At 37.2% G+C, this 144,179-nt stretch overlaps 2 protein-coding genes across 2 annotated transcripts; both read right to left on the reverse strand.

Annotated features, from left to right (window-relative positions):
* Positions 1–2,521: 2,521 nt before the first annotated feature.
* LOC145687154 (uncharacterized) lies at positions 2,522–17,091 on the reverse strand. Its single transcript, XM_081760614.1, has 4 exons — positions 17,028–17,091; positions 11,827–11,974; positions 7,983–8,150; positions 2,522–3,197 (listed from the first exon to the last, which is right to left on the reverse strand). The coding sequence occupies exons 1-4, from the start codon at positions 17,089–17,091 to the stop codon at positions 2,633–2,635; spliced, it is 945 nt and encodes a 314-aa protein (XP_081616740.1). The 3' UTR covers positions 2,522–2,632.
* Positions 17,092–18,184: 1,093 nt separating this feature from the next.
* LOC145687156 (uncharacterized) lies at positions 18,185–119,808 on the reverse strand. The gene is made up of 3 exons (XM_081760615.1): positions 119,715–119,808; positions 18,387–18,769; positions 18,185–18,282 (listed from the first exon to the last, which is right to left on the reverse strand). The coding sequence occupies exons 1-3, from the start codon at positions 119,750–119,752 to the stop codon at positions 18,185–18,187; spliced, it is 519 nt and encodes a 172-aa protein (XP_081616741.1). The 5' UTR covers positions 119,753–119,808.
* Between the last annotated feature and the right edge of the window lie 24,371 nt (positions 119,809–144,179).

Below are 144,179 nucleotides of genomic sequence, written 5' to 3' on the forward strand. Positions count from 1 at the left end.
GACAAAGTGATTATCCTAGGTTTATCACAGCTATCTCCCGGAAGAGCAAAGATGGAATAACTTGTCAAGTAAGCTGCCACACTCTTATCGCTACATACATTAATGAAATTCTGGCAAAAGTTGAGCACTTCTATCAACTTGGAGAGCGTTATCCAATTAGTACGTGTGTGAAGTTGACCCTACCACTTTCTTCCAATAATTTTGCGCCGGGAATTAGTGCCAAATGAATGCTAACTCGTGCAAAATTTCCAGAATTAGAATTGGTCTCGTCGAGAAATTAGTATACAGCAAAAGTAGCCGGACCAACTTCACACTGGCCTATCCACTTTCTCAGAATCCAAAAATTTTCTCACCAGGATTTAGTGCTAAAATAGTGCAAATGGCTGGAGCAATTTAACATTGGCGAGACTACTTTCTTCGATATATACCCTCTTTTCTGAATTATGGACAATCGTTTTGTTTCACTTGAAGATTAAGAACTAAATTCAAATAATATCTCATCTTTAACTAAATAAACTCATTTTTTGTGTCCCACTGGTGTTTTATTTTAACTTTTTCAAACTCACTGACTGCGTTCACTGCCAGTTTTACTAATTTGGGGAATTGTTATAAAATTATTCTAATATAATTTAGGCGTTATAATTTTGCATTTCAAACTTAATGAAATATTATTATAATTCAAATTTATACGCACTTTTCTGATTAACTATTATTTTTCTTCTTTATTATTATTTGTAGTAAAACATTCCAAATATTACTTACTTCCAAGCCTTTCTCTCTGTTTAATATGTTATCATGTAATATTATTTCAAATTCTTCTCGTGATATCCTTTTACATCCATGAGTGGATCTGCATATAACGAACACATTTTCAAACAAAATATTGTGTTGTTCTAGTGCATGTTGTGCTAATTTTGACTTCTCTTGTTGATTAAATAAATCTTGTATATCCATCTCTTACAGACAGATGGATAATTCTCATATGCATTCCTCATGTGTGAGGATCCCCATTGTGCAGCGACCGCTCGGCTATCATCATGAATTTTATTTTTTATTTTTAAATCGAAGTGGTATTCGCCCTTCGTTAGGGTGGTAAATTTAACACGTTTGTGAAAATTAATCAACCATTTTTTCTTTACAAATCCAAGAATTTTTGCGAATGGAGACCAGCACTAATTTCTGGCGAGAAAATTTTTCGATTCAGAGAAGTTCATTAGAATAGTGTGAAGTTGTCCAGTCACTTTTCCTGTACCCTAACTTCTCAACGAGACCACCACTAATTGTGGGAATCGGATACTCATTAGCACTAATTCGGCGAAAAAAATTTTGTATTCGGAGAAAATGGTTGGGCCAGATTCACGGATGCCCAATTCGTCGATATTTCTGAAAATGGTGACACCTTACGTTGTATTTTCTCATTGATCTAGCAATTATTTGTACTCTGGAAAGTAAGCAGAAGATATTGGAATTCTCATGACTGACCTAGTTTTCTTGTTCGGCTAGCAAGAATATTGCAGCTTTTCGAGATCGCAAACACAAAGAACTGTCCCTTAGTTTCTTAAGCAACAACAAATTTCTATCAGAGGATGTAAAGCGCGTCATTCCGTATCATCTTCGCAAAATTTGTAAACTACAACGCAACGTAACGCAAAAAATGCAGTAAGCAATTACAACTACTAAGCAGGTTATCGCAAATTAAACCGCAAATTTAGCGTTGCGTTGACGCAAACCGTTAAGGTTGATTTTTAATGAAATCTAAGGTTGAACAAAGCTTACAGATGTTGTTGGTGGTGTTTCACGAAAGGTAGTGAAGAGAAAACTTAGATATATTTGGAAAGCATGTAAATTCCGTCTGTGCGTTGATCCATATTTTAAAAAGTCATGGAAAGTAAAATGTGATTATTAAATTTAAATTATCTAATTAATATTACATCTGTGAAGACCTACATTATAATAAGTTTCTTATATGTGACTTGCTGGTCCTAAATTTAGAGAAAGTAGTGAATATTTTATAGTGACAAATTACGGGCAGTGGGAGATATAATTCCAACCACAAAGAAAATTACGAGATATCAAGTAAACGTTTCTTCAAAAAGTTCAATGTGATTCATTTAATACACCCACTCTGATGCCAAGTACGCATTATTGTATAATTTCTTAGAGTTCTAAGCTAAGTTGAAAAATATGTAGTATTTATTTATTTATTCATTCATTCTTTTAAATCAAAAACACATATTGCTATTTTTTTCCTTTTATGATCTTTCTCTGGCTGCTGGTCAAAAGCAAGAAGGATTAATCCAGCCCAAAGATTTTGGGATAAGAAATGTAACGATGGTTTAATGGTAGAAGCTAAACAAGGCGAAGACTTACTTAAGATATTAAATGAGTTGTCACTCTAATTATGTTAGTAGAAAAGTATAAAGTCATAATGTCGTAATTTGAACAAACTGTGTAAAAGAAGATAATGCTCGGTTAAAAGAAACAAAACCTAGTTTTCGACACAAGGAGCTAGTGCCTCACACTACATTTTAGTATCAGTATAATTAATATATTTGAAAAAAAAAACTTTCTGAAGAAAGTAGGGCTGTAAGCTTCCAGTTCCTTTAAAGCTATTTAGTTGTTCATTAAACATTTAGACCCATTTCTCCTTATTGCCCTGCAACTTTCGTTTGTAGATAAAGAAGTGGAACTGACTGTGTCGTGTTCCACAGGTATACTTGAACAAGTCTGATATTCCTGCTAAATCGGCCATTATTCCCATGGGAATGGAAGGGCATCCAAACATGAGAATATTTTTAAGATTCATGATCACATATGCAGAATTCATCAGTATGCGGACAGAATCAGCAGTCAAAGACTGACAATTGGATACATCCAAAGTATGAAGATGATTAGTAGAGCCGCTACGGTTTTTAATGTAAAAGAAGGTGTCATCTCTGTTGTAATTAATTTCTCGGCATTTCAGGCAGAAATTGTATGGCAAAAGGTGACAAAATATTGGCTGAACATCAAAGATCTCGGCGAATGGAACTATATATTTCTTGACGTTGGTTGCTTGTGGCTTGGAAGTTTGTCGAATGGTATTACTCATATCCTGCCAACATTTGGTCAACTCTCGCAGGCCTGCGTCTTCAAGGATAGGACAATCGTGCAAGTCAATGTGACGCAGGCATTTCAAAGTACCATGCTGGTCCAATCTGGAATGCAATATGAAGTTCATAATTAGTTTGATTTGGAACACCTTCAACAGTTGAAGAGAATCGATGACAAAGAAAACATAAGAGGCGATATTATTGCGTATAATGACAGTAAAACTCCAATTATCCATAATAATTAGTTCTGAGCGCATCTGAATATGTGGATAATTGGGACAATCATAAAAAAAAACGTTATGTTTGTGAAATAAAAATTTCTCTAAATTAACTTTTAAAGTACAAGTGATTCTTCCGATTTTCTTAAAATACAGAACAGAGAAATACAGTATGCATATGTTAAATTCTTGAGGGGGCACGATGGCTCAGTGGTATAATGCGTGCCTCTGGGGCGTGCGGTCCGTGGTTCCATCCCAGGGCAAGTAGCTTGTGGAAGACAACATCGTGTCCGTGGTTTTCTCGGGGTACTCCCATATTTTTATTCCACCAATTCTTTAATTATCATTCACTTGCCTTAACCATCCATCTCCTTTAGTCTAAAGACATAATTGTTGTACGTTAAACTGAAAGATTTAATTCCTAAAATTGTTGAAATACTGACTTAGAATTATCCAAATACAACTAATTAACTAACTCTGTGGCCTATGGAACCCGGAGGTTCAAGCCGCGTTCACAAAAGCTCTTCACTGACTTCTATCCTTAGCTAACTGCATCCAGTTTCTATTTGGTATTCCTATCTCTGCGAGATCCATTTTAATATTGTCCTCCCATCTGCGCCTCGGTCTTCCTAATGGTCGTTTTCCGATTGGTCTTCCAGTCAAGACTTTGAAAGCGTTTCTACTTTCTTCCATTCTAGCTACATGACCCGCCCACCTAAGCCTCCTAGACTTGATGACCCTAAAAATGTTGGGTAGACCATATAAATTATGTAGTTCCTCGTTATGAAGTTTCCGCCATTCTCCATTCCCGTTCCTCTTGGGTCCGAATATTTGTCTCAGGATCTTGTTCTCAAATACTTTCAGTCTATGTTCTTCCCTCAGAGTAAGTGACCATGTTTCGCAGCCATACAGAACAACAGGCATAATTATCGTTTTGTATATTTTAAGCTTCAAATTCCTCGACAGAATTCGCGACGACAAGAGATTTTCAACCGAATAGTAACACGAATTCCCTGCTTTTAGTCGACATTTATTTTCTTCGTGAATATGATTTTCCTCTGTTAATATTGATCCTAGATATTTGAAACTATCCACTTTATCAAAACTATTATTTAATATTTTAACGCATCCATAATTCGCTGTATTCCGGTCCCGACGCACTTCCATGTATTTAGTTTTCTCTGCATTTACTTCTAAACTCATGTCCCTGCAAGCGTTTAATAAGATAATATTATTTAACTTCGTTCTGGAATACGCTATAAGGAAAATCAAAGATAGCAACCAGGGCCTAGCGTTGAACGGTATTCACCAGGTTATGGCATATGCTGATGATGTAAATTTAATAGGGGATGATAGGAGAACAATAGAAAGAAATGCAAAGATCTTATTATCCAAATATAGAACTCGAAAAATACAATTAAACATAAATTAACGTTGGTTTAAATAGGAATTAAAGGAAACTATATATTTTTTACGAACGAGTACATAGTTTGGATTTCTGTAACTTATTCTCTGTTGTTTTTTTAAATTCATTATATCAATCTGGATATTAGATGATCCGAATGACTGAAGTTCAGATATTTGGAGTTATACTGTACTAGTACCATAATACTTGTGATTCCTTCTGATTTTGAAACAATTCTTTCACAGATCAGAAAATATATATGTATAATTATATTCAATGTGTATGTATTATTATATATAACTACAGCATTACCTTCTTAAGTGATACTACTATCCTTATAAACATACGGCATTTTTGTGCACTGGCAGCTTAAATAGGCTCGGATTAACTCCTAGGCTGAATAGGCCGAAGCTTAGGGTGGCATATTTGGTTCCGATTTCCTTTTCAAACATTATAAAATAAACTAATATGTTGTATATATTTCCCATGTGGCCGTTTCTGTATTATAGATCATAATATGCTATTTCACTTCCAAGTGATCCTGTCGTATAAACGCGTATCGAGGAAAGTGGTTTTATGTAGCCGCGACTGGCTGTTGATAAATTATTGACAATATGGTCCTTGTAACTTACAACAATGTCTAAAGCCTTGGCTAAACTATACAATTTTCATCATGTGTTAAAACAGAATTATACCTCCAAATTAAGTAAGTATATTTGAAATTGTGTTACGTTTTGTGGAGGGAAAGTACATCCTAGAGCAGTTTCTCAAAGTGTGCTCCGTAAAGCTCCGGAGCTCTCTAAAAGGTGATCAGAGGCTCTGCGACATACTTGGGAATAATGAAGAAATAAAGCACGAAAATCATAAAATAAAATTGCTACCTCGAAAAAGAAAAACACTCATTTCAATAAAACAATATTATCAGATTACTCTTGGTTGGAAGATGTTTATAGTGCGTCACAAGCTGTGAAATCTTTGGTTAACACTGAATCTCTCTGTATTTTGAATTTGTTGCTTTCTTATAACTACCAGTTGTGAGCAAAATGAATTTTTTTGCGCAACACGTAATATTGTAACTCAAAATGTTTGCTGACAGTTTCTCCACATTTACAAATCAGTAACTCTTTATTCAGAGTTCTTTTACATTCCACTGATTTGAAAATAAAAACAAACTAGTTTATGACTAAAAATATTTTTCCTCCCATTGAGTTTACCTTCCTTCAATAGAAATAAAAGAATAGGTTTTGTAAAAGTGTACAAACTGCCCGGTAGATATTCCTAGTAACTAGTAACCCTTTAAAATAACAATTCAGGTGTTCTGCAGTAAATTCCATATTCATTTTGATTGTTTCCCTGGAAATATACTTCCTTTACAATCACGAGCAGAGTATGTAGGAATTTCAACATTTTTTTATATTAGACTGACTCCTCTTTTCAGTCTTTACACATCTTTACACATCAGTCTTTACACAGGCATACGCAAATTTAATTTAAACTACTCGCTGAACAAGACAATACGTTTATTGTAAATTAATGTGTAACAGTTTCGCCAACTATTCACTTTGGCTTCATGAGACACTATCTAGTGTCTCAGATCACACAATCAGATTTCATCAAGATTAACTTTCCAAAAAAATACTTTAGACTATAAGTTGCAACTAGAATTAAAAGTGAAATTCTTTTTGTTACATATCAATCGGTTTTAACAATTTTACATCAGGTTTCAAGTCCTTAAGTTTTACTACTGAGCTAATGACCTAATGAACTAATGAACTTTGACTATGGTCCTTCATACCAATATGTACCTCATGTTCAAAGTATGATATTTTTATCTATATCAATAAGTTACAATTCCCGGCGGGAGCTCATGTGGTTCGGATTCCACGTTAATCAGTAGGTCCACGTCTCATATAGCCTCGCTGCTGAAAGGGGCGCTAAACTAAAATCAACTCAACTCAATAAGTTACAATAATTCGCTATCAGATTTCAAGCCCAAAATTTGGAATCGGAGTTAGGATTGAATCTATCAAATTTCACCAACGATTACTTTTCATCAATGACTTTTGATCATGTTCTGTACTTATCCATATGATGATGAGTAGATCAGTATAGTCTCTTTTCTTAGATGTGGTTAAAATCTCCAAAATTTAAATCTTGGCAATGTTCCCCCATGGAAGAGAACAACGTGAACCATCCAAATTTACAAATGTATACACCCAAGTTCTACAAAACAATTCCAAACTTTCTTTCTTTGACAATTCTCAAATTTAAGAGTTGGGCCAATATATTTCTCCCAAAATTTAGGAAGAATATATCGAGGTAGTAATGTCCAGTGTATCAAAATAAAACACTGTAATGATCAACATAATCAAGTGTTACAATAAAACCACATCTCATAGAATAAATTACGTCGCAAAGGTGCGAGATTAGAGTTTTTTGGCATTCTTTTTATAAATAGAAGGGAATAAGCAGAACCACTGAAATTTACATAATTATATATATTCATATCCTAGAGAACATTAATGAAACTTTTTCTTTTGACAATTCCCATACTTAATGGGTGAACTAACACACGCCTCCCAAATTTTGAGAAGGAAACATAAATGTACCCATGTTTTATGAAAAAGAATAGACCCTTGTACTCAATCATATAGTAATGTAAGGTAATAAAGGCTCATAAAAGAAAATAAACTTGGTAAGAAGTCTCTAAATGTGCGCTTTGATAATGAAAGGGAACGAAATGAGCCAACTAAACTTACTGAGATAATTTACCCATGTTGTATATTATGATACCTAATTTTTAAATTTGGCAATTCATAAAATTTAAATATGTGGTCCTAAGTACTCTATCATGAATTTAGAGGGCTAGACAAGGTGCTCTGCCAGAATCAAGACGTCTTTGACCCCTATGACATCATAGCACGCGATCAGGTCATATAACGTCCCTCATCTACTTAGCAACTATTAAGACGAACCCCCAGCATCCTTAGTTCGTAACACTGAATAATAATATTGTAATCTTACGTTTAATATGTAGATCTCCAATATGAAATCATTTGAAATAGTTACATCTGAAAAATGAACATTTTTATTGGATTGGCAAAACTGGTAATGTTGTGATATTGCAAAGTATGTCAAACAATGTCCCTTTTTCAATATTTTCGTTGTACGAAGACTTGCCGTTTGTTATCTGTTAGTTTCAATGTTTCAAAGGGTCCTGTGTATATAGTATACAATTTGCTAACTTATAAAAATATGACTTCTTACCCTTCAAATGCTTTTGCAGTGATATTTGCATGAATAATAACCAGCGTTTGAAGATTCCTGCAGAGCCGAAGCATCTCCCATATATGTTCATCTCGGAGAGCTGGATCACCATAAATCACCAACCTTATCACAGACATTCCTGCTCTCCGAAGAATGTTCTCGATCATCCTGAAAGTTACATAAAATAATTACAATTTGAACTTAAAACTAATATTCTTTTAACACAGTATAGTTCGCAAGATTTAACTTGAACATATGTGCACCAAAGCACTTGTTTCTTCAACTACGTGATTATTGGTACAACACGTGTGAACATGCTAGTCCAATAGATTTCTAACTACTGGTGTCATGCCGGTTGACACTCAGTTAATCAAATTAGGACATTCCAATCTGCTAGAACATTTGCATATGTAGTATCTTAGCACGTGAAGAGCGCTGAAGTTATCAGTGTGTGGTGTTGTGCAGTGGTTTTGTGTTAATTATAACCGTTTGTAACTCTTTCCACAACAATACCGAGCATGTGGCTGCAGTCTATCAGTGGTATAGAAGGCTTACTTCTCATGCATCAGGTCCCTGGTACTATTTCAAACTCGTCATGTAGGATTGTAGTGCACAAACACCATGTGCGCAAGTTTTCTCCAGTTTTTTCCGTTTCCTCCTACTTTCTACAATCCACTATTTCGTTGATTATCATCATCACCGTTTTCTTTAGCCTTAGAGCAAATTTGTGGAAGGTTAAGCTAAAAGATCCAGTAAAATCCAGAGAAAGACCGTACACATTTGGAAGGAACTTTTGTAAGCCTTTCTCTTCATTCCAAACCAAACAGAAACAAGCACAGGAAAAAACGATTTATTTTAATTTGTAGACTTGTTTCTAGTTTTTTACGTACCTTACGTACTTTACATATTTTGCGCGTCACGTAGAAAACCGCTTTCATACGTGCAATTACGCAACCCTGGATAATACGAAGGAAAATTTATTTGCGAACGTTGTAAACGAAGGAAGGTGTTATTTTCTTATTAAATAACATAATCTGAGATCATGTATTGTAAAAAAATGGGTTAGAGGTTAGATGCATCTAAGGACGATATAAGTACCAGGAATGTGTGAAACCGGTTCATATAATATCCAGAAACCAGTTTCTGGAAAAACTGAAAACCGATATTTCGCTTTTCTCCAAAACCGGTTTGGTATGCATCGAAACCGGTTTCCATTTTGTGAAAAGAGTTTTGATTTTATACTAAAACCAATATAATGAACGCCAAAATTTATACCTGTTCTTGTAGAAGTTTGCGTGTTACTTGCCACTATTGGAATTTCGTGTTACTTGCCACGGTTACATTATCGCATATTTATCTGTCTATGACAGCGTGTCCGTTGCCACGCACCTGCATCTAGATTTGACCTTGAGGGGGTGGGAGTAATTTCCCAAGCAATTTTCAAAGCAAGGCAATCACCTGAAACACAAGAAACAAAGCAAATTTCTGATTTAAGAAATATGAACCTTGTTACATTTATGAGTGTCACAAAACTCACAAAACTCGCACGAAATACAAGAAACAAAACAAGATTCTGATGAAAGGAGTATTCTTGCAAATCTACACAAACAATTGAAATTCTTCAGTAATTCGAGCGCTCATTTTCCCATCTGAAAGCATGGAAGAAACGCAATGATTTATCTTTACATCACATTCGATCTATACTTCTAGGTGGTTCCAATAGGAACCTTGTCACTTGCGCGTCGCACGTCATAATGATTATCATTATAAACATTAATTATTTACAAAATCCAACAGCATGTTCCTTTTCTTCTTAATCAACTATTCCAACTTTTGTACGTAACTCGAACTTCTGATACATTTTCTTTAAAATCACAGCCTCTTCTCAGATTCTCGAGAATTCGTTGTATTCTCTCGTCAAGGTTTATAGAAAATACTTTCCTTCTCTTTTGCGGTATACCTTGCACTTGCTGTCTCATAAAGGCATGGAAACTAAATTTAGTGTCTCCCTTCAGCACTTTTAACAAAGATAAACACAAACTTCAGACTAGCTGTACCACCTGAAGAAAGCTAATAGTGGCATTAAGGTAAGCATGTACTATGTGTGTATTAGAATGATTTACCTGTAATATAAGCGTTAATAATAATTAGACGCCTAATGACATTGGTCCATTTAGTTGTACTGTGATATCAGATTCAAAATCTAATAAGTTTCGGTGGTAAAGCGTTCACTTCTGGTGCATAGGATCCCTGGTTCGATCACAGCTCGTGCTAAGTGGGGTTTGTAGTGGACAAAAACCGTGTGGATGTGTTTTCCCATTTCCTCCCATTTTCTTCATCTTGCCATTTCATTCATTCTTATCATCGCCGTCTCCTTTAGCCTACCCGGCATAACCGTGGAACAAAACTCCAAGGCTTCATTTCATTTTCATTTCAAAATGTAATCGACTCCTGTGTAAATACTTTTTTTTTCTTCTGGGAAGTTCATTCCAGTTTCTTACAATAACGAAACACACTTCCTCCTGCAATTTCTTCTTTCAATTTATACCTGAATATTCTTGCGAACTTTTTTTCTTATCTATATATATATAACGCTGGGTGTTTCTCTATTTCATCAATTTTCCATTGTCTTTATCACTAATTAAAGACATATATGCATTAGCTTCCATTGCGAACACTTTTTTCATATTTTACACACAAAGCGAACTGTTATGTAAAAAAAACTTGTAGAAAACATCTATTTTTTCTCTCTCTCTCTGCTTGGACGTACCTCGGCAACTTTTCTGTCGCCGTCGCGGCAGTGAGTGGACTCCCATAAGACTCAATGCATTTTTAGATGTTGCCCAACTGTTCCGTCGCCAAGCTGTTGCCTTAGGTCTACCGCTCATTGGCAACATTTTGTCGGCTCTGGCTACTTGTTGCTCTGGCTAAAATGCATTGAGTCTTATGGGAGTTCGCTCACTGAGGCGACGGCGACAGGATAGTTGCTGAGGTGTCGCTAAGCAGGGCGAAAGCAGGGCAAGTTTGCCGACGGAACAGTTGCAAAACATCTAAAAATGCATTGGATCTTATGGGAGTCCGCTCACTGAGGCGACAACAACAGAAAAGTTGCCGAGATATCTCCAAGTAGAAAGGTAAAAAATTAATGTTTTCTACAAGTTTTTTCACGTAAAAGTTCGTTCCGTGTGTAGCGCGTGAAAAGAAGTGTTCGCAATGGAAACTAATACATTCTTTGATTAGTGACCAGCATGTCTTTAATTAGTGATAAAAACTATGAAAAATTAATTGAGGAAATAGAGAAACGCCCAGCATTAAATAAGAAATATATATATAAAGAAGAATTTGTGGAAGGAAGTGTGTTTCGCTGTTATAAGAAACTAGAATGAGTTTTCCAGCCAAGGAAAAACAACACATGTAAATTACTTCCACCCCCTCAAGGTGAAATCTAGATGCAGGTGCGTGGCAACGGACACGATGTCATAGATAGATGAATATGCGATAAGGTAACCGTGGCAAGTAACACGAAATTCCAATAGTGGCAAGTAACACCGTGGCAAGTAACACGCAACGTTGTAGAACCCATTTACTAACAAGTTAATGAAGAAGCGAGATCAGCGTTAATGAAGCTTTTGATAGAAAGCTGAGCTGGGTTTAAAAAATCGAAACCAGTTTAACAGAAAACCAAACTGATTTCAAAAAAGAAAAAAAACTTTTTCTTTTTAGTTTTTAAAAGCCTGTTTGGTACCCACTATTAATAAGCACGTAACTCACAAAAATTTTATTTATTATTTTATGTCAATTTAAGATATGTATATAACAGCGGAAAAGATACAAGACAACTTACGATTCATATTGAGTTGTTCGGTACGAAATCCCTCGATCGATTTCAGCAACAAAACCTTCATCTCTGGGATCTCCAGATTTGTCCAAAAATTCGAAGCAACCATCCACAACCATCCGGTTGTAAGGTATCCATTCGTTCGTAATGTATCCTGAAATAACGGTTAGAATATAACATCAATTTCAAAATTGAAAAAAAAAGAATAAAACAACATCATCCAGCTAGAGACAGCTCAATTTTAATCAGTGTGATTGTTTGATTGGTTTCTAGTTAAACGTCCTTGCAGCACCGGGGCAATAGGATGTAGGCCTATAGCTTGGGAATGCGGCGTACGACCGAAACGTCGTAACACTGAAACGACATACGGCTTAAACTTACACACAGAAGCCTGTTTCGGCGCTACGACGTTTCGGACATAGGCCGTTTAGGTCTTATGCCGTTTCGTTCCTACGCCGCTACTTTGAAATAATTTAACTTTTAATCATACGCCTAAAAAACTATTTGCATTATACGGAGTAGTTTTGACATGATTAGCGTCACACTAAAGACCTGACTACTGCAGGAAACACATGTTAGTCAAACTCTTTAGTATGGCACTAATCACGCACCAGAACGAATCTGCATACGGTCCAATATTTTTATTATATGTTTAATCTGTGCTGCTATAAATTATGAACTCTTGTCGATCCTACGCTGGTGCGGGTTATATGCATTAGACTACGTATGATCGAAACGGCATGGGACCTAAACGCCATAGATCGAAAAGGTGCACGATCACCAACACTGCGTTGCGTAGGGATGGCTGAAGCAACGATTTCTTTCTTAAGAAAGCAATCAGAGCTCTGCAAATTGATTTTAATTGTAAGATCTATAAGACATTCACACGATGGTTATGAATAATTATGAACGACGAAATAATCATAGTGTTAAATGATAGTGAATGCAAGATATAATTTCTTGTATGCTTGGTCAAGAATATTTCATTCCCATATTTATGTATACTTATTATTATTATCATTAATAATAATAATAATAATAATAATAATAATAATAATAATAATAATAATAATAATAACTGCCAATTTTCACTGACAACAATCCGAGTGGTGTGCTCCGCAAACCATTGCGTAAAAGACAGAGAACCTTCAGGTGGTGAAGTGTTTCCTTATATTATTCTAAGCACTCACGATAAAGCAAACGGTGAGCGCGAATCTGGTACAAGATAATTATACTCTCCTGGCCTCACTGATGATGAGCATTTCCACTGTGGCTACTGCTAAATCATTCTTGTGGTTTGCATTTAGATAACATCAAGATTTGAGGTAAAGTTTGGTGTAATGTATGAGTCAAGTAACATCATTACTTCCGGTGTCAACAAAACTGGAAGTTTTCAAAAGTTACACTTCCGAGTTTAAACAATACGCTTGCTAGATAAAGAAACTGTATGTTTTACATTTATTTTTCATGTAGATACGTTTTATTGCCTTCTCATTCTTTGGCCTGTTTATTATTTGAAGTATCTCCTTTCAGGAGTTACGAAAAAAAATCTCAGTTTTCATTCTTACTATAGAATTTATAGGTTAATGTAGAAGATAGCATTCATAAATTACATATGTAACACATTTCTTTGGAACTCATTGAAAATAAATGATGCCGGAAGTACTGGGGATAGTACGTCATGCTTGACCAATCCATTGTAAGTTCTATATGTAGCACATTTCTTTAGATTCCACCGGAGTGAAATGACTCCAGAAATACTGGGGAAATACATCATACTTGACTCATGCATTTAAGTTCTATATGGAGCACATTTCTTTGGAACTCACCGGAAATAAATGATGTCGAAAATACGTTATGATCCACACCAATGACTAAATCATTCCGCCATATAGAGGAGAAAAATTAGGCAGGTATTCATAACACTTGCTCAAAGGCAGCCTCTTATATACTGAAGCTCTCTCATGCAAGAAAAAGTTCACGTATGTCCACAAAGCTAACGCAAATCCTCCCATCATAGGACACCATCATGCTTCGTTAGCTTCAGCGGGACTTAATTTATTTATTTATTTATTTATTGTCTTCAACAGAGAATATATTCTCTAATTACAGAAAACCTGTACAATATTTTTTACAAATTTACTATTGTAATAGATTTAAAAGAAAAAGAATAAAAAAGTAATAAGAATATAGATAAATATATAGAATTAATATCTAACAAACTATTTAAAAATGAAATAGCTACAGTAGCAAAAATACATGAAATTAATACGCTTATACATAAACATGTAAATATCCTTTAGGAATTCATAAAACATTTTGTCGCAACAATTCACAATAGGTTCGAAATGACATATTGAAATCTAAATACGGCAATTTCTGTGATATAACATTATATGTTTTGCATATTCGGATCAATGGTGAACTGCCGTAATGCTCCGTTTTAGGTGTATCATATAATAATAAGCACCTCTGTCGAGTATTAGCCATTTTTGTGTTAAATTTTAATAGTCCCAGAAACGAACTGTTATCGTATATACCTTTAACCAGTTTGTATAAAAATATTTGTTCATTTAGTTTTTGTCTATTAGATAATTTAGTATATTCAAATTCATTTAGCAAATGCTGGTATGATATTCTATATCTTGTAGCTGAGTTGTGGTATTTTTGGAAATACAAATAACGTAGAAAACGTTTCTGAACTGCTTCTATTTTATTGGAATGGGAGAATGTAGAAGTTTTCCATATTAAGGATCCGTATTCCAACTTACTTCTTACTAGACTATTAAATAAAACTTTACTAGAATCAATAGTTCTAAAGTTTGCAGCGTTTCTGATAATAAAACCTAATTGTTTGTATGCACATTTGAGTATATAATCCAGGTGATTGTTAAACGTAAGTTTTGAATCAAATATTACAGCCAAGTCCTTAATATAATTTACCCTCTGAATTAACTTTTTGTTAATTGTATATTGAACTTCCGGGCTGTGCTTAATATTACTAAACACAATATAATTATATTTCTTAACATTAAATTGAAGTCTATTTCTTACTGACCAGTTATACAATTCATCAATGTCTTGTTGTAGATATAGGCTATCTCTTTGGTAATTTACTTCGATAAATAATTTAATGTCATCTGCGTACATTAGGTAGTTGGCATATTTTACAGTATTAAATATATCATTAATATACAATATAAAAAGAAGAGGTCCAAGATTGGATCCTTGAGGTACTCCAGTATTACATCTATATTCTATGGACTTAAATTGTTTGTACATCACATATTGCACTCGATCCGTAAGGTATGATCGAAAGAGTTTTATACATTGTGAACATAATCCAAATTTATCCAGTTTATTCATTTGTATTGTATGATCAATATTGTCAAATGCTTTGGAAAAGTCAAAATAGACTGAGTGGACAGATGGACGCCTATGGAAAATAGTACATATGTATTGAACGTAATTAATTAAATTTGTCATTGTAGATCTGCCAGGGTAAAACCCATGTTGAAATTCCGAAATGTATGGTTTGACATGCTTTAGAATTCGATCAAACAAAATTTGTTCATATATTTTTGCTGGTGCACATAATATTGCTATGGGTCGATAATTTTCAATTACTTTGCTATCTCCTGATTTCAAAATAGGACATACTCGAGTTGTTTTCCATAATGTAGGGAAACAACTAGTTTTTATAATCATATTAAAGATGGAGCAAAATGGATACATAAGTAGTTCAGAGTAAGTATATAAGGAGGTAATCCATCAGGTCTACCAGCCTTTTTTGGTTTAAGTTTCTTTATAGCAATTCTATATTCATTGATGTATACACTATTTAAAGTTAAACTATGAGAAACAAACATATTATCACTAGTGGGCAGTCCATGGTATTGGGGAAGGTTTCATATACAGATTGAAAGAATTGGGCATACCCGTCAGCTATACTTTTGCCAGTTTCCAATACATTATTTTGATATTTTAGTATATTATTATTTCTCATTTTTCCCTTTTTATTTTGAACTAAATTCCAAAAAGAACGAATATCACATCTAATGTCTTTTTCAACTTGCTTTACAAAATCAGAGTATGCAATATTGATCATTTTCTTTAATTCTCTCCTGATCTGTACGAACATAAATTTGTAATATTGAGAAAATTTTGACTTTTTTCTATAATATTCTTTTAATTTTAATTTATCTATAATATTCTTTGTGAACCAATATGGATATTTCTTTTGAGTAAATATCCTTTTCCTGGGAACAGTTACATCAAATATTGAGTTCAAAATCTGGTAAAAGTTATAAACTGCGTCCTCTACATTACAGGAGGTACTTACAACGTTAAAGTTGGCTTCACTTAAGAGTTTATATAATTGCATAAAATCCGCTCTTTTAAAATTTCGTTCAATCGTATATTCTTTTTATATAGTTAATTACTCTTTCTTGTTTAATCATAATAATTAATGGAGTATGGTGCTTATCCGGTTTAACCATTGGGTCATTTTCTTTGAAGATTTCGATTCTTTCTTCAAAGTTCGATAAAACTAGGTCAAGAGTTCTATAATTACAATTCCTAATATTATTCAGTGAGCACAAACCAGAAATATTCAAAAAGTCTGATAGTGTTTTATAACAAGTCCCTCTTGTTGTAAGATCACACTTAGAATCAGTGATTAAAGGAAGATTAAAGTCTCCTATTACAATTACATTTTCATTAAACCACTCGTAATTTGTTTCAAATAAATATAAAAAATATGTAACTTTCAATTTTAGATGCAGGGCAAAAATAAATTCCAAAAATGTAATATACTTGGTGGTTTAAAATTATTCTAACACAGATAACTTCATTTGCATTACCCAGATCAATTCTATAAGAGCTGATATCCTCGTTTACTGCAATCAGCACTCCACCACCTCTTTTATTTAATCTATCAGTACGATAAACTTTGTAAGAATCAGTAAATAATTCATTATTTGTAATTCCATAATGCAACCATGTTTCTGTTAATACAATAATGTCATATTCACAAGACAACCTATTCAGATAAAACTCATTAATTTTAGTATTCAAACCATTTACATTTTGATAATAAACAGTCACGCCATTATGACAATCCATCCATTATATATTTAAAACATCTTCAAGTGTTTTTAATACAAATACATTCCTATCATCCACCCTTTTTCTCAGTTTTATCGTACCTGCATCATCCACCCACAAATAAGCATAACCCGTTTCCCGTTTAACTTTCCCAGCCTGTCTCATAATATCCTTTCTATGTCGTGTTAGACTTTGATTGATATACACGGGTTGGTCTTTACTGAAGCCAACTTAAATTGCGTTCAAATTTCTTTTAACCTTCCTTTTTCGCAAGAATTCCTCTTTATCAACTCTTCTAACAAACTTAACAATAATACCACTTTCAGGCTGATTTGGAGTCTGTTTCAACCTATGGCATACATCAATTGCTTCCCTTTTAACATCTAAGTCCAAAGCGTGACCGACACTTTTTACAATTTCATAAGTATTTTCATTCGGTAACTGTGGAATTCCATATATTTCAATAGTATTTCTCCTGTTATATTGATCTACATCATCAAGCAGTAAGCGCGTTTCATCTAATTCTTTCTTTAAAAGTGAATTTTCTTCCTTTAGTTGATCAATTTTAACAACACACTCATTTATCGTCTCAGTTTGAGATTTTATTAGGGCTGTACTTTCATCTAGTTTCTGGTGAGCAAATTCTAATGATTTTCCCAGTTCACGTTCAAGTTCTTTATTAGAGCTTTTTAATTTCGTCATTTCGTCTTTGAGATCCTTAAGCAATTTGTAGATATCTTTCAAAGATGGAATATCGGGATCTTGAGCAACTTCCGCGTGCATACTAGTGCGTCTGTTTTTTGAGAAATTTTTACACCTCCTGCTTGATCCATAGATTTCATGCATTCAATATCAGTATTGGTTAATTTTGCACATTTCAAATGGCATAGATTATAACAGTCTGTGCAATGAACTTTTGATGATTCTTGTCTTGGTATAGATTTTTCACATTCAATACACGCACTTATTTTATTATCGTGTTTTTGTTTCTTCTACAACCGACAACCTAGTGATATTAGGACGCACTCCGAATATATTAACTCGGTGCTGGCAACTATGATTGTAACTATCAATTGTTCGTTTACATTTTCACTTCGCAGCTAACCAGCAGCATGGTTTTCAATGTTTAAATGTAGATAAAATAGACAAATGACGTGTTAGTTAATTCAAACAAATCTACATTACTTACTGTTTATGCTAGTTCACTTCATTTGAGATCGACGGAGACATAAAAACTTCGGAGACAAACGAATACGTGTTACCTTCCCATCGCCAGTGTAGCCAATTGGTGCTTTTCGAAGAGATTACGCATATATAAAATAGACATATCCCAGAATTGAAAATATGAAAATGACACTGTAGGAGTAATAAAAACTGTATGAATAATAAGAATGAACGCATGTAACAGATTTTGTTTCAAAACTAGAAAGTAGAAAAATAAACGGAAAATAGATACTTACCCATAGCCCATTGTGTAGGATAGAAGTTTCTCCACAACTTTCCAACGTAGAATGTATTCCTCCAGTTTCTGCAGACTTGCGAACACTTGTATCTCGAGTCAAGATCCAAATACTCAAAGATCCTGATAAGCGGAATCTCTGGCAAATTGGCAAAAGATAAATCTTTGTTTTTAGATTTTCCAACCTCTTTTGTAGATCGTTTAGCTCCTGCAATTTTCAGAGCTGGACTAAACTTTACGTCTCGCTTTTCACTTTGTATCTGCTTATTCTTTGCAGTTAACATCTGACAACCTTCAGTTGATTCGGAAAACCGCTCTTCGTGTTTCGTGTTTGATGCTTGTAGTTCGATTACAGTGTGTGACATTCCCTTCTTTTTCGATGTCCTAGATAAGAATAAAAATATTTCAACTGTTTCAAAAGTGAAAAAAGAACTGGTTAAAAGATGTTAAATAAGTATTATTAATATCGAGGTTCACGAACCTAAGAACATTATAGTTGGCATTTGCCAAATGTTGAAAAAAAAAGGTTGAATCTGATCTCAGAGGCACATTGTTCCTTTTCTTCATACCTGTCAAGCAAGTGTTTCTTCAAGCTCGAGTCATGGGGTTCAATCCCAGCTCGGACCGTGTGGACTTTGAGGTGGAAAAACACCGTGTTCGTGGGTTTTCTTGGGGTTCTCCCATTTCCTCCTACTTTCTTCATTCCACCATTTCATTCATCTCTCATCATCATCGTCTCCTTTAGCCTAACTGGCATAACCGTGGGACGTAAAACTCAAAGATTTCATTTCATTTCATTTCAAGCTCCTGTCAGCTCCGCCCCCTTTCCCGAGCAGTATCTCTGATGTTATCTGATCTTGCTCCAGGCGGTAAGACTACACGTTCCGATCTCGAAAGCGCAACGCTTGAGGTATCGACATTTGTGGTACTGCAACATTTGCGGTACTTAAAGTATCGACATTTGTGGTACTGGGATATTTGCGGTACTATTCAAAATAACTTATTCTCCAAGCTGAGAGAGGATATTTTCTTGTGTTCAGTTGGAGGACAGGCACACAGTATCAACTGGTAAGAAACGACCAAGTTTTATCCCATTGGTGTAGCCAGCAAGTTGTTCTAGGGGGGAATAAGATTACTTTCAAGGAACCAGGGCTTTTCACATATTAAAGCAGATTAAAAATCTTCTTTCAGAATATAAACTCACCATACATACATACATACAAACCTTTCTCACAGCACCTAAGAACATGTAAATGCAAATATAAGGATCAATTATACAGAAAACGGAAAGAACAATTACTAGGATACATGGTAAACATATATGAAAGATATAAACAAATGCTTGTTTATGATTGGTTAATACTGGAAAACGTAAATATTTTTTTTATTTCTGATTCGTCGAACGCCTGACTTTGATATTAAAAAGGGAACTTCCACAAATATTCAATATATTTTGTTCAATTTTATGGTTTCATTAACAGTTTTCCAATAACTATTTGCCTCACCCAATGGTCACTGAGAGTTTAAATATAACAATCTTCTTTCTTCATTTTTAACATTAACATATTTGTAATTACGTGTAAGTACTACGGAATTATCCAAAGAACGACTTGCTAGCGGAGTGATTTGTCACAACAGTTGTCCATTGTGGGTTCCTGTCACCACGGCATGGCGCGTCCTCAGGTTGTGGATCGAGGAGAAGGCATCTAGATATAGAGGTTAGCTGCGAATATACTGAATAAGCAGTCGCGGACAGCCGAGTAGGAGTGGTCCTCCAGCTTGGGGGTTTGGGTAAGGCTAACAACCTCACCCTGTAAAAAAAAAAGCACTTGTTCAGAAATATTCACAAAAGCCTCAGACAGGGACTGAAAACTTGACACGGCCTCAGCAAAAGAAAATGGACATGAGATTTGGAACTTGGAATATTACAAGTCTTTACAGGGCAGGCGCGTTAAAATCCGTAACGAGAGAGTTACAGAAATACAGGATGGACCTAGTGGGAGTTCCGGAAGTTAGGGGAGAAGGAAATGGATCTATGAATTTAGGAAATTTTACGTTATTTTACGGGGAAGGAAATAAAAATCACCAGTTAGGAACAGGGTTTTTCGTCCACAAACGAATATTACCAGCAATTAAACGGGTTGAATTTGTTACTGACAGACTTTCTTTTATTACTCTTAAGGGACGGTGGGGTGATATTATTGTTTTAAATGTACATGCCCCAACTGAAGATAAGGATGGCGATATAAAAGACAGTTTTTACGAAGAAGTGGAACGTATATTTGACCAATTCCCGCGATACCATATGAAAATTCTATCAGGGATTTCAATGCGAAGATAGGACAAGAGGATATTTTCAAACCGATCATAGGGAACGAAAGTCTGCATAAGGAAAATAATGACAACGGTGTTAGACTCGTGAATTTTGCAATCCAAAAACCTAATCGTGAAGACAACAAAATTCCCACATCGCGACGTTCATAAATACACTTGGACATCACCAGACGGAAAAACACATAATCAAATTGATCACGTTTTAGTAGATACAAGAAGGCAATCTGGCATAATTGATGTCCGGTCATTTAAAAGGGCTGATTGTGACACTGATCACTACCTGGTAGCAGCAATAATACGAGAGAGATTATCGTTGAATAAAGGTAATATTCATTGTCCGAAAACGGAGAGATTCAATTTAAAGAAATTAGAAGGGAACCAGGTAAGAGAGGAATACCAGATTGAAGTTTCGAATAGATTCTCGGTTTTAGAAGATTCGAAGTGCACTAGTATTGAGGATACCTGGATTGAAATTAGAGATAGCATTAAAATTTCAGCAAAAGAAAAATTGGGACACGCGGAAATACGTAGGAACAAACCCTGGTTCGACCAGGAATGCATTAAAATAGCAAAGAAGAGAAAACAGGCAAAATTACGCTGGCTACAAAATCCGAATGAAATAACTACACAAAATTTCGCAGATAGCAGGCGGAAAACTTCCAAAACTTTCAGAACAAAGAAACGGGATCTTTTGAAAGCTAAAATTAAGGAACTTGAATAGAATAGTAAAAATAAAAACAACCGGGACATGTATAAGAGGATCAACGAATTTAAGAAAGGCTATCAACCTCGTGCTTATATATTAAAGAAATCTGACGGTACAGTTCTCACTGATACTGATAGCATGTTAAATAGATGGAAAGATTTCTTTGACGATTTGCTTAACAAGCAACCAAAAACTAGTGTGCGTGGAGAAAAGAATATACACACCGCAGAACCGTATATTCCAGAAACCAACCGAATAGAAGTAGAAACCGCTATAAAGAAATTAAAGAAACACAAATCTCCGGGTGTAGATGAAATTCCGGCTGAGTTAATTTTAGCTGGAGGCGAAAAATTGTGGAACAAGATACACAAACTCATCCTCTTATCTGGAACAAGGAAGAATTGCCTCAAGAGTGGAAAGAATAAATCATTGTTCTAATTCACAAGAAAGGCGACAAAACTCACTGTAATAATTATCGAGGCATTTCTCTTTTTCAACATCCTATAGAATGCTTTCAAATATTCTATTAGCAAGATTGACCCCATACGCAGATGAAATTATTGGAGATTATCAGTGCGGAGTTAGACGAAATCGATCAACTATCGACCAAATATTTACCATTCGCCAAATACTCGAAAAAAGTGAGAATACAGTAGTCCGGTACATCAACTATTTATTGATTTTAGAAAGGCGTACGACTCGGTTAGGAGAGAAACATTATACAACATTCTTACAGAACTTGGAATACCGAGAAAGCTAATTAGATTAATTAAGATATGTTTAAATGAATCCCAAAGTAAAGTCTGTGTAGGAAACTTTTTGTCCACGAGCTTTCACGTCGAAAATGGCCTGAAACAAGGAGATGCGTTGTCGCCATTATTATTTAACTTAGTTCTGGAATACGCTATAAGGAAAATCAAAGATAGCAACCAGGGCCTAGAGTTGAAAGGTATTCACCAGGTTATGGCATATGCTGATGATCCAAATTTAATAGCTGATGATAGGAGAACAATAGAAAGAAATGCAGAGATCTTATTAAACGCTTGCAGGGACATGGGTTTAGAAGTAAATGCAGATAAAACTAAATACATGGAAGTGCGTAGGGACCGTAATACAGCAAATTATAGATGCGTTAAAATATTAAATAATACTTTTGATAAAGCGGATAGTTTCAAATATCTAGGATCAATATTAACAGACTAAAATCATATCCACGAAGAAATTAAATGTCGACTAGAAGCAAGGAATTCGTGTTACTATTCGGTTCAAAATCTCTTGTCGTCGCGAATTCTGTCGAGGAATTTGAAGCTAAAAGTATATAAATCGATAATCGTGGCTGTTGTTATATATGGATGCGAAACATGGGGAAAGAACATAGACTGAAAGTATTTGAGAACAAGATCCTGAGACGAATATTCGGACCCAAGAGGAACGGGAATGGAGAATGGCGGAAACTTCATAACGAGGAACTACATAATTTATACGGTTTACCGATCATTGTTAGGGTCGTCAAGTCTAGGAGTCATGATGGGCGGGTCATGTAGCTAGAATGGAAGAAAGTAGAAACGCTTTCAAGGTCTTGACCGGAAGACCAATCGGTAAACGACCATTAGGGAGACCTAGGCGCAGATGGGAGGACAATATTAAGATGGATCTCGCATAGATAGGAATACAAAGTAGAAACTGGATGCAGTTAGCTAAGGATAGAAGTCAGTGGAGAGCTTTTGTGAACGCGGCGTTGAACCTCCGGGTTCCATAGGCCATAGAGTTAGTTAGTTAGTTATGAGCATATTTTGGGACTTTTTTGCCAGATCTAGCTCGTTTTCATTGAATTAGTAATTTATTTTTCTGATTTATAATAGAGTTCTGTTAGTACATTAGTACATAGTTTCTCTCCTGTTACAAACAAAATTTACTCCAACTTTTGAATGTGTGCCATTTTCCTCAAAAATTTCTTGACATCTTTCAAGGTTACATATTCAGTTAATACGCTTTGTATTCTTCTGTCCATCTTATGTACTGACATCGTCTACGTTTGCCTTCAATGCTTAAAGTTGTTTTGTTTAGGTAATCGCTGTACGCAGCCTCACATTGAAGATACTTCACCAAACAGTACACATTAGGAGTCGACTTACTTAATGATTTGAGCCTGTGGTTTCACCGCTTAACATCAATCGTTCTTGGTCTATTGATTCGAGTAGTTGCACATGGGGATGTCAATACTGAGAGTGTTTAACTACAGTTCTACAAAATAATCTAAAAACAACTCAAGTCCTTCGTGATGTGGCGCAACTTCCATACAGAAAGCCCCAATCATCGACATCGTCTACAAGGAGAAATACTAGAGCAGAACACATTCTGAGAAGAGCCTTACCTCTGGAACTGTTTTAAAGTCATTTGTGAGTCCTAATTCCTAACCCTTACTCCACCAGCATTGATTAAAATGGAATTACACCCACTAATGTGCGTTTCCGGGAACAGTGATCTTAGAGATGTTATCGCAGCTTGATCAAAATCCAATTTGATTAATTTCGGATTCCAATTATCAATATTAGCTTTCACCAAACTGAAAAATCTCTGATGCGTCTTACTATCTTTTGCTGGTAAAAGGCTGAAGATCAAAGTGACAATGGTTGCTTTCTGCTAGTTGCTTCCGATGTCTGCATGTGTTGTCTATAATTGGGCAAACTGCTGACTACAATACTTGAATGTTCCGTCCAAAAAAAACATAGCGTGCTTAGTTGTACACTGTCTTTCCTTCGCAGTGCAAATTATTAGCATTCTTCCTTCCTCTATGGTGTCATCTGAAAGTAGGAAGTTTGTCTCATCATCTATCGTCAGAATGTACATACACTCCACGGTGTGTACCGTAAATGTCCCGGTGTCTGAGGGAAAGTTTTGAACAGTACTACAAATGTCCCAGGAAAAAAAAAATGGTTTTCTCATTGTACCGCAAATGTCCTGATACCTCCGATCTCAGGGAGACATCATGAAAACTGACATTTTTTGAGAAGCTTTAGAAGAGGCAACATATCACCATAGACCATAGATTACTTGTCTTTCAAAAATCCCAAGTAGGAACAATAATTTGCAGGAATGAGATATGCACACAGCTCTTTTGAATGTACAGTGGTACTAATCCATAAGTTCCTTAGATAAGCTGCTCTCAATTTTGACAATTGTGATACTGTTAGGTGGCAGGTTTTCTCAGTACCTTACAATATATTAAAAATCATTTTTTTAAAATTTTGTTTTCACCCTCAATTCATGTCGATATATTTACTTTTAAACATGACAGTTCGCATTACTTTGTATATACACGTACGATTGTGTCCTTGAAAAAGGAAAACTTCTGTATTATCCCGAGTTATTTCGGGCACGATAAAATACAATAACTGCACGACTAGAATAAAATATGCGCTGAAAAAGGTATGCTACCTTTGATACAACTCTTTAGATATATGTTATTAAACAGAAACCTAACAAGAGTACAATTTAATAATCCGCGGCAAAAAAAAAAGTAAGGCTTAACTCTCTGTCTGCCATAAGTCTGAAGAATGACACCTGGCATGATATTTGTTACTACACTAACACAACCCTACCTGGTGAAAATTAAATAAAATTCATTTAACGTCCTTCGAAGGCAGACGGATGATTAAAGTTTAATCCAAATATAGTCTGCTGTTCCCATGCCATGCCCCGACAGATCACCATGAAGAGAAACCAAACCCGGTCGTGGCTGGTCATCCGTGATCCTTCGGCTTTCTTCGGAACACGAAGCGACACGAAGTTTTCTTCTTTGTAGTCCACTTTGAGATACGGCATAGCATGGTACGTATGTATGAGCACGGCCGTGGCACGGACGAAGCATGGCAGGGGAACGGCATGTGGGCACGGCACCCTGTGTGAATGAGCCTTAAGGCAAATGAATGATGATAAAAGAGTTGGTGAAATGAGAATACGAGGGGAAAAGGGAGGATCACAAAAAAACAGAGGCAGACTGGGTCGCCCGGATACCGGGAAATTTCCGGGTGCGCATACACAACTTTACATTTCTTGGGGGCGGGGGTATAGCCAACCAAGTCTAGAGCTAAGGGTTTATTCCTGAAAGGGCAGTCCAGACCCCAAACCAACACGGTATTCATCAAGGTCCTTAAGCATCATTCTCCGGGTGGGTCCTTGTACTCCCAGTCCACCTCTGGAGAAAACCCATGGACAAAATATTGTTCACCACAAACTTCCTTACCCGGGGATCGAATCAAAAACCCCACACACCAGAGGTAAGCCCTTTACCATTGAGCCACTATGATCCCAGCCCTAGTTGGTGTTAAATCGACAAACTACATGGTAATAGGTTTCAATCGGGTGCAAAGAGCTGCTCTGTGCAATTATTTAGGGTAAGTATGCCTAATTTCGCAGTACCACATAACGTTCGTTTACAATTACATACTTGGGAAATGTTATGAAAGTAGTTCTCCGCATGAGTAATATACGGCAGATACTCCTTTATGAGAAGAAATGTCCTGCTCTTCCACCTGCAGGGTACCTCAAAAACTAGATGAAATAGAAAAAGCAATGATTTTTTTCGTGCTAGTTGGGACATGAAGTACAGCTGCTTATTCACCAGGTATTTGTAGCATAGATGTTAGAGCACAATATATCATGTGCATGTAAATGTGTAGAGGAAATTACAAGCAATGTAATGATATAGCTATGCAGAATATCCTTAGCCATTGTATAAAGCTCAGTAAAGGCTTAAGTTCGGTAAGGCTCTTTGTAGCCCCGGTACCCGAGAAAATAAAGGCAAGGATACTTCGTTGTAACAAGCTCTCTAGGAGGCAGCGTTGTCAAAGGCTTTGTCAAGATCCATGAATTTTGTTAAGACTATGTGCCTGATTTCATGTGCCTTGGTTGCAGGGAGGAAGATGATTAGCTTTTCTATGCTTTAAACATTTGATCCTCTTTCATTTGATTTGTTATGTTTACTTCAGCGTGGTTTGTTTATAGCCTTACTGGAGCACTCAAATCTCTTCGTGTTTTATTGTTTCATATTGTAACTATTTCATCAAGTTTAATGTTTTTGAATTGGTTTCAGTGGTAGCTTTTGTTTAATTAAGCTAATTTGATTTCTTGTATTTTGACCATTTGATTTTCTAACACTTGTTCTTTCATGTGAGTTAGATAATATTTAGCTACTTAAGCCTGTTTTGTTTCTAGCCTTGCTATAAGCACTCAATTTTCTTCATGTTCTACTGTTTAATATTGCAGCTAGGCTCTACTTCATCGTGTGTAATGTTTTTGAATTGGTTCAGTAATAGTTTTTGTTGTTGTTTAACTTAGCTAATTTCTATGAAATGATGAACGCTGTCTACATAATAATAATGATTATCAATAAAATGTAGCTATGATTAAAAAATATCGGTGTGTGCCCATATGTAATTCAGATCCTATCAGTTTGTAACACTGAAGTCAAATAGGAATACAGGATAGTGAAAGTAGTAACAAACAATCACTACTGCGAAATTAGGCACACCTATTACGAAATTAGGACATACAACTGCAAAATTGGTACCAATGGCATTCTGTACTTCGACGGAACATTACTAAATTTCTAAACACAGCAAGAAAGCAATAATATATGTATCTTGTCAGGTTAATGAGTACCTCCAAACCAATCAAGTTTGCTGTTATTTGCCATTTATATACTTGGTAACATATAGGGTCATTTAGGGAATCTCGACATTTATAAGGTCTGGCAAAGCTAGTGATTACATACGCACGCGAGAAGGAACATTTAGTACGTGGAAGGTTAATGTTGGTTCTCAGTGACAAGTTTCATATGCATAATAGTTAATTTTGTCTGTTGCAAAGGAAGCAGAAGCCTCTAAAATTGGTACCCACACGCTCAAAAATATGCGTGTATACTGTAACTCACGAATTTTCGCATTTATTCCATTCTCATCACGTTTATGGATAAAATTCTGTTATTAGTAAGTGGAGATAATAGAAAGCAATCCACTTAAGGAGATATTTCCAAATAATATAAAAAAATTAATAAAAATATAAGCAAAAAACAAAATTATGCTCGGTTTTGTGTATACTGGCAATCATGCTTTCGAAGGATTTTTGCAGTAGCACAGTACAATTGCAGTGGGGATTTCAGAACTTCCAGCTAGAAGGAACTGGAAAGTGGAGTAAAATATTGCATTTATTGGTTTAAACCTAGTATCTTGATTGTTTGCTAAATATAAATTAGCCTCTGTAGGCAAGATGAGTTACGAAAATATAGAAACTAACAGGAAAATTCTTGTCTTGAGGTTGGAAGCGATACGCACCATGGCTATGAACATTTATTAGTTAAGAAAAAGGAAGCAAAGCAAAAAAATCTCTGTGGTTAAGTGGGTAGAGTGGCGGACTAGTAGTTCATATACTATTTCGACACCAGATCGAATCCCATCCCATGCTATCTTTTTTATTACTTTTTTACAAAACATTATACGAAGTATATAATTGTCATGTTAATAAGGACCGAAACAATATAATAAGGAAATAACTTATTGGTAGTGTTCTTTAATCGACGTATATATTCAGGATTAGAGTACTATTAGTAACAGCGATTTTTTTTCAGTTTATGGTCTTATATGTTTACTTTTCCCCTCCCCGTGTTTACACAGCAGACGAACTTCGGGTGTGCGTATCGGGAACAAAAAAAACACGCGACCTGCAGCCTTTTTTTACAGCAAATGAAGTAGAATAGCTTGTTGTTATGAAAAAAGAAAGAAAACTCTTATGTTAAATTATTGTTCTAGTGTTTGTGTGTGCGTTTCTTATTAGAGTATTGTCTTTATTTCTTTTTTCATATCCAAAAAAAACTAGTGTGCGTGGAGAAAAGAATATACACACCGCAGAACCGTATATTCCAGAAACCAACCGAATAGAAGTAGAAACCGCTATAAAGAAATTAAAGAAACACAAATCTCCGGGTGTAGATGAAATTCCGGCTGAGTTAATTTTAGCTGGAGGCGAAAAATTGTGGAACAAGATACACAAACTCATCCTCTTATCTGGAACAAGGAAGAATTGCCTCAAGAGTGGAAAGAATAAATCATTGTTCTAATTCACAAGAAAGGCGACAAAACTCACTGTAATAATTATCGAGGCATTTCTCTTTTTCAACATCCTATAGAATGCTTTCAAATATTCTATTAGCAAGATTGACCCCATACGCAGATGAAATTATTGGAGATTATCAGTGCGGAGTTAGACGAAATCGATCAACTATCGACCAAATATTTACCATTCGCCAAATACTCGAAAAAAGTGAGAATACAGTAGTCCGGTACATCAACTATTTATTGATTTTAGAAAGGCGTACGACTCGGTTAGGAGAGAAACATTATACAACATTCTTACAGAACTTGGAATACCGAGAAAGCTAATTAGATTAATTAAGATATGTTTAAATGAATCCCAAAGTAAAGTCTGTGTAGGAAACTTTTTGTCCACGAGCTTTCACGTCGAAAATGGCCTGAAACAAGGAGATGCGTTGTCGCCATTATTATTTAACTTAGTTCTGGAATACGCTATAAGGAAAATCAAAGATAGCAACCAGGGCCTAGAGTTGAAAGGTATTCACCAGGTTATGGCATATGCTGATGATCCAAATTTAATAGCTGATGATAGGAGAACAATAGAAAGAAATGCAGAGATCTTATTAAACGCTTGCAGGGACATGGGTTTAGAAGTAAATGCAGATAAAACTAAATACATGGAAGTGCGTAGGGACCGTAATACAGCAAATTATAGATGCGTTAAAATATTAAATAATACTTTTGATAAAGCGGATAGTTTCAAATATCTAGGATCAATATTAACAGACTAAAATCATATCCACGAAGAAATTAAATGTCGACTAGAAGCAAGGAATTCGTGTTACTATTCGGTTCAAAATCTCTTGTCGTCGCGAATTCTGTCGAGGAATTTGAAGCTAAAAGTATATAAATCGATAATCGTGGCTGTTGTTATATATGGATGCGAAACATGGGGAAAGAACATAGACTGAAAGTATTTGAGAACAAGATCCTGAGACGAATATTCGGACCCAAGAGGAACGGGAATGGAGAATGGCGGAAACTTCATAACGAGGAACTACATAATTTATACGGTTTACCGATCATTGTTAGGGTCGTCAAGTCTAGGAGTCATGATGGGCGGGTCATGTAGCTAGAATGGAAGAAAGTAGAAACGCTTTCAAGGTCTTGACCGGAAGACCAATCGGTAAACGACCATTAGGGAGACCTAGGCGCAGATGGGAGGACAATATTAAGATGGATCTCGCATAGATAGGAATACAAAGTAGAAACTGGATGCAGTTAGCTAAGGATAGAAGTCAGTGGAGAGCTTTTGTGAACGCGGCGTTGAACCTCCGGGTTCCATAGGCCATAGAGTTAGTTAGTTAGTTATGAGCATATTTTGGGACTTTTTTGCCAGATCTAGCTCGTTTTCATTGAATTAGTAATTTATTTTTCTGATTTATAATAGAGTTCTGTTAGTACATTAGTACATAGTTTCTCTCCTGTTACAAACAAAATTTACTCCAACTTTTGAATGTGTGCCATTTTCCTCAAAAATTTCTTGACATCTTTCAAGGTTACATATTCAGTTAATACGCTTTGTATTCTTCTGTCCATCTTATGTACTGACATCGTCTACGTTTGCCTTCAATGCTTAAAGTTGTTTTGTTTAGGTAATCGCTGTACGCAGCCTCACATTGAAGATACTTCACCAAACAGTACACATTAGGAGTCGACTTACTTAATGATTTGAGCCTGTGGTTTCACCGCTTAACATCAATCGTTCTTGGTCTATTGATTCGAGTAGTTGCACATGGGGATGTCAATACTGAGAGTGTTTAACTACAGTTCTACAAAATAATCTAAAAACAACTCAAGTCCTTCGTGATGTGGCGCAACTTCCATACAGAAAGCCCCAATCATCGACATCGTCTACAAGGAGAAATACTAGAGCAGAACACATTCTGAGAAGAGCCTTACCTCTGGAACTGTTTTAAAGTCATTTGTGAGTCCTAATTCCTAACCCTTACTCCACCAGCATTGATTAAAATGGAATTACACCCACTAATGTGCGTTTCCGGGAACAGTGATCTTAGAGATGTTATCGCAGCTTGATCAAAATCCAATTTGATTAATTTCGGATTCCAATTATCAATATTAGCTTTCACCAAACTGAAAAATCTCTGATGCGTCTTACTATCTTTTGCTGGTAAAAGGCTGAAGATCAAAGTGACAATGGTTGCTTTCTGCTAGTTGCTTCCGATGTCTGCATGTGTTGTCTATAATTGGGCAAACTGCTGACTACAATACTTGAATGTTCCGTCCAAAAAAAACATAGCGTGCTTAGTTGTACACTGTCTTTCCTTCGCAGTGCAAATTATTAGCATTCTTCCTTCCTCTATGGTGTCATCTGAAAGTAGGAAGTTTGTCTCATCATCTATCGTCAGAATGTACATACACTCCACGGTGTGTACCGTAAATGTCCCGGTGTCTGAGGGAAAGTTTTGAACAGTACTACAAATGTCCCAGGAAAAAAAAAATGGTTTTCTCATTGTACCGCAAATGTCCTGATACCTCCGATCTCAGGGAGACATCATGAAAACTGACATTTTTTGAGAAGCTTTAGAAGAGGCAACATATCACCATAGACCATAGATTACTTGTCTTTCAAAAATCCCAAGTAGGAACAATAATTTGCAGGAATGAGATATGCACACAGCTCTTTTGAATGTACAGTGGTACTAATCCATAAGTTCCTTAGATAAGCTGCTCTCAATTTTGACAATTGTGATACTGTTAGGTGGCAGGTTTTCTCAGTACCTTACAATATATTAAAAATCATTTTTTTAAAATTTTGTTTTCACCCTCAATTCATGTCGATATATTTACTTTTAAACATGACAGTTCGCATTACTTTGTATATACACGTACGATTGTGTCCTTGAAAAAGGAAAACTTCTGTATTATCCCGAGTTATTTCGGGCACGATAAAATACAATAACTGCACGACTAGAATAAAATATGCGCTGAAAAAGGTATGCTACCTTTGATACAACTCTTTAGATATATGTTATTAAACAGAAACCTAACAAGAGTACAATTTAATAATCCGCGGCAAAAAAAAAAGTAAGGCTTAACTCTCTGTCTGCCATAAGTCTGAAGAATGACACCTGGCATGATATTTGTTACTACACTAACACAACCCTACCTGGTGAAAATTAAATAAAATTCATTTAACGTCCTTCGAAGGCAGACGGATGATTAAAGTTTAATCCAAATATAGTCTGCTGTTCCCATGCCATGCCCCGACAGATCACCATGAAGAGAAACCAAACCCGGTCGTGGCTGGTCATCCGTGATCCTTCGGCTTTCTTCGGAACACGAAGCGACACGAAGTTTTCTTCTTTGTAGTCCACTTTGAGACACGGCATAGCATGGTACGTATGTATGAGCACGGCCGTGGCACGGACGAAGCATGGCAGGGGAACGGCATGTGGGCACGGCACCCTGTGTGAATGAGCCTTAAGGCAAATGAATGATGATAAAAGAGTTGGTGAAATGAGAATACGAGGGGAAAAGGGAGGATCACAAAAAAACAGAGGCAGACTGGGTCGCCCGGATACCGGGAAATTTCCGGGTGCGCATACACAACTTTACATTTCTTGGGGGCGGGGGTATAGCCAACCAAGTCTAGAGCTAAGGGTTTATTCCTGAAAGGGCAGTCCAGACCCCAAACCAACACGGTATTCATCAAGGTCCTTAAGCATCATTCTCCGGGTGGGTCCTTGTACTCCCAGTCCACCTCTGGAGAAAACCCATGGACAAAATATTGTTCACCACAAACTTCCTTACCCGGGGATCGAATCAAAAACCCCACACACCAGAGGTAAGCCCTTTACCATTGAGCCACTATGATCCCAGCCCTAGTTGGTGTTAAATCGACAAACTACATGGTAATAGGTTTCAATCGGGTGCAAAGAGCTGCTCTGTGCAATTATTTAGGGTAAGTATGCCTAATTTCGCAGTACCACATAACGTTCGTTTACAATTACATACTTGGGAAATGTTATGAAAGTAGTTCTCCGCATGAGTAATATACGGCAGATACTCCTTTATGAGAAGAAATGTCCTGCTCTTCCACCTGCAGGGTACCTCAAAAACTAGATGAAATAGAAAAAGCAATGATTTTTTTCGTGCTAGTTGGGACATGAAGTACAGCTGCTTATTCACCAGGTATTTGTAGCATAGATGTTAGAGCACAATATATCATGTGCATGTAAATGTGTAGAGGAAATTACAAGCAATGTAATGATATAGCTATGCAGAATATCCTTAGCCATTGTATAAAGCTCAGTAAAGGCTTAAGTTCGGTAAGGCTCTTTGTAGCCCCGGTACCCGAGAAAATAAAGGCAAGGATACTTCGTTGTAACAAGCTCTCTAGGAGGCAGCGTTGTCAAAGGCTTTGTCAAGATCCATGAATTTTGTTAAGACTATGTGCCTGATTTCATGTGCCTTGGTTGCAGGGAGGAAGATGATTAGCTTTTCTATGCTTTAAACATTTGATCCTCTTTCATTTGATTTGTTATGTTTACTTCAGCGTGGTTTGTTTATAGCCTTACTGGAGCACTCAAATCTCTTCGTGTTTTATTGTTTCATATTGTAACTATTTCATCAAGTTTAATGTTTTTGAATTGGTTTCAGTGGTAGCTTTTGTTTAATTAAGCTAATTTGATTTCTTGTATTTTGACCATTTGATTTTCTAACACTTGTTCTTTCATGTGAGTTAGATAATATTTAGCTACTTAAGCCTGTTTTGTTTCTAGCCTTGCTATAAGCACTCAATTTTCTTCATGTTCTACTGTTTAATATTGCAGCTAGGCTCTACTTCATCGTGTGTAATGTTTTTGAATTGGTTTCAGTAATAGTTTTTGTTGTTGTTTAACTTAGCTAATTTCTATGAAATGATGAACGCTGTCTACATAATAATAATGATTATCAATAAAATGTAGCTATGATTAAAAAATATCGGTGTGTGCCCATATGTAATTCAGATCCTATCAGTTTGTAACACTGAAGTCAAATAGGAATACAGGATAGTGAAAGTAGTAACAAACAATCACTACTGCGAAATTAGGCACACCTATTACGAAATTAGGACATACAACTGCAAAATTGGTACCAATGGCATTCTGTACTTCGACGGAACATTACTAAATTTCTAAACACAGCAAGAAAGCAATAATATATGTATCTTGTCAGGTTAATGAGTACCTCCAAACCAATCAAGTTTGCTGTTATTTGCCATTTATATACTTGGTAACATATAGGGTCATTTAGGGAATCTCGACATTTATAAGGTCTGGCAAAGCTAGTGATTACATACGCACGCGAGAAGGAACATTTAGTACGTGGAAGGTTAATGTTGGTTCTCAGTGACAAGTTTCATATGCATAATAGTTAATTTTGTCTGTTGCAAAGGAAGCAGAAGCCTCTAAAATTGGTACCCACACGCTCAAAAATATGCGTGTATACTGTAACTCACGAATTTTCGCATTTATTCCATTCTCATCACGTTTATGGATAAAATTCTGTTATTAGTAAGTGGAGATAATAGAAAGCAATCCACTTAAGGAGATATTTCCAAATAATATAAAAAAATTAATAAAAATATAAGCAAAAAACAAAATTATGCTCGGTTTTGTGTATACTGGCAATCATGCTTTCGAAGGATTTTTGCAGTAGCACAGTACAATTGCAGTGGGGATTTCAGAACTTCCAGCTAGAAGGAACTGGAAAGTGGAGTAAAATATTGCATTTATTGGTTTAAACCTAGTATCTTGATTGTTTGCTAAATATAAATTAGCCTCTGTAGGCAAGATGAGTTACGAAAATATAGAAACTAACAGGAAAATTCTTGTCTTGAGGTTGGAAGCGATACGCACCATGGCTATGAACATTTATTAGTTAAGAAAAAGGAAGCAAAGCAAAAAAATCTCTGTGGTTAAGTGGGTAGAGTGGCGGACTAGTAGTTCATATACTATTTCGACACCAGATCGAATCCCATCCCATGCTATCTTTTTTATTACTTTTTTACAAAACATTATACGAAGTATATAATTGTCATGTTAATAAGGACCGAAACAATATAATAAGGAAATAACTTATTGGTAGTGTTCTTTAATCGACGTATATATTCAGGATTAGAGTACTATTAGTAACAGCGATTTTTTTTCAGTTTATGGTCTTATATGTTTACTTTTCCCCTCCCCGTGTTTACACAGCAGACGAACTTCGGGTGTGCGTATCGGGAACAAAAAAAACACGCGACCTGCAGCCTTTTTTTACAGCAAATGAAGTAGAATAGCTTGTTGTTATGAAAAAAGAAAGAAAACTCTTATGTTAAATTATTGTTCTAGTGTTTGTGTGTGCGTTTCTTATTAGAGTATTGTCTTTATTTCTTTTTTCATATCCAAAAGTGCAAGAAATGATATCATAAGTCTGAGTAAGAAATAAAGAATGCTTTCTTTGAACAAAACTATATTATACAGATCTATGTGTGTGGAAAACGAACGCTTCCAAAAGATAGCACGTATATGAACGATAATCATACCATTCTTCCAAATTATACAGTAGCGTGAAAAGCTGATATTAAAATGATATAACAAACAGGTATAAGTTTTTTTTCTAGTATGACAACAAAGTAAACGTAACTCATTAAATTTTGTAAATTACAAATTATCACTTTACTTGTCGATGAGGCCTATTCGTTTTCACGTTCGAGCCACGAAACAAGAAATTGTGGTGATAATGGTAAAAACTGAATTCGAGATTTCAATGAATTCAAGTTTCATGGTCCCTACGTATCGAAAAAATGATTTTTCTATGGCTGTCCCTCTGTTCGTCTGTCGGTTCGTCACGCTATTACATACACTCGAATAGGGGCAATTTCTGTTCAATGTTTTTGGACCAAATTCTAGACATGACGTTTTTATAATATTCTATGTTTCGAATTATGTATAATCCGACACCTAAAATTAAGGATAGTTTACTGAAGGATGAAAATTTAAAATAATTAAATTTTCTGAAAAACAACTGTAACGATTTTGTTTATTTTTTACAAATATATATTTTATTAACAACCCTCCACCGTAGTATGAATCATTGCTTTGAAAAAATGCATAAGGTGTAGTTTTCTGTATGGGATGCATTTTTTCGAACAACTTTCTCAATAACATCTCAAAAATAAACGTATCATTAATAACCTCACAATATGACATAACTCGTTCGTCATGTAAACATTCAGAAGGGGTAGTTTACTCTTTTATTGAGCTTTTCCCCGAATATTTTCCCATTAACGCCTCAGGCAATTTTGTTCATATTTCGTAAAGAAATGTTTCATTAATAACCTACTATATTGCATAACTCATTTGTCCTGAAAACACCAAAAAGGAGTGGTTTTCTCAAGGAGTGATTTTTTGACAATTTTCGTAGTAATAACTAGATACCGCATTTTTAGGCATTAGAAACCTGGAAAATAGGCAAATAGGTGCTTAAAATTTAAAAATAGGGACTAAAATGTAACTCGAAGTAATGAAGATAAATTAAATACTGAATAAAACTAAAAAATAAATTCTTCATAGATAATGTTCCAAGAACATAGAAACATACTTGTTTGTTAATATCTTCTTTTACTGTAAATATGAAAATAAACTGACGTGTATTCCATGTATATTTGGTAATACATTTTATACAGCACTTTATCACTACATATAACAATCCAAAGTTTTACAGCACTCTATCAGTACACATAGCAGGCCAAATCTTTACGGCATGCACTACAAACAACACTTATATTTCTCGGAAGAGGCAGAATTCTATCTTGAAATACTAAATTATATAGTTTCCCAATAAAGTTTTTTGAAGAAAATGCATAGAATATGCAATATTATACACTTAAGCAATTATTTAGGCAGGAAGGAGCGAAATAGGGAAAATAAAATTGGCTTGAATTGAAACTATAACCCCTGATATATATATATACTTCAAAACGTTATTTTTGATCATATCTTTAAGACTAAAGAATAGGCATTTTGACTTACATCCGGTTTCTAGTAGCAAGTGAGACAAATTTGTTCTAATTTCAGCAAAAAAAAGATATTTCAGTAGTTACCTTACAATACGGTATAACTCGCTTGTCCCGAAAATAAAAGTCAAAAAGAGGTAGTTTACTTTGACGGTGAATTTTTTTCCCGACAATGTGCTTAAAATTGACTCGAGCTACTTGGTCCAGATTTCATAAATAATTTACAATATGGCGTAAATCGTTTATTCTTAAAATTACAGATAGAATAGTTTACCTTTAGGGGTAAGCTTTTCCTAATGACCTTCTCAAAAACAACTTAGGAGGTGTTTGTTGTTCATATTTCGTAAATAAATGTTACATAAATAACCTAATGATATGACATAATTCCATCATCCTGAAAATCCAGAAGTGGTATATTACTTTTGGGAATAAGTTTTACCCTGCGATTTTCTCAAGAACGACTAAGGCGATTTTGTTCATATTTCATAAATAAATGTTTCATAAAAACAGTAATAACATAGCACAACTCGTTTGTTCTGAAAAGACCCACAAGTGATAGTTTATTCTTGGGGGTATCTTTTTCGATGAATGTCTCAGAAATTATTCAAACGCTTTTGCTCAGAGTTCACATACAATTATTTTCTTAATAATTCTAATATATGGAATAAGTTATTTGTAAGGAAATATGACTAATGGGTACTTTACTTTTGGGCCTAAAATTTCTTCGAACGAATTTTTCCAAAACCCATTATTTTATTCGCATTTTCCAAATAAATGTTTCAATAATAACTCCAGCCCAACACGAGTCAGTTTAAGAAATTCGAGCGAGCAAGTTCAGTGTATTTGGTCCGTACCCTTTGTTAAATATATTTTATATGTTACACATAATCAAAATTTTCCTAACAAGATTGAAATTTCACCTTTACGTGTCCCTTTCTGTGGCCAAATGGTTCAAGTGCATTGGTTCTGGATTTGATTCCCGGTGAGAGCTAGTGTATTTTCATCCAACGTTAAGGTGCATGTGACACGTCGATGCAAAGAAAAAAAGCGTTTAAATAAGCCTAACCAAGCTAATCAATAATACAAATAAATAATACAATGTTACGAAATTATCGAGGAAACGTTAATATCTAGGTATGAGGTAGCTGAGACTGCAATGTCCAACTGATGATTGTCAATTCTAAAGGTAAAAAAGTGAAAAATACAATGCCAGGTTAATCAGTGGTCTCTAGTTAAAGCTATCCTACTAAGAAGCAGAGATGTTCACCCTCTCGAGGGCATCCTCACCCTCAAGTGCCCTTGCCCACACTGACGCAAAGGGCAAGGTTAATGAGGGCGAGGACAAGTCTTCAGCACGAGGGTGAGGGCGAGCGAGGGCAATGGACAACTCCCTTCACGAAGGCGATGAACAAATCCCTTCGCGAGGGCGAAGGTGAACGAGGGCGAGAACCAACTGTCACTGTGAGGACGAGGCTGCGCGAAGGAGAGAGTGAACAAGGGCGAGGGTCAACTTCTACTCCGATGGCGAGGGTGCTCGAGGGGGAGGAATAATTTTCTTCGCCAGAACGAGAGCACGCGAGGGAGAAGGACAAACTTCCTTAACAACAACTATTTTGAATTAGCTGTTTGATCATGTTTGGAGGAATATAATATTTAAAATTACATCTGCCATATTCCCTAGATGAAAAGTTGATGTCATAGCAAGATTATAGATTGGTCATATTCTTCCTTTCATTTAATTGCAGTCGACAATTTTCTTTGTGTACTTCTACATAATTATTAAAAATAATAATGCAAATGAATATGATATTTGCATGTTTCTCATTAAAAATTCCGGATAGAAATAGTGCTACGTTTAGAAGAGAGTGTGCCTGATTGTTTCCCTGCCTGTGCTAGTGACTTTTAGATAAAAATGTGTTTGCACTGTCATGTTTAAAGAATACTGGTAGACAGACAGTCACTCACGTCATACAGCAGTAAATGACATAATCTTAAGAGCGCTGATATCTGAACAAACACAATCAGTGAGAGAACCAACAGAATGCAGTAGATCAAATGGAAAAAGACTTGATGGAATGACTTTTGTTCATAGATGACCATTTTGCACTGGGATCGCTCGAGCTCGCGCTCACTTCCCTCAACTGGGCTCGCGTTCACTCGATCTCGGGTTCATTTCTTGCAATTGGGCTCGCGCTCGGGTTCAGTTCCCTCAGTTCGTCTCGCTCTCATTTATTTCATTGAGGCTTGCGCTTAATTATTAAATGAATAGTTTGTATTAAGTTTTTGGAAACAAGCAATATGTTCTGAACGTGATTGGACAGTAGTTTATTTCTTTACGTTTCCACCTTCTGTTGTAATAATAGATATTAAGTGATAAGATACGGCCATGAACACTAAAATTTTATAGCCTAAGTGCGATTTCTTTGTATGTTTTTTTTCTCTTCTCCCACCCAAAACTAAGTTTTATATGCTCAAAGACACACACACACACGCGCGCGCGCGAACGCAAGTTAGTTGGGAACCTGGAGTCCCGCAATAGTGTTTCCAATTGGGCCCTGCACCTTCTAAGTCTATTAGATTACCTTCCCCCCTTACTTTGAAGTAAGAAAACTTTTAAGTTTTTAACTATATGACTTCCCTCAGGAACAGCCTCTACTTTTAATTATGTGTTTGAAGACATATTGTCCTGCTAAAATACGAGTATATTAAATATGATAATTTCTTAATTATTTCTTATGCAGTAGTAATAAAGTTCAGTCGGTCACATGTTCTTATCTTTTTTATTATTACTATTATTAGACAATAGACAATATAACCTACTCACCAACCAATATGCATTTCTTGGAAGAGTCGTCAGAACGAATCTTCAACTTATGGTACCCGAAGAAAAGTTTTATCTGCAGCTATAATGCCTACAGGTATACCTAGGTATAATCTAGGACTGGAATCCAGGGCTGGATTCACAAGAGCTCCTGGGGAGCAGTGAAAGGTTTCTCCGATGATCTGAAGCTGCCGCAATATGGCGTCGCTAGGGGAAGAGGCAAACGACATTTTGGCTAAGGCAGATATTTCTTTGAATTTAGTGCAAGTGTCTTCCTCATCACCTTAGTAAAAATAGAAACTAACTTTTACACACAAAAGTAACATTAAAAAATGGGTCAACATAAGAAATATACACTACCTATTACAAACACTGGCGGATTAAACCAAACGTCTTGGGGGGGCTCTTTGTTGTGGAGTGGAATATGTTCCCATAAACCCCCCCCCAAAAAAAGAAAGGTAAAACGGATTCAGGAAAAGAGGGTAAAAGATATAATTGCTACGGAATTTTCACCACAATGCCCCCTCCCCCAAAACGATATTCTGTCTACAGGCCTGGTCGTGGTTATGCTTTACCAAATATTTCGCTAGAAAAATATCAGGTTAAACATTTCTTAGAACGCTCATAATGTTTCTGTATTTTAATAAAATGAATTACACAAAAGGACAAAAGAACTTACGATAAGTTACAACGCAAAACGCGCTTTTTGGTGAATACCACCCAAGACGTATCTGTCTATATAATATTGTCGCGATCTACGACAATGTTCCTGTGACATTCAAGAGTGCTAGTCCTACTTTCTCCATTCCACCATTTCATTCATTGCTCATCAGCACCGTCTCCTTTAGCCTAGCCCGCATAACCATGGGACGTAAAACCCAAAAATTTCAGTTTCATTTTTTCCATTCAGCCGCTTTTCGCCAGAACGAGACCGCAACCACGTTTTCAGTCGGTGCAATGTAGATTAAGATCGTTCTGCACTGGCCACACTCGAATGCAGGGTTACAAGTATGCACAGCAGTTTTTGAATAGTAACGCGAAGATCTTCGTCACTGGTGGCCAAGGCTTCTAACGCAGTCCGTGATAGAGTTTCACCTTCCTCTTTAATTCTCTTCCATTTAGAAGTACAGATTGCAAATTCAGAACTAAGGAGGGAAAAGAGCATTTTTTTCTTCCGTTCCGTTAGTTTTGTAAAGTCCGAGAGTTTTAGAACGCGGAGGTGTTGCTCAGAGTTCTGTCAGTTGCATGTGTTGGCAATAGAATGTTGAGGCCATATACGTTTAAAACTTCCGGCGCAAGACGCATTTTGAGGTCTTCTACGACCGACTTTATCAACGGAATATAGACAGTTCTTCAGTAGCAAGACGTCGTGTCATCTGCCCTGAAGTGAGTACGATGTGTTTGTCTTTGGGTGAGATGAGGAGTTCGAATCTGTACTTCGACACTGGCAGCCATTCTGGATATTGCTTCGAAAATTGCCTTGAATTCTTCTTTGCTGTTTGAATGCTTCTTGTTTAATGCTGCGATAGTGTCCTGAATGACATCTGACGCTGTGTTCATGTCTAAATCTGCCTTATGCAAAAGTCGACGAAGGAGAGAATTATCGTGAGAACATCCTGAAAACAAGTAATAGTTACGATAAACTCGCTGTCATGCATGGCAGAAGAAACTGCCGGTGCTTTGTCTGTATCTAACTTGGATCACTTGAACACACTGTAGATCCTCACTATTATTTTTAATTTCAAGTGAAATTGTAACACCATGTCGTTCCGTTCAACCCATCTCGTTTCACAAAATGTCTCCAATTGGCCACCAGGCATAAGCTTAAGGACAGTATTACGTTTTGACGATGCGGTGGAAAACACAATGATCTCTTTCATTGTTCCCAGGAATTTCCTCACGCACTATACTGACGATGACCTGAAGATGGACAAGTTGAGGCTGTGATTGCAATATGAACAGTACAGCGCGTTTGAAGCCTCCTTCTGGATCTCCTGCACTGCCCCGCGACTTTGAGAGGTCATGACGGCGCAACCATCTGTACCAATACCAACGTAGTTTTTCGGATCGAGTGAGAAGTCTCGTAGCAAAGATAGAGCAATTTTTCCAATTTTCCCTCCAGTCAGTGAGAGTTCGGGCGGTTCTGCGCCTTCGGATTCTGAGCTCGAACCAATATCCTCACGTTTCAGCTCTGCTGATCGAGGATCAATGAAACTGAAGCAGCCTTCTCTTATTTCACCCATGTGTTCGTATCTTAGAATCAAAGACAGCTGAGATGTGTGCGAAACGTCCGTAGTCTCATCAAACATAATAGAATAAAACTGACCCTCCCGCACTCGATTTACAATATTATAGACGTGATTTCTCATCCACAACTCACAATGAGGGCATTTTGTGGGGTTTTATTGGCAAAAATTGTCCTTTTCGATGCTTTCTTCCAGTGATTCTTTAAGTCATCGTTAAAACAAGTCATTCTAAATTTGTCCAATTCTCGAAAATTGCCCTCGATGAACTTAGTTTCTACACCGTCACCATCTGAGGTCCAATTATCCGTACAAGCATCTTCCCTGTGGCCTTGAAAAGCAATGCCTTACCTTCCAAGGAATATCATATTCTACAACATTAATTTCAGTTTGTCGCGATTTAGGATTACTTGTCTTCCTGACGAGTTGATTTGATTCTCGACTGGTTTCACTGGTTCCCAGTAGTTTTTCAGAAACGTTTTTCCGACCTCAAAAGCATTAATGTACTATTACACCTTGTTGTGAGTTTCTAAAATACCGTAGAAAGTAGCGAATTTCTTCAAAGGTTTAGTCACAAGAGTTTGGAGAGGCATGTTTATTCGATAGCCCCCAACCAAACCCGTTGCAAAAAATGAGCAACATTTACAAAAAAAAAGAAAAAGAAAAAAGAAAAAAAGAAAAGAAAAGAAAAAGACCCCTCTTGGATAGTTTGCTGATGTTATGGCCTCAAGTAAAATCGCCCTTCTTCCTGAAATTTATCTGATATTATGACACGAGTTATCGTTAGCGTAAACGCGGCATGCTGGACAGACACAATTTTTAAATAGAATTTAAAGAATTAACCCTGTTTTGAAATAACGCAAGAACGATCCCAAATTTTCGTTCGTGTGGCGGTAAGCTACAAGGAACATGTGTGTAATTTTAATATTTTCGAGGGCTCTTGGGGGGGGGGGCAATTGCCCCCCTCGCCCCCCTTTAATCGGCCCCTGATTACAAAGGGTGTTATTGCTGGAATTGTAAACGAAATTCACGAAACTAATTTCGTGCAAATAACTTGCTCAATCTTTTACTTAAATCTTATGTATATATCTCCTTATATGTTAATAATTATAAGAAACAATATGCTGAAAACACCTTTTAAACCGCATCACCGTTATCACTCTTATAATTTGCACTACGAGACAAGACGAGAATTTTTTCGAATCTCGCAAGCAACACTAGTTCACCCAAGTCGGAGGTCTCAAACGCTATTTTAGTGCTAAATGATCCGTACTTAAAAATCTATAAATTGATAAAAGTGATTGTATGATCACAATGAAGAGCACTTATGAACGTTTAAAGATACTCAAATCATTACACAATATATTCCAATAATAAATATGGTTCAAAGTTGTTAAGTTACACCCTTCTTACACCTCTCGTGACGCAGAAGGATTCTGAGAACTTCTAGATAAGGGAATACATTTTGTACGTAAATTTACAAAACGAGACAAGAAGTGAGTCGTCGAGAATCGACACAATAAAGAAGTTTCCGAGAAATGAGACGAGACGAGACTTCTATAAAATTTACGAGATGAGATTATAAACCTTATTTCTTGTCTCACCTCGTCTCATGAGCAACACTAGTTTGCACCGTAAGATGTAAAGGAAACTCTATTCAAATGCTATGCGAACATATTCATGGTAATATTAAGCTTGGAGTGGTCAATGGTTTGTTCCGTTGTAGGTGATCCGGAGTAAGTTATACGATGGTATGTTTAGTTTTCTTTGTTTAGGACGTATGTTAAGGAAATAATTCAGCAAATAAGATGTAAAATTTAGGACATGATCCTCGCGAGGGAGGCCTCGGAAGAGCTTCCTCACCCTGAAATAACCTCGCCCTCAATGATACGAGGGCGAGGGCGAGAGTGAACGAGGGAAAGGGCAAACTGCCACTGCCAGGGCGAGGATGCGCGAGGGCGAGGAGAAGTTTCCATGACGAGAGCGAGGGCGATGGACAACCATCCTCGCGAGGACGAGGGTGAACGAGGGCGAGGGTGATGGAGAACTCCCTTCGCGAGGGCGATGGACAAATCCCATCGCGAGGGTGAGAGGGCACAAGGGTGAGGGCCAACTTTCACTGCGAGGGCGAGAGTACGCGAGGGCGATGGACAACTCCCTTCGCGAGGGCGAGGGCCAACTGCCACTGCGAGGGCGAGGATGAGTGAGGTCTGAGTAAAATTAACATCTATGTTAAGAAGTGATTGATATACCAAAAGTGCTGTAATCGCTGGGAGACATCTTACGAAAATACAGTGGGTGAGAGAGAGATCCTCACCCTTCGATTTAGAAATAATGTTCGCGAGAATTTTATAATAATAATAATAATAATAATAATAATAATAATAATAATAATAATAATAATAATAATAATAATAATAATAATAATAATAATAATAATGCAAATCATGGATAGTCTGCACCTTCGTTTGAGGGTGAGAATTGAAGTTCGTATACAGGTTTGCATTGAAGTGAACATTAGAACACATTATCTGTTGAACATTGCTGAGGGCTTTGTATCGAGCATACAATGTGATATTTAAATATATTTTGCATATTAATATTTTTGTTTGCGTATAAATATTTTCGTTAATTTACATATAGGGTAATTACATAATTTGCTTATCGATAGTTTAATTATAGGTATAGGTAGTTAAAATAAAGGTTTAGTTGTGGAAGTAATACTGTAGATTTAGGTTGATTTATGAATGTGTTATTATGTTTAATGTAAACGATAACTGTGTGAAGGATGTAAACAAGCTAATACTTTATTAATGATTAATATAAATTCCAATATAAATTCAATGTAAAACATACCACCAATATAGATTCCCACTACGAACACTATATATATAACAAAGGTATTTTCCTAGACCTAACGCAAACATTTAGTTTACTCCTTAATTTGTTGTCAGTGAGCTGACGAAAGAAATAGACTGTTTTATCTACATTATTTTCTTCTGGAAGAACAACGTGGTAACAGTGGTATGATAAAAGTAAAGAGAAGCTTGAAACTGCTTTCAGGCAACTTTGGGTCAGACTGCTGTTTCCATCTATGTCTCTATCTTATGTTCACTTTATATTATTCACTTATATTGAACATAGTTTTCAATTCGAACTTAAAGTTCTTTTGGCAACTTTGACTCATTGACTCAGCCTGACGAATGATGATGGAATGATTGGTGGAATGAAAAAATGGGAGGTAACGGGAGAACCCCGAGAAAACCCACACGTTGTTTGTAACCCACAATGCCCACATGATACGAGCAGGAATCGAACCGGGAATCTCATGCACCGAAGATGAGCGCTTTACACATGAGCCATCGCAGCCCGAAATATAGGTCTACTTTTGAAGTTCATGGGTTTACAAAGTTATGTGTGCTTGCAATATAATAAACAAATATAGACAGAACAAATTAAAATTGTAAGTAAATCATAACAAAATCCTTATAAAAGTTAAGAATATGTTGAAAAAGTACTGGAAACTTCTCTCGCGCGCGCCTCTATCATTGTGCTGTTAAAAACGTTTTTAAAACACAGTTTAAAGAACTCCATGCTCTCACCTACAGTATGACGACGAATAGCCTAGCTTTTTTTTCACTGTATGAGTTCAAATTGATTAAACTCAAAAGGGACCTTCACACTTTTTCTTCTCTTTCTTCTTAAACAATACTGAGAGTGCCACAATTCATCTTAGCGTCACTAAAAACTATGGATTCGACATTAATATTGATCCCTTTCGATTACTTTTAGAAGCTCACACCTCCCATTTCCACCCCAGGTTTAAATTTGAACTTCATGAAAACTGTCACTATTCATCTCAGCGATCCGAAAATTATGAATTCAAGACTGATATCCATTTTTCCGTCAATTTTAAAATGTCACCCCTTCCATCCCCACTCCTAGGGATGCTTACCCTCCAGTATTAATTGTTCCCCAGGTTATGCTTTAAAAGTAGCGGATTTGAACTATTTATAGCCCAAACATAAAAATGAATTATTTAGCAGCTATACACTTTTAATAATTAGACTTATAGGTAGGCCTAATATATATAGATAATTATATATCGATTTAATGAAAGCACCTAGAGTTGGAAATACGTGAGATGTCTTGGTTGCCGGCGATCACGGTTTCGGACTGTTGGCGTTGGTGTTATGCCAAACTCTATATTACGAAAGGAATAGTAGAACTGCCGTGTGTAATGAACTGGGCAAGCGATGATAGTATAATACGGTCGATCTTTCTGATTTCCAAGGAGACATGTTTGCTTCAGTCAGTTTTGTGAGCTCTTAAATACACTTTATAACGTTTCGGTTTCAGTATGATTTTTCCAAGGATGTTATAAAATAGAGGATCTGCTCATACGTATCTTCATCCTATGAAATCAGTGAAGCCAAAAAACAACCGAGCATCGTCTTATCCGGTACGTCTGATTGGCTACTCTCGTTTCCGCCATGTATGTTGGTTCGAAACATTTCGATCTTAGTGGCGCGGAGTGGGCAGAGTAGGTGTGGCGAAACTGTGACGTATGGCTTCACGATTTTGTTTAATGGGCAGATCTTCTATTTTATCCTTTGATTTTTCACTGTTGTTCCTCAATTATTAATTTTATTTCCTAAATTCTTTAATTGGGAGGCATGAAATTTGGAAGTTTTTTATTGTCATTCCGCTCACTCATTATATTAATATGGATAATACACTAAACGCTTATTTTAAATCTGTGATGTCCACGTGTACACAGGTTCACACAAGCATTAGTCCTAAGTATTAATTGCAACAGCAAGACGTTCAGTGGTAATGCAACACTGTAAGCTTAATAAAAGTTTAGTCTTGTCAGATCTTGAGACTGAATAGTAAAAAAACAAGAATTAAACTAGTTCCGAATGTGTTAGTTTTAGTAAAACTATAGTTCATTATGAACAGAATACTCAATGAAGAAAACTTTTATTGTATTACATGAAACTAGTAATTTTTGAATTTATATATGAAAATAAGAAAATATTGCATAAGAGTTACGACGTTATAACTTGCAGATAATTAAAATCAACCCAAAAATAATGTGTCGTCCAATTTGAAATATTGGTAACGAGGATCTTAAAAAATCTTACCCAATCTGAAAATATTAATTATAAGTCATGTATGTACTAAGTTCAGTTGAAATTAAACAAATGTTTATATAATTATGCAGGAAAAAGGTATTTTAAATTGTTTGGCAATACTGACGAACCTGAGTGTTTGGGAGACGGATGCATCTACAGTATGTTTCCTGTAGTGTTGAATTATATTTATGCCAAGTTGGTGTATATACCTCCAATGGTACAGAAACAATTCAAAAATATATTTAGGTTGCGAACCAGCGGCGGCTGGTACTATATGTTGCATGGTTGTGCAACCGGACTTTTTTTTAATACTAAAAATATTAGTGTATCGGCAGTGTATCAGTGTATCAGTAAATATTAAAGTAGTGTATCAGTAAAAAATAAATTTCTGCTCTTGAGCGCAAAACAGTATTGATGCATTTCTGAAAAAAAATCAATTAAAAAACGGAAAGAAAGAGAGAGATTTACATTTCCAGTGGCAGCAAACGTTGCCACTGGAAGCAGTAACATTGAGCATATGGCAGCGAGCTCCTATCTCTTAATATGGGGATGTGGATTTATTCTTGCATCGCTCCTATCTTCCCGTATTGCTCTCTTGCGGTTGCATTTTCTTCCGCAACTGGTCAGCTTCTGTAATAGTTACGAATTCCTCCGCTTAGCAGCGCTTGATTCAATGATAGGGTGAGGGAGAAACAGACGCTTGGAAGAAAGAAATTATTCACAAAACATAAACTCACAAAGAACAAATATAAGTCTGGTGGTAACAGGGACGGATCCAGGCTGAAAGTTTGGGGGCGGTCGTTCGAAGTCAATAGATTTTATTTAACATTTATAATACAAAGGTGAAAATTCTTGGGATAAGTTTTATTTTTAAAAAAATCCTATTCTGGGGGGGGGTCGATCGAGTCTCGAAGAAGAAAATGTCTTACTACTGGTCTGATTCCAAGCTCTGTATCTTTCGTGCACATGATTCCGTGTTCGATTTCCGGCGGAGAGCATAAATTAATATCAAATCATTCACTTCCAATACTCATCTGTCTTTTTTAGTCTAATTTGCTGGAATGTTAACTACTTTTCTTTCATTTTCGAAGGAAAACATCTTAGATTTCATTCTTCTTTACAGACAAAAATACGTGGTTTCTGAAAATGGACTTTTTGTGCCGCATATTTATACAAAGAAATGCTAACAAAATGCATATTCGGAGGAGAGAGGTGTTTCTGGACCCTAAAAAAATAAAGTGGAAAATATTCGCGGTAGCGATGCTTTCTATTCAGAGAAACTTGGAGAGCAGCATTTCGGATTTCAATAAAGTCATAGAAAAATTTGAAGCCCAAAAGATCAAAGAAAGACCTTCCATTCTAAAATAATGCATAGTTTATATAATTAAATAATTTTGTTTAACTGTGTGCATGCAATTTTCTTGCTTTTTTCTTCTTTTCGGATTAACGCCATCATTCATGGCTTACTAGGGTGCAGCGTTTTACCACTTTTTTCTCGGAATGAAATGTAATACCTGGCAAAAGTGGCCAATCCACATGGACATTTCAGGTATAGATTTTTTTTCAAATTAGATAATATCTTCTGTGAGAACTATTGCATCAAAGTTTCAAAATTTACCTGAAAACTACAAAAAATACCAAAGTTGTTCATTAATTTTAGTTATGTTTAAGTAAACATATTTTTGGTTAAATACATGTCAGTGGCTATGAAAACTGACATTCAAGTATAAAAATGCCAGTTATATGCCCTTGGGGGGAATAGGGGTGCCTCTTCTGGGGCCAGAAAAGGAGGCAAATTCAGTACAGTTAAGCGGTTGTGCAGCTCCTCGCTCACCTGGCAATATAGCCTGGCCAAGTGACCCAGAGCCCATCATGTACAGGTGGCTGCACCTAGGGCTCCTCTGCTAGGCCTATCCAATCAACCAACCATATGTTGGGCCGGATAAACTGATCCGATTACTCACTGTCAGGAAAAATTGTCACAAATTGGGACTTTGATTGAAATTTAGACGCAGCTTGCCTAGAAAGTAAGGTTGACCTGATTATTCCGCTTCTATCGTCACTGGCACATACTCGGGAGGCTTCTTCAGTGACTAATTTAACTATTCGTTCTACTGCCACCGTGTGACACGGATGGACGTTGAAGGACTATTCTGGCACAGTGTTGTCAGGAAGTAAAAGTTTGATCATGAGCTGTTTGTTTGGAACCGTCCATAGAACTTACTGGTAGTACAGTTATTGAAACATCAGTGCTTTCCCAAAAGATCATTGCAGTGTAATAGTTTGCCTCAAAATTCAGTCTGGGAATGATTTTATATCTAATGGAGTTATGGAGATTCCCTATTTCGTATTCTCGAGCACTAAGAATCTTATGTAATGCATCTTGTCGGACAGCAAGTCGACCATCAGTCATCATGTCGAGAAGATTTTTTTTTCTGGGAGTGCAAAGAATGCAATCGTCTAAATGGATGAACGGATTACAGCCTGGTATTCCCTTGGTAAGTATCTAGACCTTGAATGACCTCAAAGACGTGAGAGGACCATCAGCAATGGAAGACTATGTTCTGATACGGCATTGCATAACCACACAGACTCTAAGTATGAATGTCGCAATTTCTATTAATTTCTTGGTAGGTTTTTTGTTGCAATATACAATGTTAAAATTCTTTTTGCACTAGTCAACCAGCTAGCTTCGTTTAGTTTGCCAGGGAACATAGAAACAAGCTCTTCCGGGCATGCTCTGGAATCAATGGCTTGAGATATCTGGAACAAGCATCTCAAGCCCTTACTGAGTTTTCTGTGCTCTTCTGGACTATGATGAGGTAAGTCACATTTTATTGGTTTGAATAGCAACACTGAAAGCTTTTTCACAGTTAGATAGTTTTGAAACTATGGGACGTGTGTAAGAATAGGGGTTTGAATAAGCGCCTTGAATATGCGTGAAGAGAGCTCGCAACAGCAGTTCATTAAAATGTAAGAGACAAATAGCCCATTGCATTTGTTTTCCTGTTAGTTCCTCTAATTTTCGAAGAACAACTCCATTCCAAGCATATTAGTGTATGTTCCATCACACCCAAGAATTTCAACTTTATAAAAGCCAACTCTGAGTTGGTTCATGATGTATTCGAAAATAGCTCTGGTCCCGTCATGTGCAGAGCCAGAGGATGGTGTCACGTGACCAACGTATTGAGAGTTACGTTCAGCCACAAGTGATAAGTGCTCTTCTCTAATGATGCCTGTGTGTGTTTTAGTGTCATCCCTTCTATCATCAAAGAATAGGATTTTAATGGGATCATCATTTCTAGAACTTTCTTTTAAATTCCGAGCAAGTTTAAGTTTCGCACGCCTTATTTTGTTCCTGTCAACAGTTAAACCAGATGTTATGTCGCTAGATTTATGAGAAGTTCCAGCCTTTGAAGCTGTCTGAAGCACAGCTGTTATATGTGCCACTGCCCTCTCGCTTACATTGTATCTCTGAGCAATCATAACAGTTTCAGTCAAATCTAAGAAAGTCGTTCCTAAAGTAATGCATTTTTTTATGGAAACTAATGGAGCTAACTAATACTAATACTGTAGCTAGTTCGTAATTTTTTTATAACTAACAACAGAACAGCTAAACAGAGCAATATTTCAGCTAGAGACTCATTTTTCCACATAGTTCTCACCATTTGTTATGCACTTGTTCCAACGATGAACCAGGGCCTGCATATCGCGCTTGTAAAAATCGGCATTCCCTGGACTGTCTTCTGGATTCCGGCTCGTAGTGATAACACCACGTATCATCTCCAGTGACGATGCTATCCAAAAAAAAATTGTCACGTTCATCTTCATATTGGTCCAGCAGGTCCCAAAGAAAAAGGCAAGGACGAAAAAAGCTGTAGAAACGCTTAATTGTACTGAATTTGCCACCTTTTCTGGCCCCAGAAGAGGCACCCCTATTCCCCCCAAGGGCATATAACTGGCATTTTTATACTTGAATGTCAGTTTACATAGCAACTGACATGTATTTCACCAAAAATATGTTTACTTTAACATAACTAAAATTAATGAACAACTTTGGTATTTTTTGCAATTTTCAGTGAAATTTTGAAACTTTGATGCAATAGTTCTCACAGAAGATATTATCAGATTAAAAAAAAATCTATACCTGCAATGTCCATGTGGATTGGCCACTTTTGCCAGGTATTACATTTCGTTCCGAAGAAAAAGTGGCAAAACGACCCACCCTAATGGCTTACAGTACATGCTATATATTCGATTTATCTCGTGTTCAATAACATGAGTGTAGATGTTTTGTATATAAATAGTGTATAAACGCACATTGATAGTGGATGATTGAAAAAAAGGAAATAGTTTATATATTAAATCAATATTAGAGAAATAATTTAATCAATAATATACAAATAGAGCTTAAAAGACTATCCTCTTCATATTTCCTGAATATATTTATTTGGATAAGACTGAAGAATGCTGGAGGAGGGAAACACCTGCGCGTACCTACATACTTTGATATTGCAATGTTGCAACCAGTGCTTGTACAAACTACGAGCCGCTACTGTTGCCAACACTGACAAAGTAGGTACTTGCGTGTTCAAAGTAAAATGTAATTAACCTATTTGAGATAAAGATCTAATTATGTACCAAAGAAGAGCATGATTGGTACAGGCGTTTAAGCGTGATGCGCGAACATGCATCATACCATGCATTTTTATTTGTAGGTCTATAGATTCACATATATGAGACATGTGTGGGTTGTTTTCCGTAAGACAATTTTATGCCCTTGTTTTCCCGTAAATTTTCAGTTTTCTGTTTTCCGGAAAATTTTCCGTCTTCCGTTTTTCCGGAAAATTTTATGTCTTCCGTTTTCCGGAAAATTTTCTGTCTTCCGTTTTTCCGGAAAATTTTTCGTCTTCCGTTTTCCGGAAAATTTTCCGTCTTTTATTTTCAATTTTCCGGTTTCCGGAAAATATATTTTCCGTTTTTCAGGAAAATGTTGCCAACCCTAGTAGAAATCAGATCTTGACAGGCTGAGCAGGGAATTTCAGCCTGGAGTCTCATGGAAGCGCGTAGAAGCACATAGTTCTTACTTTTGCCGCTATGGCGCCTCAAGTAGTACCACAGCCCTGCCATCTGGGCGTTTATATGCTAACTACTTACAAAAGAGCTGTAAGGTCATCAGAAAAAACAAATAAAGCAAAAGTTCATGGGTCAGTCCATGCAAAGTAATCGAGAAAAAAGAAAAATTGCCGCTCGACCTTTCAAAAAAAAAAAAAACTAATTTTTTCATGAATGTTTATTCTATATCAGGGTACTTCAAAACAACAATTAATTATTTTTTACAACATCCAATGACGATACAGCGGATGCCGCAATTTGGCGTTTTATCGATTTTAGGCGTTTACGTTGTTTTGAATATCTCAGCATGTATTTGTCCTACGAAATTGAAAATTGCTGGACGTCTCCAACTCGTGCAGAGCTAAAACTTTGTCCTCTTAACATTTTGCCTAAAACCACCTGAAGGGGCAAAATCAAGGTCTACAGTAGCGACATTTTTGGACATTGAAAACATGTTTCCGAAGAGGAAAGAACTGATGTAGAGGTCTGAAGTTGTGTGTGCATGTAGTCCGGAGTCATAAGTTAATACACAAAAATTTACAGACCTGTAGCTGCTCCCAAAGGCCTGAAAAAATCGTTTAAATTTGGTGAATTATGCCAATTTAGCATGTTTCACTGTCCAATATCTCCAATGGGCCTGGATAAAAAAAAAGATCTGAAATTTGGGAATAGTTAGTCCTTCAGTATACCATAACACATAACAAAGCGCGTTTTGTGTTTTTGGGCAGAAGGGGGTCAAAGCATCAAGTAATGCTATACTCTGGGAGGTGTTTTGTTCACAAATTCAACTGGGAATTTGGTGTTGTGAAGTAAAATAAAGTAGGATGAGTGGTTAATCCAGTCAAGGCTCTCAAGCTCGTTTCTTTCCTTTAATTGAAACACTGTCTTACCACAACCACAGCAGCACTGGTGAAGAATGTCGCTATCAGCAGAAGGCGAGGAAATTCAAAATGCACACTCGGCAAAAAAAAAAAAAAAAAAAAAAAAAAAAAAGACGTAAGTACTTCTTGCTCTTGCTGGTTGCTGCATCAATAATTTTCAATCATGTTCATTCTTGTTTTACCTGTCAACTCATGCAGGAGACTGTTGTCCTTTCGTTTGATCTACATTCTCAAGTCAGTGAACACTTACTTGCTGTAAACACTGACTGCGGGATCGAATCAGGGTCCACACGCACCAGAGATCAGCGTTCTACCACTGAGCCACCGTGTCTTCTAAACAATGTTGAAAGTGATTCAGAGGTAGTACGCGAATGCTGTCGTGGCAGACAGTACTTTCCTTCAATAGTCTGTAAGATATTCGAGAAGATACAGAACACAGTTTTCAGGAAGTTAGAGAACCCTTTTCTCTGCACTTTCCTCACTTCTTGTGCTGGAAATTAAGAGGAGTTATTGCATTCTGTCCAAGTTCGCTATTGCCATTTAGATCCATGGTAATCTATTTTCGCTCTAATTCTCTTATCATGTGAGATATCGTTGTGTTCTTTTTTTTTTTTTTTTTTTGTTAGATAGATTAAATTGTATGTAACAGTTGTCTGTAGTTCTTTCCTCCAATAAGCATGGTAAAATAACTTTAATTAATAAAAGTATTAATAAAATATCGAATTGACAGCTTGTCTATCAATTACTCTTCAACAGAGAAACAAATTGTTGCGTAAAAGAAAAAGTAAAAACAGGGATTTGTAGATTGTACCTTTTGCTAAACATTTCTGAAATCAAAATCTATTTTGAATGCATATTAGCAAAACTATTACGTAAAAAAGAAAATGGTACGTTAAAAAAAATCTAGCCAGCATAGGCGGCGTTTGCTGCAAGCATAGACCCACCCACTTTCTGACGTCAGCGCGGAGTGATACTATTCCTTGCAGTCTGCCTCACTCACCTTCTTGGAGGCGCGAAATACGAGTTCAGTTCGTTCGAAATCGGTTGCTTATGTCACGTTCGGGAATCCTTTCCTCTGTTGGTAGGTTTGTAATCTCCGAATTCCAGGGCGAACGCATAGTGTGTTTTTGTTTTGCTTCCGCACTGTGTTTGTGCAGCTTTGAAGAAAGTAATCGTTAGGAAAATGCCATCTCAGAAAAGGAAGAAGAGCGGCCTTTATCTTTCTGCAAGAAGGAAGAAAAATCGAGGCGAAAATTTAGCTGCCTGGAGAGAAAGGACAAAGTTAAATATCATTTGTAAATTTTGAAACTATTGACAAAATTTTCTTCTTAATTCTTCATTCATTACTTGGGTAGATTTTTAATTAAATTTTTAGATAAGTTGTTAGTTTAAGATTTTGATTTGTAATTTAGTGCACCGAATACCCTAAATGTTGATGGCTTTTCTATCAACTGGACGTCTTCAGCATAAAAATTCTGTCTTTCTTTTATCAAGTATATCACTGTTATGTTTATCACTCGTCAGTAAAGACTATAAGTATTTTGATAATTTGCCTATGCGAAAGAAGAAGTAAAGAGCTAGAAAGCAAATTGTAAAGTAGGCGGGGGTGGTCGCATAATTCACAATCAGTAGCGTACCGTACGAAGGAATTTATTTCGGGGGGGGTCCAAACTCAAAATGAGGGTATTTTATATCAAAATTCCTAAAAGTGGCCATAAACTTAGGCTAAATTTATACAAAAGTCGAAATTTCGGGGGGATCCGGACCCCCAGGACCCACCCCCTGTGGACGTCCCTGTTCACAATCCTTATCAGAAGGGCATTCTTGTTTTATAAATATTCTCGGTTCTATGGCAAAGTAGCGACCGAAATCACTGAGGGAAAATCAAAGGAAAAACACTTTACTGACTAGAAAATCAGGTGGTCTAAAAAGGTTACGAGAAATTCAGAAAGCTGGAGTCATTATCCTTTGTAGGACCTCACAAATAGGCTATAACTTTGAGTACATTTTGTTGGTGTGCTGCAGATACATTCTTGGTATTGTCTCACCTATTACTGCTATTTGACTTCGGTTTCTCTTCCCGAACATCATTTCAGAAACCGGGCTAGTATTTAGTCTACGGACACTGCTAATATTAAATGATAAGTTACGGTACCATGCCAGTGATAATAGAGTTACCCTGGCAACAAATACTAAAAACTTTTTTTTTCGAATACCACGCATCTAACATTAGACGTGCCTGCAGCTATTTCTTTCTTTTCTCTTCTTTCTTTCTTTCTTTTTTTTTTGTTTGTTTGTTTTTGGTGAATGTCTCACTTGTACAATACGAATCAAAAAACCTGCAACATGAAAGTTTAAGTTCATTGTGAAACTACGCCAACAACATAGGCAACCAACCTAACGTCTTTGTGGCACTGATCACGTCAGGATAACCTTCGGCTTCGTCCCCCTGCACACTTCGTTTGGAGCAAGAAATGCATAGACCACGTGACTACAAACCACAAATTTCTCACAAGATGGAGTAATAGATTGAGGTTCTTCTCATTTTACATCCTCAGTTTTAAAGAGAGAGAAAGAGAAAAAGGTCAACGTGATAAAAACTAAATAAACAGGAATATATGAAATATAAAGGATAAAAAAACGTGCGCATATATTGACAAATGACACATGCACTTCAAAGGAGACCATCTCAAATTTTGTTATGAACCATATATAATAACTGTGAGAATCAGCAAACCACAAAGACATAATTACACACAGTAAGTGTTATACAACACATATTTATTTAAACAAATAAAAATGCTTGCAGAAAGCTGAAAATGTCTTTAAAATCTCAACCATAACTGAAACAAGAGATTACTTCTCTATTGTTTTTCTTCGTAGCATCCATCTACATGGAGAAATGAGAAAGAGATAACATCTTAAGAGATTCGCACGTATACAATATCGGAAACTGCTAAATGGAAAAAAGTACCGTCTTTGGCTGGGATTCGAACCCAGAAACATAGTGTTAGAAATCCAACACTCTACTAATGTAGCTAGTCTGACAGTAATACCCTGTTCCTCCATCATTACCTATGAAAGATGGAATGGAGTCTGCAGAAAACTACGTCTAACATGTCCACGACAGACCGCCTATAACCTATGTCTAATTGGTACTTAAAAAAGCTAGTTCTACACGTGCATAGAAAAGTAAAATCAAATGAGTAGTTAGTACACATCACTTTGTCTGTCTCACTCTATCTCTGACTATAGAAATAGAGGAAGAAGAAAAAAATATAGAGGTGAGAACACAGGAAGAACAAGCAAAAATATAAGTTGCAGGAAAATGAATATCAAGGAGAGAGAGAGAGACATAGAGACAGAGAGAAAAATAGAGGGAACGGAGCAAATGATTTAATATACATCGGAAAAGAAGATTCACAACTGTGCTATACATTTAATGTATTGAATACTCTGCAGGCCCGTATCCACGGGGGGGCTAGGGGGGTCGCCCCCCCTAAACTTTGGCTGGCCCCAATAAAGGTTTCACGATAGGCTTGCAAATAAACTATAATATGGTGATGAAGTATAATATGATTGGGTCGGGCTCCCCCTAACTTCGGCCGCCCCCCCCCTAAATTTGTGGGCTGGCTACGGGCCTGATACTCTGTTTCTTCTAAATTGCTTGCTTGATGACAAATATTAATTTGTAAAAACGTAGCAAATGCCCGCGTTGTCTTGTTTTCTTACTATTTCAGTAATAGTGGAAAACGTGGTTTATGCAACATAATAAATTACTAATTTTCCCACAACAACCATGTAGATGTTGTTGATGATTTTGAGTTTAACGTCCGTTCAGCAGCGAGATTATATGAGACGTTGACCTACTTATTAACGTGGAATCCGAACCATATGAGCTGCTGCCGGGAATTGAAGCAACCATGTACTGTTGGTAAGAAATTACTAAGCAAAAGAAAAAAATGATCAGCAAAACACATAAAACGATAGTCCTGCAAACTATTACTTAAAGAGAATTTATTGTAAAATCAATACATCCATGTGGCGGTATATAGTCGTAAAGTGATTAGAAAACTTAATATTAAACTGTCGATCACATTGTTTTACTTATTTGAATTCAATGTCGTATAGATTCGGTTTTAGCTCTAGATTTCAGCGTTCTCACTTCGATTCTTAACTTGTTGGAAATATGCATTAATCGAAATTATAAAAATATACGAAATTTAACTAGCTAAAAGAAGAGAATAACATAAAAATCCGGATTAGAGTATTACAATAAACATGTGTATTTTCTTTAGGGTTTGCAAGTCATAGCTTATAGGAATTATAGAAAAAACGTTCGTTGTGAAAGCACAAGAAAAAAAAAACAGAGAATAGACACAAACCTCAGGTGGGTTTGAACACGAGAAGGCGGAGGTAGTAGACTACTCTACTAAACCGCTCGGCTATATCTTAATCCTCTAGTACGTTTTGATAAATATTGTCTATAGTAGTTGCACTTTACTTGTTTCTGTTTTGTTGTTTGTCATATAATGTATACGAGTGGCGAATAATAGAATAGAACTGTTTTAGACGAGTATAAACAAATTTCCCGGACAAGTTGTAATCTTATATGTATCTAAATTGCACAAATAAATCAGATTAAATCTGTAAAGTGCTTCGTGGGTTTTGATGGAAGTTAACTGTTGCATAGTTACGAGTTTTTGTTTATGCCCACCACTCGATGGAAGTTATGTTCTTAAAAAATAGTAACTGCTACTATATTCTAATGTATTGGATTTAAAAAAATGGAAAATATTTTGTTACTAACAGTGAGTGAGTATTTTTGCGTGCAACAACAGTTGATTACAGGCACATCTACTTCTTCTACGCATGCCTTTCATAATACGACGTCATGTATAGCAATATGTTGCATTATCCTATATTCAAAGACGTTCTAGTACTTTTACTTTGGTGTGTAAGGATGGCGCAATATGATCATTCTGTACGCGAGAGTGTTATCGCTCTAATTGAACATGCGGGATTGAGTGTTCCTGAAGCAGGCGCTCGATTAGGCGTGCATCGTGCAACAGCGTTCAGGTGGTGGAAAAAATATGAGGAAACTGGAAGCCTAACTCGAAAATCTGGAAGTGGTCGGCCACGAGTGTCCTCACCGACACAAGACCAACGATTAGTTGATCAATGCTGTCGACAGCCTTTCATGTGTGCCCGAAAACTGCAACAGTCTACCGCCTTTCCAGGTTATGTAACTACAGTCCGACGGCGAATTCGGGCCGCAGGCTTAAGGTCCTTCCGGGCTGCTGTTAAGGAGAGATTGACAGAAGATCACAAAGTCGATAGACTGGCGTTTGCAGAGCTAAATATTACTTGTCACTGGGACACTGTTGTCTTTACAGATGAAAAAATATTTTCCACTGGAAATTTTGGGCCAACACGTGTGTATCGCCCATCTGGAAGACGGTTTGATCCACAATATATGGCCCGTTCAGCGCGAATGGGTCATGTGACGATTCACTGTTGGGGATGGATATGCGAGACTACAGGTTAGGTGGTATCCATCGAATTATAGGCCGATTTAATGGTAAAAAAAATGTTGATCTTCTCGACTTTATGCTCCCTGAAATAAAAGCACATGTTGGCGACGACGTACTCTAATCCGGATTTTTATGTTATTCTCTTCTTTTAGCTAGTTAAATTTCGTATGTTTTTATAATTTCGATTAATGCATATTTCCAACAAGTTAAGAATCGAAGTGAGAACGCTGAAATCTAGAGCTAAAACCGAATCTATACGACATTGAATTCAAATAAGTAAAACAATGTGATCGACAGTTTAATATTAAGTTTTCATCACTTTACGACTATATACCGCCACATGGATGTATTGATTTTACAATAAATTCTCTTTAAGTAATAGTTTGCAGGACTATCGTTTTATGTATTTTGCTGATCAGTTTTTTCTTTTGCTTAGAAATTTCTTACCAACAGTACATGGTTGCTTCGATTCCCGGCAGCAGCTCATATGGTTCGGATTCCACGTTAATAAGTAGGTCAACGTCTCATATAATCTCGCTGCTGAACGGACGTTAAACTCAAAATCATCAACAACATCTACATGGTTGTTGTGGGAAAATTAGTAATTTATTATGTTGCATAAACCACGTTTTCCACTATTACTGAAATAGTAAGAAAACAAGACAACGCGGGCATTTGCTACGTTTTTACAAATTAATATTTGTCATCTAGCAAGCAATTTAGAAGAAACAGAGTATCAGGCCCATAGCCAGCCCACAAATTTAGGGGGGGGCCGAAGTTAGGGGGAGCCCGACCCAATCATATTATACTTCATCACCATATTATAGTTTATTTGCAAGCCTATCGTGAAACCTTTATTGGGGCCAGCCAAAGTTTAGGGGGGGCGGCCCCCCTAGCCCCCCCCGTGGATACGGGCCTGCAGAGTATTCAATACATTAAATGTATAGCACAGTTGTGAATCTTCTTTTCCGATGTATATTAAATCATTTGCTCCGTTCCCTCTATTTTTCTCTCTGTCTCTATGTCTCTCTCTCTCTCCTTGATATTCATTTTCCTGCAACTTATATTTTTGCTTGTTCTTCCTGTGTTCTCACCTCTATATTTTTTTTCTTCTTCCTCTATTTCTATAGTCAGAGATAGAGTGAGACAGACAAAGTGATGTGTACTAACTACTCATTTGATTTTACTTTTCTATGCACGTGTAGAACTAGCTTTTTTAAGTACCAATTAGACATAGGTCATAGGCGGTCTGTCGTGGACATGTTAGACGTAGTTTTCTGCAGACTCCATTCCATCTTTCATAGGTAATGATGGAGGAACAGGGTATTACTGTCAGACTAGCTACATTAGTAGAGTGTTGGATTTCTAACACTATGGTTCTGGGTTCGAAACCCAGCCAAAGACGGTACTTTTTTCCATTTAGCAGTTTCCGATATTGTATACGTGCGAATCTCTTAAGATGTTATCTCTTTCCCATTTCTCCATGTAGATGGATGCTACGAAGAAAAACAATAGAGAAGTAATCTCTTGTTTTAGTTATGGTTGAGATTTTAAAGACATTTTCAGCTTTCTGCAAGCATTTTTATTTGTTTAAATAAATATGTGTTGTATAACACTTACGGTGTGTAATTATGTCTTTCTGGTTTGCTGATTCTCACAGTTATTATATATGGTTCATAACAAAATTTGAGATGGTCTCCTTTGAAGTGCATGTGTCATTTGTCAATATATGCGCACGTTTTCTTTTCCTTTATATTTCGCATATTCCTCTTTATTTAGTTTTTATCACGTTGACCTTTTTCTCTTTCTCTCTCTTTAAAACTGAGGATGTAAAATGAGAAGAGAAATGAGAAGAACCTCAATCTATTACTCCATCTTGTGAGAAATTTGTGGTTTGTAGTCACGTGGTCTATGCATTTCTTGCTCCAAACGAAGTGTGCAGGGGGGGCGAAGCCGAAGGTTATCCTGGCGTGATTAGTGCCACAAAGACGTTAGGTTGGTTGCCTATGTTGTTGGCGTAGTTTCACAATGAACTTAAACTTTCATGTTGCAGGTTTTTTGATTCGTATTGTACAATCCGCGGCAAAAAACCTGCAACATGAGCATATAAGTTTATTGTGAAATGACGAAGTCTTTTGCTCCAAAATAAGTGTGCACCGGAGGAGGCCGAGGTTTATCCTGGCATGATTCGTTCCACTTAGACGTTATATTAATTCCCTGTGCTGTTAGGCGTAGATTCACGATAAACTTACAACCTTATGTTGCAGATTTTTTTGCCGCGGATTGTACGTATCGTAAGGTGAGGTTACTAGCGCAAAAAAAAAAAAAGTCTTGCACTTGAAGTGATGTAGAAATAAAACGGAACTTAAAAAATGAAGACAACTAACGATGTACAGTACATTATATGATGATGAGTGTTCTGCCCGAAAGTAGGTCTTTAACCCGAATATCTCTTGGCAAGGTAAGCCCATGGTGGTTTGCCATTATCTTCTATGGGATTATGATGACGTCCAAAGGACAGGATCTATAGTTTAACGTGAGACACGAGCCACTTTTGTCCCACAGGGAATTGAACCCAAGCACTGATTAGAATGCGACGAGCGTAACCACTCATTCCACCAGGCTCACTGTATAGTATGTAATTGACTTGTATTTTGCATATTTTTAGTGTTATATATTTTACTATGAAACATGCTAATAAAAGGCAGAGGTAATATTATCAATGATTATAATTCTGCTAGAGTAAAGCAGAAATATCAGGGCAGCAACAGTCCCTATTGGCGAAACTTTCCATTTCTCTCTGAAAAACCATATTTGCCCATCTCCTGTTAATGATGATAAGTAATCATATTCCATATAATACAATTTTCACAAATGAGAATGAAAGTTCAATTAGCTTCAAATCATAATAGGCCAAAATTGTGATAATGGGTATAATGATAAATAACAACGTATGGAGATTAGAAGTTTGCCCCAGAAACTCCCTGATTTGACATCCGTTTCACCGTTCCAGGTTTCTAGGGGTGGCCACTGATTTATCAATGAAGACTGTAATACTTAGGGATGGGCACGAGCGAGTTTTCTTTGAAACTCGACTCAACTTGAAACAGATATCTTTGAGCTCAACTCGAAAACTCGGCTCGAAAAATTTCTTCCAACTCGACTCGAATTTGGATCAAGTTTCGAGTCGAGTCGAGCCAAAACGAGCCAATTTGAGCTAAACCCTGTGTAGTTCCAAGTACTCTCTTCAAATATCCTACATAGACAGTATAATTATCAATGATGATGATGATGATTATACTACTACTACTACTAATTATTATTATTATTATTATTATTATTATTATTATTATTATTATTATTATTATTATTATTATTATTATTATTATTATTATTATAACACTGTGTATAACCATGAAAGGTCGGCGGTTTGGATTGAAATACTTAAAACTAGTTGACTGTCGATCTCGGTCTTCGAGGAGTCTTCAGAAGGCAAGGACATCGGTCACGAGGTTCTGGGTTTGAGTTCCGGAGGAACAAGTATTCGGGCTTGAGCCAAAAATTGTTAAAACTCATAGAGCGTCAGCCAAACATGTTCATAGCTGCTCGGCCCGAGTTTAGGGTTGTCAACTGCTCGATGATTAGCATTAGATTTTTTGAAAAAGAAATCATGCAATTTGGGTGGACTTTAGCCTGAAAGTCTCAAACTCCGTAAATCTTCCACTAATTACGGTTGGGATGATATTCTTGGGTATAAGGAATGACCCAGGCAAATCAGTTCACGGGGATTTTTTTCTGTTCCTAAGTTGGCATTTATGTGGGACATATGCTGAACTATTAGAATGTAGTCCCTGTGCCGGTACCAGAAAATACATAATTTTCTTCACAAATATTGGTAATTCATACTTAGTGTCGATACCAGTACCCTCGTTCTAATATCAATATTTGTAAACTGTATGCACTTTTGTGTAGAAAGTAAAATGTATAAATTCTGAAGGGAAAACATTGCACAGAAACGTTATATTCGTATGTTAACATACTTTTTTGTATGTTGTCAGGGGCGTCATTTAGGGGAGGCAGGAGGGGGCAATTGCCCCCCCAAGAGTTTGAAGAATATATATACTTATTTCGATTGTCTACTAATATACTAGTACAAAACGTAAAAGTCATATGTCGGTGGTACTCTTGCCCCCCCTCAAGCGAAGGCTGAAATGACGCCCCTGTATGTTGTGCAAAGTGACCCCAACTATGGGGTTACTTTTCACCAAAGTTTATACTTCAGTAACTATGGTCATACTGAATGTTTACTAATGAACTTATACGAATATTTTCCACACATATCTAGCTATAATATGTTCAAAATACAGTGTTCTAAATCATTACGTTTCTAAGTTACATGCGATTTTCTTTAAAATTCCTTAAATCGTGTGCAAAGTAACCGTGTCTTGCGGTACCTGCAAAAGAGAGAGAGGGGATGGGAAAAGAAACAGAATCGAATCGTAAGTTATTCAGTGTATGGATAATACGTAAATATAACCAATTTGAGCATGTGTCTTTTTTTTTTTTTTTCATCTTGTTGTTTACTATGTAGTCATTTAAGGGAAATAATGGCCCCAATACAAAGTGTCTGTTTCTGTGATATGAGACTTTTTATTGTATGCAAGTTCAGTATGTAAGCACTTTATTTAAAAATATACATATTTACTTACCTAATTTCGTTTTGACTTTCAGAAGACGATTATATGTACAGTGGCGTCACTAGGCCTTATTTGGGGGGTTAAAGCCGGGAAATTTCTTCCAAGCTCCCCTCCCAAATCTCACACTGAAAATACTTTATATACTGAGAAAATTATTTCAAAAGTAAGATTCTAACACGCCATCAGTAGACTCATGATATATTGGGTTGTCTTCTTTTTGCTTCAACAAACAGCAACGCGTTCTGTATAGAGTTCTCAATGTGAAGTTCAGTCTTCGGCGAGCGACTACAGATACTTGTTGATGTGTTAGATTTAGCTGAGAAAAGCGATAGTTATTATGATTATGACGTAATCAGTGGCGTATTTAGGGGGACTTCCGGGCTTAACCTTCCCCCCCCCCGAAATCTTACTATAATAAAATAACTGAAATATCTTGCAGAATTTTCACATTTCCAGGCAAAGCTCCCCCACCCGAAAGTTAGGAAAGCCCCTTCCGAAACAAAATCGTAAATACGCCACTGGACGTAATTATGCTTTTCTATCGTATTTCTCACTTGGAAATACTATGTGAACTGAACTTCTCATTCCTTTACTTCTTAGTTTCCGCAAGGTGAGGTCTCAACTATAAACTATCTCATGTGGCAAATTTTAGATGGATAACTTTTAAGAAATTTTATATGTTATTTATTATTGACTATTTTTATCTTATTGTATTGCTATTTCAGGCAGGTCAGAAGTCGAATATAAAAATAAGATTGCTGAGAAAGAACTTTTTCATGAAGTATTTTTAAGAAAAATAACTATCAAGGAAACAAGGAAATGAAGAAAGAAAAAAAATTGCGTGATTGAATCGATGAAGTACAAGAATGTGCATTTCCGCAACGATAAAAGTGAAACAAATAAACATGACTATGATAACAAAAATATGAAAGCGTAGAGCAGCAACAATATTCTCTCCCCCCCCCCTTCCCTCGCCCAAAAGCGAATTTCATTGTGTCCTTGATTGCAGATGATTCTAAAATACTAAACGGAGTTTTTGGGTTGTTGGGGAGTATGCCCCCCAAAAGATCTTCAGCCCCCCAAACAAAATATTTTAGTGACGCCAATGTATTAGCATTTTTTTTTTTTTTTTTTTTTTGCGTGTGAAGTATTGTGATATACGTTTCTGAAATTGCATAGGGCATATGCTTTCTTACAATGGGAGACTAAAAAACAAATCTTCAGGAAACGCAACACAGCAGTTCTCATTACGAAGTCCCTTCATCTTTTTGACAAACTGAAAGGTCTCCTCCACAGCTGGAAACCGTGTCAATGGACTGTGGAGTGCGGGAATAATTTTACTATCTGTCCGGCAGGTATCAAAAGTCTGCGCGCGCGTTTCTAAGAAGAACCTGTGTTCACACGTTGTGAGTGTGTGTGTGTATTTGTGTGTGTGTGTGGTATGTCGCTTATTCATATCTCTAGCGCTGTTGCAGAGTACAGGGTAGTTTCGAAGTCGACTACAATACAACTTCATTGCCATTCAAGCATCGCGGAAGTATTGCAGTAAACTGTCCCAGAAGTATAGGATTCATCGTTTATGCTGAGATCAGTGTCTGTAGGGATGTCAGGAAGGTTCACTATGATTGTTTTCAAGCAGTGAAAAGTTTTAAAGAAAACTTATAACCGAAATTTACACGTTTTATTGATGAAAACTATTTTGGGCGGAATTTCAAGATTACCATATCTGATATGAAAGAATTGTCTAAAGGAAAAAAATAATTCGACAAGAAAGTTAACGTTCTGTACGAAATCTGCAAGAAGAACAGTAAGAAATTTGTAGTATCTTTTGTGTGAATACGTCACCCATGAGAATGTGGTAGAATTTTCCTAACAAATGACAAAACAAGAGGAAAATGTTTAAGCACCGATAACGATATTTAATGCAAAGTGGAAACACTACAGGACGAGTTCGACTGACAGACGAATGGACACACCTACACTACCCTTCTCCCCGCTCCCAGAACACTGAAATCTGACATGCTCGAGAAGTAGTGAGGGCTCTTAACCCGCAAATTCAAAAGATTATTTACTCACTTGGTATTTCAAAATAGTTATAGTTCATATATTTTAATAATATGCAATCACGAAATAGTTTTAAAACAAAATACTTTAAGCTTGTAAATTTTTCAAATGCGTAGTAGGGTATTCGTTAACCTGAAGTTAATGAATCAGTCCACCACCTAAATATATAGGGTGTTTCAAAATAACACTGACAACTTTTGGGAGGTGACTCCTGACACCAAGATAAGACAAAATGAATAGGACACGCTGGGCGCACAAATACTTCCTTTCGGGGTTGTAGGATGCCAAAAACATGAAAAAAAATGGACTTTAGAGGTCCATAATTCCAAAAATATGAGACCTACGGTAGTCGGGTCATGACTTCACTTAGAAACTTATTTGTATAATATTCAAAAACACATGTTTCAGACTCCTAAGGTACTCACAGAACAAGTTTTACGAAAGAGTGCGGCTACAGGCATGTAATTTGAAATACTCACCAACTACGTCTGCAAATATTGTTGCGGAAGTACCACAGGATTCTGAAACATGGATATTTGGATAGCACATATATAAGTTCGTAAGTGAAGTCTTGACCCGACTACGGTATATCTTATAGTTTTGGAGCTATAGACCTTTAAATTTCATTTTTTCATGTATTCGGCAGCCTATAACTTCGAAAGGAACCATTTGTGCACTCGGGTTAGTCTATACTTTTTTGTCTTATTTTAGTGTCAGGAATCACCGCCCAAATGTTGTCGGTGTTGTTTATTGAAACACCCTGTATATTTATTGCAAAATTTTTAATCTATAAAATTGAAAGTGACTATGTTTGTGTCTCTTAATCTCTTGAACCACCAGATCGATCTCGATCAAATTTTCAACTTAGATGCAGTTCTGGCCTGGGAGTGTTTTAGCTATTTACTTTGACGGTATAACTTAGGGAGGGGGAAGAGGGAGACATAGAAATAAATAAATAAAACTTAATACCTCTCGAACCACCCGACCGATCTTGATCAAATTTTCAGTGTAGGTGAGGTTCGGGACTGAAATGATTTTTATCATTTCACTTTGACGGAGCAACGTAGGAGAAGGGGTGCAGGTGAGAGATACAAAAATCAATAAATAGAAAAATAAAAGTGACTATGTTCGTGAATTAATTACTTTTGAACCATCCGATCGATCTCAACCAAATTTTCAACATATGTGAAGTTCAAACATCGGGAGTTTTTTTGTCATTTCATTTTGACAGTAGTTCTTAAGGGAGGGGAAGCGGAGGAGGGGAAATATACAGGGGTGTAGCCAGCAGGTTTGTGTAGGGGAGCCGTCGTTTTTGAGGGGGGGGCAGCTACAATGTACTCCCATGCGCAAAAAAATGCGCGTATTTTTCGCAATTATTTCATTTTCCATATGTTTATGGGTAAATTTTAGTTATTAGTAAGTGGAGATAATAGAAAGCAATCCATCTAAGGAGATATTTCCAAAAAATATAATAAAATAATAAAAATATAAGCAAAAAACAAAATTATGTTCGGTTTTGTGTATACTGGCAATAATGTTTTCGAGGGAATTTTTGGAGTAGCACAGCACGATTGCAGAGGGAATAACAAGATTGGTAGGAGAAGAGCTGAACGAAGGAACTGGAAATTGGAGTAAAATATTGCATTTATTGGCTTAAATCTAGGGTGTAAATTGTCTGCCAAATATAAATTAGCTTCTGTAATCAAGATGTTATACGGAAATATATAAACAAAGAGAAAAACTGTTGTCTTAAGTTTGGAAGTGACATGCTCTATAGCCATGAGCATTTATTTCTTAAGAAAAAGATAGGCAACAAAAGAAAATTTGTGTGGTCAAGTGGGTAGAGTGACGGACTAGTAATTCTTATACTGTTTTGACACCAGATCGAATCCCATCAGGTCCTGTTCATTTTTTTTCTTTACAAAACATTGTAGAAAGTGTATAATTTTTATGTTAAAACTGAAACAATACAATTAGGAAATAACTTTTTGTTTCCTCTGATGACGTATTTATTTAGAATTAGAGTACTTTTAGTAATACCGATTGCTTTCAGTTTGTGGTGTTGTATAGCTTCCTTTATCATCCTCTTTTCTTGAAAAAAAATTGTCTCCAATAAAGTATGAAAAATATATATAGTCAGAAACAGACATCTTAGTATCAAACGTGATTTATCGTGATGAAATAAACAAGTTTCCCGTTATTAAAAAAGAAAACTATAGAAAATCATTGAATTTGGTCTTAAGGTTTTTATTACGCTATATATATTCTTTATAAGACTATACTTTATAAGGCAAGATGAGCGATCATACCCTCAAATTTAGCTAGTGAGTGAAAGATGTTTTCGGCACAAATATTTTACAGGTTCAGGTGCATGAAATACCAATACGCCATGATCTTTACCTTCGTTTATTTCACATTATTATCCGACATATCATAGCAGGTAAAAAGCAGCATCAATCAGCAAGAAGAACTGCAAGTTGTGGTCTTAGTCTGTTTTTGATGCTCCGGACTCGATCGCCTAGCACGCTCGTCTATACCTTGACTCATACGTCTATCATTCAGTGCAGGCACATATCCAGCTTTTCTTTTCGGAGGGGACCCGACACGAATCCTCGTAAGCACGTAATTCTAATGTTTTAAAAATATCAATAATAATAATAATAATAATAATAATAATAATAATAATAATAATAATAATAATAATAATAATAATAATAATAATAATAATGCAACAGTTCTGTATTTCTCTTAAACGTTTCTTACTTGTCATTTATGAACCGGTCAAACTTAATTCTAACTCTCACGAAATCAAAAAATATTTTCTAGAGACATGTAACGAAAACTGTCTGCTACGTATATCACATAACAAAAATAGCAAATGGCAATGAGTGTATCGTTCTAATACAGTAATGTTATAAACAGACCGGAAACGAAATTGTAATCCCATTTAAAAGTGTTCTTTAATTCCACCTGGTATCAATGGCATTACGGTATATTCTTACAAGTAACACTTCCCAGGTGTAACACTCCGATTTTGATAAAATTTCACAGGCAGATACTACACATAAAATAAACGAATACATGTTTTTTATTTTCTGCGGAAAAACTGTTTTACGGGGGCAAAAGCACTCACCCAAAATTTTAAAAGTTGACGACCGAAAGACAAAAACAAGTGGACCAAAGTGTACGAAATTGTGCACAGATATGGGAGACGTAAAACGAAGGAATACGTGTTTTGTATTTTCCTGGAAAAAACGGTTAGGTGGGACGCAGACCCCTCCAAACCTTTGATCATGAAATATCAAAAGTGCTAGTAACAATATGTCTGATGTGTGTAAAGGACGAAGAATTCCGGTGACACTTTGTGTATGGAGAATACGCAAAAACTAAACGAATGCCTGTTTTAGGGGACAAAATCCCCCATCCAAAATGATGAAAGTTGACGCCCGAAAGGCAAGAAGAAGTGAACCGAAATGAATGAAATTGTGCACAGATATTGTAGACGAAAAATGAGGGAATATGGGCTCCGTATTTTCCTGCAAAAAAGAAAAACGTTTCGGTAGGACACAGACCCCTCCAAAACTTTGATCGTGAAATATCAAAAGTGCTAATAACAGTATGTCAGAAGTGCTTAAAGGACATGAAGAATTGGAACGACACATTGTGTAGGGACAATACGCAAAAAAAAAAAAAAAAAAAAAAAAAGTTTATTTTCTGCAATTCTGGGGTTTTAGGGGGCAGAATTCCCAAAATTTTGAAATCGTGCACAGATATTGTAGACGTAAATTGAGGAAATTGTGTTTCGTATTTTTCTGGAAAAAAGCGAATGAGTGGGGCACGGACCTTCTAAGCTGTTGATTAGGAAATATCAAAAGCGCAAATAAGTATGTATACGTCAGAAGTTCCTAAAGAGTATGGAGAATTGCAACGAAACTTCGTATAGGGACGATTTGCAAAACAATAAATGAAATGCATTTTAATTTGTATGAAAAAACAGTGTTGGGGCCTAGAGCCCCTCCAAAAAAAGTAAATATTACCGTAAAAGTGCAGGAAGGAGTGGACCGAAGCAAATGAAATTGTGTGTAGATATTGTATAGACTGTATGTAAAATAAGGACTTTCGTGTTTTAAAGATGTCCCTATCAATTTTGGCACATCAACAGCAAACAGGAAATTAATCGGCACGTGTTTTTGTTTATGCGGAAAAACATTGTAAGGGTTAAAGTTGCCTCGTGAAATACTACAAAATACGCTATACTGTTTGAGCTTGTTGTTGATCTGCCAAATTTGAAGAAATCTGATGGAGACACTTGTGAAACACGAGAGGCTTTATTTTTCATATCCAATATCTACAGACAACTTCATTCGCTTCGGTCCGCTCCTTCCGACACTCAACGCCTCGGCCCACTCAAAAGTTTTTTTTTCTCTTTTCAGGAAAATACGAAGCACGTATTTCCTCATCTTACTTCTACAACATTTGTGAACAATTTCATTCAGTTCGGTACATTTTTTCTTGCCTTTCTTGCGTTAAATTTCAAAATTCATGGGGGGACCTTTTGTCCTCTAAAACCGTTTTTTCGCAGGAAATAAAAAAAGCCGAATTTGTTTATTTTTTGCTTATTGTCCTAACACAAAGTTTTGTTCCAATTCTTCATGTAAATTTAGGCACTTCTGACATACTGTTATTAGCACTTTTGATATTTCATGATCAAAGGTTTGGAGGGATCTGTGCCCCACCTAACCGGTTTTTCCAGGAAAATACAAAACACGTATTCCCTAATTTTATGTCCGCAATATCTGTTCTCAATTTCGTTCACTTTGGTCCACTTGTTTTTGCCTTTCGAGCGTCAAAGTTCAAATTTTGGGTGAGGGCTTTTGCCCCCTAAAACCGTTTTTCAGCAAAAAATAAAAAATAAAAAGCACTTATTTGTTTATTTTATGTATAGTAACTACCTGCCAAATTTTATCAAAATCGGAGTATTACACTTGGGAAGTGTTACTTGTTAGAATTATAACAACAACGCATTGTCCACAGTTTGGACACTGACTCAAAGTAATCTGACATAAAAAAAAAAAACCTCAAAAGGGAAAAAGTAGGTTTATTAAAAAGTGCTTGAGGTTTGATAAGGGACAGCTTCCAGGACCTCACACTGGATACGTCACTGAGTCAATGCATTATATTTGTTTCTTGCAAAGATGATAACTAGATGCGTAATGTGTAAAATTATATCATAGTTTGACTTTTATAGGTCTTTCCTTAACACATCCATATTATCCGGCGTTCTGCTTGCCTGTTTTATGTCGGATAAGCGAAACTCTACTGTATTTTCAGATAGCATATACACAGGAGCTAGAGGTCTGCACGGGCCGGAATTTTTAGAACGGACCCGGCCCGTCCCCTTTAATTTATAATCTATATGCATTAGCGGTTTAAGGGCGGAGCCAATGGAGCCCAGGGCCCCCAGCTCAGGGGGCTCTTTAAAATCCCTCTGTTTAATACTTACGCTCGCGGTATCGCTAGATTTAAGTCTTTGCATCAGCAGCATTTACCTGTTAATAATGAATGCAATTATTTAATTGTTAATAATGAATTTAACTAAACTAATTATTGTAAACTTGGGGCACATTCAAATATTACAGCATAGTTCTCGGTAGTTCCATAAGTAATTTCAGAGACCACGGTGTTTCAGTGGTAGAGCGTTCACTTTGGTGCATGGAGTCCTTGGTTCGATCTATGCTCGCGCCAAGTGAACCTTGTGCTGGACAAACACTGTGTGCGTGGGTTTTCTCGAGGTTCTCCCGTTTTATCCCAATTTTTTCATTCCACCATTTCATTCATTTCTTATCATCACTGTCTCCTTTATTTAGCCTATCCGGCATAATCGTGGGACGTAAAACTTTAAAATTTCATTTCAAATCATTTCAACCAAAAAACAGTTGCAGGAAGTATGTAATTTCGAATAAAACAAACTACTATATACAATTCTGAGTATATTATTCTTTTATGAAATTCTCGCGAACCTTATTTCTAAATTGAAGGGTAAGAAGACTAAATTCATTCTCTTATTATTATAGATCCATTTCAATTGAAGCAGTTGGAATAGTTTGGAAAAAAATTTAAAAAACATACCCTATATTCCGGTGTGCCACAATCGGTATAACGCGCCACACTGGTGTGTCCAGCAAAGTGAACAGTGTGACGCAAACTTTTTCCTATTATTTGCAAGAATATTTGTCGAGTTCCTGTTATTTATTATTGTTATTATTATTATTATTATTATTATTATTATTATTATTATTATTATTATTATTATTATTATTATTATTATTATTATTATTATTATTAACGATTTTTCCATGGATCAGCTGTCTGTATACGGTTAAGCAACCACAAGTATCACATTGAAGGAACGAGTGTAATTATTTACTTTAATAGTAATACAAAAGTCTATTTGCTTGTATATTCTACCGGTAATAACTGCATCCGTCTAGAAAGCTAGGACTAACAACAAAGGGATACCAAGTTGTGACCACACACCGCCCCAAATCGTGGGTGCCACAAGTTCTCTTCTACGCCTTAGAACAATAAGGGCTGTAGGGAGCCAGAGAAACAACTTAATTCCATTGCAGTTATATGCTTATTAAATGTTAACTTATATTTATAAATTATGTAAGTGATCGTATCGTTTTCTGTTTATAATTATTATTATTATTATTATGATTATGATTATTATTATTATTATTATTATTAATAATAATAATAATAATTCTTATTATTATACATTCCTAATACGTTGATTGCCATGTGTATGGAATTCCATACACACGGCTGTCCTGTACAGTAGAGCGTGATTATTTTCCATACGCAAACAATGTAGATATTCCCAGTTTGTTGTGTTCGTTCTATAGGTGTGTATGTAATTAGATACATATGGCGTAGAAATCAAAATTTAATGTCCATGCCACGTATATGCAAATCATACACAAAGACATTTATGAACAAAGACATTGAGTTTGAGTTTAACGTCTCGTTCAGCAACGAAGCTATATGAGACGTCGGCCTACTGATTAACGTGGACTTCGAACCACGTGAGCTCTCGCCGGGAATCGAAGCCGGGTCTTCCACGCCAAAGGCGCGTACGCTAACCACTAAGGAGCTTATGAACAGAGACATTTATGAGCTAAAACAAAGGCAAAAACAAAGATGTGTGATGTGATTTTGAGTTTATCGTCCCTTTCAGCAGCGAGGCTATATGAGACGTGGACCTACTGATTAACGTGAAATCCGAATCACATGAGCTCCCGCCGGACGAAAACAAAGACCTTTGGAATTGACAATTGTTTGGACATTCCAGTCGAACCTACCTAATATTAACAACGTTTCTACGATAATTTCGTAACATTGAATTATTTCTTTTGTTGATTAGCTTGGTTAGGCTTATTTAAACACTTTCTTCTTTGCGCCGACGTGTCACATCTCTTGGATGAAGATGCATTAGCTCTCACTGGAAATCTAATCCAGAACCAATGCACTTGAACCATTTGAACACAAGGCACATTTAAAAAGAAGTTTCGATTTTGTTCGGAAAATTGTGATTAGGTGTAACATTTAAAAATATATTTAAGAAAGGGTACGGAGTAAACGCACTGTACTTTCTCTCTCGAATTTTTTACACTGACTTATGTTAGGCTGCAACTGTTATTGAAACATTTATTTGGGAAATTGCGAATAAAATAATGTTTTGGAAAACTTTGCTAGAAGAAACTTCAGGCCCAAAAGTAAAGTACTCATTGGTCATATTTCCGTTAGAAATAACTTGATCCATATATTAGAATTATAGAGGATATAATTGTATGTGAACTATAAGCAAAAGCGTCTGAGTAATTTCTGAGAAAATTATGCAAAAAGTCACCCCCAAGAATAAATTATCCCTTGTGGAGCTTTTCAGTACAAACGAGCTATGCTATATTGTTAGTGTTTTCATAAAACATTTATTTATGAAATACGAACAGAATCGCCTGAGTCGTTCTTGAGAAAATCGCAGGGTAAAACTTACTGTCAAAAGTAATATACCATTTCTAGATTTTCCGGATGAGGGAATTATACCATATAGCTAGATTATTTATGTAACACCTATTTATAAAACATGAACAACAAACATCTCCTGAGTTGTTTTTAGGAAGGTCATCGGGAAAAGCTTACCCCCAAAGGTAAACTCTTCTATCTGTAATTTTGACAGTATATCGAGTAATTTTTAAGCAAATCGTCGGGAAAAATTTCACTGTCAAAGTAAACTATCTCTTTTGGATTTTTCTTTTCGGAACAAGCGAGTTATACCATATTGTAAGATTATTACAGAAAATATTTTTACTGAAATTAGAACAAATTTGCCTCAGTTATTACTGAGACAATTGTCAAAAAAAAATCAACCCTTGAGAAAACCACTTCTTCTGTATGTTATCGGAATAAACTATTTATACTCTATGTTAGTTTATTAATGAAATATTTCTTTACGAAGTATGAACAAAATTGCCTGAGGCGTTAATGGGAAAATCTTCGGGGGAAAGCTCACCCTAAGATTAAGCTACTCCTTCGAACGAGTTGTCATATTGTTAGGTAATTAATGATACGTTTATTTATGAAATGTGATTGAGAAAATTGTGCAAAAAGAACGCATACCATACAGTAAATTACACCATATATATTTTTTCAGAAAAATTATTCATATGTGGTGGAGATTTGTTAATAAAATATACATTTATCAAAAGTAAATAAAATCGTCACAGCTTTTTTTATTTGAGAAAATTGAATTATTTTAAATTTTAATCCTTCAGTAAATTACCCTTGCTTTTAGGTGTCGAAGGACATAAAATTAGAAACATATTATGTTATTAAAACGTGATGTCTAGAATTCGGTGCAGATACGTTGAACAGTATGGCCTCTATTTGAGTGCGTGTAAAAGCGTGACGAACCGAGAGACAAATAGATGAGCAGACATCGAAAAATCATTTTTTTCGATATGTAGGAGCCATGTAACTTGAATTTATTGAAATCTGGTATTCGGTTTTTATAACTATCACCACACTTTCTTCTTTCGTCGCTCGAATGTGAAAACGAATAGGCCTACACCGACACGTAATGTGATAATTTGTAATCCCATAAATGTAATTTGTTATGTTTAATGTGTGGTTACTCTAGAAAAAAAATCTTATGCATGTTACATCATTTTATTATCAGTTTTTCACGCTACTGTATAATTCGGTACGATTATAGTTAATATTCATGGCATATTTTGGAAGCATTCGCGTTCCTCACAAAGAGAGCTGTAAAATTTAGTTTTGTTTAAAGAAAGCACTCTTGATTTTTTTTCACACAGACTTGCATTTGTTGCGCTTGTGGATATGAAACAAAAGGAGAGAGAGAGAGAGAGAGTCAATACTTTAAAAAGAAACACACACACAGAAACACTAGAACAGTTTTTTTTTCATGACAACGAGCTATCGCTGTGACTGTGTTCCTCACGCTGTGTGTAAAGCTGCACCTTGCTCTTGTTTTGTTTTTTCCTGTTCCTGACTCACAGACACTCGCAGTGAGTTGAAGCTGTGTATAAACGGAGAGGGAACGGTTAAGCATACCATACCATAAACTAAAAACAATCGCTATTAGTAATAAATAGTAAGCTAATTCTGAATAAATAAGTCATCAGAGGAAACAAAAAGTTATTTCATTATTATATTATTTCGTTTCTTATTAAAATAAAAATTATACACTTTCTACAATGTTTTGTAAAGAAAAAAAATGAACAGGACCGGATGGGATTCGATCTGGTGTCAAAACAGTATAAGAATTACTAGCCCGTCACTCTACCTACTTGCCCACACAGATTTTCTTTTGTTTCCTATCTTTTTCTTAAGAAATAAATGCTCATGGCTATAGAGCATGTCACTTCCTAACTTAAGACAACAGTTTTTCTCTTTGTTTATATATTTCCGTTTAACATCTTGATTACAGAAGCTAATTTATATTTGGCAGACAATTTACACCCTAGATTTAAGCCAATAAATGCAATATTTTACTCCAATTTCCAGTTCCTTCGTTCAGCTCTTTTCCTACCAATCTTGTTATTCCCTCTGCAATCGTGCTGTGCTACTCCAAAAATTCCCTCGAAAACATTATTGCCAGTATACACAAAACCGAACATAATTTTGTTTTTTGCTTATATTTTTTATTATTTTATTATATTTTTTTGGAAATATCTCCTTAGATGGATTGCTTTCTATTATATCCATGTAGTAATAACTGAATTTTACCAATAAACATATGGAAAATGGAAAAATTGTGAGTTACAGTATACGCGCAATATTTTTTGCGCATGGGAGTACAAAGCCAAAAAATGTGTTGCTGCTAGTGTTTTTGAGGCCTGAAAGAAAGGAAAATTTTGGTTTCCTTCTGGAAGACTAAAAACACTATTTTAGCTTCTTCTTATTATTATTATTATTATTATTATTATCAACATTATTATTATTATTATTATTATTATTATTATTATTATTATTATTATTATTATTATTATTATTATTAAATCTTATTATTATTATTATTATCCATAAATTATATTCAAGATAGTTTTTATTATGCTTAATCAAGAACTACTGCCCGGGACCACACGCTATACTTTTGTGCATAACTATAAAGGTAACCAAGAAAGTTCTGTCCTTTTCCGTGGAGGTCTGTGTTCGATTAGACATCACACTGTGAGTTGAATGCGACTAGAGATAAGGCGAACGTCAGTTGTTTGTGTGGGTATATCCAACATACTACCTGGTTGTGGCAATTCAGACACACCGTGAACTTGCGTCAAGACAGAGGGAACATGGGACATCCACAGAGTGTCATAAGAGCATGTATGCTTAACGAGTTCAAATGGAGGTCAAACGCCGCTGTAGCGGGACAGAAGATATGCCAGGCCTTTGGTGAGGGTGTCGTGAAGACGCGGACATTGCAGCGATGGTTTAACAAGTTTAAGAACGATGACGAAACACCCGAAAACACCACGTGCCAGAAGACCAACACATGTACAAAGAGGAACTGGGACTACAATTCAGTGTGTGGAGAAACCATTCGGCAGCACATCCATCAACTTGTGAAGCACTACAAGTTGGGTCGATGGGTCTCTCATATTTTGACTCCGGACCAGAAGGCAACGCGGCAGTCGCATGTGTTTATTTACTGTTTCCGAGCCATTTCTGGACAGGTCGTTGACATGTGATAAAAAGTGTGTCCTATACGAAGCTCCACGGCGCCGTCATCATTGGTTAGCATCCCATGAACCGATTTCAAAACAGCAGAAACCAGCACTGTACCAGAAGAAGGTTCTTCTGGTGTTTGGTGCATCGTGCATCGGGAACTGCTACCAGCTGGTCAGAGTATCAATGCAACTGTGTAGTGTCAGCAGTTGAGCTGTGCTCAACAAAAACTCAAAACTCTGGAGCCATCACTTCTGAATTTCAAATGGGTCCTCGTTTACGGGACAACGCTAAGTCCCACGTGGCTAGGATGACTCAGGACACCATTTTCCGCCTTGGATGGGAAAAAATATTGCAACCACTATATTCCCCGGGTATTGAATCGTCCGATTATCACCTGTTCCATTCTTTGGACAATCACCTTAGAGGACGCCAGTTCAAATCCTTAGTAAGAGTCCAAAATGCACCTGATACTTTCTTCGTTTCACGGCCCACCAAGTTCTACCGCGATGGATTGCATGGCCTTCCAGAACGTTTTCAGAAGGACGTCGATGCTGATGGGAACTATTTTTGACTATTTTCTTCCAGGTTAGGTGACATATCGATGTTCGAATGTGGTGGGTGAAAAAGCAACAAAACTTTTCTTGGTTACCTTTATATTTAAATTTAAGATCTTGTATACAGAATCATCTACACAAGATTGATTTTCTTTGAAATTTCATTTAATTTCTTTATGATTTCCTGACAAAAATATTTATTTATTATTCGTGACTTAAAATATATTATTTATTACACTGAGTAGAAATAAAAGAGAGCGAATGAAATCCAAATTGAATAAAAGCATTGTTTCTCACCAAATTTTCCATCCTCTATATCTTTTAAAACACTTGTTAAAGCATATAAAATATACGTACTTACAAATCAGTTTAGTACCTTTGTTTTATGGCTGTATTTATAGTACCATGTTAAAACGTTTGTCTTCAAACTGTCAAATATAAATCGTAGTAAATTGTGTAATCTGCTGTCACAAAAAAGTATCCTATTTTTCGATCGGTATAAGGAAGAGATACTATACTATTTTTCGATCGGTATAGAAAAAAATATTTCTCCATACTATTTTACCATAAATTATTAATTGTCAATAAACTTTGTTACTTTTAAATGAATAAAGTGAGATAATTTTACTATGATGTTTTAAAAGCTGGTCATTTGGGGGGCCAGGAAACCGTTTGGGGGGCCTGGCCCCGCTGCCCCCCCCCCCTTGGCTACACCGCTGGAAATATATGAAAATGAATAAAACTTAATAACTCTTGAACCACCCGACCGATCTCGATCAAACTTTCAACATAGATAAGGTTATGTTTTCGTTATTCCACTTTTACGGTGGAACCTAGGGGAGGGAGAGGGGAAGATATAGGTAAAAAAAATAAAAAGAGTGCCCGTCTTTGTGATTTCATCACGCTTTAACCACAAGACCAGTCTTAATCAAATTTTTAATATGGACGAAGTTCGGACCAGGAGTGTTTTTTATCATATCACTTTGACGGTAGACCTTAGGGGAGGGGCAGAGGAGGGGAGGGGACAAATATATAAAAATAAATAAAACTTAATAACTCTTGAACCACCCAACCAATGTTCGTCAAATTTTCAACATAGATGACGTTCGGGATTGGGATATTGTTTATGATTTAACATTGACAGGAGGGGGAGACGGAGATATATGTAAAAAAATAAAATTAAAGTGATTGTCTATGTGACTTCACTCTTGAACCACTTGACCGATCTCGATCAAATTTTCAACACAGATGGGGTTCAGGCCTTGAATGCTATTTATTTATTCACTTTGACGATAGAACTTTGAGGAGGAGGGGGAGAAATATATATAAATAAATAAAACTTAATAACTCTTCAACCACCTAACCGATCTCGATCAAATTTTCAACATAGATGACGTTCGGGCTTGGGATAATTTTTATCATTTAACTTTGACGGTGCAATGTAGGGGAGGAAGAGAGATATATATATATATGTAAAAAAATGAAAGTGACTGTTTATATGACTTCACTCTTGAACCACTTGACCGATCTCGATCAAATTTTCAACACAGATGGGGTTGAGGCCTTGGATGCTATTCATTTATTCACTTTGACGATAGAACTTTGGAGAGAAGGGGGAAATATATACATATAAATAAATAAAACTTAATAACTCTTCAACCACCTAACCGATCTCGATCAAATTTTCAACGTAGATGAAGTTCGAACATGAGATGATTTTTGTCATATCACTTTGACGATGTAGCTTAAAGGAGTGGAAAGACATTTACAAATGATCAAAAATGAACGATATTAATGTCGAATCTATCATTTTTGAGGTCGCTGAGATGAACAGTGACACTTCTGATGCCATTTAAATCCAAATTCAGCCCCGCAAAAATTGTGGGAGGGGAGGGGGATTTACATGTTTAAGACATTTTTTTAAGCTTAAATACGTAATTCATATAAAGTAATACAGATTTTTGCTTTGAGAAATTTATCTAAATTTAAAGGGGCCCGGTTTTGGAACAGTTTTTTTGAATGCCAAAAATGCAGTCCATATGAAAATCCATTTTTCTCAACCTATTTCTTCCTTGGTTGTTATGGGAAGAAACAGGCAGAGCAATTACATATCATATTATTTTCAGCCTGAATAGCATTTTATTCTGATCGATATTTTCTTAGATATATGGAAAAAACAAAATAAGGCCTAGTTTTGGTACAGTTCCTCTCTCTCTCTCTCTCTCTCTCTCTCTCTCTCTCTGTATATATATATATATACAGACAGCGTGGGCCATAAGTCCCTTACCACCCTTTGTAAAATCCGTGTTCGTGGAAAATAGTGAACAAAAACCATGTAGTAACATAGTAGGCCGAGGGGAAGTCGGATTGTGATGGTGACCAAGATGGCGGCCATCTTGAAAGCCGCCATCTTGAATTCACGTCAAGATTTTTTAAATGAGAACATGGTCATGCTGCACATCATTTTAGTTTAGAATTTAAAGACAAAGACAATGGTGAAATTGGTTTGTTGATATCTTAATGTGTTCAAAAGTTACATGCATTTCAAATTGCTAATTTTACCGTACTGTTTCTGTTGTTGCAGGGGAATAATTATGCCGCTAACGATAGCAGAGAGGAAGGAGTTTGATCAGGGCATGGGGAAGAAGGAGTGCAAGCAGGGGCGTCATCTACGGGGGGCAGGAGGGGGCAATTGCCCCCCCCCAAGAGTTTGAGGAATGCATATATTTTAATCGATTGTCTACTAATATACTAGTACAAAACGTGAAAGTCTTATGTCGGTGGTGCTCTTGCCCCCCCAAGCGAAGTCTGAAATGACGCCCCTGAGTGCAAGGGCTGTAGCAGCTGAATTCAATGCCAGGCACATAGATCGATATCCTGTGTCCCATGTTAGTGTCGCCCAACTCTTCCAGAAGTTCATGAATACTGGTTCCATAGCAGATAAACCCAGGTGTGGAAGACCCACGACCGAAACAGATGAAGCCACGTCAGTAGCAATGCTGGCATCATTTGCTACATCACCACACCGCAACACCCATCGTCTGTTCATGGAATGTGGTGTCAGCCGTACATCCATCAGACGTATCTTACAGAAAAGCAAGTGGCATCCGTACAAATTTCAACTTAAACATCATCTATCTGAAGATGACCCTGATCGTCGTGTGGTATTTTGCGACTGGGCCCTTGGTGAGGGCAATTTGTATGTCACTGGGGAAGTGAATAAGCAAAACTATAGCTATTGGTCTCCGACAAATCCTCAGTGGGTTGACCCTTGGAAAATGGTAGGTACAGGCAAATTAATGGTGTGTTATGTTCTATGGAGCACCAAATTAATTGATCCATTCATCATTCCTGGTATCCCCACTGCTGAACGGTATTTGCATATATATTGCGTGATCTCATCCTCCCTTCCATGTTGTCCGAGGACGGCACATTTCCACTGTTTTTCCAGCAGGATGGTGACCATCTGCATTACGGATTACAGGTTCGTACCTATCTGGATGAACAATTCCTGGACGTTGGATTGGGCGCCGTGGTCCCATTGAATGGCCAGCACGATCACCAGAACTGACGCCCTTGGATTTTTATCTGTGGGGTCATCTAAAGGCAAAGGTATACGCCCGAAAGATCCGGGATCTTGAACACCTGGAAGAACGCATATTTGCAGCCTGTGACGATATTTCACCAGAAAATCTTTTGAGGGTCATGGACAATTGGATTAAACGACTTACTTTGTGCATAACTCGGGATGGGGGGGCACGTAAAGCACGTGCTCCGCCATGCGTGACAGATAAAATTAGCAATTTGAAATACCTGTAACTTTTGAGCACATTAAGATATCAACAAACCAATTTCAGCATTGTATTTGTCTTTAAATTTTAGCCTAAAATGATGTGCCGCATGACCATGTTTCTATTTAAAAATCTTGACGTGAATTCAAGATGGCGGCTTTCAAGATGGCCGCCATCTTGGTCACCATCACAATTCGACTTCCCCTCGGCCTACTATGTTACTACATGGTTTTTGTTCACTATTTTCCACGAACACGGATTTTACAAGGGGTGGTAAGGGACTTATGGCTCACGCTGTCTGTATATATATATATATATATATATATATATATATATATATATATATATATATATATATAGAGAGAGAGAGAGAGAGAGAGAGAGGAAATGTACCAAAACTGGGCCCCCATTTTGTTTTTTCCATATATCTAAGAAAATATCGATCAGAATAAAATGCTATTCAGGCTGAAAATAATATGATATGTAATTGCTTTGCCTGTTTCTTCCCATAACAACCAAGGAAGAAATAGGTTTGGAAAAATGGATTTTCATGTGGACTGCATTTTTGGCATTCAAAAAAACTGTTCCAAAACCAGGCCCCTTTAAATTTAGATAAATTTCTCAAAGCAAAAATCTGTATTACTTTAAATGAATTAGGTATTTAAGCTTTAAAAAAATGTCCTAAATACCGGGGATTGAGATAAAATGAAATATGAATGTTTAAAAGACTTTATTAGAAGAAATTGAAACAAATTTTGGAAAGTAAAGAACACACTATAGTTTAACTTAAAGCTTAAATATTCTACATTCTAATGGCCAAAATGCAATCTGAAAATCGTTTTCTAACTCCAGCACAACCTTTTAAATAGATTAAACTTGTAAACTGAAAATGTCTAAACTTAAATATTCCACATTTTACTGGTGTAAATAGCAAATCAAAAAGTTTTTTTTTTAAGCTCCAGAACAATCTTTCAAATAGACTAAACTTGAAGACTGAAACTTTTAAAACTGAAATATTCAATATTCTACTGGTAGAAATAAGAAATCTAAACATCTCTCTTTCTCCAACCTGCTTATTTGGCATTTAAAAAAAATCTCAAACTTCAGAACCGAAACTTCCAAATTAAACGTGATAAATGAAATGTTTCACATAGTTAAGATTGCTACTGGCAAAAGTCACAAATATAAATGACTTTGTCAGTCCCAGCACAATCTACATGGGCCCACTAAGAACACATGACACAATGAACCCAGAGTTCTATTCTCGTATCACTCGAAAAATTTTCAGTGTAGAACATGCATGTGGCATAATCATCCGTGAACGGTGTTTTTCCCGGTGGAACGTTTAAAGTTGAGAATATTGTTGATGCTTCACTTATATCACAGATTGAGACACAATCAGAATCGTCTTCCTTGGCTCTTCCTTTCACCTTCAGTGGTGTCTTTTCCTTTCCTGGATCATATGATCTTGATAATGAATTAACACTTCCATGCCCTCGACCACGACATTGTGTTACTAGTTTCGTCTTTGTTTTGGGCATTTTGGTCCTCTTGAAAATTGTAAATAAATTGCACGAGCCATGAGAATTTGGCATGAAACATATATTTTACTTTTTTCACAAAATAGTAGGGGCTCGCTTTAGAATTGACAAGGGGGCCCACTTTACGACCATACGTGTTTTTACTTTCGCTGCAAATAATTTGCCATTTCTACGTCTAAATTACTAGCCAATTACATAGGACATACCTCTTACCATTTAGATTAAATAAATAAATAGTTGGCTCACTTACCTCTTTACTAACTATGGAAAATAATACTTGCTCGTCGGAGCTTCAAAACTTTCCACTCAGGGTTGAGTTCAGGGGGTATCCCGGGGGAAATCTCCTCCCCGAACAAAATTCATTCCCCCCGCAGAAACTCAAAAAAATTCAGTCACAAAATGTGGAAATTACTTCACCAAATTATTTGCTTTCTTTCCATGCACGTGCACACGAAATCCGATCTACCAATATACATATAAACGACGCAGACCCATTCTATTTAAATATTAAACATGTAACATCTACACGGAGAAAAAAAAATGTAGGTGGCATACTTAAAAACGTAGGTTACATTCGTAATTCCTGTAGTTTCTGGACTTAACGTACAACCGTAAATAACATCCTGCAGCAAACGTATAGCTGAGAAAGCATGTATTATACGCACTGTCTGCATAAGTGCAATGACGTCATTCGTGTGACGTCATCTGCAGTAACAAGTATATACGGAGGTGATATCTAGCTTTGTGACGTCAGGACCATATACAGCATATTAGTTAATAATGATGACACACGCTGACTCTCAGGACAGAGCATAATTTCAAGTAATATGTATTATACGCTATGTACGTATGTTTCTTGCGTTCAACCCCGAGACAGCATCTATATTGTACTTATGCACCGTACGTACGACTAGATACAGTGTAAGTATTGTACGTATGTATTATACAGATTTTCCTTATGTCGCACACAGCTTGTCCAGATACAGCATACAGAATATCCGTATGCACCATACAGAGTGCACATATGTAGCTTACAGACTGTCTGCATGCAGCATATAGATGATACGTACGTCGCGTACAGGTTGGCCATATGTAATGTATGGATTGGGTGTATGTAGCTTATAGGTTGTTTGTCTGAAGTATACGGATTTTACGTATGTCGCATACGTATTGCCTTTTTGTAATATACGGATTGGACGTATGCAGTATATAGATTATACGTATGTTTCTTGCGTTCAACCCCAAGACAGCATCTATATTGTACTTGTGCCCCGTACGTACGACTAGATACAGTATACGTAATGTACGTATGTATTATACAGATTTTCCTTATGTCGCACACAGCTTGTCCCGATACAGCATACAGAATATCCGTATGCACCATACAGAGTGCACATATGTAGCTTATAGACTGTCTGCATGCAGCATATAGATTATACGTATGTCCCGTACAGGTTGGCCATATGTAATGTATGGATTGGATGTATGTAGCTTATAGATTGTCCATATGAAATATACGGATTTTACCTGTATCGCATACGTATTGCCTTGTTGTAATATATGGATTGGACATATTCAGGATCTAGATTGTACGTATAGTGCACCATTATTGAAGTGCTACAACATACTGCAAAATGCATGATACATTCTTACTGTAATGTTGTCGCATAGTGTTTTTCTCTGTATGGAAACAAAAATAGTTTAAAATATGGTTGATCTCCTTTGTGCCAATAATAATAAAATTAACAATACTACACTTTTCAAATCTTAGTTTGGAGCAGTGAAACTGTCAAAAGAAATGTATTTACCTGCAGGGTGTCCTGTAAGTTTGGGCTTCCTGCTAATTCGTTGGAAAGCTACTGCAAAGCCAAGTGTTGAAAAGTGACACAAGCGTTAATTTTAAAATTATGGGCACAAAGAAGGTTAACCATATGTTAAACTATTTTCGTTTTCATACAGAGTAAATCAATATGTGATATATTACTGTAAGAATTTATCATATGGTTTGCAGTTAGTTAGTTGCAGCACTTCAATAATAATGCAAAATGCACAGCCATATACAATCCTATATTCAAACTCAAACAAAATTTACGTACAATCATTTATTAAGCTGTTATCATCCATTGCTTGTACGATATAAAGATTATTTTACCTCATTCTTTTCCTTAATAGTATCTTCTTCTAAAGTGCAGTTGTTACCACAAGAGGCCTGAATAGAATTTTCCAGAAATAACTTCTCTGTACATTTTAATTAACAGGTATGTTTTTTTTGTTTTTTTTTTTAATATCGCAATAATTAAAAGTATGCTGACAGCCGAAAACGTGTTCGCTCACAAGATGATTCCTACTCAGTACTCGCCATTAAAAATGCGACACCAAGAAGGAGACTGGGTAGCTGCACCAAAGTTCCCAGGCAGATACCTAATAGTAAGTGCAGAATATTCTTAACCGTCCGCTGTATTCGCTGTGACAACGTGGTGACAGCGGAGGCGTTGTGCAGCCATCGACTAAACATATTTATCCTTCCCTGCTCTAGACATTCTGCAAATTTGGACTTTCCGGGATGCATCCTTCTTAGTGCAACATTTTAAGCAACGAGCAGTTTAACAGTCTCATACATTGCTTAAAGAAAGAGCAATGATTCTCAGAATTACTCAGAAGATATATATATGCAATAATTTAAAACGGTTATTTCAATCTTTGCAATTCAGAGCACGAAAAGAAGTATAGCTAAAGGAACACTGATTTTAGCCAGATAGTAAACTCAATCACACTCAGTACCATTAGTTGCTTGGTGTTATCCGTAAGTCAGAGATCATGGTATCTCATTTCGTGTAGATTTTTACATTTGTTTAATGCTAAAAATGTATTTTATCGCTAATTGAACCCAGTACCATATATATACCGACAGGACGTACCTTAGTCACAAGGTGACATGAGTGAAACACTAAACTGTTCGATTGACACCTGCGGCCTTGTCAACCCTAGAGAAAGTTACAAAGTGATTAAGTAAATACGGAACATAGTTCATACAAAGTATAGCGATGTATGAAGTCTCCGTTTCATATGACTTGGATAAAGGACACATCTGAAATATCAACAAAGAAATATATAATGATTTCTGTGGATAATTTGGATTAGTCCAGAATTCGAACACATACGTTGGTAAGTCCAACGTTTTTTTAAATATATATATACTTCTTTCTTCGGATTCCCAATAAAGTTGACTACTGAAAAGCTGAGTTATAGATTCTATATTAAAACAACTTCGCTAGACATGTTCAGTATACACATTGCCTTACATACAGAACAATACATTAGTTCTTAATGCATGTCTGAAATAATAGTGCTTCGTATAGAATTTTACTTCATCCAATCGTAATAGCACAAAGATAAAAAATATTGCGAGGGATAATATTCTTATTACAGAGAAAAAGAGTTGAAATGACTTAACACTAACATTTTCTTTAAACAGAGATAATATTTTATTATAATTTATGGAAGAAAGAAATAATTTGTAGTACAGTATCTTTATTAGGGTTATATATTCGTACAAAAGAATGTAAATACAATTGGGTCTGTCTTCAGAAAGAACGTACTTTTAGCCACAACCTACACTGCTTCTTTTCACTGTCTTCCAAGCAGAATCCTGGTTTTGTTTTGATGCACGAAATACCTGAAACAAAAATCAGAAAATATTTAAAATATTAAATTCAGTGTGCTTAACTTGGTTGTACTTAACAATACAAAGTATCTTAACATTTTTGAGATTAAATGGACAAAATCTGTTCGGTCAGGTATGGACTTTTGGGTTGCACGTAGAAAAACTATGAAGTGTTTATTGATGCTGAACAACAACTCAAAATGTATTACTATTCAAAAGTAAGTGGGTACCCCAATGGTGTTCGAGGTACCATGGGGTATCTAATGTCTGTATTTTTTAGATATGTGGAAATTTATGTCTCTAAAATGTAGGGAACTGACATTTGTTTACCGAAAACCTCAACTCGGTAAGCCTTAGGGATATTGAGATATGGGAAAATAAAGAGCGACACCATAGAAGTGTGGGGTTTGCGTACTAGGTGGTGCAGTTTTGGAAACGTAATTACGAGGGCTTACAACAACCTCAAAAGTAGTTTCAATTAAATACACTACACACACGCCCTGATGGGGGTTTTCGGGTGTCATGATTTTCGCAGAACTCATTTCTAAATATTCTAAAATATGTCTTAATAACGTTTTAAATAACGTTAGAGGTGTGTGTTTACCGAAACCGCAAGTCGGTACGCCTAACAGTTACCGAAATATGATGAAATAAAAAACGACACCATAGGTACGTGGAGCTTGCATATTAGACAGTACAATTTAGAAAATTAATTAAAATATGACTATCAAGATATTGTCAAATAAAGAGAGGATCCATACAGTTATGGGGTTTTCGTGTTAGGTGGTAAAATTTCCGAAACCGGTCATGGAAAGTTAATAAGCATCAGTATCAATTTCATCTTAAAATAATTAGGTATTTCCATGGAGTTTAAGAACATCATGGGGTCTACCAAGATTAAATTTTAAAAGTTTTGGAAAATATATTTTGACATTTGTAAAGAGTACCGTATTAGAAATATGTATTTACCTAAAACTTCCAGCTAGTACATCTAGCAGCTAGAGAGACGCTATACACCATCTTGAAATTTCAGAAAACAATTATTAATCCTAACAAAAGTTAAATAAGATGGTACTTATATGGGTTAAGTGAGTACCTCAGACTCGTCAGTACAATTTCGATCGAAAGATTAATTCAGCTCTAAATTTTCTTTGGACAATTCCAAGCGTTCATTGGGCTCTGAAATAAAGTGAACATTTTTTGTCAATATCTAATATAGCAAGCGAGATATAAGGAATTATGTATTTTATGACGTCGTAAAAATAGAGACCCACATGGATTTGTACTTTTGAGTATTTGCTGTAAGAAGAAGAAATTTCAGAAAACAACCGTATATACCTTAATAGACAATTAAATGGGCGGGGCACAGTGGCTTAGTGGTAGAGTGCTTACCTCTGGTGTATTGGGTTCTTGGTTCGATCCACGGCCAAGTCAGTTTGTAGTGGACATCGTATTCGTGGGTTTTCTCGGGGTACTCTCTTTCCTCCCACCTTTGCATTCCATCAATTCTGTCAACAACATTCACTTGCTTTAATCATAATCTCCCTGAGACTAAAATGCATAATCGTGGGTCGCTACACTGAAATATTTCCTTTTATTTAATTTTAAAATTAAATAGGGAGTTAAGTATGATCGTATTTCTATGGGTTAAGTGAATACTCCAATAGTTTCTGCAAAAAAAAAAAAAAAGATTAGTTAAATACCCTACCACTAAGCTACTGTGTCCCCGCCCACTGAATTGTCTATTAAGGTATATACAGTAGTTTTCTGAATTTTTTTCTTATAGGAAAGACCCAAAAGTACAAATCCATAAAGATCTCTATTTTTACGTCATAAAATATATAATTCCTTATATCTTAGTTACTATCTTAGATATTGACAGCGAATTTTCATTCTTTTGCACAGCTCGATGAACCCTTGGAATTGCCTGAAGAAAACCTAGGACTGAACTAATCTTTCGATCGAAATTGTACTGAGGTACTGATTTAACCCATAGAAGTACCATCTTATTTAATTTTGTTGCGACCAATAATTGTTTCCGAAATTTCAAGCTTTTATTTCACAGTGTTTCTCCAGATGTTAGATGTACTAGCTGGAAGTTTTGGGTAAATACATATTTCAAATACTGTTTACAAATGTCAGATTATATTTTCAAAAGCTTTTAAAATTTAATTTTGGTAGACTCCATGATGTTCTAACACCCCATGAAGATATCTAATTACTTTAAGATGAAATTGCTACTGGTGTTTATTAACTTTCCATGACCGATTTCGGAAATTTTAGCATCTAACACGAAAACCCCTTAACTGTGTTGGTCCTCCCTTTATTTGACAACATCTTGATAGCCGTTAGTCATATTTTAATTCAATTTCCGAATTGTAGCGTCAAGTATGCAAGCCCCACATACCTATAGTTTATTCCCCCCCCCCCAAAAAAATCAGTTCTTTACATTTTAGAGACATGTATTTCCATATATCTAAAATGCAGAAATTAGGTACCGCATTGGAACCCCATTGGAGTACTTACTCACTTTTGCATAGCAAGGTAAAAACGCCAGTGGTTCTCACTTTAAGTTTGAAAACATACTATTTTGTCTCTTCTCTGAGCATCGTGAATCTGTCGGAGCTGCACCATAGTTGGAAAGACTCACTGATCCTTCCTATAGTGACCATGTAGTCAGAATTCAAAAAGGAGTAGCCCTTGAAGGAAAAACAATATTTTAAAATCCTTGCACCAGTAGTCGTCACCTTAAAATCACAATGTTCCAGTAGTAGTCAGGATTTTCTACCAGTTTTCATCACTCAAATAACTTGACAATTTATTCAAAAACGCACTGTGTATCAGTTTAGGGTTGAGAATAAAATATAACGTAGTAAGCTTAATAACTTTGCATCACTTTTAGCACTCAAGAAAGAAAATAAAAACGTTTTTACATACTTTTTAAAGCAATTTCAGAAAGAAAAATGTTAACTAAATTCAAAAGTTAACTGTATATCACTTCCACGTTGAGTACAATATTAAATACTATGTTTAATAACTATACGTCACTTTAAACTCTCGAGAATGAACATCAACGTTTGTACATACATTTTAAAAACAATCTGAGAAACAAAATAAGTTAACTGAATTCAAAATTTAATTATACATCACCTTAAGCTTAAGAATACACTATAAAATGCTGAGATTAATAAAAAATGAAATCTAAGTTTAACGTCCCACGGTTATGCCGGATAGGATAAGGAGACGGTGATAATGAGAAATGAGTGAAATGGTGGAATGAAGAAAGTGGGAGGAAACGGGAGAACCCCGAGAAAACCCACGAGCAAGGTGTTTGTCCACCACAAAGTCCACCAAAGAAATATCGAAAAATACAGCAATATCGAAATATAAACAATATCAAAAATCGAAAATATAGAAATATGAAAGAGATAATGTTAAAAAATATGGATATATCGAACAAAAATGGATATATGATCTTGGAATACGATTTGGTGGAATAATGAGGGAGAAAAATAATCATTGATTAAATATTAAATTGAAAAGAAATAAGAGCCTGACGCTCAAATACTTATCTATCCGGCACCCATCTTGATCCCCATAAAATATCATGAAGTGCTTCATTGATTCTAAACCCAATAATAGTAATTTAACAATAAACACAATATATAATTTACTACGCACCTTGAAATGTAGAAATTAATGATTGTAATCCCCAGCTTTCCAATAGACTTTGATTTCTCCAAATGAAGATTCGGATATCTTGTTTCTTCTCAAGCAATAATGGGTTACAATAATCAGTTGCAGTCCAAAGCCAAGTCACTAAGTTAAGCATAAATATAAAAGAATTCATTAGTTAGATGCATACAAAATCCTACGCATGTAAATCCGAATCTACTTGTATTAAATTGTAAATTTAAACAAACTAAATTATACTACAGTTATAGTGACATCAAACATACATTAAATAAGGTATACAGGGTGTCTCAAAAGTCCCCTGACATAGGGTAACTGTTATTATCAGAGTTACAACAGAATGTAGGAGGGAAAAGCATATCCAATTATGATGTTTTCAATCTAAAGTGAAGGAATTTTTAAAATCGGATGGCCCGTTTGCGCTGTACACTCTCTATGCGCCCAATGTGAAATGAAAATGCAACGTTGCCATTTACCTGGATCCACAACAGAAGTGAGTGAAGTTACTGTCTTTTACGCTAACATGTCGATGGCCAGCCCCCGTTTCAAACAGTAACTTCATTCACTTATGTCGTGGGTCCAGGTAAATGACAACGTTGCATTTTCATTTAAAATTGGGTGCATAAAGAGTATACAGCACATTCATCTTGTCCGATTTTTTAAAAAAGTGTTCACTTTAGATTGAAAACGTCATATTTCGAGATGTTTTTCCTCTTACATTTTGTCGTCAGGGAACCTATGTCAGGGAACGTTTGAGACATCCTGTATACATCATAAGAAGTTCCTTTCTAAATTCTACACGGATGTGGTTTCATTGAATGTGAGGTGGGTGATACACATTAGGCCTTTTGGGAGTACGTCACACGGACGACCGTAATTTTGTGTTCAAAATTTTTATGAACTGGTGGGATATGTGATACATATGGCCACGGGCTAGAATTTTCTCAGTATGTCAAATATGCAATCAGATTTCATGCAGCTTAATTTGGTGAAAAGCTATTGCCAATTGAACGTTACATTTACCTCTTTCTTGCAGATGTTGAACCATGCCGTTAGCACGTGAGGAATGGATCGAAATAATCAAACTGTGGGGCAGGAGGAGTATATGTGCAGTGGTTGCCGATTGCAGAGTCATCCACAATGTGACTCTGTGTCACATGTTTCAGTGTCACAGTAATTAACTAAATTTGAGAAGACGGGCACATTCGTGAACATACATCGTAGCGGTTCAAACTCGCGGGACCTTGTTCCTTCCCCATTTTGAACCGGTACATGAAAATGCCATTTACTCCATGCTTGCCTGCGCCGATTTTGAACATCCCTTCACTAATCGATTTCTCTCGTCGAGTACTACAAGAATCAGTTAAAATCTCGCGGGCCCTTTTTTCTTCCCATTTTGAACCGGTACCTGAAAATGCGATTTTCTTCATGCTTGCCTGCGCCGATTTTGAACATTCCTTCACTAATCGATTTCTCTCGTCGAGTACTACAAGAATCAGTTAAAATCTCGCGGTCCTTTTTTCTTTTCATTTTGAACCGGTACCTGAAAATGGGATTTTCTTCATGTTTGCCTGTGCCGATTTTGAAAATTCTTTCAGTAATCTATTTCTGTCGTCGAGTACTTCAAGAATCAGTTAAAATCTCGCGGGCCCTTTTTTCTTCCCCATTTTGAACCGGTACATGAAAATGCGATTTTCTTCATGCTTGCCAGCGCCGATTTTGAACATTCCTTCACTAATCGATTTCTCTCGTCGAGTACTACAAGAATCAGTTAAAATCTCGCGGTCCTTTTTTCTTCCCATTTTGAACCGGTACCTGAAAATGCGATTTTCTTCATGTTTGCCTGTGCCGATTTTGAAAATTCTTTCAGTAATCTATTTCTGTCGTCGAGTACTACAAGAATCAGTTAAAATCTCGCGGGCCCTTTTTTCTTCCCCAAGCCAATATTTTTTGTATATTTTGAATGTATTCAAATATGGAACAAAAGTATTATATAATTCCCTTAGTAGGCTTCTCAACTTAATATTTTTCAACTTAAATTTTATTTATTTTAATTATTTATTTTCTTGTGACTCAATATTTAATTACAATCGTTCATTGGGGAGAAGGGTGGCCATTCTCAAATATATAAATATAGTATTCTTAAAATTTATGTGTTCTCGTACTATTAGTTTCTTCCACTAGACCTGGAAATTGCAAAATTAATACCTGGAAAACCTGGAAAATTCAGGAAAATTGAGTTCCATTTTTATCTATGAACACTGCTATTTACAATTTTTTTCGAATAGGGAGAACTGTACAAAAGGGTGTTTTGGGAATGGTATAACAATAGGTTTCTGGGAGTGTTGTTCGAAATGAAATCTTTAAGTTTTACGTCCCACTATTATACTGGCTAGGCTAAAGATAACGGGGTGTTGTTCGGTGGGGGTCAATGTTGCCAATTTTGGGTAAAGTCGCTAAATAAGGGGAATTCGACCTCAACGATAGCGTAGGTTGACCATAAAATTTTCAGTTAAAAACGGGACAGGTTCTTGCAACCCTAGACTTTTAGATCTACCTTTGTTCTTATCAGTGCCTTGATATCAGATTTCCTCCTCTCTCTCTTTGTTACAGAGCGGGTACTTATCAAAAAGGAAAGACACGTTGAAGTTTGTTCAACACACAACCAACTGCTAAAACCTCTGCTGCCTTTCGAGCAGTACTGCGAACTATAGAGTATGTTTAATATAGGGAATTTCAGTTCAATTTTTGCCGCTTTGTTATTATTTATACTTTTAAAAGGAGTAAAGGTATTGGGTTTGTTATTTACTTCTTTCATTTACATAAAACGGGACGAATACTACTTTTTTCCATCTACTGACGGAACGGCCGCGACACGCCCCTAAAACGGGACTGTCTCGGTCAAAACGGGACGTATGGTCGCCCTACGATAGCGACAAAAAAAAATTCCGATTGGAGACTTTTTTGGGTGATTTTTAAATGACGATTTACCTACTTACACATTTAGCGACTTTTTGCTGCAAACAAAATGTTCATCTGTAGAGAAGCATTATTAGTTCAAAACAGTTTTTTCTGTTTGTTTGTTTTAATCAGCGCAAGTGATGAAGAGTTTGGAAATACAGCGTCAGGGCCGGCGCGAGGGGGGATCGAGCCGTGCCACCGCCCAGGGCGGCACGTCTAGTGGGCGGCAAAATTTGAAAAAGAAAAGAATATTATTAAAATATAATGCTTCGTAATAGGCCCACATGGAAAAATAAAATTGTGTTCCCTGAGAATGTAATTTAAACTTACTTCACTCAGATTCAGGAAATTCAAAGCATTCCCCCTCATTTTCAATTATCAAACTACTAGCCACAGGTATCTCGTTCAAGATTTCCCTTGCAGCAGCGTAGATAAGATTTTCAGCTAGAGCGGATAAGATTGTCAAGTGTCTTTTATATTTTTTTCTATTCAGCAATATTCTAACGCTCCACTCCAAGTACGCAAAAGGTACACTCCCACTTGAGACAGGCGGTTCTAGCCTACAGCACCTAGAGACATTTAGGTTTTAGCAGCGAGTTTTTAACCAATTTACAAATTGTTCATTATCATGTCTTATCAACAATATATATAAATATATATATAATTGTTTTTATATTTAAGCAATACAAATCATGGCCGAACACATTAAAAGAACCATGGGAGGGCAAAATAAATGCGACCATTACTGAGGAAAAGATGTCCAAATTTTTTTAAATTCCTATTCTTAGTGAGTAAATTGAAAGTAAAATACTGTTTTTGTTGAGAGCTGCAACATATTATACTATAGTGCTAGACTGTACACCAGATATTTCTGGTACAAAGGATCGTTCGTTTTGTACAAATCACATACAATAATGGAGAATGGCTTACAAAAATTTGCGAACACTTTCTTGGTTTCGTACCAGTAAAAGACATCACTGGTCTAGCTAGAACTGACAGAAGTAATAATTAAACGGCTAAAAGAAATGAACTTCTATCGAAGATATGAAGGGCCAAAGATATGACAATAGTTCCAATATGAAAAGAAAAAATAAATTCTCAAGATTTACATGTTTCTTTACTAAACTTTATCGTTAACGATGTAGCCACAACATCTCAAGTCCACCGTTTCATTTTTTTTTTTTTTTTTTTTTTTTTTGTATAATTAAAAAAAAGTTTCTGACTTCTTTTCTGCGTCAGTTCAACGTTGGGCCATACTAAAGGAACCTATTAGCAGCCTCACTTTAAAACCATTCAGCACCACAAGATGGGAGAGTCGAGTTGATGCTCTGACTTCACTTAGATATCAAATAGAGGCTTATGATACCTTACTTCAAATAAGTAACGACAATATAATAGAATGATCGCCCATGATGTTCTGTGTATAGCAAACCACCTGCGTGGCTTTACTTTCTTTACTCACTCGTTATGTGGTATGACTTTTCACTCCACATAAACATAGTAAACAAAAGTGTGTTTGATCCAGTAGGGTTTCTTTAAAACAAATCTGAGAACTTTCAGAGGAGCAGAAATGATGCAAAGTTTCAACCTTGCTTAATTGATGCGATGGAGTTGGCATCAGCATTAGATATGGATGATCCATGGATAGGCAATACAGTGCAAGCTCGAAGTCGAAAGAAGAGACAGTTTCAATAGAAGGCAGAAGATGAAGCTATTGAAGATCCACAAACAAGATACAAGATCGATTTTTATTACAAACTTCTAGACGTGATTGTGTTAGATTTAAGAGAAAGGTTTGGGCAATTTAAACATCACAGCGAGTATTTCGATTTTCTTTACGATATAAATAATCTGAACGATATGCCACCTGAACTTTTGTCTGAAAAGTGCCTGCATTTTAATACGCGAAGAATCGAAAGATATTAACCCGTGATTTGAAAGACGAACTGAAACTATTAACCGCTATAATTAAGCCTAAAAGTTCATCAAAAGAGACTAAAATTAATCAAGAAATATGACTTTGCTCCCTATGTCAGTGTTGCAGTTATGATTTGGTTTATCTTACCAGTAACCGTGGCAAGTTGAGAAAGAAATTTTTCGAAACTTACTCTAAGCTTATTAAAAACTATCTACATTCTTCCATATCTCAAACACGTTTAAGTGCTCTAGTGATGATATCAATGGAACATCAATTGGCTGAAACATTGGACTACGCGAATGTGATAAAGGAATTTGCTCATACCAAAACAAGAAAAGTTTTTTCAATTAAACTATGTTAAATTGTGTATTTCTATTGTGTTTTAGTACATTATAAATCTTAAGCTAATTACTTACTTTTGCCGTAATATTTGACTCACTATATTATCTTTTTGCTCCATACTCTATTGGAAACACCTTTTGATATAAAATAAGCTTAAAAATTAAAATTCTTAGTCGAACTAAAGCATACATTAAAAAAAAAAAAAAAAAAAACTGTATGCCCTGCTGTATATCACGTACAGCAAAATCGAGCATACTGAATATTGTGTCATGTATGGAGTCGTTTAAATATTAAAGCATTCGAGAGAGGCAGTTCAATTTTTTGTTTACTTTTCCTTTTCATACATGTTTTTAAATATGGTATCTTACTTTTTCTTAATATCTGAATGTCTTCTGTCAAAATAAGGTTTGTGGATTAAAGGGGCGGCATTTGAAAGTACCGCCCAGGGCGGCAAAACTGTTAGCGCCGGCCCTGTACAGCGTACTCACTACTCCACAATCCTGCATTGTTATGTTACCCTTGCCCTCTAACGAAGAATAACTACAAACTTGATGTCCTTTAGTTCGCAGAGTTTCCGTTGAGAGACACACGTAATACATCATTACCGATAGCAACAAGATTAGCTATAGATGCGTGAATAAAGGCGAAGAAGGTGTTTGTTATATTTGTCCTCTGGGGTCTTTTAATTATTCTGCATGTTTTCTTTTACAAAAAATTGCTTAACGTAAGTACTGTAGTGTTAATTATTTCGGAACTATTTTGACCACAACATGAACAAAAGTACCCGAAACAACCTGAAATGATCCCTGAATTAAAGGATTGGTTGCGCTCTGTTTACAAAGATGTGAATAGAACCAGCGGCGCAAATCTGTCTTCAACATTGGGGGGGGGGGGGGGGAGAGGGTAAGACCGTTACCATACTTTTTTTGGCGATGTCCAAAATACTTATGAAGTTGAAAAACAATGTTGTGGAGGATCAGAGTTGTCTTTAGCGTTAGGAGGCTGCAGATTTGAGGCTTATTCTGGGGGACATCTCTTTTATCTCACGTTCCTTTGTAGCAATCGGACAAAAATCATCAAATTTCTCCCAAAAAACACATTTCAAATCGGATTATTTGGGAGAAGTCCCCCTCAGTTCCAAGATTGGAGGGGACATGTATCCGTCATCCCCCCCCCCCCCGGGATTTGCGCCAGTGAGTAGAACATATTGTTTAGTTTACATCTACAACTTTTACAATGCTTATAGACAATGAATTTCTCGATTATTTCTTATAGCGACTTTTCACCCAAAATTGGAGTCGTCACCTCTCGTTTCGCAAACTTATTGCCAACATTTTAGAAACTGGTTGCGGGGAGAGCTACAATGGATGATTCAAGTTATTTCGTCGCTTCCGCTGTGAACCTAAGTACAAGATTCCAAAAGTCACATTTTTTTTGGTTCCAAACAATATGTCTGCTGGGTGAAAGCATAGACTGGAATGTGTTGCCTTTCCTACCTTATCTTTAATCCCATAGTAGCTTCTTTCCCAAAGTTAAAAAAATGCAATTCTTCCTTTCTTAATAGTTCTTATTACCCAAAGTATTACGTAAGCATTGTATGTTACTTATGTAGCTCACAGAGCCGCAGCTATGAGCGAGCAAGCAAAGCACGTGTCCCGGGCGCGTGGTTGGAGGGGCGCCTAAAAGAGAGGTTATATATTAGTACTTTTCCTGGCGGTATTTAATACTTTTCATCAGAGTGCGAAATCATGAAATCAAAGTGAGAGGAAAAAATGAAATGAAATCTTTGAGTTTTACGTCCCACGGTTATGCCGGTTAGGCTAAAGGAGACGGTGATTATGAGAAATGAATGAAATGGTGGAATGAAGTAAGTGGGAGGAAATGGGAGAACCCCGAGAAAACCCACGCACACGGTGTTTGTCCACCACAAGGTTCACTTGGCGGGGCTAGGATCGAATCCGGGACCCCAAGCACCAGAGGTGAACGCTCTACCACTGAGCCACCGCGGCCCTAAAAGTGAGAGGAGACTGGAGGAGTGAAGAGAGAGAGAGAGAGAGAGAGAGAGACAGAGAGAGAGAGAGAGAGAGAGAGAAGAAAACGCTCGCACTTTTACACTTCAAAGTAAATTAAGTCATTTATTTTTTCTGTCCCCCTCCTCCCCCTCCCCTAAGTTCTACTGTCAAAGTAAATAGCTAAAAACACTCCCAGGCCAGAACCGCATCTACGTTGGAAATTTGATCGAGATCGGTCGGTCGGTGCAAGAGATTAAGAAAAAATGAAATGAAACCTTTGAGTTTTACGTCCCACAGTTATGCCGGTTAGGCTAAGGGAGACGCTGATGATGAGCAATGAATTAAATGGTGGAATGAAGTAAGTGGGAGGAAATGGGAGAACCCCGAGAAAACCCACGCACACGGTGTTTGTCCACCACAAAGTTCACTTGGCGGGGGCTGGGATCGAACCCGGGACCCCAAGCACCAGAGGTGAGCGCTCTACCACTGAGCCAGCGCGACCCATGATTTAACAGAGAAAATACATATATTGTACATTATAATTACATTACATTACCAATCTTTCGCAATTAATAAACCACAAGTCATTACACAAGCGTGGTTGGTTCGAAGTTTAGCATCCAATTCAGGTCCGAGGCTATCTGAGACTTGGTTCTAGATCTTTAACGTGGAATACGCACCACATGAGCTTCCAGAAGATTCGAATGAACGGGAGGATGAGGAAGATTTCCCCTCTCCAAGTAATTTAATAGTGTTCACTCTAAAGATAAACCGTATATAACTCTATAACTCTCAATCTTTGTCGTTGCGGGGCACTAGTTTGAAGTGAGGTGATCGTGAACAAAAATTGACCTGATGAGAGAGCATTTTCGTATTATGATTTATTACGATATTCGGCAAGGGTTAACACAACAACAATGTGTTCATCAGATAACTGTTACTTTTCCTGATGAAGCCCCATCTCAGACAATTTACAGGTGGTTTCAGGAATTCACGTGTGGTCAGCTCAGCCTGACTGATGGAGATTGTGCAGGTAGTCCATCGACAGTCATTATGCCCAAAAACGTTGCTGCTGTTCGTGAAATTATGAACACTGATTGGCATGTGACTTATCGCGAAATTCAGGAAATCTTAGGCATTGTAATGAGCCAAATACAAATAATATTGCACTATTATTTACGTGTAAAAAAACTTTGCACTCGTTGGATCCCACACAATTTAAGTCGCGCACAAAAGACGCCCGTGTAAAGTGGTGCAAAGTTATAACGAAACTGTTCAAGTCTGGATCATCTAATTCGGTGTTTAACATTGGAGCAGGTAATGAAACTTGGATATATACGTACGAACCGGAAACAAAGCGACAATCTGCTGTGTGGGTGTTCCGCGAGAACCTAAACCAATCAAAGTTGTTCATGCACACTGTGCCTCCAAACAAACGATTGCATAAGTTTTTGGTAAATCAGGTCATATTGCAACTGTACCATTGGAGAATTCCAGAACAGTCAATGCAGAATGGTACACAACCATATGTCTATCAGAAGTACTGAATGTGAGCAAACAGTTCAACCGTCGTATCATTCTGCACACGACTATACGAGCTCGCACACAGCAGCTGCCACAAATGATTTTCTGGACCAGGAAAGCGAAGTCATGACATCCGGCTTATTTCCCTGATTTAGTTCCCAGTGATTTCTTTTTGTTCCCAACAATAAAGAACATGTTGCGTGGGAAGCGCTTTTGCACCTCCAGAAGAAGCCATCGAGACATACAAACTGCAGGTTTCACAGATACCAACCTCGGAGTGGCATACCTGTTTCAAGATTTGGTTCTATCGCATGAAAATGCACTGCTATTCATGGGGAGTACTTTCAAAAGCAATAAAAAAATGCACTTTCATGTTCTTGCGTTCTATCATTTTCCCGAAACTTTCAGTGCAACCCTCGTATTGCATCACTGAGATATAAATAGCTTTGATTGTATATCTAGAAAAGTCACCCTCTCGTAAGAAGCTTCATTTGAACCCTTCGAGTTACTGCACTTCCCACCTGGATACAACAGGGTAAACGTAGTCTCAAGCAGGCCCGAAACCAGCCACATATGTTTAGAGGGACCATGAATATATTAGGGGGGCAAGTCATCAAAACTTCTCTTACAAATATCTAAATTGTGTTTTCTGTATTGAGGTCTGGAGGGGCCATGAAAAGTTTAGGGGGCAGTTGCCCACTAGCCTCCCCCTCTACTTACGGGCCTGGCCTCAAAACAAAACACTAGAATGTGCGCAACTGGGGATCAAAACACAAACGGAATAGGAGAAATAATTCAAGTGAATCAAAGCCTAGCATAGCGAGTTTTTGCGTATTAGTTGCTTTGTTAATACCTAATTCCTTCTAGAAATAGTGAAACAATACTATGAAGAAAAACTAATAACCGAATGAATCTCAAGGAACCGGAATAATTTCTGACTGATTAAACTAGTTATAAATTCTATAACTTACTGTTCCGTTGAAGGTCTCAACTCCAGCAAGTAGACCTACACAAAACCAAAACTAGGGAATTAAAAATTATTTTTCTTTTTTCATGTCGCACAGCTACGACCTTAGGCCAAAAGAGACTGACAATTAATAGAAGTGAACGCGTTTATGGAAGTAATTTGTTTCCACTCTCCCACCGAGAATCGGACGAGGGGCCACGTTTAGCAAGGCCACACGGAAATCACTAGACCAGTGGGGAAGACTACTAAAATACAAAGTAACAATATATTTAATGTATAGTAGAAATCAAATTAGTGTAAAGAATTGAGAAGGAATCTTATTCTAAATGCCAACAGGGTATATAGTATGCTATTTAACGCAGTTTATCTGAAATCGTGAACTGTGCACACCAGTGGCGTATTTAGGGGGGTGGCTTCCGGGCTTAAGCCCTCCCCGAAATCTTACTTAGTAAAGTAAATGAAATATCTTGCAGAATTTTCACATTTCCAGGCAAAGCCCCCCCCGAAAGTTAACAAAGCCCCTCCCGAACAAAATCGTAAATACGCCACTGGTACACACCAATATCACGGAACGATTTTTATGACGGTGCCCTTAAACTATACCAACTAAAGAAGTAGACCCAATTATCTTCGTGACATTAGGGAATGCAGGCAGGCGCATTAGCCCAGGTTGGGCACAGCTATAAAGAAAACGCATGGAAACAAAGTAAAACATCTTTCAGTTTTACGTCCCGCTTGTAACCAGAGTCTGATCTAGAAGGTAAAAACTGGGGGGGGGGAAGAACCCAGACTATGGTAGGTATATCATGAGTTTACTATAAACTTTGAAAGAAATATTAATAATACCTTAAATTATATCTGTCACTCAAAAAACTGGGGGGCCTAGCGCCCCCGGCCCCGGGCTATATCCGCCACTGCTTGTAACGTAATAAAATGTAATACAAGTACTTGATTGATCAAATCTGGTTATCATACCGTGAACCACCACTCGTAAAACAATGAAAATACAGTTACCAACTACTATGTGGTCTTCACGTTGCTGTTAGTAACCACATTATATCTTTACTATTACTTATCGATATATAACATGCTCTGTCTCATAACATCTATAGCATCTGTCCAAGTTAAAATTCAGTTGTTTTACGTTTTTACCAAGCACAGAATATGAACCCAGTCCAATCCTACAATAGTCTCACTGTGAAAGGTGAAATTAAACTGCCTGGCATTCGAACCCATGTCAGGCATTTGCTTTAACGTCCGTTGCAGACTCTCGTGGCGGCTTGCGTGCATACCCATGGCTTTCAACTATGGTTTAGTAACCAAATCAAGTGCCAAGACAAATACAAATAGCAAACACGCCAACTCTCCATATCAAGTTAACGCAGATGGGAGGGGAGGAATGTATACCTAAATTCCAAATTTATGTATCCAAAACAATGAAAACATGTTTTAATTTTGAAAATTATGTTTTCTAGACCAAATATGAACTAACCAGAGATTTCAAGGAACCAGTTCGTCATAAGCTAGAACCATCGCATATCACTAACTATTCAAAATTATATTACTAATTTCTAATATTTCAAACTACTAAGGCAAGGGAATGAGTTAATTTTTTGTGGAAGTTAATTTGAGCTCATTTTACTTTCATATATACATACCAATAAGCTGAAAGTTTCAAGAAGGCCTGAAGATGGTCAAAAAGGGTTCTCAAGCCCTCTCTCCTGGCCTACATCCTAGCTACGGACATGACCGTGTTATACTACTCTATGTGAAGATACGTTCCTCAACCAACATAGGACATTTTTTTCGATTACTTACGTAAAGAAAAAATATTTTATGCAACCTATATACACCTTTGAGTAATTTCAAAATGCTCCAAGATTTCAAATGACTTAATCCAACAGTCAATATTGTATGATATTTAAGTTATGAAATGAGAGCTCGGACCACGGTGGCTCAGTGGTAGTGTGGTCACTTCTGACGTGAGGAATTACTCCCTGTTCAATCCTTGTTCCAAGGTTAAGTACCATAAACTCCGTCGGTCCAGACCTACTATGTAAGTGAACCGGTAAAAATGCACTTTAAACAGAACATTCATAGGAACCAATACTAAACCGAGCCCTGCGGGGTGTCTAACCCCGTTCGCTTGCTGTCACTCGCTCAGTTATATTTCCCTTAGTAAGTAACACTGGAGATCTTATATTTGCAGGATTGGGGGAGAAACTAAAAGATACCCAAAATCACTTGTTCTGCTCAAAGTGCACTCTTACCAGTGAACGAAAATTAAGCAAACCTAACCAAAATATATTTATACGTAATTATGCCAGTTTTTTTTTTTTTTCCTTTTTAATAGAACCACTCAATCGTAATAAAATAATCACCCTGACTACTAAGTAATCTTGACTCGCTATCGCTCACTTGGCATTAGTATGTGAATTGAATATTGAGCTTTGATGAAGAAAGTAACCATCCTGGGTACCAACTCTCTTTACTTATATATGCGCACCAGCATTCTAGAACCTTCCCCGTAATTACTGTCAAAGTTGAAGAGCTATTGGGGCTTAACGGAATAAATAGGTCTACACTGTTCCCAAGTGCTTTGTGATGAACAAACACCATGGCCCTTTTTTCCACAGAGTTCTCTCGTTTCCTCCCACTTTCGTTATTCCAACATAATCATTCATTTCATAATCAGTCTCCCTCAGCCCCAGTGCATAATCGTGGGACATTAAACTTAAAAAAAAAAAAAGAAAAAGAAAAGAAAAGAAAGATTAACGTAGTCTACACAAACTGCTACTTCTATAAACATACCTTCATACATTTACGTAAATAAAAAACAAACGAGCTTACGGAATCTCGCAGCACTGAGGTGAAAGTAAAACAAAACTAATTGAAATGTAAAATAGTAGATCTTCTAGTGCAGGAAAACCAACTTACTTGAAATCCTAGGTGAGTGACCACGATCAAAAATGCTTCCACTCTCCTTCTTATACTAATTTTGCACATCAAATGTCAAGCCAAGACGAAGCTAAGTCGCTTCTATGCTACTGAATTCTGGGTATTACAAAAATAATGACAACCCGCCCGCTAATGCTACCAATGAAAAGGATCCACCAGTTAGTAACCCCTACGGGCAATTTTACTATTGGGCAATGGAAATAAAAAAAAAATGCTTTTTACGTCAAGCAACTGATAGCAGACACTGATATATTACTTGTTTTCTCTGTTCTTTTTTAAACCTTTCAATACCCACGTATTTTTTCTGTAGTGGGACTGGGTTGTTAGTACACAAGATATACATGGAAAGATACAGCAGGCGGCGCGGTGTCTCATTGGTAGAGCGTTCACCTCCGGTGCTTGGGGTCCCTGGTTCGATCCCAGCTCGCGCCGTGTGGACTTTGTGGTGGACAAACACCGTGCTCGTGGGTTTTCTCGGGGTTCTCCCGTTTCCTCCCACTTTCTTCATTCCACCATTTCACTCATTTCTCATTATCACCGTCTCCTTTAGCCTAACCGGCATAACCGTGGGACGTTAAACTTAAAGATTTCATTTCATTTTCAAAGATACAGCACCGAGGCTACTAGGCTATATTAGACGTAGATCCGTAGCTTTCATTCAAACCACATTAGAGAGAACGGTGGCTCAGTGGTAGATCCTTGTCTCTGTGGCGTGAGGTCCCTTGTTCGATCCTCGACCAAGTAAGTTTGGGGTGGGCAACATCGTGTGCGTGGATTTTCTCGGGGTACTCCTTTCCCTCCAACATTCTCATTCCATCAATTCTTCCATCATCATTCACTTACTTTGATCATCGTCTCCCTTACCCTAGCGGACATAAGTATGGGACGTTAAACTGAAAGATTTCATTTCAATTCATTTCATTTCTCAAACCACAGTACCTACCATCGAGAATCAAACCTGTTCTGCATAGGCAGCGAAGTTCTAACTACTTGGCCATGAGGAATCCCATCAGGGGTGTCATTTAGAGAGGGCAGGGAGGGGCAATTGCGCCCCTGAGATTGAGATTTATATAGATTTTATCAATAGAATAGTATTAAATCAGTAAGAAAACGCAAAATTTTACTTATATCAAGAGGTCTTGCCCCCCCCAAGCAAAATCTGAAATGACGCTCCTGAATCTCATCGATGTATGTTTGGTTTGGTCAACAATATATTTTCCTCCTTTGCTTCTTTCTTTAGTGGTTGAATAATAATAATAATAATAATAATAATAATAATAATAATAATAATAATAATAATAATAATAATAATAATAATAATAATAATAATAATAATAATGAGTTTCTTCGTGGTTAAGCGGTTAGCGTACGCGCCTTTGGCATGAGAGACCCGGATTCGATTCTTGGCAGGAGTTCATGTGGTTCGAATTCCACATTAATCAGTAGGTCCCGTCTCATATAGCCTCGCTGCTTAAAGGGACGTTAAACTCAAAATCAACTCAACTCAATAATAATAATAACATACATCCAGAAATGCTTTAGAGGTGGCTGCAAATCGGATGATTAATATGTATGCTTCATATACATAAAACAAAACGTAATAGACGACTAGTTAGCTTCCATGGGCACGTTGTATTACAGAAAGATCAGTATTATAAACGTAATTTGGAAGATGGTATAAATATAAAGAAGGCAACAATGTAATCCTGGTATCTTATGCGTTCATCACAGGGATGATACTGCATTGTAATATATATAGAATATAGGAATAGTCTATAGTTGTTTTAAGACATCGGAGAACTCCAGTATGTGACGTAAAACAAAGTGATAAACAATTCCGCTTTTTTCGCCTGTGATCAGTACTCCAACTAAGATTTTTTTTTTTTTTTTTTAAAAAGGTACATTGGAAGCTTGTACGGTGGCGTCAACTGCCGTGTCCCCGTACGAATCCTTCCATTTAACACAATGCTTCTTCACGACTGCCGGGTAGGAAGAGTTGCTCGAGACAGTTGTTCTAAAGCTAACGGTGGCGGCGACTGTTTTAGAGGAAGCAACTACAGTTGCCCCGTACAAAAGCTCCAATTTAAGCAATACTTCACAAGCAGTGACATAACTCGGTGGTTGCGTGTTAAAAGGACATTAGAAGAACTAAAACACGTAAATGACGTAATCGAATTTTCCGAAGAAATAAAATAAATTTCGATGATTTTTTCCAAACCAAACTTTGACTTTCCGCTGAATAAAATGAAATGAAATGAAATCTTTAAGTTTAACGCCCCAGGGATATGCCGGTTAGGCTAAAGGAGACGGCAATAATGAGAAATGAGTGAAATGGTGGAATGAAGAAAGTGGGAGGAAACGGGAGAACCCCCGAGAGAAACCAAGAGCACGGTGTTTGTCCACCACAAAGTCCACTCGACGCGAGCTGAGATCGAACCAGGGTCCCCAAGCACCGGAGGTGAACACTCTACCACTGAGCCACTGCCCCCACCCCCGCTGAATAAAGTCGAAGTCACTACTTCAAAAATGAAATGAAATGAAATCTCTAAGTTTTACATCCCACGTTTATGCTGGCTAGGCTAAAGGAGACAGTGATGATGAGAGATGAGTGAAATGGTGGAATGAAGAAAGTGGGTGGAAACGGGAGAACCCCGAGAAAAAACATGCACACGACATTTGTCCACCACAAAGCTCACTTGGCGCGAGTTGGGATCGAACCAAGGACCCCATGTGTCAGAGGTAAAGGCCTTACCACTAACCCATCATGGCCTCTATTAATAAAATTGCAAACTTTTTTTCATGTTATAAGTGTACAGCATACAGTACATATATACATTGTATTATTTATACCTTTTATAAACCATGAGTTGTAAGTAACAGACCGTCTAACGTCGTAAATATATTTCACGTGAATTACTTTTCTATATTGAAAGTATTTATCACGAAAACCTATCAACATAATATTTTCAGATTTGAAACGTCAAAAACTGGAATGTTACGCGCTTACAAGTAGGTCAGATAAGCTAGTAAATTTGCATGCATAGTAAAACTAAGTAAAGTTGACTGATAATAATTTCCGCCCCATCACATTTGGTGCCTTAACTCTCTGTGCTACTCGACTATTTTTACAAATTGATTCCCTCCCTTCACAGTGTTTCACGAAACAAATCTTGGACCCGGTAGAGTTCTCACCTCTGACGCCTTGGGTCCATGGGTCGATTCCAGCTACTGTCAAGTGAGCTTTTGGTGGGCAAACACTGTGTGCGTGATTACTCTTAAGATCCTTCCGTTCCACCCCACTTTCTTTTTGCAACCATTATCACCTATCTCATCATCACCTTGGTGGATAATCGCAGGACGTTAAACAAAAAGCTTTATGTGAAAATATTCTAGCAAAAATGGCTAACAGTCTTTTAGACTACACGAAGACGATATTCGCGCTGAAAACGGTTTCTAAGCAAACATGTTATGAAGTTATGAGATTTACTCTATGTTATAGTAATTCTCCTCCGAGGAAGGGACCGTCTAAAAAGAAATAAATAAACACAACATTTACTTTGTGCACCTTGAAATGTAGAAAAAGTTTATAAGCGCCAATGTTCAAAGAATTCTCAAAATTCAGATTCGCCCATTCTTTCTTCTTAACTAACGGGTTAAAATAGGAAGAGTTGCAACCAGAAGTCACGTTAACATGTTAGTGATTTATTAAGCTTAAAGAGAGTTATACTAAAGTAATCGGTAATTAAAGGAATATTTAATTAATGTTATAGTTAACTATTGTACTTACTCAGGCTTTTGTTTCCTTCCTTTGTTCTTTTTAGCTGTAAACAAACCTAGTTCAGTAAATGACTCTTCTTCTTCTTCTTCTTCTTCTTCACCAATTTAATGCCCGAGGCAACAAATATCGTTGGATAGTTAGTAAATATATGAAGCGTATAATAAATTAATAAGATCGTGTTACGTAGAAAAGTATAAAGTAGAAGATATAGAATGAAGGGTGTTACGACCTCCCACGCCGTGACACGATATGCATAAACCGACCCGCAAGAAAACGACAGTTGTTCTTTGTTCAATGACGTCACTCATGATGAAAGAAAGAACTGTCCATGGGCGGTCAGAATCTCACATACAGATGGATGTATGAAATATATAGCTGACGTATATAATATACGTATACATATGTAATATACGGAAGTTTGTTCGATGTCAGACATCCTGCAGCAACATGATGTAATATCTAAGTGAGAAAAAGGCAGTAATTATGTAGTATATGGATAACGTATGCTCCATACAGATTTCCGTACTAAACGTAAGGATTCCATATATTTGTACAACATACCGCTGTCCGGATAACGGATTTTTCTCAGTGTAAGATAGAATGCCAAATAGTCAATAAAACTTGTATTTCTTAACGCTATGACCGAGTTTGGCAGAACATGATATTGTTGACTGTTGAAAAAAGTTTGTATTTTAGTAGGTACTATACTCTCGCCCTATACTATATATTAGTAGGTAGCACTAGCACAGATTGAGATAGGAAAGGAAAGATAGGGAACATCTTTCGATCATTCCATATGATCTCTGATGTCAACAGACTTCAGTTCTTGAAAATGTAAAGTTCTTGCATTATTTGAAATAGCGTGCCTAAATCCCATTTCTCGCATCGGAAGTAACAGACGTAAATGTGTTTTACGATTGCTAAAGTAAACACACCTTTCTTTAATTAAAAATAATTCAGTTAAAGGGTGAGATTCAGACGGCGTCATTTAGAGGGATGAGGAAGGAACAGTTATCCCTCCTGTATTAGAGACTTATGTAGAATTTATCAATATGATAGTAGTATATAAGTGAAAGATTGCTATTGAAGGTGATGAAGATCCAACTCAGTGCCGTGCCATGGGGGAAGGGCAAGCGGGGCGATAGCCCCGGGCGCCGAAGTAAGGGGTGCAAAATTCGGGAGGGAAAAAGAAAAGAAAAGAAGGAAAGAAAAACAGAGGAATGAAACACATGTGCACATATATAAAATGAAAGGAAAAAAGTAATGAAAAGTGCTCAAAATCAAGGAAAAGCAGGGTTTACTTTTTAAAATTTTCTCACCTTTCGCGGCTGGTTTGTCGACCTCACTCATATATACGGGGGTGCCGTCGTATACTCTCGCGCCAAGCGCTGATTTTCAACGACACGGCACTAATCCTACTGAAGATTTCGTAAACTAAACTATTGATGTGTATGCAGTGAAGAAACCAAGGCTAAATATGCTTGATTTAGAATCAGAAGTGTGAGAAAGAATGATAACTTTTTGTTAAGATATTCCTGTGTATGTTTGTTTTAGGACAAAAAATATTTGTGTTAATTTAAAGCTTTTTAAAAACTTCTACATTAGTAACAAACAGTAATTACTGAATATAGGAAATAATAACAAAAATAGCTACTGTAAATAGCAGTTAAAGTTTAGTGTAAAATATTTTTGCCAGTCTTTATTTAATGTTTTAGATTAAATCAAACTATTGTTTTTTCTAAATTATGATCTCACATTGAATATTTATCAGCAATTAGTCTCAATATTAGATAAGATGTGTATGTGAATGGAATTGTTAAATATGCTGATTTCTTGCAAAAATACAGAAAAACAACCCTTCCCGCGAGGAGTTGACATTCCCCCCCCCCCCACACCCGTGTGAAAATGTCTGAATTCAACACTGTTTCTACTACATGAAAAACTCGTCAGATGCTGATTGCAGAACAAAGGATTAGCTTATCAACACAGGAACTAGTGCTGCATGCAACAGTAACGGTAAACTACAATTCAGCGCATTTCTAGCATTCTACGCCAATACCCGGAGCAGCAATTGAGGGGGCCAGCTTTATGAACCCGGGCCGGGTTTGATATAGTTCCTCTATATATAATCAAAATTAGCAATATCAATGTAGAATTCATACTTTTCGGGGTCGCTGAGATGAACAATGACGTGGAACGCAACATGGGGAGGAAAGGGGATATATAAAAATCATCGAAAATGACCAATATCAAGGAGCGCTTTAGTAATAGTAAAAAGTGACTGAATAACGAAACATATTACTATTTTTTCTTAATTTAACCTAGCGAAGCGGGTATTTGATGCTAGTATTGAATAAAATTAATTGAAGCTTTTTTGATCCATTTTTATTAGTTTTATATTCCTTTTAACTACTCAAAATACCATCTCCGACAAGAAATTATGATATTTGATTTCGTCAAATTTACTATGTGAATACTGTTGTTAACAGAATACAAGATACGGGCAATACACTAAATTTTCTCGCTTCAATGCATAGTCCAATTTTAAGGCGAACTAGCATATATTACCTGCTTCGCTGGGTTGAAACAAACAATTTAAATACACACTGATATTGCTCATTTTCGATCATTTAATGTATGTCACCCCTCCTCATCCCCCAACTGTCGGAGCTGAAAATGGATTTAAACAGCACCAGACGTGTCACTCTCCATCTCTGCGACCGCAAGAACTATACGTTCAACATTAATATCGGTCATTTTTGACCATTTACCTATATATATACATGATATATTTCCCTCTCCTTTATGTTGCGGGCCATCGCATCGGAAGTGTCACCGTTCTTCTCAGCGACCTCAAAAAATGTGGATTCAGCACTAATATCGGTCATTTTCGATGATTTTTAAATATCTCTTCCTCCCCCTCCCCCAAGTTGCGGGTTTGAATTTGGATTTAAACGAGATTGAAAGTATCACTGTTCATCTAAGGGACCCAGAAAACTATAAATTCGACACTGATAGTGGCCATTTTCAATCACTTTTATATATCTCTTTCTCCCCCCTCCCGCAAGTGACGGAGCTGATTTTAGGTTTAAACAGGATTGGAAATGTCATTGTTCATCTGAATGATATCAAAAACTATGGATTAGACACTAATATTGGTCATTTTTGATTATTATTATTATTATATACAGCTCCTCCTCCCCCTCCCCCTTCTCCGTGCTGCGGCACACGGCATCAGAATTATCACTGTTAATCTCAGCTACCCCTAATACTATGGATTCGACACTAATGTTAGTCATTTTTGATCGTTTGTAAATGTTTATCCCCCTCCCCTACGTTGTAGCCTCCCCTCCCCAACTATCAGGGCTGAACTTTGATTGAAACAGCATCAGAAGTGTCACTTTTTCTCTCATCTACCCCGAAAATTATGGATTCAACACTAATATCGGTCATTTTTTATCTTTTCTTAAATTTCTCTCCCCGTCCCCCTCCCCTACGTTGCATTGTCAAAGTTAATAGCCTAAAGTAATCCCTGCCCCTAAACTCATGTATGTTGAAAATTTGATTGACATCGGTCGGGTGGTTCAAGAGTGATAAAATCACAAAACAGTAATTTTTATTTTTATTTTTACACACACACACACACACACACACAAACATATATATATATATATATATATATATATATCCCGTCCCCCTCCCCTAGGTTGGCTCGTCAAAGTGAAACAATAAAGAACACCCAAGGCTCGACCTTCTTATATATTTTGAAAATTTTATCGAGATTGGTTGGGTAGTTCAAAAGTTATTAGGTTTTATTGGTTTTTATTTATACGTCCCCCTCTTCGCCCCACCCTAGAATCTACTGTTAAAGTGAAATTACAAAAATGTTTCCAGATCCGAACCTCATGTATCTTGAAAATGTTATTGAGATCGGTCGGATAGTTCAAGAGTTATTAAGTTACAACAATAGTCACTTTCAGTCTTATATAAATTGATTTTTATATATCTCTCCCTCCTTCTCATCCCCTACGTTGTTCCGTCAAAGTTAAATCACAAAAACAATTCCAAGCCTCAACCACATCTATGTTGAAAAATTGATCAAGATCGGTCGAGTGGTTCAGGGGTTATTAAGTTTTATTTATTTTTATACTCCCTTCCCCTCCTCCAACCCTCAGTCCCACCTTCAAAGTGAATAGCCTAAAACCAGCCTAGCCTCGAACCTCAATCATGTTACAAATTTGATAGAGATCGATAGGGCGGTTCAGGAGATTTAGAGTCACAAACATAGTGATTTTCAATTTTTATATATATATATATATATATATATATATATATATATATATATATATATATATATATTACTTTTCTTTGTTTTTTTATTTTTTTAACTGAGCTCTTAAAATGGCATTTTTACTAGAAAAACATATAAAGACTTTAATAGTTTATTTTCTATTAGTCCTTCAGCAAGTAACTATGTAATTAGTATTCAAAATAAATATATAAACATGATTAGAAGAATCTTTAAAATTAGGAATGTATACATCATTGTTTGTTACTTGTGCCTCTGGTGCGAGAGGTCCCTGGACTTCGTCTTGAACAAACATAATGATGGTGGGTGTTTTCGGAGTTCTCGCGTTTCCTCCTATTATCTTCATTCTAACGTTATCTTCCATCTCAACTTCCTCTTTAAAAATATGCTGATACTAATACTTGGATGATAACATACATGCCATAACTGGGGTTCTAATTGCATCAATCTATCTTTATATAAGGAATTATAAGAATGCACTTCATATGTCTAGGATAATATATACTATCAAGTGAAAGTATCCGGTAACCCACTGTTTACTGTTCATTGTATCAAACAAAGGAAATGGCGCAGACAGCTACGGGTAATTTAAGAAAAAATAAAAATAGAATGCTAACAGATAACATTGTTTTGTTATATGCACAAGATTGAATTGCTTCTTCTTTCTTTCCATTTATTGCCTATAGATGGGGACAGATTCTTTGCAAAGATGACCCGCAACCAAAAGAATTTAACTACCAGACTTGCATAATACTTGTTTCCTCGACGAAAAATAAGCATTACTATTCTCTGTTTCACATAAAAGGATAGGAAAAAGAAGAAGTTTTTCCCCCCACCACGCTCAAGTACAGGTGAATGTTGGTGTTCCGTCTTCCACCATCAGCCCCCGCACACGGAGGTATAGAGTGTATTTAAATATGTCTAGGCCTAAATAATAAATTACAACTTTCATAATAACATTGAGTATTTTAAAACACTTAATGACATTTACCTGCATTAGTGAATAAGTAGCACATGTGTCATTTTAATGGAAATTTTATTGAACAGTTGTATTGTTTATTTTCCTTCTTTTTTGGCAGTCGGGGTTATGACATAATGTTGGAATGGCAAGGGATGTCAGGGTTGGTAATTGAATTGGTATTTACTGCTTTGATACATGAATTTCATAATATAAAATCGGAAACCAAGTACAATATGTATGGGTAAATTATCAGTGCGTTAAGATAATAACAATAGAGCCTGAAATAATAATAATAATAATAATAATAATAATAATAATAATAATAATAATAATAATACACTTCTTGTTTCCTCTCTTACATATATGTGTGTTCTTACATTAAAAAGAACCAGAAGAAAAATAACCATATGTATACACACTGATAATAGTGAATAAATGCGTCTCGCCCCGGGCGCCTCAACTCAGGCAAATGCCCTGGTTTCTATTGATTATTTTCCTACGTTTTTCTCTTCGTACGTACACCTGATGTGATGGTGGCAAAGTATCTTTTTTTGTTTGTTGTTTATTAATACGCGGCGATAAATTTACGGTAAAGCATTATGCATACAAGATTCATCAACATTGAAGTCTTCTGAGTTTATTAAGGGGGAAAATTTGTTATGGTGGACTTAGAGAAACAATCCCAGATTGATTGAAACCTGACACGAAATAGTAACTACAGATGCTACGTAATTTGAACAGGCCCATGTCTGAGTCTGTCGTTTCAAGCAAAATTATAATATTGGAGCTTAACCATCATAGTGAATTTGACGCCCCTAAAATCCCCTAAAATTTGGCGCCTTGTGTGGTTGCAATCCTCACCCGGCCCTTTCGTTGGCCTTGAGTTTAGCCAATTGATAATAGAGGAAACTGACTTTTGAATTGTTACTTGACTATTTTAATAAAAACGGAGTTGTCAACAGTCCTGACGACCGTTGAGGAGGAGTGAGAGTAACAGATGTTTGGAAATGAAATTAAATCTTTGAGTTTTACGTATCGCAGTTATGCCGGGTAGGCTAAAGGAGACTGTGATGAGAATGAATGAAACAGTGCAAAGAAAAAAGTAGGAGGAAACAGGAGAACTCCGAGAAAATCTGCAAAAACAGTGCTTGTCCACCACAAAGCCCACTAAGCACGAGCTGGGATCGAACCAGAGCCTTATGCCCCAGAGGTGAACGCTCTACCACGGAGCCACCACGGCCCCAACAAAACTTTTTAGTTCTCACAGAACTCTTGTCTGGAGGTCAATGCAATTAATGGGTGCTATACATACTTGAATTTCATTATTTTCAACAGTCTATGGAGAGTTGAGTGAGAAAAGCAGGGCAGTTCATCATCGGTATTTATAGCTATCAGAATTTTATTTAACGTTGGCAATTCATTACGGGAAAAGACCTGATGAACCTTTGATCGAATTGCCGATTTCGTGAAGTCGTCATAGTTTTCCGAGAGGGGAAATACTTGTACGCGTAGTTTTGGGACTTCTTAATTTATTTTCATTAAATTTAGCCTCCCGCCTACTTCTATAAACAGTTGCCTTTCCTACACTTGTCTGTTTCCCAGTCATGTCGGCGAATTCTTCAACAGTTAAATTAGGGTGTTGTTCTCTTAAAGCATGGAAGATATTCAAAATGCAACGCTTCTCACCACTTCGTAACGCTGTCCCGGGCTCATGTTTTATCGCAGAACTACTGCAAGCATCATGAATTGTCGCTTCACAAAGCACTAAATACGCAATTATTTACAATTTAATATGCACTAAAATTTGTTTCAGAAAATATAAACTATACAAAACATAATGGATACAGAATACAATTTAATATGCACTAATTTCACACGACACTATATATAATATAGTTACCACACACGCTAGATTCATACAATATTTGCACAGGTCGATAGTCTGCGCACTCGATACTCAGACAGCCAGAAGATTACCTTCCTTGAAATTGTAAATAAAGACAGAATGTCGACAGGATTGGTTTGCTTTCTCTCCCGATTCTTAAGTGAAACAATGATGGAAATTAACTTTATAATGAATTAGTTCTTATTTCTAGAAATGCAATTTAATAAATAGGACTAAAGCCAAAACTTTAATACATAAATACTAAAAAATACTTTTCTTAAAGACAACAATTAAAAACAGTAATTGTTTGTTTTTCGGGGTTGACAGGTAAAAACAGCAGTCAGTGCTTTCTCACCATCAGGTGCGAGCGAATTGACGTACGAATTTAGTGTGTACACGATTTTGTTTATTAGAAAAGCTTCCCTCCCTGTGAAGGTCAACGGCTTGATTTCCCCTCCGTACTGGAGAGTGGTGGGAGGAAGGGGAGTTTCCTATCAGGTTGCCTGGAATAGATCTTAGTCAACAACAATGTATACTAAGTTTCAGTGGCGGATATGAGGGAAGTCACAAATAAAAAAAATGTTGCTACAGCCTAAGGAGAGAAAGCTTACCCAATGTGCTAATTTCTCTTTGCAGCTTTATATACTTTCTTCTCTCAGCTCGCAGCGTTAAAATTTAAAATTTTGCCTATCTACATTCCCTCTAGAGCTACCATTGCTAATTTCACAACTAACTATATGTAGTGTAGATCCATGTCAAAGTGATAAACGGTCATAGTTTTTGAGCACGTAGTCCCGCCTTTCATCCCTGATGGAGTTTTAAATCCCCTCTGATTTAAAATTCAAGTAGTGATTCCGATTCCATAGCACTGAACAGGAATGTTGAAACTTCAACCAAACAATTATATGTAAACTATCTAAGGAATTCCCAAGCAAAACAAACTATTTTGAACTAGAGCTGTAATGGTTAGAAAAATTACTGCTTCAAAAAAGATCCTATGTATCAACTTGCATTTATAATTTTCTCTTGTAATCTAGACAAGGCACCACCACATTTAAGCAGTTTTCTCTGTTTGAGCCTTGTTTCAACCGAGCCGCGAACAAGGTCATGGAACATATGCAAAGTACTCCTATCACATAGAAGGAAAATGCTATCTAACATGCTTAATCACAGTGGGCCTTATGCAAAGTCGTTCTGACGCTTGATTAGTGCCGTACTAAAGAGTTCGACTAACATATGTTTCCTGCAGTAGTCAGGCTTTTAGTATGATGCTAATCATACTTCAAAACGACTCTGCATAAGGCGGAGTGTGTCTACATAACATACGGGAATACGTTTTAAATAATGATTTTACTTTATAATGTTTAGTCTATTTTACTTTATAATCATTTAATAATGATTTTACCTTACTGTTACATTTACTTAATGAATTTATTTTCCTAAATTTTCTTTTTTGCTGAAAATGTCGTTAAGAAAGTTATAAGTCAAACGTGTAATTAAATAAAATTGCGTTGTTCTATAAAATATACTAATGAAAAGGAAGTTTTTAAAGAATTGAAATATATTTAGTTAACATTTTGAATATTTATTACATACATATATAAAATTCATTGTTTTCTTGTATTTTGTCCTTTAAATGAAAGGATGCGTAATAAATCTAATAATAGCACTCCTTGCTGGTCCACTGCCTAGGACATGTGCCTTTTTGTGCATGGGGTCAGGGACATGTGCATGGGGATGTGCAACACGTGCGTTTACATGGGGCGACAAGAACTGTCATAACTATATTATTTAAAATAAATATTTCTTCTTGGAAACAGACCTCACAATGATGGTAGTTAAATTTACTAAGCTGGCCTTCTATTTGAATACTACATTCATACATCATGGTTAGGTTGCATTAGTTTACGGTCACATTGGACAGTGCTAAAGCAAATGGTCAAACAAGTCCCTGCATTAATTGCTTGATTGATAAATACGAGAACTCAATTCTCGAACAGTAGCAAACACTTATTTCATTTAGTTATTTATCACAATTTTGATATGAAAACTAGTATTCTCTTTCTCACAAATAAGTTCCTTATCGTTAAAGGTAGAAACAAGTTTTTTTACTTAATTTTTTTAACAGATATGGAATGAAAATCAAGAAATAAAGATAAAAGAGCTATTGTGCTGCTAAAATGTCTTGAGCCGTGGCAAAAATGCGAACTAACACTCACATCCTCACACACCCACGCCTTGAGCCAATAAGGGTTCACCTGTTGCTAAGCGAGAGTAAGCGAGTGGAATACCTTCAGCTGATAGCAGCGCTTGCAACGGAAGACTAAGGATCAAGTGAATCTGGCATATCTATAGTTGCAGTTGAATTGCAAACTGATGTATCGAAATTGAATTATATTAAAAGAATTACCATCTTTCATCTGCAGGTGTGCTTGCTTTATCTTTCACTAACATAATAGATTATTATTATTTAAAGAAAAAACAAACACAACGAGATTATATTTGTAGTGTTTAGAACTTTCTGAGTACAAGTACTCTTTCTCTTCCCTTCGTTGTTCATGATGGGGTAGCATACTTGAAATCGTAACTTTTAAGATCTATTATTTCTGGAGAAAGGGGACAGCAAATGATGCCATTGCAGGAGCAGCAAATTCCTTAGACCCGGCCCTGGACGTGGAATTACAGTTCAAGGAGGAATCCAAGTCACTCTGATGGTGTCCCACTAGGAATCGAGCCCGGGACAACTTGCACCAAATTCGTGTTCTCGTTAGCCACTAGAACAATGAAGAGCGCACAGTTCTCAACTGACAATGTGTATCTCTACTTGAGATAGAGCTTTTGCCAATTTCCTTTGTCATATAAGATTTAATAGTCACTGACTTTTGATTTACAACATTGAACATTTAGATTATGATGGGCAAGATGGTTGCTTAATATTAATTAGTACATCATTCTTTGCACTTTATGCTATTCATTAACTAACCACTTATTTTTTCTCGGAACAGTTAATTTTAATGAAAGTGTAAAGAAAGAGGGTTGAATTTTGACCTACAGACAACTTTTACACACATACATAAACCACATACAAAAAGAGAGAGAGAGAGAGGGGAAGAGGTCGTGAAACCAACAGTAGGTAGTTGGAAGGCATGAATCATTACTTCGTCTTTTAATGATATTTGTGTTTTGTTTCTAGGAGTTGAAATTGCTAATCAACTGAATCAGACACTCTTGCCAAAGCTATTTTATGTTCAAAGGTTTTAATTTCTTCCTGTGTTCACTTAAATATAGGCGCTAACTCAGTTCATTCCGAAAATTCTTTCCAACTTCCAGTTATTAATATCCTAAACTGTAGATTTGCATTGGATCTAGCTGATTTTTTTTTTTAGAAGAAATAAAAGAAATAATGTCCAACACGTTCATTTGACTTGCATTCCGTAGATTTTAAACGATGTGTTCTTTAGATAGCCAGAAACTACATATTCGCTGATGTCTAAGACAGTAACTCATTGGATGTACGGGGGAAAACTAGCTAAGTGAATAAGGTCTGGTTTAGCACCGGAACAATGGTTAAGATCTCACCTCTAGTGTGAGGGGCCTGTGGTTCGATTTCAGTTCATGTAAGTTTGAGGTGGGTAACATCGGGCCTTCGGATTTCATGAGGTTCCAAGGAAATGAAAAATGAAGCACTTGGTTAGCCCTACATCTTTTAGGTTAAAGGAGACAGAACTAATTTAACTGAATATTATGAGAGACTCGGTGGAATGCGAATGTGAAAGGAAACACTAGAGCCCTGGTAAAAAACACGAATGCGATGTTGTCCGCCACAAATTCAGATTGCCTAAAAATGGACCAAGGACTCCTCGCGCACTAGACGTAAGCGCTCAACCACTGAGATCCCGTGCCTCCATTAAAAGTTTGATCCCCGTTTTTGTTTCCCGGAACTTGAGGAGCACACTCAAAAATAACAGCCAGAGTTGCCAGTGTCGGTGTTAGAATCGGGAACCTCCCAATTGAGAAAAGCGAGCAATAACCACTCAATCGCTGAGTAAACTTCAAAAATTCAATACAAATCAAAATAATATTTTGTTATATATAGACCTATATATTAAATCTTTTAATTTGAAGGGTCAAAGGGGACACAAAAAAGTTCGATTTATCCAAAAAAAAAATATTCATTGATAACTACCTAAGGGAACAAAACTACTGTACCGACATTGAAAAAAAAATCAGTGTGCAGCAGACATTAGTTTTAAGGCAGCATACTATGTTTGAGTAAAACAATCCGCCAACAGATAAGCACGTTTTCTCGCACATAAATTAAGCCATACCTACTATGAAAAGATACAGTACAACATACACCGAATTAACACAGAATTTCAGTGTTTCTAAAATATCCAAAATCTCTTTTCTTTATTCAAAAAATGACCAATTTAAGCATCCTCAACTTGGAGGTGTAAAATTCGGTATATAAACTCCTAATTAATATTAAAGGAGTACTTCTCAGAAAATCCTCTCTAAGCAATAAAATGGGGAAATTTAAAAAAAAAAAAAGTTCGATTTTTTCTTTCTTTATTCCGAAAGGGCTCTGTGTTGGGATTTGCTGAAATTGTTGGTGTGCTCTGCGGTACACAATCTATTCATTAAGAATTCATGATTCAGCAATTAAAAATATTCATATTTGTGGAGAGGAAAAGGACAACAGTTTCTACAATATCCAAATTCCTGGTTTATATTTATTATATCATCCTGTACCCTGAAAGGACACTTTTCTTAGTATTTATAAAATTTAGCGACCGTTTAGTTTCTTCCACAGTGATTCTTCCTGCCTGCAGTAGTCATTTCACGTTTTCTGGGGGATGTAAACTTTCCCATATATGAAGTTTCATTTTTTTATCAGTATATTATTATACTATGGATTAACATTTATATATATATATATATATATATATATATATATATATATATATATATATATATATATATATATATATATATATATATATATATATATATATATATATATATATGTCAAATTCAAGAGGAGAGGGCTATTGCCCACCTGCCCTCCCGAAATGACGCACCTGCTTGCGTGAATTACTGAAGATTAGTTTCTCGGATGAACATCTTTCCATATTGCTTTCTGCTTAAGAGCAAACTTTAGACTGTGCAGCATTATGGTTTAGCGTCGTTTCATCACCGAAGTTATGTAAGACCTGGACATATTGTTTAATGTGGAATCGAACTACATGAGCTCCCACCGGCAATCGAATATCGACCTCCCACGCCGGAGTAAATGCTAGAGACAGACGAGAAGGAGTAATGGTTTTGTTTAATAGGTGTATTCTAATGTATTCTATTACAAGTTCTCATATAAAAGTTCCTCCTATTCAAACATGAATGCTCTTCGTCAATAAAATAGTGCACAGATTCTTTATTAACAAGAATTTTAGGAATGATTCATAAAAATGGATCAAGGATTGCGTTCTTGATCAAGAATTTTAGGAATGATCCAAAAGTGCATCGAAAGATTGCGATCTTGGTCGTAATTAGTTGTTGGATCAGGGGCCACGAAATTTTGGAACCGCCCCTAAATCGAGTTTTCGCATTTTACGGAATAATCACATCATATTCAGTTAAGTAATAGTTTGGGTTTAGTTACACTGTATGTAGTTCTCCAGATATAAGGCGTACAAGAAAAATTTTAATTGAATGAAATATATTGGATTTTTTGAATCAGGGACCACAAAATTTTTGAACGGTCCCTAAATTAAGTTTTCGTATTTTCTACGGAATAAGCACATCATACTTACAAGGGACATCACCCAATTGTCCGGCTCCGATTTCAATGAATTTCTTTTTCTGAAAGAGGACATATATGCATTATTTGTGATGACAGAAATTTTTGCTATGGTGCATGTTTTCTATTTTATATATATTTAAAGAGTTGTGATGTGGTTATTAGAGATTACTGCAGAAGTCCCTTACTACCCTTTGTAAACGGAGTGTTAATGAAAGAACAACCCATATATATAAAGAAGACCTAGGGGGAAGTCGCATGGTAGGTATGACCTTGACGGTAGCTATCTTGAAATTCGCCATTTTGAATTAAGGTCAAGTTTTTAAAATGAGAATAGGGCAATATGATACATATATATATACGTTGCACAGTTATGTTCTTTAGGATAAAGGACAAAAGATAATAAATGAAAGTGAATGAAATAATTGGTAAAATGATAATATGAAGGAAACGGGATAACCCCAATCAAACACACACCCACAACATTGTCTACCATAGTCACATTCATTGGGATCAAGACAGGGACCTCCGAACTAAAAGTGAATGCTCTACCACTGAGTCAATGCGTCTGCCACATTTCTTCCAACCATGATTTTAGGGATATAGTTAGCAATAATGCTGAATAAACTGGTTTGGCATAACATAACTAATGTGAAAATTTTGTTTCTGCTGCAATGAACCTTTTACATATCTTAAATAGTAGATATACTGTATGAATTAAAGGATCGTACATACTTTTTCCTTTTATGGATGCAGGAGAACACTTTTCCCATCTCAAATATATACTTAACAAGATAGGTAACCCTTTCTTTGGTTTTGAGTTGGCACCTCGTGCTGTAAGCGTCCTGCAAAATAATCACATAAATAATCAGTGGATCACGAATAATTATCTTTATACACCCAAATTCTGGAATATCTAATCGTTAGTATACTCCGAAGTTTTTATAGACAAATAATGATAGACTAAAATAAATTGACTGGTATCGAAACTACATTCCCCATTTCCCGATCACATAGCCTTCTTTTAATGTTGATATAAAAGTAACTAACAAAGTTCTGTCCCTTTTTCACCCACTACCTTCGAAGATCGATATGTCACCTAACACGTATCTAGAAGATCAAAAATAGTAACCATCAGCATTGACGACCCTCTGCCAACGTTCTGGAAGGCCATGGATTCCATCGCGGTAGAACTTGGTGGGCCATGAAGCAAAAAGGTATCAAGTGCCTTTTGCATCTCTACTAGGGATTTGAACTGACGTCCTCTAAGGTGATTATGCAAGAAATGGAACAGGTGATAATCGAACGGTGCAATATTTGGGGAGTATGGAGGATGCAAATGTTTCTCATCCAAGGCGTAGAATGGTGTCTCGGGTCATCCTAGCCACGTGGGGTTTAGCGTTGTCTGTGTTAGGAGGACCCCTTTGCGATTCATAACTGCTGGCTCCAGAGTTCTGAGTTTTTTCTTGAACACGGCTCAAATGCTGACAGTACACAGTGCATTGATGCTCTGAACAGCTGGTAGCAGTTTACGATCCACAATGCCACAAGCAGTCCACCAAACACGCTGGAAGACCTTCTTCTGGTGCAGTGCTGGTTTCGGCTCTTTTGGAACCGGTTCGTGGGATGCTAACCAATCAAGACGGCGCCATGGAGTTTCGTACAGGACACTGTTCTCATCACATGTCAAAACCCCGTCCAGAAATGGCCTCTTCCTCAGACGAGACAGCAAAGAAACATATGTGTCTGTTCGCGTTGCCTTCTGGCTCGGAATCAAGTCATGTGCGACTTTTCGACCCAACTTGTAGTGCTTCCCAAGTTGATGGAGGTGCTGCCGAACGGTTTCTTCACTCACACTGAATTGTAGTCCCAGTTCCTCACATGCCTGGCCACCTTTCGCCTCAATTGCTGTCCGAAGATCTTCACTTTGTGCATCTGTTGGTCTTCTGGCATGTAGTGCGTCTTCGAGTGTTTCGCCACCGTTCTTAATCTTGTTAAACCACCGCCGCACTGTCCGCGTAATCAGGACACCCTCACCAAAGGCCTGGCATATCTTCCGAACCGCTTCAGCGGCGTTTGATCTCAGTTTGAACTCGTACAGCATACACGCCCTTATGACGCTCTGTGGAGGTCGCATGTTCACTTTGTGCTTACGCAAGTTCACGGTGTGACTGAACTACCACAACCAGATTGTATGTTGGATATACCCACACCAACAACTGACCTTCGCCTTATCTCAATTCGCATTGAACTCAGGGTGTGAGGGCCAATTGAACACAGAGCTCTACAAAAAGCGACACAACTTTCTTGGTTACCTTAATAGAACAGTAAGATATGAAATTAAAAATTAAATATATATAATGAAACCAGCTAATGATGGATACAATTACATTATGCCTATTGCATAATGAAAACAAAATAAAATGAAGCACCAACGATCATATTAAATCTCATATGCCATGGGTTTTAAAACTGTGTACCGGGGGGTCTATTGTGTACCGGAATATTTATACTGATCTGGCACTTAATCTAATAATATGTTGTTGCGACGATAAAAGTACCATCTAACGACTTAGATTTGACTTCAGTTTAGCGTCCCGTTCAGCAGCAAGGCTCTATGAGACGTGGACCTACAGTTTAACATGGGATCCGAAGCACACGAGCTCTCACCTGGAATTGAACCCGGGTCTCCCACGCCAAACTGTTTAGTTACGAGGGAGCTCGTAACAACTAACGAGCACAACACGTACCACTAATTACTTAATTTTTAATATGAATAGCACATGGCGCTTGGTATCTTCATTTTAGTGGATTTAATTTTTATATTCTAAGTTTGGGCACCATGAAAAATTTAGGAATCGTTACTATAGGTTGATGAGGAAGAATGATAAGGAATGAAGAAAAAATGAAATAAAATCTTTCAATTTAACGTCCAATGATTATGCTCATTAGACACGAATGAAGAAAATGAAATACCAGTTTTATTGTGTCAGTTTTTTGCTTCAATGAACGGCTACAGTCCTTGAACGTTCCTCATATTTACCTGATGTGACCCCAGTGGAGTTCATACTCTTCCTTAAGCACAAATCTGCCCTCAAAAGGGAGCATTTTGAGGATGTTCCATCGATCAAGCGAAACTGGCGGCAGCGCTGAGCAACATTCCGTTAGACGACTTTCTTAGGGTGTTCCAGAGCTTCTATGACCGGTGTCGAGGAAGGAAATGTATGTAAAAAATTAACTTGGTAATATTTTTTTTTCTGCCATCGTTAAGTATATTATTACGAGGTAGCCCCTGTAATTTATTGAACGGACTGTGTATAATCTTAAAAGTCCCTGAAACAGAATAACCAGTAGGAGTCCTAGAGGAAAATCACATCAATAAAAAAAAAAAAAAAAAAAAAAAAGATTTATTGCTTCAAACTAGGAGGAAAGAACTCAAACCCTGCTCCCACCATGTAAACTTTGTGGTGGACAAACACTGTTTGCGTGGGTTTTCTCGGGGTTCTCCCATTTCTCCCACTTTCTTCATTCCACTATTTCATTCATTTATCATAATCACCGTCTCCTTTAGTCTAACCGACATAACCGTAAAACTCAAAGATTTTCAAGTATTTAAGTTAGTTCTTTTTGCTTCATAGTAAACACAATATCTTTCGATTTTAATATCCGTTTATGAATTATAAGAAAATTTGTCCTTAATGGATATGAGTTTCGGTACTATAAGACTCCGTTAAGCAGAGGTTAAAATTAGCTAACAATTGAAAAAGATACAAATTTTATAGTAAAATTAATTGCAATCTACGTTAAGGTATTTAATTAGTTTGTTTCCTCTAACTTATTTCTCAGTATCTCATTTTCTATCTAATTCATAACATTAAGAGTTCATCAATTCCAGTTAGTAAGTTTCTAACATCTCAAATCATTCCCATGTTAATTGTTTTTTTAATATCTTCTTAGAAATAATGAATCATAATTACCTTATCGAAAAGAATGCAAAATGAAATCACTCACTGCAATACTATAAATAAACGTTCCCAATGGGCTAAATGCAAATGAAACTCCTCTTATTAGCGAAGAGTGAAATAGCACCGCGAACAATTGACGCATGCTCAAACTGTTGCACTATGCTTCCTTCCCCCCCCCCCCCTTGATTCACCACTCTGCACACCCTGCCATGTTTCTTTCTCTGCCTCCGTAACGAAGTGTATCTATCACTCGACTTCTGCACATACGCCTCAAAAGCGTTAGACTCAAAAGCAATCTTAGCACTTCAACTTTTTTTTCACAGTTTCTTCTTCGAATGAAGGTTAGAGGGGCATGGTAGTTCAGCGGTAGAGTGCTTACCTCTTGTGTGTGTGGTCCCCAGCTCGATTCCCACCCAAGCTCGTGTCCCTATGTTTTCTCGAAGTACTCCCGTTTCCTCCAGCATCCTCATTCCACCAATTCTTCCATTATCATTCACTCACCTTAATCGTCTGTCTCCCTTAGCCTAAAGGGCATAATCGTGAGACGTTAAACTGAAAGATTTCATTTTTATTTCATTTTTGGAATAAAAGTGGTATTAAGTAGCACATTATTTCTAATGAATTTAACAAGATAGAAACATCAGAGTACAAATGAACATCAAAGACACGCTTCGCATTCAAAGTGTCCTGGTTCTGTTCCCAGTACTGGGCATTCTAACTGAGATCTCTTCAGTTGTATTAGGGGGAGGGGGGCGATATTGATCTGAAGCTTTCGGAGCACAATCTTTGAAGTGATATTTCATGTTAAAAGTATGAATTAACAAGAATTTTAGTAAGGATCCAAAACATGGATCGAAAGATTACGATCTTTGGTAAGAATTTTAGGAATGATCAAAAGATTGGCTAAGATCGTATCAAAAGACTGTGATCTTGGCTAATAATTAGTTTTTGGTTCAGGAAACACAAAACTTTTCAACACCCCTAAATCGAGTTTTTTTTTTTTTTTTTTTTAACGGAATAAGCACATCATACTGAGTTAAACGATAGTTTGGATTTGGCTACACTATATGTAGTTCTTCAGATGTAGGGCCTATAAGAAAATTTTTCATTGAAATACATCTTTTGATCCAGAAAGAAACGTAATATGCCAGGACTTCGTTAACTTTTTGAAAATTGGTATCCTAGATTTGTAAACGAAGATATCGGTCAAACTACAGCGTGTACCGATGACGAATCAAGGGAGAAAATAAAATATACTTATTCATCTAATAGAGAAAAGCAATTTATGTGATTATAGGACTTTTCTTCCTTTAAAAATAAACCGAGACAATACGAGACAATTTTCATCACAAAATTCGGACTTTTTCAACAGAAATATACAGTTTTCGAGACGAGACCACTTTTGTACTCATTTCTCGAGACGGGCCGTGGTGGCTCAGTGGTGCCCTCTCCGCTCGTGTAGTGGCTAGCACATGTCCCTTCGGTGCACGAGGTCCCGGGTTCATTCCCGGTGGGAGAGCCTTAGTGATTTTAACTGTTCTCGATGTTTCTGTGTTCGTGTCCCTGTAGTTCTGGGTGATTCGAAAAGCCAGTTAAAAGAGTAAAGCAAGTAAAGTATAACTAGGTCAAGTAACTTACTGAGGCAAAAAAGTTGTAGAGCTTTCGCCTCTGGTGCTTGCGGTTTTGGTTCGATCCCAGCTCGCGCCAAGTAAACTTTGTGGTGGAAAAACACCGATTACGTGGGTTTTCACGGGGTTCTCCCGTTTCTCCCTACTTTCTTCATTTCATCATTTCATTAATTTCTCATAACCACCATCCTCCTTAGCCTAGCCGGGATAACCGTGGGACGTAAAACTCAAAATTTCATTTCATTTCATTTCTCGAGACAATACATCCCGAATTCTTCTCAAGTGTGCATTCCTACACTTTCTTATTAAGTGACACAGTCGTCTGACTTTTGTTGGAAACAGTAAAGTACTTTACACAGTGTCTAAATATTTTCTACATCAAACACAGCTTGAAGATGTTAATAGATGATGGCAGGGCCGTTCCGTGGAAATCAGCGCCCGAGGCGAGAGAATACGACGGCGCCCCCATACATATATTCCAAGCAATTTTTCCTATATTTTTTCCTTTTTTCTCCCGAATTCTTCCCCCTTTACTTTGGGGCCCGGGGCCGTTGCCCCGCTTTCCCCCCACGGCACGGCCCTGGATGACAGATGAAATTATTATCATTTTTGATTTAAGTGTAATATTGAAACTCCGAGAATCGAGAAAACAGTGGCAATTTATAATTTTAACAAAAAAAAAAAAAAACGTGGCCCTTAAGAACTATTCATCGGTGCTAATATCTTGTCATCTAAAAACTCATGCGAAAATTACAGCCCGCGGACCAGGTCCAATTTTCTGAATTCTTAAATGGTAACGACATGATTTCTAATCTGATAAAATGAAAAGAAGAACGCAGTCACTTCAAAAGAGTTGTATTACAAACAGACAGACAGGTGAGTGTTTAAGGCCAGCTATACACTATGAGATAAATTCTAGTAATTTCCTAGAGTCAAAATCTCAACGTGTCAGATCGCATGTCATTTTCTATGTTCTGAACGATCCTATGAGATTTCTCCTGTTTAGAACACGCTCTATTTCGGAAAGAAAGTTCGTAAGATTTCGATTTAAGCGACATCAGGCGAGAGAAAGTGAAAACAAATTTGTTTTCTCCCTGCCAGCAAAGATGTATTTGTGCACTTATTGGTGCATACGAGGAGTATACATATTTATGTAATACAAAGTCAACGCTCTATTACAACAGACATGCAAGGCAGAAGGCACTGGAAAACATTGCTGGCCCAATATGCATTGTGAGACCTGGTACCTCTTCGGAGAATGTGAAACGGGAAAAATCTTCACGTGTATTGGCACAAAAGGGTAGGATTTCCTACGAGATATGTCGTAACATTTTTCGTAAGATAAATACTGAGATATTTCCCAGGATTTACCTCAGATGTATAGCAGGCCTAATAGTATTCTAGACTTTTAATAACCTTACTCAAGCCAGGCTAAGTCTATGGGCTTGCACAAGTTTGTATTTACACGGCTGTAGACCAAACCAAGTCTATAGCAAACTTGCTAGTTCCACGATTACAAGCTTGCTGCAGAGTTGCTAATATAAAGCTAACCTTAAAATTCCTTTAAAAATTGATACACCTGTCCAGAATGACTTAAAATTTATCCTTGGGAAAGTCACACACAGAGATAAGGTCTAAGGCTACCGCGCACGTGTTTTAGAACAGCCTTCACTTTTACACCTGGTATAAACGTATGGAGCTTGATGTGTTAAGCTATTTGGACTTGAAGCATAACTTGAAATTTACACTAAGCACTGCTATACAAATAGAGAATTTTACCACTTACCACGGACGTTCTTGCTTGCTGTGTTCCAGGCCCGAAACCAGTTCCAGAGGTTTGGGGGGGCATGAATATGTTAGAGGGGCCAAGTCATCAAAAATTCTCTTACAAATATCTAAATTGTGTTTTTGAATTAATAATAGAATTCTGTATTGAGATCTGGAGGGGCCAAAAAAAGTTTAGGGGGCAGGCCCCCCTAGCCCCCTCTGGTTGCGGGCCTGCTGTGTTCACTTTTCAGAAATATTGCATCCCAGTTCGAACCAGATTATGAGAAACTTCAATTGTTTATGAGGATTAGTATTATAAGAATTTTGTAAAATGCGCCATTATCGTTTTTAGTAAATTATATTGGACCACCTGAAGTTTTTAATTCTTTTTTCGCACTCTTCTGAAACAGTTAACCTATCACTGATCCAAACCAAAAATTCAAAGCAGCTCTTCACGTATAATTTCCAAACTTCTTATCACAGTTTCTTAACCTGTGGTCATGGATGGCGAGTGCTCTCAAACGGGTCGGGTTGACCCGGGTCAGCTCGGGTCTGGTTACGGGTCGGGTCGGGTCAGGTCAACTCGGGTCGGGTCAGCTCGGGTCGGGTTGTCGGGTCGGGTCAATCGGGTTATCGGGTCGGGTCAGTCGGGTCAGTTTACTTTGGTCAACTGAGTTTAGGTTGAGCTTAAACTCGGCTGGAGTCGAAAGCTGCTGTTTTTCACTAGCTGCCTAATTAAAAATAGCAATTTTCAATTGATTTTATAGAAGCCATAAACCTATTTTGAACACTTGCAGCTAGTGTTTTTATGGTAAATGCTTATTTTTGTACTTGTGTATACTTTAATTTGTAAATGTGGAAGATTGATTTTACCAATCGACTGTAATATTAATATCTACGCCAATATGGAGTCTGGATTTAGAACAAAACTATAAGTTGTTTAAGCAAGGCCAAAAGAAAGATTGGAGATGGACGACCAAGCCCAAGCAGGGCTGCGGTAGCTCAGTGGTAGAGAATTCATCTCTGGTGCATGGTGTCCATGGTTCGATCCCAGCTTGTGCTAAGTAGGCTTTGTGGTGGAGAAACGCCATGTAGTGGTTTTTCTCTGGGTTCTCCTGTTTCCTCCCACTTTCTTCATTCCACCATTTCATTCATTTCTCATGGTCACTGTATCCCTTAGCCTCGGTGCAGAATCGAGGGATCTTAAACTGAATATTTCATTTTATTTTACCAAGCCCAAGGACATCGATACAAGAACAAGATAAAGATTGGATATGCAAGACGAATTGCATAGTAATCTTGCTCTTGGCCTTGTTTTGGTGATCACCAAGTAGCGATGAGCATATTTTCTTGCTTTCCGTATAGTATGAAAGACCATAATCAAAATCACACTTGGTCTTCATTTGTACCGATGAGGCGAGCATTCTTGGCTCTTGTATAGCATGAAAGTATACCAAGACTACGAAATGCAGGACCAAGACTTGACTGCAAGACAAAGAATAAGACGCAGTATTGATGACCAAGACCCAGGGAGCGAATTGTTTGAATTTCATTTGTTGGGCTGAAAGTGATGAAATAAAATTAGTACTTTATAATTAAATATCATACTGTATTTTTAAATTTTAAATTACAAAATTCATATTATGTATCTTCTTACTTGCAACTATATATACTGTAAAATACGTTTTAATTACCGAGAAAGAAAAATCAAAGTGGCACGGGTCCCAGAATCATAAGAACCTATTTTGGAATGAAAGTTGAAGAGTTGGAAAAAAATCACAGGTGTTCTCCTGTTTCCTCAACCCTTATCATTGTAGTTAAACGATTTCCTTTTGTCTCCGCCAAGAGACTCTTGCTACTGCCTTCCGAGAAGACCCCCTGCCGTCCGAGCAGGTGAGAACACTGACCTTGAATAAAAATTTCGTCACATAAAACTAAAGCAAGAAAAAAAAAATTTCTCCCACGTCGGACATTGGTATCAGTTATAAAAAGAAATAACCAAACCTCAAAAGTGCCAAATATTCATTAAGATGCATATACAAATCCCCTGCTTGATCTAGCTAGTGGTTAACGTGTAAGACTTCGGTACACGTGGTCCGGGTTTAATTCCCAATGGGAGTGCATTTTGGCGTTCACTCAGTGTCGTGACCATAATGCTCTCAAACGGATCGGGTTGACCCGACCCGACCCGTGACCCGACCCGACCCGACTCGGATCGGGTCAGCTCGGGTCAGGTTACGGGTCGGGTCGGGTCGGGTTGTCGGGTGAGACTACTCGGGTCGGGTTGTCAGGTCGGGTCAATCGGGTTATTCGGGTCGGGTTGTCGGGTCGGGTCAACCGGGTCAGCTCGGGTCGGGTTGTCAGGTCTGGTCAATCAGGACGGATCACGGTTCGGGTCAGTCGGGTCGGGTCAGGTCATCGGGTCGGGTCAGTCAATTCGGGTCACGGGTCGGGTCGGGTCGGTCTTCAACCCGACCAGACTCGACCCGTTGAGAGCACTAATGGCGATCCTGGGGGGCGAAGGAGACCTTTCCGCCCAAACTCAGCAGAATCTGGATTTATTTGCTTCGAAAATGATGTTTGCACAATGAAATACACATACCTGAATGGGCCTTTCCCCAATGTTATACAGAAATCGGTACCACTGCATGTGGTAGGCGTATCACTGGTAGTACACGAGCCGATGTTGGTGATACGTACAACTTATGGTGCTATTAGTAATTAATATGCCTTCGTGCTACGCTGGAGGAAAAGGTTGAAAATCCTGCCTTAACACATGATCACCATCCACTACAGGCAGGGCAGGGCACAGCGCACGAAAGCAGGCATATCGAGCTTTCCCTCTGTTATCACTCCGAAACATTTCACTTACAGTTTGACAAATCGCAAGAAAAATGCGTACATGAGTAAAATGAACTAGTTAGTGATTTTTTTGTTATTTTTGGTGCGTGACAAAGAATCACTTGTTTGGAGAATGTTTATAATGATCTTGAAAGAAAAACGCTGATCGAAGGATAACGAGAGGTGCTGGGTCCACAACTCAGTGGACACCTGAAAATTTTCTTATCTGATTGCTTCCACCGACAGTTCTCAATTGGATGCGCACAGGGAAGACTTTTTTCTCTCTTATCAAAGATGAAAGATATGACAAAATGTAACCCATTGATTTAGCTTTTACCCACTATTAATTTACTTTATTACTAGTACTTACTGTATATGTAAAATTTGCCTTAGTTGCGATATCACATTTTCCAAGGTATAAGAAACAACACTAAAAATCTTAAACCAGTTACGTTGTTGCTTTAAATTTATTGCGATCACCCAAGTGGAACTTGAAATACTGTAATGTAAGTCCATACGTCCGTTACTCCACGTCATAACTCGAACGGAAACGATTTTTTAGAAATCTTTTCTTGCAGTGGGTAGCTAGAGTGACTATCTCAGCGGCATTCGTTAATGAAGCCAGTCCACTTACTTCTTAACGGGTAATGGCGATTTAACGTTCGTCCGTTAATTCACACGACAAATGTTAAAGGGAAACAATTTTTTTGAATTCTGTTTTCCAAATAAATAACTAGGGTGATTATCTTGGCAGAGTTTGCAAATGGAATAAATCCGTTAAAATCTTAATGGATAACGGCGACTTACGTTCGTCCATTAGCTACGCGATAAATCATGAACGAAAGTATTATTTAGATTTATTTTTTCTAACAGATAGCAACAGATTGTTAATTGAGTCAATCCGTTAACATCTTAACGGATAACGGCGACTTACGTTCGTCCGTTGTTCAACACGATAAATCGTGAAGGAAAGCATTTCTAGATGTTTTTCCTAATAGTTAACCAGAAATTCTTAACGAAGGCGATCCGTTAACATCTTAACGGATAACGGCGATTTAATTTCCCCCGTTAGTGCACATGGTAAATCGTGAAAGGAAGCATTCTTTTAGTTTTTTTCTAACAGGTAGCTAGAATGATTATCACGGCCAAGTTCCTTAATAAAGTCAATCTATTAAAGCCTTAACGAGTAACGGTGACTTAGTGAACTCATAGATGAAATCGAATTCTTAAATTCTTACTTTTCGCAACAGATAGCTAATAGTAATTATTCTGTTGCTTTTTCACCTACCACTTTCAAACATCAATATGTCACCTAAGACGTAGCTGGAAGATCAAAAATAGTACCCATCAGCATCGACGACATTCTACCAATGTTCTGGAAGGCCACGGATTCCATCGCGGTAGAACTTGGTGGGCCGTGAAGCGAAGAAGGTATCAAGTGAATTTTGCACCTTTACAAGGGATTTGAACTGGCATCCTCTAAGATGATTGTCCAAGGAATGGAAAAAGTGATAATCGGACGGTGTACTGCTCCAGGGGGTATGGCGGATGCAATAGTGTTTCCCATCCAAGGCGTAGAATGGTGTCCTGGGTCATCCTAGTCACGTCGGACTTATCGTTGTCCTGTAAGAGGAGGACCCCTTTGCGATTCGCAAGTGCTGGCTCCAGAGTTTTAAGATTTTCTCGAACACGGCTCAACTGCTGACAGTACACAGTTGCATTGGTGCTCTGACCGGCTGGTAGCAGTTCCCGATGCAAGGTGCCGCGAGCAGTCCAGCAAACACACAGGAGGATCTTCTGGTGCAGTGCTGGTTTTGGCTCTTTTGGAACCGGTTCATGGATGCTAACCAATGATGACGGCTCCGTGGAGCTTCGTACAGGACCCTCTTGTCATCACTTGTCAACACCCTGTCCAGAAATGGCTCCTCCTTTAGACGAGACAGCAAAGAAACACAGGTGTCTGCTCTCGTTGCCTTCTGGCCCGGAGTCAAATCATGTGGGACCCATGAACCCAACTTGTAATGCTTCTCAACTTGATGAAGATGCTGCAGAATGGTTTCTCCACTCACACTAAATTATAATCCCAGTTTTCCTCACATGTTTGGCCACTGTTCGCCTCAATTGCTGTCTGAAGATCCTTGTTTTGTGCATCTGTTGGTCTTCCGGCAGGTGGTGCGTCTTCTAGTGTTTCGTCATCATCCTTAACCCTAAAACGCATGATATGAATTGTACCTTAGTTTCCATAACATGGGTCTTTCTTGACCCATACTCAATTTCGATTGTATAAGTATATTTGGTATGTTTAAGACATTCGTATTCATAGTTTCTCATTAATTTAATATTTCTTTGATTGAGTTCTTTATTTACAATCCATTTTTTTATTTCAAGGCGTTATTATAATAATATACATACTGCAACATGAAAATGTATTGTTTTGACTATCACTAGCAAGTATTGTGTCAAGTTACAGAGAAAAAATATTTTTGGCTAATGTAGTTATCACGACGAAGTTTTTATACCCAGCAACTTACAATTCCTAAAATATTTTTAAACAGTTTCAAAGTATTTACATTCATGGCAATTCTTTTTAATATTTGTAGTCTTCGCAAGCAACTAATGCTACTGAATGTTCACTACACACACATTTTTCACACTTTATGCAAACTTTGGAAGACTTTGTCTTTGTTTGACATTTCTGACACCTCTTCCCCTTCTTGCTTGCCGTTGTTGGTTGAGGTCCATTTTGCCATCGAAGATGACTCCAATCCTTTCAATAGCAACCAAAACATGTTTTTCAACTGTAGGTGTATTCTATCTGATCATGACGCATAGTTTATCAAGTTCGTCGCATAGTTTGACAAGTTCGTCACAAAAGTCTGTAAGAAATTTTCTCTGATACGTCAAGTTCTTGTAGTAGTTTGGGTGTAGTGCAGCAAATAAAATGTAGGCGTTCAGAGCTCCAAAATCTAACATATTGAACCAAATAACTATAGGCCGTCTACCAGTTTATCGTTTGACAGTGTAGGTATTGACCATTTTGTCCATATTGTCGACCCCTGATTTTGTCTTATTATAGTAGATAATTATTTCGGGTTTATAGTAGAGAATTATCATTGGAAGAGTCAATCGGAGAATCATGGGGCATTGTGCTCAGTACAGTGACGCACTTGTTCTTCTTAGGTACGTAGCCTTGAGTGTAATGTTATTGTTGAATGTGAAAACAGATGACCGCACTTTTCGATCCTTGTGAGGTTTCAAAATTGGTGGTATATTAGGTTTGTTTTGGCGAAGTATTCCAACAACTTAAATCCCTTATTCAACAATTCCTGTGCCAATTCAATACCTGTAAAGAAATTGTCCGTTGTTATGTTTAATCCAGAATTGGCAAACTGATTACACAAGTTGTTCACTACTGATGTTCCCACTTTCTTTTTTCTCCAGGGTTGCATACTGTGCAGATCTATAGCATAAGACGTCGCGGAATCACAAGCCCAGAATATCTTGATACTATATTTCCCTGGTTAGTTTGGCATGTACTGTAAGAACTTACAGCAGCCACGAAAAGAGACTAATTTAACTGTTCGTCACACAGTAACGCACTCATTAGAATTGAAAAGTTATCGGCAGTTTGGAATGAACTTTTCCAACACAAATCTGATAGCAGCTACTTTGTCACTCTACTCACGAGTAACTCGTGTTTGTAATCAAACCTTAACGTTCTTCCAATGTCTTCAAGTTTTTTGACACCCATTGGAGCTCAATACATAGGATTTGACAGAGAATCCAGAAAAAGCTCAAGAACTGCCACATCACAGCTCTGTTCTTTACCTGATAAAAATGACATTCCAAAAAATGCAAACAATTCTTCCTTCGTTACTCCTTTCCATTGCCGCTTCTTTTCTTTTGCAACGCGGCGACTCTCAATGTTAGTACTCATTCTTATTTCCTGGATGATTTCGGGCGAAAAAGCAATTCGAAAGCTTCTCTTTCTGTGTTGATTTTGGCACGCGATGTTGGACCCGGCTTTTTTTCTTTCTAAAAATGTTATGGGTTCTTGTTTATGAAAGACTGGGTAGCACATTAGTCCATGCAGTTTCTGTGTTGTCTACAATCTTTACGGTTGTGAACAATACCAGAACCTTCATCTCCTGAGGATTCTTTAGATATTACACTACTATCACAGATTCCGACACTTTCATCACTGTGGTATTCCATACCTTCTCCCGCATCATCTGACACATAACTCTGCACTGTCTAACGCACAGTAACTTTCATCAAGAATAGCTTGAATATCTTTCTCCCCTAAATAAGCAATTGCCTTACACTACAATTTGATTCGCCGACCTTGTTATTTTCACCGTTTGGACACAAGTTACAGATTTATCCATTAGATGCCGACAAAAACAACTACACAATATATCAGTACAAATTATTCTGTGTTGAGAGATGCTTATAGTTGCCAAGGGAAGAGTAAAATAAAAGGAAATACTTCATAGAACATATTTAGAATGTATTGCAGATTGTAAATATTGCGTAAAATAGCTGAAAGTTTATTTTGCAATGAACAAAGGGTAATGAAACCTTTAAAATACAAACAAAATCCTTGTACTTTAGTACACAAGATTTTTGTAGACAGTTGAGAAAACTCACAATAAGCAATTGTAACTAAGATCTATCATAAAGATTAGTGTGTTCAGAGTATATATTTCTAAAAAAATCCAATTCAAAGTACAAGGCTAGTAGTAGTAATACTACTACAAATATAATAATATTTTAGTAAAACAAATACTAATTTGTTATAGTAAAGAACTAATCTAATACTACTATAAAGATTAGTATTACTATTATATACTAATACTAATATATAATAGTAATCTAATACTAAAATATACCGCGGGTCAGAAATGACCCATGTTATGTATACTACGTATATAAATATATATAATAAAATGTAAAAAATAAATACAAAACCAAAAACTTAAAAACATTATTTTTATGTAGTAAACAAACCAATAGAAGATGTCACGGAGAAAAACTACTGTGCAACATATATTGCAGACAAAAATCTGTACATATATTACTGCTGGGTCGTTTTTGACCCATGTTCTGCGTTCTAGGGTTAAACTTGTTAAACCACCGCCGCACTATCTGCGTAGTACCGAAAGCCTCACCAAAGGTCTGGCATATCTTTCGCCCCGTTGCAGCGGCGTTTGACCCCAGTTTGAGCTCGTACAGCACATCGGCCTTATGACGCTCTGTGGAGGTCTCATGTTCATTCTGTTCTTACGCAAGCAAGTTCACGATGTAGCTGAACTGCTACAAATAGATAGTATGTTGGATATGCCCACACCAACAACTGACCTTCGCCTTATCTCCATTCGCATTCAACTCACGGTGTCAGGGCCAATCAAACACAAACCTAGACAAGAAACGACAGAACTTGCTTAGTTACCTTTATAACTTCCAGTCATTGGCCGCAAGCTCAATGGTATCTAACTGTAAACAAACCCAATTTGGAACAGAAAACCACTTTATATAAAGTAGATTTGAAATAGCGTACAGAATAGTCAAGCGTTTTGGGTAAATATATTGTTAATCTTTAAATCTTGGAGGTCAGTGTTTTTGATTTTTAGTCTGCACTTCTAACCTAACTCGGAGACTGAGAACATTATTTGAATACCCCTTTACCAATTCCTTTCTTTTCAAGTTCGATTAGGAAGCAGTACTCGGGAATTTTTAACCCTTGACCTTTTTATTATTACAAAATGCCTTATAAAACTTTTACAAAGTTCTTGTAAGTCTTTTCTTTAAGTCTTTAAATGTTTCCATCTAATATAAATAAAATAGAGTCTGTTTGCGTGTTTGTCTGTCTGTCTTTGTGCGGCCTGGGAACCAGACGAGTAGACCGAGAGTTACTAAATTTGGGTTACGGGTATCTTCATCCAGGCCCCAGACCAAGAAGAAGCGTTTTTTTTTCAAAACTCGAACCAGGGGCTCTCAGTGGGGCGTTTACCGGGAATTGTAAAAGTAGTAGAAAATTGCCGATATTGGTGTCGAATTTATAGTTTTCTCGGTCGTTGAGATCAATGGCAAAACTCCGATCGCATTAGCTTCCAAATTCACCCCATTCAGCTGCGGGCCGGCGATCTCCTGGGGGGGATACCGAAAAATGTAAAAGTAATCCAAAATGACCGATATTATTATCAAATCCATAGTTTTCGCAGTCGCTGAGTTCAATGGTGACACTTTCATTAGCTATGACTTTCAAATTCAGGTACCATTGTATGCCTGTCGAGGGTTGCCTGCAAGGGTGTTACCGAGACATGTAAAAATAATCCAAAATGACCTATATTACTGTCAAATCCATAGTTTACCTGGTCGCTGAGATGAATGGTGATACTCCTATAGGTGTTGACTTCCAAATACAGCCCCCATGAGAAGAATGGGTATTTCAGCTAGTTTTAAAATAAGTATGAAGTCTCTCAGACCTCAGGAATCAAGGATATTTGTCTTAGACAACAGCGGCATCAGACGGGTTCGGTTATACTCCGTAGTTCATAGCAGCCCCAGTGAAGTAGGATTATAGAATATCTTCGTAACTCGTAGCAACCCCGGAGTAGGTATTAAAGGAAGTCTCCGTAGCCCATGGCGGCCTCGGGAGAAGGTTTTGGTAGATGAGCAATCCGTATACGCATTGATATCTTATTTCACTTTCATTTTCATTTTCATTGGCGGTTTATGTTATTGCGAAGTTCAGGGCTAGTGTCCTTGCCTTTCATTTGTGTTTTTGATTTATCTTGGGTTTAGTACGAATGTATTTGATGTTTAGGGACCGGAGTATATCACTTGTTCCTTTTCCTCAGCTAGTCCTAGGGTTCCTTAGTAGGGCGTGGTTTCTTCAAGTTTCTATTGCGGTTTCGGCATTTTGTAGAGCTATCTTCTTGGTTGTAATGTTCTAATTTCTTGTTAGGTGACGCTGATTGGAATTATGGAGTTTCCTCCAGAATGTGGCTGCTCTGGTCTGTGTTACTTCTTCCAGTAGTGGGATTTCCAGATCTTCGTGGAATTGGAGAATTCTGGTATCTTTCGAGTGGCCGGTGATGACCCTAGCTGTTCTGTTCTGAAGTGTATGTAGTGGTTTCAAATGGGATTTGGCTTCACGGTGCCAAGCTGGGTGTGCGTATAAAAGGATAGGTCTGATGCACATGAGGTAAATATGCATCTTGGTTTGGAGTTTGAGGGAAGTTGTAAGGAGAAGTGGAAAGAGTGCTCATTCGCGGCAGGTTCTTTCTTCACTGTGGTTTGCAGGTGTTGAGTAGCTTCCGGTCCAGATGGCCTCCAAGATATTTGGTTCCCTCGGTGACTGTGAGAGGTGTTCCATTCATGGTAAGATGAAGGTCCCATCGTTTCCTACTGTTTGTGAAGTCCACCATTGCGGTCTTCCATTCGTTTACCTTCACTCTCCAGTTGGTGCTCCAACTCTCGAGAAAGGATAACTGGCGTTGCAGGTATAGTGTTGCATACCTGAAGTTACCGTGACTGGAGAAGACCGCTGTGTCGTCTGCGAATGTAGCGAGGATAGTGTTAGGGGTGGTTGGGATATCTGAAGTATACAGGGCGTATAGCACCGGGAAGGTACAGGAACCTTGCGGCACTCCAGCTTGGATTTGTCGTGAGTTCGTGACTTGATCATTGTATGTAACTCGGAATGTCCTGTCCTTCATGGAGGAGAGGATCAGGCTTAGCTGGTAGTGTGGGAATGCCTGTTGAAATAGTATGTGCATGAGTCCCTCATGCCACACCTTGTCAAAGGCCTTTTCTATGTCAAGGAATTGGCGTACGGTGTGTCCTCGTTCATTGATTTAGTTCCACTACTCAGACTAGCTGTGTTTCTGCGCCATGACCGGATCGGAACTCAAACTGACGATTTGGTACAAGTTGTTTTCCTGAACGTGCTGTAGTAACCGGCTGGAGTATCCTCTCGAACACTTTACTTGTATGTGAGAGGAAGCTGTTCGGCCTATAATTATTCGGGTTAGTCCTCGTGGTGCTAGGTTTGGGTAGTATGACGATCCTTGTTTCCTTCCATACTGCGGGGAAGTGACCTGCTTGTAGCATTCCATTGAATATCCTACAGAGCAGTACCACGGCCTTGCGTGATGCGTTGCGGAGAGCCGTTAGTGGTATTCTGTCCATGTCAGGGATCTTGTATGGGTTGAGATTCTTAATAATGAGCTGAACTTCTCTCGTAGTGGTGAGGGCGTCCGGTGGTGACGGATCTTCTGTCGGGGTTTCGTGCATACTGCGATGGAATGCATCGTGGATGTCTGCTGGTGTTGCCATGTTGTTTGGTTTCATGGTGTTAGCTAATGTGTTTCCAAACTGTTCTGCCTGGTCCTTTGTGTTGTGAATTAGGCCGTTCGGTCGTTGTAGTGGATAGACTCTGGAGCCACTAGTAGGTCTGGATACGCTGCGGACCAAACGCCAAAACTCTTGCTGGGGGGTCTCTAGTTCCTGCTGCCAACTGTTTCAACTGATTAGGTTAGCCCGAAGCAGTCGTTTCCTTACTCGAGTTGTCAATTTGTTCCACAATGTCTTGTACCGGGTGTCTTGTGCGTTGCCATTGTTTCCTTGTCCAGCTTTTCAATTGGACTAAGGCGGTGGTTTGGATGTTTCTAGGTTGTTCGTCCCCGCTATAGTGGTGGTTGTGGAGGCTTGATGCAAAGCCTTTTTCAACTGGGTGGTAAGACTTGGGCTGCTCTTTCTATTTCGTCTGCCGTGCCTGCCGGTAGCCTGGGGTCCACGTGTTGGTTGAGGTACTGCTGATACTCCATCCAATTTGTGATTGTAAGCCTAGGAAGCTGGTTCGTCGGTAGATGGTGTCTGTAGGCTTGATGCAAAGCCTTTTTCAACTGGGTGGTAAGACTTGGGCTGCTCTTTCTATTTCGTCTGCCGTGCCTACCGGTAGCCTGGGGCCCACGTGTTGGTTGAGGTACTGCTGATACTCTATCCAATTTGTGTTTGTAAGCCTAGGAAGCTGGTTCGTCGGTAGATGGTGTCTGTTCTGCAACTGTTTGAAGCACTGGGACATGATCTAATTGGAGGGGTGTGATCAAGTGTGGGTCATTCAGAAAGGCGATGTTGGCTGTGAGCGCCATGTCCAGCACGTCCGGGAGACCTCCATTCCTGGGAAAGTGGGGTCGACTGGAGCCTCGGGGCTGAAATCAATGTTATTCAGTACTCGATGAAGGATGTTGCCGTTGTGATTCGACACTCTTGAATTCCAGGTTGGATGTTTGCAATTGAGGTCTCCCGCAATCAGGACTCGGTGACCTAGTTGTCGTATCACTTGTAGATCTCTGGGGGTCGATATGCACTGATGATTTGAACTGGTCCGTGAGGTGACTGGATCGTGATTCCTGTAGCCTCGAGGGATTGGAGTGGGAGGAATGGAAGAGGATCATGGGGAATGGCAGTTTTGATGATGATGGCTGTTTCGCCCATCGTGGTGGTCCGTCGTTGCGGTAGGTGGTGAAGTTGTTGAGTCGGAAGGAATGTCGGGGTTTCAGGTGGGTTTCTGTGATTAGAGCGATATCAATTCGCTCTCGTCGAAGGAAGGCCTAGAAGTTAACCTTTTGTTCTCGCGTGCCATCCGCATTCCAGTGGATGAGTCTTAGGTCGCGGGAAATTCTCTTTTTAGTGTGTGTTATCGTCCAGCAAGGCTTACACGATTTCCATCATTGTTTTGAATTTGGTCACCGGGTCCGGTGCTGCTATGATTTGTCGCAGTCCCGTCTTCAATTTTTCGAGAAAACTCTTGATGGTGAGTCCTTGTATCAGGTTTAATATATCTTGTATGATGGATTCCAGTGAAGCATCCTTGGAGCCTTTTGACCTGGTGGTGCCGTTCGCTTCCTGGGTGCTGTCTTGGCAGCTGTCCTTCTTGCTTGGAGTGGTCATGGCACGGTTGTCCTGGGCGGTTTGCTCTGCGGTTGTTTTGTTGTGGTTCGCCTCATCTTGGATTGCTGGGGAGGTCATCTTGGCATAGTTGTTCGTGCTGGCGTTGTTTGTTTTCTGCTCAGTGGTCTTGATGAAGGTAGGGAAGGTTGCAGTATTCTTCTGTTGCTGGGTTCTTTTTGATTTGACCGATTTAAGAGTTGGGCATCCGATGTAGTTTGCAGGGTGAGTTCTTCCGCAGTTCACGCACTTGGCCGGGGTGTCCCTGCTTGTTTTCGTACTTGCTGTAGTGTGATGGTCTCCGGTACACTTGACACATCTTTCATTTGCACCGCATAATTGCTGGGAATGTCCAACTCTCTGACAGTTGTGACACTGCAGGATTGTGTGGCCTCGATACGGTTCCACGAGGAGGTATTTCAGATCGTATATTTCACTGACGTTGGGGCTCTTCGCCAGGGTGGCTAAAAAGAGAGGGTAGAGTGGTCTCTGCTCGTCTGGTCCAGTCCGCCTTTTGAGTTGGGTAACAGATTTTGGAATGAACTCTAGAACCTTCGGATCCTGTAGGATGTCTTCCGGTGGCGTGTCAATTGGAAGTTTCCGAATGACCACTTTCAGCGGCCTAGCCGACTTCGGGTGCGCGGAGGCATAGGAATATCCGTACTGTATGCATAACGCATCTATTTTGTCGTAATCCTGTAGTTTTTACAGTGTATTTTTACATAGTCCTGGTTCTTTAATAGCTTGGCGTGAGTTTGGCAGACCGCGGACAGACTCTTCCCAAGAGCAAACGGATTTGACACTCCGTAGATGTATAGAGGTGATATCATCCTGGCCGGGAAGTAGTAGCTCTCTTCCTGCGTTTCGGATTATCCGGTGGAGGGGAGTTTCATTCGAATCATCTGGTGTCACTAGTGGGGCATATTTATTCTTGCTGATGTTTTGGAAAGCCTCCAATGACCGAATGGGATCTTGGGAAGCACGTTTGGTGCGCTTCTTAGGCCGTGTCGCTGGTTTATTCCTCCATGTCGAAGTTGTTGTCGAAGGGGTGTTGGAGGGAAACTGCTGTGTCGGGTCCTTGTTCGCTTGGTATGGGTTGTCCCTCTGATGGGCTAGGTAGTGGTGATGTGACTTCCTGAAGTTCCTCCACACTTAGGGGAACTCGCTTGCGGCCTTGAACTTGTCCAAGATTACTAAATCTCATGGATTTAAGTCGTTTGGTGATACTCAGTAACTGTGAGGGGGTGGTCCCCAGATCGGGGTGATCGTGTCTGTCCTGTGGCACTTCCGGTTGGCTTGTGATCCAGGTTGGGGGATCCTTTGAAGGGTGGTTGCTTCATAGGACAAGTGGGTAATGGAGTCTTCCGGGGGTTCTCAGCGTACTAACTGAAGTGAAGTTGGCTGTATGCACTAGAGTGTTCCTTGTAAGGGCTGGAACTGACACACTTATATTGGTTGATGTGATTTTAACTGTGATCTAAATTGTCCTGAAGAGAGCCGCTATGGTGCCTGACCTTAGGTGGTGTGTATTGATGCTGTATATGTCTCTGTGTTAGGCACTCGGGGGGAGTTGCCGGGAGCTTTTTGGGCTTACTCCCGACAGGCCAGTTTTTCTTTTTCCCAAGGTTTACGTAGTAACTATCCTCTAGATGGGAATTAACGTTTATTGCTTGTGGGGGCACTACTTTCACTTCAAGAGCATCAGCTTACGCTGGTAGCGAACTGCAGTTGTACTAGGCGCACTCGTTGCTTTTATGCACTTGCCTCTAAGCGAAGCCTCTAAGGAGCAGAAATCGTTCTCCCAACAAAGCAGAAGTTGGGCGGAGCTGGTCTGTCAGAACTGTCCGGTCAGAAATGGGAGTGGGCGGGGCCACGTCCGCGCTCTAGAATGACTACGTTTCAAGCATAAGTGGAGTGCTTTCGTTGTGCCAGTGATGCCAATTGAAGGGAAATTTCCCTTGTCGCAGGGAAATTTTGAGTAAATTTTGGAGAAAAGAGAAAAAGGGAAATTGCTTGTAATCTCTCAATATTGCAGGGAAATTTGAACCTCTCTTCAATCATTTATAGATTGAACATATTTACGTATCTGATTAATCTCATTAAAATTCAGTATAAATTTCACATTTAAATTTGTTCCAAACATAATCCATTGCACATATTTCACATAAATTCTCACAAGTTATCTTGCTTTGCATTCGTTAATATTTATCAACATTACACATCAATCAACATATTAAGTTAAATTCGAAACATTAAACAATGCTTATTTAAAATTTTTTATCAAAATTAATCTTCGTTGAATTAAATGCAATGCAATAAGATGAAATATTTCTCAATTAAATTATCACTCCAACTATGGTAAGTTTGGTTTTTCCAATCAGAAGATGTTTTTCCCAACCAGAAAATTGACTGTGAAGAGGATTAATCGGAGAAGAGAAGAAAATCTGCGTGTCGTGAATGTAAATATGTATATATGGGCGAATACTGGGTCATTAGTGTATGTGTGTTTGTGTAACTTTACAAATTTTCTGGTGACTGTGCGCACAGAATTATTAATTCTTAAGAATTCCGCATCTGTAAACTTTGTATTGTGCTTACGAACATTCCTCGTGTACGGCCAAAGACAGTAGCAACTAGGGTTTTCGTCGTAACTGTTCGTATTGGTTGCAGTAAATATGGGAGTGCTGTTCTTAAGTAAGTACATACCAAATATATACTTAATGTACCTTAGGTTACATTAATATTAAAATCTATCATGATGTCTGGGATAAAAATTGAATTTACATAATATTTATTTTACATTTTTTTATGATTTCTTTAGATAGTCCGTCCTGACAGAGGTATTTATAGGGATTTTCCTCAGTTACACCAGGCAAATGCACAGATTGCACCTTTAACATAGGTCCTGGCCTACACCTTTCCATATCGTTTCCCCTCCTCTATCGCGACGCCTTAGATACCTAAACAACAAATCAAATTCAAATTCTGCATAAGCTCAAAGGAAGGTTGTCAGGTATGTGCTTGTATGTGGTTATAAAATTGGGGTGAGGGGGTGGAAACGAAAACGATTAAAAATACGTTTACTAAGTACTTGAACGGTTTGGGTGAAGGGAAATTTTGTCCGGAAAAGGGAAATTCTGAAGCTTGTGAAGGGAAAACGGCTCTGAAGGAATTGGCATCACTGCGTTGTGCCAGCAGCGGATGTAGAAGGCAGTGGCCAGCATGCATATACAAACTAGTAAATAGCACTCCACATCACTTTCACTGCACTTAACAACACCAATAGTTCACAGTTAAAGGCTTTAGTGTTTATGTACAGTATGTCAAAATTGTTTTTGTGATTGGAAAGTTGAGTTTTCCGCAAAAAAAAAAAAAAAGAGCTTTTTATCACTGAGTGAAACACACGTGTGGCGTTTGTTTCCACTGTAAATTCGGGACTCTTCGATAATGATATCTTATTGGTTTCGCCGTCCTCTTTTATAGCCATCCTCTTCGAGGAAAGGCCTGTAGAAGGGTTGTCGGCTTTCTTCGTAGTTTTCCGAATCCTCTTCGTTTCTTTTTGGAGGTGTAGTCTCCTTCTGTAGTCTGACATAGTTTGTTTTTAATTGTAAAAACACGTATTTGTAGTGAAAACATATGGCTTGCAGTACGTGTGGGTGTATGGATCCTTGAAATATTATACTAAATATAAGTATAAAATGTCATAGCTGAAAATAGAGAATTAAGCATCATCACTGTCCTATTATTGTCCTTTGGAGCACAATAGACCAGAGTTCGATTCATAGAAGGAGCTCGTGATTAGGATTTCACGATAAGTTGTCGGCCCACTCTCATATAGGCTCACTTATAAAAGGGACGCTAAATTCTAATTCGCCTTTCAGAAGTAACTTAAAATCTTCCCGTGAGGTTTTATTAACAAATAGAACAGTTAATTTGGTTCTTGTTACACATTTTGAATGTTAAAATAATAACTTTTATGAAAATAAATGAAGAAATACTTACGTTGTTTCAATTATATATAATACTGACTATTGCAGGTGCGTAACTTGAATTAAAACTGGAGTACTATTTAGTTTTGCAATTTAAAGTCCCCTCTCTTGCAAAAGTAGTGCTAGAAAGAGACATTAAACCCCAATTACCAAATCAATCAGTCAGTCTAAGGAAGTAATGAATATGGCACAATGCCTCCTAGAAAAAAATAATATCGATTAGACGTAAGTTATGATTTGTTAAAATGAGGTTGTATTTTAAAAAAATAACTCTTAGAGGTCAAAATTGATAACACATTTATTGTTATTTGGAAACAACGTCACAGCGGATATGACACAAGATAGAAACGGGTGGAGGAGAATGATCCGAAGGGCCGACACCAGCTAACTGGGAAAAGGCTTGGAAGAAGAAGAAGGAGAAATTATGAAACCACATATGCACTAGATAATACCATTGTTGCATTAGGCTAAGAATTCCCATTGTTACTGGTTTAAAAAAATGTCAACGTGGCTTTTAACGGCTTCGTTTCAAACTAACTTAAAACTATTTAGATAATTCTGCAGGGACTAAAACGAATGATAGTCTAACGATGCCAGGTCTTGGCTATACGGAGGATGCATTTAACGTCCCACCCAAGTTCTCTCAACTTGTGACAGACTTTGAAGGCGTATGCAGACTAGTTTTTCAGCGTGGTATATAACACGCTTTCTGTTGATTTGCTTTGGCGGTTTCTTTTAAATTGATAGTTGTCGACAGTACAGGCCTAAGCCTATAGTTCTGTACGGCGGTGGCTGCTCGTGATGTACGATGACCTAATTCCAACAAAAGCACAACATAACTTTCTGGACATCAGTGTCAGCTTTTTCACAGACTGTGGAGCTTCTCCTCACTTCGCTCAGCTTCTACATATTGTTGTAGGTTATCCACTTTTCATCACTCTTGAGTGAACTCTACAGAAATAGCATGAGTTATTTACGTTTCAGTGGAGATTCGTAGATAGAAATTTGATATAGTAAATGTTTTTGAGTTATGTGACTTCCAAGTATTGACCT

The sequence above is a fragment of the Thermobia domestica genome, chromosome 6, assembly GCF_964235325.1.
Source record: "Thermobia domestica chromosome 6, izTheDome1.hap1.1, whole genome shotgun sequence".
NCBI classification, from domain to species: Eukaryota; Metazoa; Arthropoda; class Insecta; order Zygentoma; family Lepismatidae; genus Thermobia; species Thermobia domestica.

Excerpts from the sequence above, each read along its gene's own strand:
- LOC145687154 (XM_081760614.1), bottom strand. The coding sequence starts at position 17,091 with ATGAGACAGGCTGGGAAAGTTAAACGGGAAACGGGTTATGCTTATTTG. Across the intron at positions 8,151-11,826 it reads CGAACAACTCAATATGAATC|GATGATCGAGAACATTCTTC; the intron begins GTAAGTTGTCTT and ends TGTAACTTTCAG. Across the intron at positions 3,198-7,982 it reads ACTGCAAAAGCATTTGAAGG|ATTGGACCAGCATGGTACTT; the intron begins GTAAGAAGTCAT and ends ATTGCATTCCAG.
- LOC145687156 (XM_081760615.1), bottom strand. The coding sequence starts at position 119,752 with ATGGGAAAAGTGTTCTCCTGCATCCATAAAAGGAAAAA. Across the intron at positions 18,770-119,714 it reads TGCATCCATAAAAGGAAAAA|GACATCGAAAAAGAAGGGAA; the intron begins GTATGTACGATC and ends ATTCTTATCTAG. Across the intron at positions 18,283-18,386 it reads TCCTACACAATGGGCTATGG|TGTCATTTTCATATTTTCAA; the intron begins GTAAGTATCTAT and ends TTACTCCTACAG.